This window comes from Lacerta agilis, chromosome 8 (assembly GCF_009819535.1).
Source record: "Lacerta agilis isolate rLacAgi1 chromosome 8, rLacAgi1.pri, whole genome shotgun sequence".
In the NCBI taxonomy this organism is placed as follows: domain Eukaryota; kingdom Metazoa; phylum Chordata; class Lepidosauria; order Squamata; family Lacertidae; genus Lacerta; species Lacerta agilis.
Window position 1 is genome coordinate 69780329 of NC_046319.1, and position 142304 is coordinate 69922632.

A 142304-nucleotide genomic window follows, 5' to 3' on the forward strand; every position below is an offset into this window, starting at 1 on the left:
TTGACCCCAGTAATGAGCCAAGAAAAGATGACAAAAAAGGAGGGAGGACATGACATGACACAGGACAACTACATGTTTACATCAAAATAAATCTTGGGATGAAATTGGGATCTTAGGCAGGGCAAACTTGACACTTCTAATATATGCACATCGTTCTGCCTAATTTTGCCTAGTATATATGCAATTTTTGCAAGCAATACCCCCCAATAGAAAGCATTATTGTATCTAATAGAAATAGAAAGCATTGTTGTATCTAATTTTCAGTGGCATACTCTTTTAAGAATGTGTACTTTTTTATGAAGCTATGCATTTTTGTGCACATTCTTTGGTTGGAGAACTACGTTACAAAAATTCAGATGGACTTTCCAAGGAGAACTGGGTTTCACTTGTGGTTTGGTTCAGGAAGTGTGAATTCGGAAGGTTCACCCTAATGCATTTCTCTCGCATCCCTAGCTCTACCACCGAGCTCCAGCTTTCTCTCTCCTCACATGCCTTTATGCTGCTACCTATAAAAGGCAGACATGCCGTTGAAGATGGTGGATGGGTGCTGAGCCAGTCAAAAGTCTTGTTTCCCACAGTGGCGAATTGCATCTGTTGCAACTGTTTCTTTCTTTCTTTTTTAAAAAATGCTTTATTAATCATTTTTCATATATACACAACACATAGTCATTTCAGTCAGTCCAATAAGGATATCTATGTTCAAAAAGAAAATTACATATAATTTCAACTGTGTGTTTTCTACCCAAACATAAGACCTCCCATTCTTTCCATGTTTCCCTTTGTAATAAACATATTACTTTAATTTGTCATTATTATTTGTAAAAATTCTCTTTTCTATTCCAATGTCATTTTCCTTTATATATATCACTTACAGAAATCATTCAAAGGCAACTACTGTGCTTATATTACAACTATTTTTCAAGTAGTTCCTGAAGTTATCCCATTCTAGAATTAACTCCTGTCTGAGTTTTTCTCTGATTCTTTTGCAACTGTTTCTTTCATTAATTTTGCAGCGTTTGCATTCAGCCACCCTGAGCCACCACTCATGCAACAAACCAAACCAATAAAAATGGGATATGGGCTTACAGCACGAAGAGGAAGGCAGCCGGGCTGCGGTGCGTGTAGCACAACAGCATGAAGCTAAGCACACAAGCTGAAATATCCTCTGATATGGGAATGAAGGGTTATTTGAACCCCTGTACCTGGCAGTGGTGATTGAGGGGTTTTAATAGCCTGTGCCAGTGGAGAGTGAGGATTTCACCCCAATAACAGACCCCAAACACATCTTTTCATTATTATTCAGTGAAATCCAGATCTCTTGTGTGTGGCGTCAGTCGGTTTGTCCAGTGCTTTACAGAGAAGACCCGGGTCATACCAGATTTTGAATCTGGCTGATAAATGGACATTTTGTGCAAATGTTTTGCCATTTTCAGTTCCCCTGCCATAAGAAAGGACTTTTATTTTTTATTTTTTTAAAAATAGTGTATTCATGAGAGAGAAGGAAGTCCGCATATGCTATCTTCTGGCTGTTGTGGTTTAGAGGATTGTTTCAACTCTCACGCTATGCTAGGGAGGGTTTACCCTAAATACTTTCCTGCCTTCCTCAGAGCCTCTCATATGCATGCAGAGTTACTCAGAAAGAATATAGTCACTAGAATAAGTTATGCTTGATCCTTAATGCTGTTAGCTCAACATTTCTTTGCAAGGCAGATTGTACATTTATAGCCCAGGGTGATAGGACAGAAGTCTCATCACAGTGAGCTAACCGTTAGGTTAGGAAATGCCCGGTCTCTTCATAGACTGAAACCTCTCTGTGCTTTTGAATGAGATGCCCATTAGGCCAATGGGGGATCCCTGAAAGACAAATATTGGCTCCAGAAGAGGGATTTTGCCCACCCCAACACCCCCATTTGCCGAGGATTTATGGACAGAAGGAAGACCACAGCAGTGTTTGCAAGAGTCACATAAATAATGCTAAGTCCAGAGAGAAAAGAAATACTGCTCACACATTAGGGAGGAAAATCATAGAATCATAGAGTTGGAAGAGACCACAAGGGCCATCCAGTCCAACCCCCTGCCAAGCAGGAAAGCATTCCTGACAGATGGCTGTCAAGCGTCTGCTTAAAGACCTCCAAAGAAGGAGACTCCACCACACTCCTTGGTAGCAAATTCCACTGCCGAACAGCTCTCACTGTCAGGAAGTTCTTCCTAATGTTTAGGTGGAATCTTCTTTCTTGTAGTTTGAATCCATTGCCCCGTGTCCGCTTCTCTGGAGCAGCAGAAAACAACCTTTCACCCTCCTCTATATGACATCCTTTTATATATTTGAACATGGCTATCATATCACCCCTTAACCTTCTCTTCTCCAGGCTAAACATACCCAGCTCCCCAAGCCGTTGAACAAAAAGCAGTGTATGTATGAACAAAAGCAGTGTATAATTTGAGGAAAAGTAAACAGAGAGGCTTTTTTCTTTCTTATTTCAGGCCTTCCACATAGCAGGTAGACATTGAATCAAACATGCAGAGGAAAACTACCTCCAAACTACACAGCCAACCAGGGTGTGTATTGTCTCAGCAAACATCACACCACTTGGTGGTCTTGTTGCTAAGCAACATTTCCACCTGTACACTTGTTGGCCAGTTGACTTTAACACTAACCCTTTAGTTACAGATGGAATGATCTCTGCTGTTGGCTCTTCCAACAAGCAGAAGTCAAGCATTGGCAGCTGGATCCTGGAGACTAGTGTGTGTGTGTGTGTGTGTGTGTGTGTGTGTGTGTGTTTCTTCTTTGAGGAACGTAAAGCTGGCTGCAAGCCAGGGAACATTGTCTGGCTCGGACAGATGCCAGGTGACAACTGTCATGTTTCTGCATGATGATGGAGCCTGAAATAAAACTTAGGATCCTCCCTGACTCCTAGGCTTCATCGACTTTACTCCCCCTTCCAAGACCATTGTGCAATTCCCTTGCAGATCAGCCCCACCTCACCTCTGACTACTAGATCCCACTTCCTGATCTGTCAGTCACCTTGTCTCCTCCAAAGAGAGACACTGAAGCTAAACAGTTTACATGACGATCTTGGGCTCTGTCTTCTCTTTCCCAGAAGACTTTATTGGCTCACAACAGAGCTATCATTACAAAGAGGGATGCAGTTTAGCGGAAGGGGCTGCAAAGGGTGGGTGGGGGCAGCTCCACAGGAAATGGGAAGGCTTCCAGGACTGCTATTTTTAGCTGCAGCACTAAACGGAACTGTGGAAAGAGATCTGACAAACCCACTCACACAAACATGAGTGTTTTAGGAGCAAGGAAGCTAGACAAAGAGGGGCCAGGGTTGTGGTGGAGGCACGTATGCCTTGGAATTCAACAGGGGACCAGCTGCAGCAGTTGAACTTCTGCCTCTGTTCTGGGGAGAGAAAAGTATGCAAACCTACTGGGGTCAAACTGAATGACCTGACTTGGTTTAAGGCAGATTCCTACCTTCCTATGATATTCTCTGGAGAGAGGTGGAAATCTCCAACAGTTTGTGGGTGGGCAGGGGGAAAAGAAAATCCCCGGAAAAGTCCCTTCTGGGAAATTTTGGCTCAAATGAAATGTTACTTCGCCTTAGTGCACGAAGGAAGCAGTGGGCTGAGGGAGAACGGAAAGATGCAAAGGTCACAGCTATTGCTGTCTTCAACAGGTGATTGAACCACACTTTGTGGTGAGCCTGGGGAAAAAAAAGAACTAGCAACAGCAGCTTGCCACTAAGTGCCAAAGTAGGCTTCTAAGAGGTTTGTAAAATACCAAAGCCAATCACACAACGTTTAAAACATAACCACCCATACTTAAAATACAGCACAAAACAATCCCATCAAAACAGTATCATATAATAGATGTTACTAGCCCAGAGATGGAAAGAAGACAAAGTCCCTACCAGAGAGGAATGGCAAACCAAGCTGATGAACTATACCAAAATGGCAAATCTGACTGGAAACCAAGAGGACAAATACTTTATAAAAGAATGGGAAAAGATTATAAGTTACTTAGTGTTGTGTATTGATTTAAGGGCTATCATATCTGTATTACTATTGTCTGTATTCACATTAGGAGAAAGTAACTGCCTTCCTGTTCCAGAAGGAACAGCTACTATTGGTTCATTCAAGTTGCTGCATTTGGATCCTCAGTTTTATTGGTTCCCACTAAAAGGCAGCTTTGTGATTGCTTGAGATTGTTCCCTCCTAAATGTATCCTTTCTAGCCAGTCTACTGTCCCTATAAATGTAGCTTCCCTCTCCTCAGTTCCCCAGTCTTGTTTAATTGAATAAAGAGTGTTACATGAAGAAGCTGTCTCCTGCCTGCTATGTCAGAGAGCTGAAGTCACTTGCTGAATCACTATCCCCATGCTACAACACTCAGAAGTCCACTGTAAACAGATGGAAACATCAGCAGAATTTTGATTTCACTTGTAGTGTAACAATTACCATGGATAATATGGTTTGATATAAAAACGCCAGTACAGATGGAGCATCTTGGATTTTATTGTACTGTATTGCAGTGCTGCCATTCAAAAAGCCCATGTGAATTTCACCATCAGGCTGTAGTGAGATTAACAGGGCCCATTTTTTAAATCTAAATGCAATGGAGGGGAAGTTGATCTTTCAGGTTTCCTGATAAATTTCCGGTCAATCCTAACTTTTAGTCTTCAGCCAATCCACTTTTCTCTTCACTGAGCTGTATAGACTGAGAGTGACCCCTGCCAAACCCTTTAAGCTCTCTTCCCTGTACTGAAGTACTTTTTTGAACACCATTTTAACAGGGATGGCTTGCTTTTAACCAATTCCCTCTCCTTTCCCACTAATGTGCACATCTACGGCACAAACATTTCATTTGCTGTCCCCAACTCTTTGATTTCCTATAAGGCTGACAGGCTCCCAATCCCCTTCTTCAAAAATTACAACAGTTAATACGAACGGTAGTTATTTAGTTTTCTTTCTTTTTAATTATGCACTGAAGAGTTGTATATGAAGCTAGATATGGTACACAAAATTTCACAAGCTCTTCCCTCATCTTATCAAGCCTCATCTACAGCATACATTTAAAGCATCATTACACCACTTTGGTGGTCATAGTTTCCTCTAAGGAATTATTTCTTTCAACCATACAAGTTGGTAGCTATCACTACATCGAAGAGTGAACTGAAGCAACTTCAGACCCTCCAAGTGTCCCTATTTTCTAGGGATGTCCCTGATGTAGAGAAGCCGTCTTAGTCTCTGATTTGATCCTGGAATGTCCCACATTTCCTTAGGGCGTCCCTATTTTCACTGGAGAAATGTTGAAAGGTATAGAGTTGTCCAACCCCCTGAGGCATCTGAAGGAAGCCCTGTATAGGGAAGTTTTTTTAAAAAAATGTTTAATGTTTTATTATGTTTTTATATAAATGGGCCTTCTCTGAAGTGGCTTCCTGTCTGCGGAATGCTCTCCCCAGGGAAGTTCACCTGGTGCCTTAATTATACATCTTAAGGCTCCAGGCAAAAACGTTCCTTTTTAAACAGGCCTTTAGCTAACCTGATTGACATCCTATACCCTTTTTAAATGTAAGTCTTTTTCGGGGGGAGGGGTGTTGTTATTGGGTTATTGTTCTTATTTTGATTTTATATATTGTGATCTTTTCTGTGAACTGCCCTGAGATCTCTGGGTATAGGGCAGTATATAAATTCAATAAATAAAATAAAATAAATATATACGTTGGAAGCTGCCCAGAGTGGCTGTGGCAACCCTGTAAAATGTGTGGGGTATAAATAATAAAATTCTCATTATGGAATGGAACATCCCTATTTTCATCAGAGAAATGAGGCTCTGGGCAGGAAGTTGAAGCAATTAAATGCACAAATTGTCATCTCATCTGTCCTCCCAGTTGAACGACATGGCCCAGGGAGAGAGGGGAAAATAGGGGAAGTGAACAACTGGCTTCGCAAATGGTGCAAACAGGAACGGTTTGGATTCTTAGATCACGGTCTGCAGTTTCTTGAAGATGGACTTCTGGCAAGTGATGGGCAGCACCTCACAAGGGTTGGAAGGAATGTTTTTGCCATGAAACTCAAAAACCTCATCAGGAGGGCTTTAAACTGACTTATGTAGGGGAAGGAGACAGTGGTCCTGAAGGTAGGAGTCTATCAAGTACTGAAGATGATCATCCAAATGTCAAGGACCAAATGGAGCAAACAGCATGCAGACCTAGTGGTGGGAGGAAAATATCCTTAAATAAGAGCCATGGGGGAATCATCAATGGTCTTCAATGTCTGTATACTAATGCACAGAGCATGGGAAATAAACAAGATGAACTTGAGCTCTTGGTACAGAAAACTAAATATGACATAATAGGCATCACTGAAACCTGGTGGGATGAGTCTCATGATTGGAATGTAGTAATAGAGGGATACAATCTATTTCAGAGAAATAGACCAAACAGGAAAGGAGGAGGAGTGCCTTTATATGTCAGGGATGTGTATACCGGTGAAGAGATCCAGGATTTGAAACTCCAAAGCCAAGTTGAGAGTATCTGGGTCAAAATCAAGGGAGAGAAAAATAACAGTGATCTCATTGTGGGAGTTTACTATAGACCCCCAAGTCAAACTGGGGACACAGATGATGCCTTCCTGGAACTGATGGCCAAGCATTCAAAAGGAAGTGAGATAGTAGTAATGGGGGATTTCAACTACCCTGATATTTGTTGGATGTCAAACTCAGCCAAGAGCATAAGGTCGAACAGATTCCTCACTGGCCTTGCAGAAAATTTCATTGTCCAGAAAGTGGGAGAAGCAACAAGAGGATCAGCCATTTTAGATCTGGTCCTAACCAATACTGATGACTTGGTAAGTGGGGTAGAAGTGGCAGGATCATTAGGTGGGAGTGATCATGCTCTTCTGGAGTTTATTATACAGCAGAAAGGAGCAACCAAGCATACTAAGACTCAAATTCTAGACTTTAAGAAAGCCGATTTCAGAAAACTTAGGGAAACGCTGGGTGTGATCCCATGGTCAGTAATACTAAAAGGGAAGGGAGTTCATGATGGATGGGAGTTTGTTAAAAGGGAGATATTAAAAGCACAACTTCAAGCAGTACCAATGAGACGAAAACATGGAAGGTGCCTAAAGAAGCCAGGGTGGCTATCTAAAGAACTTTTAACTGATTTAAGATTTAAAAGGGATATGTACAAAAAATGGAAAAAGGGGGAAATTACCAGAGAGGAATTCAAACAAATAGCCAGCACGTTTAGAGACAAAGTCAGAAATGCTAAAGCACAGAATGAACTCAGGCTTGCTAGAGAGGTTAAAAGCAATAAAAAGGGCTTTTATGCATATGTCCGTAGCAAAAGGAAGAACCATGAAACAGTGGGGGCACTTAGAGGAGAAGATGGTGAAATGGAAACAGGAGACAGAGAAAGGGCAGAACTCCTCAATGCCTTCTTTGCCTCAGTTTTCTCCCAAAACACAAACAAACAAACAAACAATGCCCGACCTGAAGAATATGGAGCAGATGATTCAGCAGGGGAAAAACAGCCCAGAATAAGTAAGGAGGTAGTACAAGAATACTTGGCTAGTTTAGATGTATTCAAGCAATGGATTCAAACTACAAGAAAGAAGATTCCACCTAAACATTAGGAAGAACTTCCTGACAGTAAGAGCTGTTCGACAGTGGAATTTGCTGCCAAGGAGTGTGGTGGAGTCTCCTTCTTTGGAGGTCTTTAAGCGGAGGCTTGACAGCCATCTGTCAGGAATGCTTTGATGGTGTTTCCTGCTTGGTAGGGGGTTGGACTGGATGACCCTTGTGGTCTCTTCCAACTCTATGATTCTATGATTCTATTTTGGAGGGTATACAAACCATTAGGCATACATGCCTAGCAACTTGCCCTCCATTCTTTTGTCTGGACACAAATGCTCCCCCCCTCCAGCTTAAATAGGGACTATTATTGTCTTTTTGCTTAAAGTGTAGCTGTAAACCTGCTTTAAAGGTGGGAATGGTTTGCTAGTGTAGGTTGGGTCACATGCTGAATTTACGAGTGTTTTAGCTTTAGGGGTAAAACTCCCTCCCCACTGGGATAGACGCAGGATAATTCCACAGGGAACCCTTAAGGAACGTGCTATTTGTAATGAAGGCGCAGAAAACAATGGGAGATTACTGTGATGCAGACCTGTGGTCTCATCCCTCCCAGGTGGTGAGGAGAGGCCTCTCTCAGGCTTGGATGCAAAGACAGGTTGGAAAATCATTATCTGCATCTCTGAGCACGGTAAACATCAGAACAGAGGACAGCAGAGATAAATAAAGCATCCACCATACAATGGGCTTTGTCTGGAGACAGAAACATCCTGTCTTGTTTTCCCCTCAGCAATCCTGGTTATTGTCCCATCTCTGAAGCCACACCCGGATATGTAAGGGGACAATGTAATGTGGTCCTGGGTGACGCAAAGAAAAACATTTGGCCTTGTAAATAAGCTTGGCACTGGCTGTTTAGATGTGGAAGTGAGAGGCCTTGTCTTCCAGTCTCCCAATCTCTGGGTCCCCTTTTCTTCTCAACATTCTAGAGTCCAAAGGCCCTTAATTTTTAAGAACATAAGAAGAACCTGCTGGATCAGGCCTGTGGCCCATCTAGTCCAGCATCATGTTCTCACAGTGGCCAAACAGATGCTTATGGGAAACTTGAAAGCAAGAACCGAATGCAACAGCTCTCTCCTCTCCTGCAATTTCCACCCAATGTTCAGTGATACTCTACAAAGGGCCTTTGCCCTCCAGCTTCCAGATTCTACACTGGTTTTCACAGAGAAAAGTAAACTGTGTCCTGAAACCATACAGTTAGTTCTACCTAGGAACAACCTTCCCCAGCGTGGTGATGACCTCTCAACGTTTTGCACTACGACTCCCATCATCCCTGACCATTGGAGGATGCCAGGTTGGGGAAGACTGACATAGGAGGGTTGAAGCAGTTCCAAGCAGACACGCCATGTCTTCCAGGAGACATGGTTGAGCTTGAGGACAGAGCATGAAACTGCTGCAGAAAACTCATAGCCATAATATAGTTGAGCATTCCATACTCTCCTGACTGTGATCTACTCACAGAGTTAGAGACTGGCAGTGATCTACCCCCTTTTCCGGGGTTAAGGTCAAAGTTGATGAGCTTTTTTCTAAGGGAGGAGGAAAGCACTGTTTTTTGGGGGGTGCAGGGCAAAAATATTCAGCTTTTTTAAGGGGAGCCAAAATTGTTGAGCTTCTTTGGGGGGAGCCAGTGATCTACCAGTGATCTACCACAGACATCCAGTGATCTACCGGTAGATCACGATCTGCCTGTTGGACGTGCCTGCCATAGGGGATCACCAACAGAGAATCCCTTAAAGATCTCAGTCATTGGGCTGGGATATAAGGGACCAGGTGGTCAACATTATTATTAGTTAAATAAATTTGTATACTGCCCTTCATCCGAAGATCGCAGGGTGGTTCACAGCATAAAAATACAAAATGAAAACAAAAAATATAAACCAAACCAAACCAATAATTCCCTTTCCACAAACACATTATCTTATTATTCGTAAAATGAACATTTGCCTTTTAAAACAGCTGGTTTTATCCCTGTCTTGATACATTTTGTTCTGCCAACTTAGAAGACAGAATGGGTTGTACCTAAATAAGTTTTGCTCAAGAGTAGACCTATCTGAAGAAGTGTGCATGCACATGAAAGCTCATACCAGGAACAAACTTAGTTGGTCTCTAAGGTGCTACTGGAATGATTTTTTAATTTTTATTTTGTTTTGATCAACCAAAGTTAGCCATGTCCATTTAATTTCTATGCTGAGTAGGACCAACATTGGCTGCAGCCCAACAGAAGTTTTATTCTGTTAGTATTTTCTTATGACTATTCTATGTTGTTTATGTAAATGGCTTCAAGTGTTTTCCTTTTTGACCATATATAAGTCTTGTTAAGTGAAATGGATGTGCTGGTCTTGCCTCAGTTTTGGACTGGGCTAGGGCCAAGAAGCTGAAGCTCAGTCCTGATAAGACGGAGGCCCTGTTAGTGGGTGGTTCCCAAGACTGGATGGACAGAAGGTGGCCTGCTCTTGATGGGGTTACCCCCACCCCCTCTGAAGGAGCAGATAGGTATCTTGGGGTACTTCTGGATCCTTTGCTGTCACTTGAGGCTCTCCAACATTCCTCTGATGAAAATGGGGACAACCTATTCCATAATAGATTTGACATATTTTCGCAGGGCCTGCAAGATGAAGCTGTTACGCCAGGCCTTTGGCCAGGGTTCAGTCTGACTCATTTTCTCTTTGTATAAGAACAAGCATGAAGGAGGTTTCCCAGTCCGCTCACAGGTCCTTATAATATCAGTGGAAACAGTTGGTCCTGGCGAGTATTAACCGCTTTTAATTTAACCTGAGGACTGTCATTTGTTTAGTTTAATTTTAATTTTAATTTATTTTAATTAATTTTGGGATGCATTTTAATTGATTGATTGCTTGTTTTTATGTATGTTGTGTTATTAATATGATGTTTGCCACTCTGAGCCCAGCTCTGGCAGGGGAGGGCGGGATACAAATAAAATTAATAATAATAATAATAATAATAATAATAATAATAATACCTCGCCCATCTGACTGGGTTGCCCCAGCCACTCTAGGCAGCTTCCAACATAAAAACATAATAAAACATTAAACATTAAAACAACAACAACAACTTCCCTTCAGGTGGCTCAGGGGGGTTGTGTAACTCCATACCCTCCAACATTTCCCCAATGAAAATAGGGACATCCTATCATACACTCCAACGTTTCTCTGATGAAAATAGGGACATCCTAAGGAAAAGTGGGACATTCCGGGTTCAAATAAGAAACTGGGAAATTTACAGAAACTTGTGTAAATCTGGGACTGTCCCTGGAAAATAGAGACATCTGGAGGGTATGTACTCTTCAAGTGTCACAATTTTCCTGGATGGCCCTGGAATTCCTAAAGCCGTTATGGCTTTGAGTTGGTCCGGGGTGCCCCTATTTCTCCTGGCCAGCTGACAGGGGCCACAGAAGCAGCTGGCCGGCGGGGGGGGGGGGGGGGTCCAGCAGCATTGGGAGAGAGGCATGAGGGCTCCTTCCCAAAGCCTAGTTAGCACTTTCTAGTTTAGGTGTCTAAGCAAATTAAGATTGCACCTGTCTGGGTGCCTGCATGTCCCACAAGCACTGCCTTTTACAGCATGTTCAAAGTATAGGCAAAGTCTTTTTGTTTTTACAAAATGAAAACTTTAAGTTTTAAAGTGGGGGAGAGGTAGGGGGATCTGGGCTGCAGTACACATGCATCCCAGTGCTTGGCCACCCCTAACAATGGCATTGTTCCACATGACGCCATGCTGACCTTTCCAATAAGTTCTTCCATCATGTACTTGCCATCACAGGCTGACTAGGTGGGGCACTGTCTCGAAGGAAGAGGAGGGGTGGCAAGGGCTGGGATGGGCAGCGGCCGGGGAAGAAGCGAATAGCTTTTCTGAACAGGAACTCAAACGTCAAACCCCGTCTTTCCTGCTCTCCTCCTCTTCATGTCCCCAAGTTCCCCTGCTTTCCTGAAATGCTGGATCCTTGTGGAGATAAGGAGCTGTCTCTTGTAAACAACATAATAAGCAAAATGCCCATCATGGTGATGGATGGAAGCAGAGAACAGGACTGTAGATTGCAAGCACGGAGACCCGTCCTTCTGTCCAGAGAGGAGAAGCAAATTAGCAGTGGTGATAGTGGGATATATGTTTTGCATGTATCATCATCATCATCATTTATTACGGTCAGAGACCAGCTCAGGTATATACTAGCAAAATATCATAACAAATCCCAAAAGCAAAAGGGATATCAAAAACTGAACATTGAGCAAGACAAATACCTGCACCTAAATCAAGATCAGCCAATAACAAATAAACAATGACAGATCAATATAACACATTTCCAAGTAACACAAATGGGTTTGCATTATCCTGTACATTATTGCTCCAAAATAAATTAGAAAGAGACTTCATTTCTCCATAAAGACATTGTCTATCCTCTCTCTGGTTCTAACCACATGTATGAGCTTAACCCTGCATACAACGGTCAAGATTTTAGTCATCCATTCTCTCTCCCCACCCACCCCAAGTTTTGTCAAATAATAATTTTGGCAGCAGTCAAGAGATGTTGTATTAGTCCCTTGTCCTCTAATAGTACAGGAGAAGCAAAATAGCAGAGGTGTGAGTGGGTTTTCTACCTAGGGGCACCTCTGGACAGAATATCCTACTCACCATTTCCGATCTTACTGATTTCCTGGTTTCCAAAGGTCCATCGTACAGTCGGTGGCGGGATTCCAGTGGCTTGACAATCAAAGGCTACACTTGTGCCCTCAACAACTTCCTTTGTATGATCCATGGGGGTCACAAACTTCGGTCTCTCTATGGATAGGAACATGGGAAGTTGATTTGTACAGAGCCGAGCCATCTAGCTGACTGGCAGTACCTCTCCAGGATTTCTGGCTGTGAGGGACAGTGGCATAGTGGTCTAGGGTCTTGTGTGTGTGTGCGGGGGGAGTCAACATTTTTGTTTAGCCTACCTGGGTATGTAGAATGTTTATAGAATCATTGAATTGTAGAGTTGGAAGGAATCACAAGGGTCATCTGGTCCAGCTCCCTTCAATGCAAGAATGCTGATGTGTTTTAATCTGGTTTTAGCTGATAGTTGATTCCATTTTTTTTTAAAAAAAATATATGTTTCAATAGCTGTTTTGGACTGCTTTTACTGATACTTTCATTTTCCTATTCTTTTTTTTTGTAAATTACTTTGAGGTGTGTTTTTTTTTTTTTTAAAAAAACCAATTAAGTGTTAAATAAATTTAAATAAACCAATAAATGAAATCTCAGAGATTAGAATCAGGTTTGAAGGAATCCTTCACCAGCCTAATCACAGCATGGGGTTACTTTTGGTGTGCTGGGGAGAGTCACAACAGTTCCTCTACTTTGTAAATGAGCCAAAGGGGTCATGAAGGCTCATGATCCCTGAAGCAATGCAAGAAAAATAACTCAAAAAGGCACAATTCACAAATGTAGAATATACTTTAAAGCCCCTGGCAGGAACAAGAACTCCCCCAATCAATGTAAACTTGCAATACCACATTCAACTCAGAGTCAGGTTGTATTTTTATATATTCATTGTGTACAGGAAAGGGAAGGGGCTATCCTTTGTTTTATGAGCTGTTCTGCAGGATTAGATATTGGCCCAAGTCAGCTGAGATTGTTGTTGCTTGTTTTAAGAATGTGTGTTTGTTTGTGTGTGTGTGTGTGTGTGTGTATGTATGTATGTGTGTATATATATATATATATATATATATATATATATATATATATATATATATATATGTATGTATAATGGGGGGGAAGGAAATATTTAGATTTACTAGTCTGTCATGTTATTCAATTGCATAGGAACCTGGCCAAGGGTTTTGTAATTGTAAATTATCTATTTCCTCTCTACTTCACCCCCCCAGCTTTATATTCTTATATAAACAATAGTATCAGTGCCCCATGAGATCGAACCCCACACTCTCTGCCAGGTGAGGGGGAAGGAGACTCTGCATCTCTCTTCCACCAACACTTTTATGTTTAATTAGTGTTTCAAAATTACACAGTACACAGTTAACCTGTGGAACCCACTCCCACAGGAGGGAGTGACAGGCACCAACTGGGATGGCTTTAAAAGAGGATCGGACAAGCTCGTGGATGTGCTGTGCATCCGCAGTTGGAAGCGGTAAATGCTTCTGAATACCAGTTGCTGGAAGCTGCAGCACGGGGAAAGAGTTCGTGTTTGGAGATTTCCCACAGGCATCTGGTTGACTGCTGTGAGAACAGGGTGCTGGGCTGGATGGACCAATGACCAGATCCAGGGTGGGCTGGGTGGGTGATCTCCATAGCGGGTGGTTCCTGAGGAGCAGCACCCCACAGGATCGAATCCTCTGGCTGCTGCAGAGTGCTGCTCCTCAAGAGTATTCTGTGTATGGCAGGGTCTTGTGATGCAGTGCTTCAGAACCCCCCTGCTCTCCATCAGGTGGAAGGTTGTATGTTTAACTGGGGCAACCTGGATTGGGTGCCTGGATTGGGGCCCTGGGGTGGATCAAGGTGTGTGTGTGTGTGTGTGTGTGTGTGTGTGCTCACATCCCTACTAGGTCTTGTCCTTCCTATTGTATTATTGAATGAGCTTTTAAATGAATTTGTATTGTACATTTGGTTGTGTTTTTTTTATTGGCTTTTAATTGATTTTATCTGTCTGCATTTTGTTATTAAGTTGCATCAGCACTATTTATTTTTATAAAGTGACTAACAAATGTAACACAAGTGTGGAGTGCAACAAAACGTTGCAGTGCGTAGTGCTGTTGTTGAGAGTTCCAGCTAGGCCAGACAGCCAGGTTTCCTTTGAGTTTATCCCATTCCATTCTGCTACCCCTAATTCCGCCCTCCTCTAGCAAACACTTAGCATTCTGTAGCAATGGATTATGCTCAATCCTCATTGAGTTATTCTAGTTTGAATTTTCTCTCTCTCTCTTCCTCCTCCAAATCTTGGAGTTCTTCTACTTGAGCTTGCTGGTGCTACCCTCTTGCATCTTAATGGTACTGTTTTGACTAGGTAGCCATTGTAGCTGAGCACCTGAGTTTGCTGAAATATAGGCAAATGCACATTTGGAAATGCATATCCACACGCCTGCACAAGCGTGCATGTACACAAATCTTCCTATTTTCTTTCTCCCCTCCCACCCTGACTTCCTGCTCCAGCCCTTTTTCTCTCCCCCCATTGATGCCACAGGGGCACACAGCTGGAAGGAGGGGAAAAAAGGTGGGAGGGAGAGGGAGAGGGAGAGGGAGAGAGAGAGAGGGAGGGAGGGAGGGTGGTGGGTGGGAGAGAAAGCCTTATAAATAGCCCAGGACCCAGGAGTCCCTGTTCCAAACTGCTGGTGCTGAAAGGTAAAGGAGCCCAATTCCTATCCTCACCTTTTAAAGATGGAACCAGGGAGATTCCTCATTTTCATGTTTGCAGCAGGTAAGATGAATGAATGAATGACTGAATGAAAGGGCCCTGTTCCATAAAGGGATTTTATGGGTGTCTAGACTGCACCCCCCCCCCCCCCCAGTCCCTTGGTATTAGTTATCTGGCTACTTCGTTCCTTCCTCTTTATGACTTTTTCTTTAAGGGAGCAAGTGAGACTTGCAACAAAATATTGCAGTGTGGAGTGCCCCTCTTCAAGGTCCCAGCCAGTCTGGCGTACCTTCTCCCCTTCTCCCATTATCTTTCCTCCAATTTTCCTCAGTGCTTTGTGGCTACTGCCCATGCATGGCCCTAACCAGACTTTTATCACCTTTTAATCTATGGTATATTTCCTACCCCTTCAACCTCCCTGCCCCAATTGTACTTTGGGGGTCCTCTGAAGCCCAGCAATGCTTCCTTCTTGCGTGGGGATAGTGTTTGCTGCCTGGGCATTTGGGCTATATAAGGACAGTCAGAGGATGAGTTCATGATGGACTGAAGTGCCCTTAGATCAGAAGGCTTCTGCAAGTAATTTCAACTCTAGAAAATCTAGGAATATTACCAGGCCAGTTTGTCCATCTAACCTAGCAATGTCTGCTCTGACTGGCAGCTACTCTCCAGCATCTAAGGCAGAAAAAGGTTTCCCCCTGTTACTTGTTCTCCAATCCTGCTAACTGGAGATGCCAGCTGAACAGCCATTTACTCTAGCTCAAACTTGCAAGCAAATGTTTTGCTTAGTTTTCCTAAAGACAAATTACTGCTGCTGCTGCTGCTTTTTTCTGAATGCCTAACAGGATAGTTTTGAATGAGTCAACACCTATTTTGGGTTCTAGTCAATGCTAGTGCTACTCAGGGTAGACCCACTGAAATTAATAGACATGACTTAGTTTCCAGCTGCACTATACAATCAAAACAGTATCATGCCCCTTATAATAGTCATGGTTTCCCCCAGCTCCAGATTCCTGGAAAGCATACTTAGTTGAGGGTTGTTAAGAGACACCCCAGAACTACAATTCCCAGAGGTCCCTGGGAAGAGGGATTGATAAACCACTCTGGGAAATGTAGCTCGGGGGGGGGGGATTAGGAGCCTTTCCTAACAACTCAGCACCTTAACAAACAACAGCTCCTAGAATTCTTTGGGGGAATGTTTATAGTGGTATCAAAATGCATTAAATGTATGGTGTGAGTGGGGTCAAAGAAAACACACTTTCTCCCCCTTTTGAGTTATTTTCCCCGTATTTACCATACATTTAGCTGACTCACCAGTGTAGCGAATGAAATCATAGAATCATAGAATCATAGAGTTGGAAGAGACCACAAGGGCCATCCAGTCCAACCCCCTGCCAAGCAGGAAACACCATCAAAGCATTCCTGACAGATGGCTGTCAAGCCTCTGCTTAAAGACCTCCAAAGAAGGAGACTCCACCACACTCCTTGGTAGCAAATTCCACTGCCGAACAGCTCTCACTGTCAGGAAGTTCTTCCTAATGTTTAGGTGGAATCTTCTTTCTTGTAGTTTGAATCCATTGCCCCGTGTCCGCTTCTCTGGAGCAGCAGAAAACAAACTTTCACCCTCCTCTATATGACATCCTTTTATATTTGAACATGGCTATCATATCACCCCTTAACCTTCTCTTCTCCAGGCTAAACATACCCAGCTCCTAAGCTAATCACCCATTAATTTTACTTTTACTGGACTCCAAAGTGGTCCAGGGCATGTTTTTGTTGTTGTTGCACCATGCAATTATAAAGCTGCACCCTGGTGTTACTGTGAGGTTGTCGAGGATCATGAGGGGATGCCTCTTGAACAATCTGCTGCTTAAGTGGTGCCCTAAACACTATTGCTACTGGCTGTGGCTGCTTGGAATGCTTGCTTGTGCTGGTCGGCCAGCCCTGACTAGATACTCTGAGCTAAAAGGACTTTGCCTTGTGATCGGACCAAACAATGTGCTTCTTTCCTCTTCCTAGGGGCTGTTCACTCCGCCAAGACGTCTCTGGAGATCATTCCTGGCAACGGGGATGTGCAGCTGGGCGAGAAAGCGTATTTCTTGTGCAAAGGTGAAAGCGATAATGGAGAGTGTGTGCGCGAATATGCATCAAAGCAGAAGCCAGCACATTATTTTGGGCACCTGCAGGGTGATCTGAGTGGCAGAGCACCTGCTTGCATGCAGAAGGCCCCAGGTTCAAAACCCCAGGATCTCTTCCCTGTCTGAAACCCGAGAGAGCTGCTGCCAGTCAATGGAGACCAGCAGTGGGGAACTGGTTGATTCGCCTTCCCCAGATTGTCTGGGATAGCTCAGCTGGTAGAGCATGAGACTCTTCATCTCAGGGTGATGGGTTTGAGTCTCCCCCCCACACACATTTTAAAAAAAATATATATTTATAAATTTTATTTATGCTTTTCAGGTTTATGCTTTTCACTAGTTTTACAAACATTTTAACATTTCAAAACTTGACTTCCTTTCCCCTCTTTCTGCGGTGCCTTAAATTTATTTTTTAATATCTTCTTTATATCCAAATTAACTTAATTTGCTCATTTATTCACCTACTTTAAATATATACTCTTATATAAAACTGCAGGTTATTACAATAATCCTGCCAATGCTCTTATCTATTTACAATTTATCTGTAAATATTCAATAGAACATTTCCATTCTTATATTAAAAAAAAAAGTTTGTTATCTTCCGGTAAGTTTCGCCATTTCTGCATATTCCGTAAGGTTTTGTATCCATTCTTCCTTTGCTGGGACTTCTGCTTCTTTCCATTTCTGGGCGAGTAACATTCTTGCCGCTGTGGTAGCATACATGAATAAGTTTCTATACAGTTTAGGTAGTTCTGTCCCCTATAATTCACAACACATTGGGCAAAAGATTACTGCATTGAAGGGGTTGGGCTAGATGACCCCCGGGATCCCTTCCAACTCTACAATTCTATGATTCTAAAGATATTGTTAGGGGAATCTGCTTACCCAGCCTGCATTAAAGAAGTGTGTGAAGGACGTTTGTGCAGGAAAAGCTCAGTCTTGACCAAAGCCTGATAAAAGTGAGCACCCTGTTCTTCCAGCTGGATCAGGCATCCAGCTGTGAAGGCACAGGGTGACTTCCCCTCTGTGAAAAGGACCTAGGGTGCATCCACAGTCCAGTTTGCCTTGTGATTATCATAGAATTGTAGAGTTGGAAAGGGAAGGAGAGGTTCTTTTTTTGTCCCGGGCAAAACCGGCTGCTTACTGCCCAATGAGAACAAACGGGGTTGTAGCAGAAGATCAGCATTTGCTTCATTTCAGTGGTAAACATCAGGTTTTCCCAGGGAAAACAGCGGGACAAAAAAAAAAAAGAGAAAAAAAGGGAACCCCTTGGACCCATGCCTAGGAATCATGGGACAAATGGAAGGAATCACAGGAAAAACAGAAGTGTGGGTGAGCTCTTAATTTCTATGCATGCGTAAAGCTAAGGGATGCCTCTGTATACACCCGTGTAATCTATAGGCCTGTGGGACTCACCATGGTGGATTCTCCAGTGCCTTTGCCAAATAAACTTGGACCAGTTCTCCTTTAGTGGACTCCAGTTCCCATTATCCACAGCCAACATGGCCAGTAGTCAAGAGATGACGGGCTTTGTAGTCCAACAGCATCTGCAAGTACCTCAGGCTCCCAATCCCTGGGATAGACAGTGATGAGTGAGATAGACCGATGATCTGAGTCGGCATAAGGAAGCTTCCTATTGGAAAGGTCCACAGCACAGCGACAGAGCACATCTTTTGCAAGCAGGTTCAACCTCCAGCATCTCCAGATAGGGCAGGCAAAGCTAACCCCACATATGAGTCCCTGGAGAACTGCTGCCTGTCAGTGTAGACAGCACTGAGCTAAACAGAGCAATGGTCTGACGTGGTCCTTCAGCTCCTTCCCTTCACAGTGGACGTTGCTTGCATTGCCAGTTTGGCCTCTCTCCCACCCTGCTTCTGTGTGTGTGTGTGTGTGTGGTCTGCCTTTAAAAAACTTGTTTAAAATTATGTTTGCTGCTTATGTATTTAAATAACTATGCGTCATCGGGTTTGTTTGTTTTTTAAAGTCCAATTGTTTGTGGCTTTGGGGAGACAGGAAGAGGGCTCGGAGGTGGGACAGGCTCCCAGCCGGTCGCTGTACTACCTGCACATTTCCTTTTGTTTAAAATTCACAGAACCTCTTCCTTCCCCACCTGCACTCAAGTTGTGTACACACCATACATTTAAATCATACCCCCCCCCCCCCGCCCCAAAGAATAATGGGAACTGTTAAGGCAGCCAGCTAATTGTAGCTGTGTAAGGGCTAATCACTGTTGCTTCCCAGGATCCTCGGTAGGATTTGTGTAGACTTTAATTGTACGGCAAGTACATAGCTTCGGTCTTCAAGAGATGATTGGATGTGTTTGACAACTACACAGTCACTGCCCTTTCCAGAGCAGAGTGGCTCCTGTTTTCGCGAAAATCTGGACTTTCCTTAAAACAACAACCCACCCATTCATCCAACTTTTAAAGTTAGTCCATATGTGTGTGTGTACAACATTACTCTTATAAAACTCTCCATTCATTTGATGGAAGGGTTGCCAACTTTTGGGGGCCCGTGGACATGTTTGCAGAACAGAGAAACTGTTGTAGACACCCCCCCTCTCTCTCTCTTTCTCTCTCTCTCTCTCTCTCTCTCTCTCTCTCTCTCTCTCTCTCTGCAGCAGGGATGCATTCCTCCTCCTGCTTTCCACCTGCTTCACCTGCATCCAGAGCTCTACACCTTACTCCAGGTGTGCATGGAAACTCATAACCCTCTCTTCATCTTGAGCCCAGCCCAGTCCTTTTCCTTCCTCTGTGCTACCTCCCACCACTGAGCTGTTGGAATGGAGGTTCATTGGCAGAAGTGGGGAGGGAGCAGAGGAGGGCAGAAGCCATTGCAGAGATCTAGGGAATCATTTGCAGCAGGTGCCTGCACAGTCTCTCTCTCTCTCTCTCTCTCTCTCTCTCTCTCTCTCTCTCTCTCTCTCTCTCTCTCTCCCCCCCCTCCCATTTTAAGGCAGTCTTACATACCTGGAGATACAATCCCTCCCCCTGCCACCTGAGTGGAGGCAGGCAACCCTGAAGATTTCAGGTCAGCCCTGAAGGTTTGGCAACCCTCTTAGCAACCCCTGATTTGATGGGTAGCCCTGTCAATCAGGTCAGGTTTCTCATCATCCCTCCTTCCCTTGCTACCACCCCATCTGGGTGATCTATTAATTGTGCATTTTAATTCCTCTGCATGTCAGTGAGAGCAGGTGGGGAAGCTACCTTGACCTGGATTGACCCAGAGGATGCCGACATCGAGGATTCAGAGCTGTACACATTGCGGCCTATCGACGAGCAGTCTAAGGGGCTGGAGATGACTCTTCCTGATCCACAGGTGGGAGGGATCTTCACCTGCAAAGGGGACTTTGACTCTGGAGACACAGCAGCCACCCAGATCAGAATCCGTGTGGTCCGTAAGTGACATTCTATCGATGTCCCTGCAATATGCTAGAGCAGGGATCGAGAACCTCATACCCAGGGAGGAGGGGATGGATGGGGCCTCCCAGTCCTCTCTATCTGGCCCTTGGGACCCCCAAGGTCACGCCCATCAATCAAAGACTTTTGCCTGGCTCTGCAACCTCAGGGGCTCTCTCCTTACTGGAACGTTCCCTTTAATGGTGATAATGTCTCTTGGTTGACTGGCTCATCTACTTTTGCCCCATTTCTTGCCTCTGGCCTCCCTTGCCACGTGGCTCCTGGAAACTTGCTCATTAGGGGAGGCATCCCTCATATTGAAAAGGGTCCCCCAGTCCAGGTCTAGAGTGACAATAAATTGGGAGTGTTAGGTGAAATTAACACACCGTAGGTCATGTTTATGCCATACGTTTAAAGTGTTATGATGCCACTTTAAATAGTTCATGGCTTCCCACAATGAAATCTAGGACCTGTAGTTTCTTAAGGGTGCAGAGAACTGTTAGGAGGCCCCTAATCCCCTCACAGAGCTACTGTTCCCAGATTTTCTTGTGAAGACGGATTAACAGTTAAACCGCTCTCTGTCTCCGTCCATCATATCCTTAAAAACAGCAGGCAATAACGTCAACGCAAAAGGTAAGGTTAGGCTCCCTCTGCCCCCAGGTTTGAACACTGTGTACATAGCTCATCATACCATGATGTCACCAAGTGCAGTCCAGTCCACCTGACCCTGATTTTTCACCTCAAGTTGTGATTTGCCTGTGGAAGGTCTCAGGTTCAATTGTTAGCGTCTTCAGTTCGGGCCAGAAATCCTGGAGAGGTACTGCCAGTCAGCTAGATGGCTTGGCTTGGTACACAAGAACTTCCCATGTTCTTATCCATAGAGAGACCGAAGTTTGTGACCCCCATGGAGCATACAAAGGAAGTTGTTGAGGGCACAAGTGTAGCCTTTGATTGTCAAGCCACTGGAATCCCGCCACCGACTGTACGATGGACCTTTGGAAACCAGGAAATCAGTAAGATCGGAAATGGTGAGTAGGATATTCTGTCCAGAGGTGCCCCTAGGTAGAAAACCCACTCACACCTCTGCTATTTTGCTTCTCCTGTACTATTAGAGGACAAGGGACAAATACAACATCTCTTGGCTGCTGCCAAAATTATAATTTGACAAAAACTTGGGGTGGGGTGAGGGAGAGAATGGATGACTAAAATCTTGACCGTTGTATGCAGGGTTAAGCTCATACATGTGGTTAGAACCAGAGAGAGGATAGACAATGTCTTTATGGAGAAATGAAGTCTCTTTCTAATTTATTTTGGAGCAATAATGTACAGGATAATGCAAACCCATTTGTGTTACTTGGAAATGTGTTATATCAATCTGTCATTGGTTATTTGTTATTAGCTGATCTTGATTTAGGTGCAGGTATTTGTCTTGCTCAATGTTCAGTTCTCGACATCCCTTTTGCTTTTGGCATTTGTTATGGTATCCCACTATCACCACTGCTAATTTGCTTCTCCTCTCTGGGCAGGAGGACGAGTCTCCGTGCTTGCAAATGGGACGTTGGTGGTAAAGGACTCCCAACCCTCAGATGCTGGTGTCCACACCTGCGAGGCCAGCATTAAAGAGCGGAATGAAACTGTTGTCATGGTCGTCTCCCTCAATGTTAAATGTAAGAGATGTTTGGAATCTCTCAGCACTGTGCTGGGAGATAGGAGCCTTGGTCTCTGTTGGGCTGCCAGGGTTGTAAATTTGGTTGTATGCAGAGTGGATGGACCTAACCATAGGTAAAGTTTAGGAAGCAAGGAGTGGATGGGTCTTTTGATTTGGAAAGAGAAGGGTAGGGCTGAGAGAGATTCCTGCCTGAAGCCTTGGAGAGCTGCTGCCAGTTAGTATAGGCAATACATACATTCTTTATTATGGTCCAAAGACCAGCAAACAATTTTTCAAAAACAAAGTACATCAGAAATACAGATAATATATTACTTGGCAGTCACTATGTTTTATCCAGAGGTAAAATAATGGCAAAAGCTAGCTTCCTACGTAACAAATGGCAATGTGCTTTGCTTTCCCAGTCACTCCAAGGATAGAGCTCCCCACAGGCAACTCATTTGCCACCCAGATTGGGACACCTGTCCAATACAACTTCAGCATCTTGGCTTACCCACCCCCCTCTGTCTCCGTTGCTTGGAAGGGGAAGGTTTTTACAGGTGATGATATCAAGAAAGTGGCGCAGGACCAAGACAGATATACGTATTCCTTTGAGGTAAGACTGTTTTGGATTACAACTTGCATCACCCCTGAGCATTGGCCAACAGCCAACTCATTCCCTGACAAATTGGTCAGTTTCAGTTTCTCTCAGTTCCTCATCCTCACTTCCCCAATCTTAAATTCAGTTCTCCACTTTCCCCTATCAGTTTGCTTTTTTTTTTTTTTAAATTCAGCAGCATTTTAGGGAGCAGTTATTGGAATATATATGAATTTTGGAATGCAATTTTGCCTAACATACTATGGGGTATTAGGGGAGGGGTAGTTCCTCTGGTGGGGGGCACATCATGCTCCTTCTGGGGTAGTTTGTTCACCTTTGGTCCCCACCTTGCACTCAGCTCTCACTGCTAGAAGCTGTCGGCATGCAACAACGGCCAAACCCCAGGAAAGGCTTCGACTGGCCAACTAAACTAGGTGCAGGTAGCCAATGAGTCTCAAACCCTTGCTGAGTTAAGAGGCTTCCTCTGCATGTGAAGACAGGCTCTGGCAGATTGAGCGGACAAGAGCAATAGTGGGTCCAACAATTAAAGAGGCAATTTCTGCATGTGCTGTAGAGGGAAGTGAGGGGCAGATGGGGCTCCGCAACCTGGAAAGATAGCCCACCCAGAAGAAGGAAAACTCTGATCCTAAACCTCCACTGTTTTGTGTGACATCTTTGGGAGAAGGAAAGGCTAAGGAGTAAACCCTACACAAATCTGGAGTGGACTCCCTAAGATGGTTTGATGGAGTCTTGTACGTCTCCTTCCAGCAACTCCTGCAGCCAGGCTGGTGCCAAAAGTATTGCTCTGCTTTCCTTTGGACCACATCAGCAAGGCCCAGAGTGGGGCCCAGGACCTCCATACACACAGGACTCGGCTACATTAGTAAAGAAACAGCGATTTGACTGCACTATAAACATGCAACAACAGATGGCGCAAGAGATCAGGAAATTTTAAAACCCCATTTTCCATAGAGATTTATTTTCTTTTGTTATAACAATCTGATTTCTGACTTAATTATAACCCCCCCCCCTGTGTCTAGATCCACCCACAGTCCAGGCTTGCATCCTAGGGAGGTCACTTTGGTGCCGCTAACTAGCAGTTTGACTCCCCCCCCCCAAGGCACACTCCATTGCCTCTTGAGTTAGATTGATGTCAACAGTAGATTTTAAACACGGTCATTTCTGCAAACGTATGCACATCTATGCATGTTTCCCCTTATTATGGAAGTGTATACTTTTCAGTTGGAGGATTGCATCACAAAATTAGCAGAAGTTTAAGTTTTGAGGGAGAGCTGTGTTTCGGTTTGTGTTAAAATGCAAACTGAACTGGATTTCTCCTCCATCTCTAATGAGGACTGAACATGTTTAGTGGCCATGGAACACCGTCCAATTGTTTCATGTTTGTGTGTTGGGATCTAAAACTGGTGGTGGCAGCAAATGGAACATCTTGGAAAGGGATATGACTGACTAGAATGGAATCCTGAACAGGCGCACTCCTCAGCGAAACATTTGTCTCAGGATCCACTTATTAGGACTGACTCATAAGATATAAACCAGGAAAGCATGTTTGCCATTAATGATTTTTAAATAAATATATTCATTCAATCCCCCCCCCCCAATGTGCAACCATAGTAACACCATCAACAATCAGCAAAAAAATTATTTTTTTACATTGGAACACTCTAGTGTGGCTAGATCATTTCATACTCTGGGCTGAGTGAGCTTACAGGGGTCCCCCTTCAAAGGAACCCCAAAATTCCACAAAATACTTATTGAAAACTCAGTGATGACCTCAAATGGCCTTTTCTGTAAGTTGGGGAGGCTGTCTACTGTGCCTGTTTTTTTTTAAAAAAATGAAAATCAAATGAAAATTTTAATGCAAACTTTTATGGAGATCAGTGAGTAGTTTTTTTGTTTTTAAAGAAAGGTTAAAGGAAGAACTTCATTCAAAAACAAAATTAGTGAGCCCACCAACTGCAGGTGCATGGTAGCCAGCCTTCTCAGTTTCCCATGCTGATATGTTATGCTAACTGTTTATTCATACACTGCCTTTCAGGCAAGAAGACCCTCAAGACAGCTCACAAAACATACATGCAAATACAATAATGTAAAAACAACAACACTACAGATTATACCAATTCAAGACGTTTCAAAAGTATTAAAAACCAAACACATCCAAAAGGCAAAGAGAAGACAAGAATGCTTAAGCAGCGCCTTCACCTTATAAGGACCCAGACAGGGTGCATTGGGCAAGGCAGATGGACAAATTGCCCTTGGTGGTTCTAGCAGCTTAACTTTTCCCTTGAGGCATTTGCAGATAAGGAAGTGGTGGCAGCCAGGGAGGCTGCAGGGCATTTGAAGAACATGTAATGAAAGATCACACACACACACACACACACACACACACACACACACACACACACCAGTTGTTCACTTCACAATGAAAGGGTAAACTCAACCCCACAAGAGTTGGGTGAGGGGCTACTCCATGAAACCATCCCTCCTTGAATTGTTGGGTTAAGTTCATGAATTTTAGATAGGATCACTGTTTCTGCTCAGCCCTAGTAAGCCACCAATGGTCGCTGAGGACACCTGCAGTGTAAGCCACTCTTCTCTGCAACCTGGTGCCCTCCAGATGTTTCAGACTATAACCCCATGGTCAGGAATGCTGAGAGTTGTAGTCCAGCAGCTTCTGGAAGGCACCAGGCTCGAGAAGGCAGGTGCAAGTTTTGGAAAAAGAAAACCCCACAAGTGTTCCTTCACTTGTCATAGCAGAATACTACTCCACTTCACATTTGGAGGCATCTTAAATTCTCCTTTTTAATTTTGGTTCTAGTTCACGCCAACATCACAAGAGGATCTCTCAGAACTGCTAATAACAGCTGCCAATGATCAGGGTAGCAGCAAAGAGAAGGTTACTCTTCAAATAGGTGAGTTGCAAACAATTGGCTTAAAGTCAGAATGTTGACACTAAGCTAGAGAAGAGAAGACTGAGAGGTGATATTAGATTCAGGTAAGTAGCCGTGTTGGTCTGACGCAGTCAAAATAAATTAAAAAATTAAAAAATTGTACAGTAGCACCTTAGAGACCAACTAAGTTTGTTCTGGGTATAAGCTTTCGTATGCATGCACACTTCTTCAGATACACTGAAACAGAAGTCACCAGACCCTTATACTGTATATAGAAATAGACTTGAAAGAGTTGCTGAATTACAACTTATTACTAAACTGAAAACTATGGAGAGACCTGGTCTGAATAGAGATATTGGATTCTTGTCTCATTACATATGCTAAAGCTATTTTTGGTCGCTTGCATACTATCCCTTGCTTTTTCCTGTAGGACTAATTGCAGTCGTTAACAGTTGTCAACAGGTTTACCATACCCATTGAGTCAATCACCCATCTCCTACTACCCTTCTGAGTAATACCCCTCCCCACCCTCCTGCTATATATAAGGGTCTGGTGACTTCTGCTTCAGTGTATCTGAAGAAGTGTGCATGCACACGAAAGCTTATACCAAGTACAAACTTAGTTGGTCTCTAAGGTGCTACTGGACATTTATTTATTTATTTTATTTATTTTGAGAGGTGATATGACAGCCATCTTCAAATATCTGAAGGGCTGTCACATGGAAGATGGAGCAAGCTTATTTTCTTCTGCTCCAGAGGGTGGGTAGGTAGGACCTGAGTCAATGGATTCAAATGACAAGAAATGTGATTTCAACTAAAAATTAAGAACTTTCTGGCAGTAAGCAAATTAATTGGCAGATTTGTGAATAAATTTTTCAAAATCAACAATCCTTCTGGTCAATCTGAACACAAGGGATCTCAATTGGCTTTTCTCCTAACTCGCTCCTAGCCATAGCCCTTGGTAGCTTTAAATACCTAGGAATAACTCTCATATTTGACATTAAATAGTTAGGATGAAGGAACTATACAAATATTTCTGAAAACATGCAACAGGATCTAAAATAAAATAAAATAGAAGCATCCTAACCTAAGCTGGATCAGTTATTGCAGTAATAAAAATGTCTATATTACTTAGATTCTCATATCTCTTTCAGGTACTGCCAGTCCCTTCCCCTTCACAAAAAAATGGCAAAATAACCTCAATTATTTTGTGGCACAAAGCAAAAGATCAAGGGCCAGTCATGAAAGCTTATATAGGTCTAAAGGAATTGCAGCTTGAGAAGTTGCACTCTATCAAAGGTCCTAGAGAACTTTGAGAACCACAATATGTCTCGCTCCCAGCCAACCATCCTGCCTGTTGCTCCCAATGGCTGTCATACTTACAGTCACAGTACATGCCAGGATGTCTGTGTTGAGCTACCTTCACCCCAGCTTTCCCCCCTTCAGCCTGTGCCCTTGCTCACAATGGGGTCATCCTCTGCTCAAGGCTAGTGAAAGAATTCCTGCATTCTGAAGTCCTTCCCACCTGCTCTTGCAAATGGATGTCCTTCTCCCCTTTCCAGACACTCAAGGTTTGGGAACTGGCATCATTGTGCTCATTGTGCTGATCATCCTCTTGGTGGTTTTGCTGGTGATGGATGTCTTCTGCTACTACAAGCGCCAGCGTGGCTTGCTGATGTACTGTAGGAACAATATCCTGGGCAAATACTCATCCGGAACAGGCACAGAAAACAATGGGTGAGTTTGTATGGGGGCAGAGAAGGATAGCCATGGTAGGAAATAAGGACCAAATATTGGCATAGCAATGATGGGAATATCTTCTTAACCTTCTCCAGTGGTGATCTTCCTCCACCAGTCTTTCATCTATTGATCCCATCCCATGTTTCACTTGGCACCCACAGCAACCTGATTGGGATGGTGGTGATAGTAGTTTGTAGTGATTTCCATGGCCCATCAGTTATAGACGTGTTTTGACCATTAAGACTTTTTCCAGATATGTTCCAATTGGTCCTGAGACCTTGGCTTAGAAAACCTTCTCCATCTGCTTTGGGGAATGTGTCCAAATAATTCCACTAGTGTCTCAGTGGCTGATAAAATGTCTTTTAGCTGAGTGCTTTTCCTTTTGTCGAGAGCCTGTTCTCTACAAACACAGCCTTATGTTGTATATCACACATTCTTTGAATCTAGTAGTTCAGTTAGTCCAAGGACTCAGGGCTAATTGGGACATATCTGAAAAATATTTGCTGGATCTATAACCGGTTGTTCCATAGCACTATTGCCCTATTTATATTATTGATCACTGTTCTTTATTACATGTTCTTTCTTTTTGAGCACAAGTATACTTTCATATATGTCACATTCTTTTAAAAAACAAAACAAAAACAATAATTTTGAATGGCAATTGTGCCTGCCCCCCTGATAGAAATTTAATTATTACCACATTTATATTTCACTTTTCATTCAAGGAGGCCAAGGTGCCACTCATGGTTCTCCTCCCCATTTTATCATCATAATCACCCTGTGAGGTAGGCCAGGCTGATATATGGTGACTGGTTCAAGGTCACCCAGTGAGCCTCATGGCCAAGTGGGGATTTGAACCCTGGTCTCTCCCAGGACCTAGGCTGACAATCTTAACCACTATGCCACACTGGCTTCCTCAAAGAGGGTAGGTTAACCTAACTTGTCTTATTTTTGATCTCTGTATGTTGCTCCAGGAGCCTTTTTTCAGCTGAAGATTGGGATAAAAAATGGTTTGGATAACAAGCATTTTTATCCATACTCACCCATGCTCTATCTTTCCATTATTTGTTTCCACAGGAAAATGCTATCCAAGTCGGGGAAAAGCACAGTGGTGAATGTTTCTGGCATTGAGGCCTGATTATTCTACAGCGATGACCTTAGATTGTGCAGGGATGGAGATGGGACTCCATGGCCAAGCTTGGAAGAGCTCTTCATCAAAAATGGAAACACAAAGGCAACTTCCCATGTGGGAGAGCTGAGAAAACAGCGCCTCTCTCTCTCACCTCACTTTAACACCCTCCTGTCTGTGGCCCAGTGACCTAACTCTCCTTTTCAGAATAGCTGTTGCATCACAAGCCAATGGGAGCGAAACACCCTCTTCATGTAACCTTCCCCAACTCTATGCTCTCTAGATGTTGTTGGATTCCAACTCCCATCATTCCAAGCCACCATGGCCCAAATGGTCAAGGATAGGGCTGGGGGGGGGAAAATAAATTTGATTCTGTTCTCATTTAAAGACAAGCTTACCTAATTTGCACTTCCCAAAACAAGAAGCAGAATGAAAGCCAGGCATCCTTTGAAATCCGCCTGTCTCCAAATGTTGGAAATGCCGTGCCTCAGCTGAGTAGTGGGTACAAAAATGCACGTACTAGTGTTAAGTGTGTAATAGTGAAGATAACATGCAGTTATGTCTTATATTAGGGAAAGCCGCTTCTCAAAAATGTTCATGTTAGGCCAAATTGTATACAAAAAAATGTGTATGAGAGGAATTTGCACTAAAATGCTAATGATCTATATATATATATATATAAAATCACCAATTGATGCAGAAATATGGAGGAGTTAAGTTTAGATAAATTAGATAAACAAGACACTGAGAGAAACTGAAATTGACATATTTCTCCATGCTAGTCAGCGGTGATGGGTTCTGTAGTTTAGTGACATCAGTACGGCATCAAGTTGAGGAAAACTGCTCCAGTGTAGGGAGAGTCAACCTTTGACCCTCCAAATGTTGCTGGACTACAACTCCCATCCTTGATCACTGGCCATAGTAGCTGAGGCTGATAGGAATTAGGGTCTAACAACATCTGGAGGGCCACAGACTCGCCAACCCCACCCTCATGTTTTCTCTCTACCAGGTGCAGACTGGAATCCCCCCCCCCCCCATTCACACCTCATTTTGCTGTCTCAGAGCCCTTGTTTCAAGCAAAAAAGCTCTGGAATTTTCCTTAGAATTACCGGTATACGGCCATTTAGAGAGTAAACTTTTATTCCTTTGATGCTACCTCTTCTCCATCATCCCTGATCCTTAATCTCAATAAAGATTCAAAATTGGAACCTGGGTTTGACTTTAGTAGCCGAAGAATCTGCTCCCTGCATGCCTGATTGATTGCTCATTCCGGCTCTATGCTTTATCTGACATGAGGAACACAGGAAAGTTTGCCCAGTGGGGAATAGGCAGGTGTTAGATGTTAGATGTAAGTAACAGTCATGCGGGGGGGGGGGAGAATTAAGAGGTGGTGACAGCCATAAGAAATGGAAACACACCGCATCCTGGCCAACCCCAGGTTTCATTATTACCAAGGACCTGGATGTGTATGTTAAATTACAGTTGCACTGTATTATGGGCTTTGTAGTTAAGCCCATGAATGTTTTCATACATATGCACACTTCAACCATACCACGCCACATAGGTGGGTTTTGTAGTATACCAAAATTATGGTGCACTATGACCATGCATGAAATACATACATGTCAAAACATTTGGGGGGTTGACTATGGCCTGAAAAACAGCGATCAGTAATATACAATTATCAATGGGAGTCGTCATACAATTCATGCAGTGGACACTTATGGTTGATTTCTGCAAAAAAATTAAAATAAATAGCTGTAATAGTCACCTGGGCCATTATACTTGTGCATTCCATTTCTTTCCTCCAAGGAGCTCAAGGCAGCATATATGGCTGCCACCCCCAATGTTATTTTCACTACCAACCTGCAAGGTAGGCTATGGCTGAGAGACTGCCCCAAGGTCCCCTAGTGAGGTTCATGGCTGAGTGAGGATTTAAAACCTGGTCTTCCTGGTCTGAAGTCCAGTACTCTACACCCCACTGGCAGTGGCATCATCCTGGGAGAATAAAGACACCAGGATCCCCAGACACAGGCTGCATTACAGGTGACAAGGTAGGGGAAACCTAGGACAGATGGGCACATCCTGGCAGAGGAAACATGAACTGAGCACGCCTGTCTATTTGTTCCAGGAGCTGATTGAGAAAATACATTTCAATTCTGGAGAAATAATAGCAAAAATGAGCTTCAGATAACAAAATTACACTGGTCCATGCACCATCCATACTGGAGCAACAACACTTAATTAAATTTCTATACTGCCCTTCATCTGAGGAACGTAGGGTGGTTTACAATATAAAAGCACAAAATGCATACCATAATAACAAACAAAACCAACACCCTACCCACAGTTTAAAAGGCCATCGATTCCCTCTAATGCCCACTACTAGATGCTGCTAGAATGCAGACAGCACCACCTAGTGTGTATAGAAAGGGAGACCAGCCACAGAAGAAGCAGTCAGAAATTCATATCTTGGTTAGGGCTTCATATATCTGCAAGAACAGCAGAGCCATGTTAAGCCAGTGAAATGTTTCTGGGAAAACCATTCTCTGCACTGACACAAGAAGGGCTGTGGCTCAGGGGCAGAGCACATGCTTTGTATGCAAAAGGTCTCAGGTTTGGTCCCTGGAATTTTCAGGTAGTGCTGAGAGCAGGAAAGGCGGAGCCATGTCCCAAATGAGATGGACAAAATGGGCTTAAAGCTATGAGCTTAAAGCTGAAATAAACTGATTGACTGATTGATGGACAAAATGGTGTTTGACTCACTATAAATAAGGCAGCTTCATAGGAGATGAAACCAGCTTGGCTACATCCATTGGTTGGTGATGAAGGAGCAGCTCCTTCAGTGCTTGGTTTCCTCTTAGCTTTCATAGTTAGCTGCCTTGGGCTCAGGGAGGAAAGGTGGGACATAAATGTTTTAAACAAAAACGAACGAATAGTCCCACTGTGGTTCTGCCATTGCACCTGTGGCACTGCTGCCCTGCCCAGGTAAGGGACAGTGAGACTACTGCCAGGTCCAAGGCTGTGTGGTCAGTTCTGCTGCACCACTTTGGCAGCTGCCCCTGCACAGAAGAGGAGTTTTCATGGGTGTGTTCAGAACAATTGTTTGTCCATTGCAAATGTCAGACAAATAGCATTTTGGGAGACTGGACCCAGTGCACAGCAGATATGTGAATGGTCTAATTTTGCAACTTGTAAACAGAAAATGCCATTTCCACTCTCAAGTGGGGTTTATTTTGCCACATACCCCTTTCCTCAAGCCTCAAGTGGTTTCTCCTGGGGGAGGGACTTGTGGGGCTTTTGAGACCAATCAGGATGGGGTGGTGATTGAGCTTTTCATGGTCAAATGGTCCCATGTTCAGGTAAGGTAAAGGTAAAGGACCCCTGGACTGTTAAGTCCAGTCAAAGGTGACTATGGGGTTGCAGTGCTCATCTTGCTTTCAGGATGAGGGAGCCGACGTTCGTCCACAGATAGCTTTCCGGGTCATGTGGCCAGCATGACTAAACCGCTTCTGGCGCAACGGGACATCGTGATGGAAACCAGAGTGCACAGAAACACCATTTACCTTCCCACCGGAGCGGTCCCTATTTATCTACTTGCACTGCCGTGCTTTCGAACTGCTAGGTTTGCAGGAGCTGGGACAGAGCAACGGGAGCTCACCCCATCGCGGGGATTTGAACCACTGATCTTCCAATCTGCAAGCCCAAGAGGCTCAGTGGTTTAGACCACAGCACTACCCGCACCCCTATGTTCAACCCCCGGAATCTCCAGGTAGGGTTCCCTGCCCGAAACCCTTGGAAGCCACTGCCATCCAGTATGGACAACACTGAGCAAGATGGTCTAACTCATCTCCTTATGTCAGGAAGAGGCTCCACATTGTAGTTCTGGTAACTATCCACACAGGATAGCCTCAGAAAGATCTGGAGTTTTTACAGGTGGCTTCCAATGCAGAGATTAGGAGTGAAACAGAGATACTTGCCATAAGCAGCCAAAACTGTGAAGACTTGGCTCTCCAATTCCGTGCAGCATCCCCCAAAAACAAGTCTGGTTGCAGCAGTACAGAAGCTGCTTGTTGGAGAAGAGGAAAATAAGAATGTTTGGCCATGCAATTATAATGCAAACCATTGTGATGCCAACAACCGTCCTTGACTTATTCCTGGACCAGCCCCAACTCTCTCCATGTATACAAACTTGATCTGGGGAAAATGCACACACCAAAGGGACAAACTGATGCTTGATTCCTCCATGTGACATACCTCAACTTAGCAACTCTTCATTTCCAGACAAAAACAGCTGCCAGTTCTCAGCTTATATATTCACAGGTGAGTTTCCCTTTGCTGTTGTTGCTCAGGATAGCTTGGGTTTTGCTTTCCTTAAGCAAAAAAAGAAAGAAAAAAGGGGGCAGAGAGAAACCCCACATGCACCTTGTTTCCAGGCTGCCAAGTTCACCTCCCAATCTAGAAGAAGCTCACCAACTTTTTAAGAAATTGGGTTCTGCTCCTAGGCCTCAATCAGAAACTTGAACTGTGGACATTAGCAGATGCTGATGCTGATCTCCATGTGTGAAAATGTGGCTATCCTGTTTCCTGTATAAACAGCCATTGTTAAAGGTTCAGAAGCAGGCTGGGCTGGGGGTTTCTGGTCACTTGGGAACTCCCTGTCTGGATGGACAGATAACCTTAGGCTAAGCAATGTCACTTTAAGACCCTGAGCTGCAGGGGAAATAGATGGCTTATTCCTCTAAAGGGGTTTTGTTTCCCACTGGATTCTATTAATGATTCACTAGAGAACGTTGCATTGGCAATAGTGACCCTTGCATCCAATGGCTTATCTAGCTGCTAGAGCTGTTCCCATCCCTTCATCTCCATTCCAGGAAGAGTTGCACTTGCTGTGTGAGCCATGGGCAGGGGAAGGTTCTTCTCTGTGCCTGCCAGAGAAGGTCAAAGAATCAAAGAACAAACCAGGACCGAGGCACAAGTCAGGAGCAACAAATATACAGGACAATACTTGAGTTGAAAAAGACCACGTGGCTTGAGCGAGGCTCGCTTGGCACAGGAAATCCTCTGATACTGCTTCCTAGATCCCAACGTTTCCAGAGCCTGAGAGTATTTCACTATCTGCAGTTCAGCGATTTACCCACACGGGACAGATTTCCACAAATCCCAGCAGCTCCTGACAACTCTTGCTTTGCATGCAGCATGCCTCCCTAGCTCACAAAATTGGACTCTAACTATCTACCTGGACAATACACTTCTTAGTGTAAGCATACTGAGGTGACTCGGAAAACTACATTTAATCCAGAATGCGGCTGCTAAACCAGTGACTGGGAGGCAGCCGTCGGGACCCATATAACACTGGTCTTAAAGGATCTACATTGGCGCTCAGTATGTTTCCAAGCACAATTCAAAGTGTTGGTGCTGACCTTTAAAGCTCTAAATGACTTTGGCCCTATATACCTGAAGAGCATCTCCACCACCATTGCTCAGCCTAGACACTGAGATCAAGCACTGAGGGCCTTCTGGTGGTTCCTTAACTCCAAGAAGTGAGGTTACAGGGAACCAGGCAGAGGGCCTTTCAGTAGTCAACGCCCTCCCATCAGATGTCAAGGAAAAAAAAACTATTTGACTTTTAGAAGGCATCTGAAGGCAGCCCTGTTTAGGGAAGTTTTTAATGTTTTATGTTTCATCATGTTTTTAATATTGTTGGGAGCTGCAATCCAGTCAGATGGGCGACAACAACAACAACACAACAACAACAGTTAATGGTGTCTCTTGCAGCTCTCTCTCCCTTTAAAAACAAAAAGTATCCCCCCCCCCGGGCACCCTGCAAATTATAGTGCTGGGGAGACTCCAGTTACTTGGGACTCAGCTATACAGCTGCAAATATAACGTTTTAAGTGTGTTATAGAAATGTGACACTAGATGGTGATGGGGAGTTTATGCCAAATTCAATATTTTTCAAAACTCTTTAAAGAAAAAGCATTTTCACAGCGTTTTTATATGCATATATCCACCCTGCTGTCTTAATTAGCCTATGATCCCTGATCTCCCAGGTCTTAGTCTGACACCCTAACTACACCACACTGGTTCCATTCCATCTACCTTCTTGTCCCTTACTGAGAAGCATAGTGTGAATGAGTGAAGGCTTTAACTAATAATCCACTTTTCCTTCCCCAGGCTTCACACTTGCATGGACTCACAATGAGGCATTTCCTTTGGCTGCTGTTCGTTGCAGGTAATGCATGCAGGTTTTGGTATGTGCTAAGGAAAGCAGTCTGGGACATTTCAAGCCCCGTTGCTCTCCTGGGTCTGTGGGGTAGCACTTGGAGGAAGGATTGAAGAATATATGAGTGGCTCATGAGAGAGAGAGAGAGCAAGCAACAATATTGCATGCATCGACTCTGGAGTCATTCAGATCAAAATCAGTGGGATTTATTCCCAAGCAATCCAAAGAGCTGGAGGCTGCAGAAGAACCAGATACCTCCCACTGCACTTCACTGGTCAAACAGTGCAGAGAGTGCACCAGCAGAGAGAAGTGTCCTTTAAGGCTCTGAAGTTCTCCACAAGCGAAAGGAGCCCAGAGGTGGTAGACTGGAGACAGGGGCTTAAAAGGCCTCAGTGCTCCCAGCCTTTGTTAGAGTAGCTTAACTCACTTTGAGCTATCCATGGTCCTGAAATGGCTGCCTTCCCGCCTTCCCCATGGAACTGGGCACCAGCCATGGCACTGAAAAGAGAAAAGGCTAAACCCCTAGCTAGAAAGTCACTCTTGGGACTTGAACGCACTTAATAGGACATTTTTGCTTTGCACAGCAGATGCCCTCCTTGTGCTGCAACACAGGCTGCTTTCAAAACTCCTCTCAGATTCCTAAATATCTGGCCATGCGACAATGGGTGGTGGAGAGATGGATGGAGAGCCTCCTTGCACAGATTAAAACCATGGGGTTCTTTGTATTCTGGCCACTGCATTTACAAACAATCGAGAGGCATTTATCAGGGAAACAGTGGCCTATAAGCTGGATGGAGCCCATGGCCCCTCTTCATCTGGCCCACAGCAACCCCTTGCCCTGCCCGCCCAGCTCCAGCACTTAGATTTGGGGGAAGTGATGTGCAGTGTAAATTAATAACACAGAGTCTTCTTCAGTAAAAGAATAAAAGCTTTACTGAGTTAAAATAAACTTGTTTGCAAATAACAGCATAGTGAACAGAAGATTAAACTAGCTTCAGAGTATACACAGTTACTGAGACACACAGAGTCTCCATTGAGCACAGGCTCCACCCCCCTCTCTCTCTCACACACACAGAGGGGGAGAGAGAGGGAGAGAGAGAGAGACTGAGACACTGAGTCTGCCTGCAAGCAGATACAATACTTATACAGAGAATGAGTCATCCTCAAGGTGAGTCACAGTGATTCAGCATGCTGAGTGATTATGCAGCTTTTCAGCATTTCACAGCATTTCTAGGCTCCTTTACTGCTTCTGCTCTCAAATACCTTTGTCACATGACAGGAAGGCCATCTATCAAAGCCTATAGAATAATTTTGTTGAAACCTTATTGTTGTACAGGGTAGCATGGGGAGCGGGGAGGGCTCACAGCTCTGAAGGAAAGGGTTAATTCTCTCTCTGTGCAGCAACATCTCTGGCAAAAATTACTCCCCTTGACTAGAAGGCTGACTATAGCAGGGTGAGAAGGGTAGAACACGAGACTCAAAGTATATGTTTGTGAGAGAATAATGAGTAATGCGCCTGTATGCATGCATTGGGTTGAATGGATTTGTGCAGTGTGAGATAGGTGGGGGGTGGCCCTACTCACTGCTCTCTCTGGCCATAGCCACTTTTGTTTTGGCTCCACCCACTGCTAGAATTTGGTCCTCACTGTTAGAATGTGGCCCTCAGAAAGTTGGCCGTGAGAGAATGTGGCCCGCTCCATTTTGTACTTTTGCATCATCTGATGCACACTTATCCATTGTCTTCGTGGTCAAGGGAGATGATAAAAACATTAAGAGGTCTTGGTTAATTTCTCAGTTCTTGGAGACGAATTCAGTTCGTGGGTGACATCAAGGCACTGGAAGCAAATGTTCATAGTAAGTGAGTAACTGACCAACCTTTTGTATCTGCTTTCCCATTTCAGGTTATATATATTGCGATTACCCCCTAAGAATAAGCCCCGATACTTTGGTTGCTTGGAAAGGTTCCTGTGTGGTGATTCCATGCCAGATCAGTGAAACACATCATTCTGCTGAGGTCCGTGCCACGGCCGTGGCTTGGCTTTTCCGGCCTGTTTGGGATAACAGTTCATTTGACTATAACGGCAGTCTGTTGTATGACAGTTCCAAAAGGAGGAAACGCAATGCAATGGCGGTAAGTCCTGCCTTTCAGGACCGGGTGAAATTCATAGGCAATTTGGGCAACAGAGACTGCAGCCTGATGATTACCTCGCTCCAGACAAAGGACAGCGGCACGTACGGGGCAAGAGTTGTTGCTTCCGTTGGAACTACAATTGGAGATACAAATGGTTTCGTAACGCTACAATCAACGTTATAGGTAAGAGTTTTGCAGAGCAGTTCTTATTTGCTTTCATCACTTATGAATGATGTGGGACCCAGGCCCTTCTCTTTCAAAGTGTTGACAGCAGCGTTTAATATGACAAGTTTCAGCCCAGAAATGATGCCTGGAGGTTGCAAACTAGCAAAAAGGATATGTGTAGGCTTGTGACTGTAGATTCTCTTTCCTCTAATACTTAAGAACTTACGAAGAGCCTGCTGGGTCAGACAAGTGGCCCATCTAGTCCAGCACCCTGTTCTCATAGTGACTTGTGAGAAACCCACCCCAGGATCTGAGCAAAAGAGCACTCTCCCCTCCTGTGGTTTCCAGCAGTTGGTATTAGGGTGCATTACTGCTTACTCCTAATCCCCTCCCAGAGCTAAGGTTCCCAGAGTAGATTAACAATCAATCCCTCTTTGCAGGAAATCCTAGGAATTGTAGCTCTGGGAAGGGAATGGGCTCTCCTAACAACTCCTAATAAACCACAGCTCCCAGAATTCTTTGGGGGAAGCCATGACTGCTCAAATGTATAGTGTGAATGTTGCCTTAGATACATCCATTAGTTTCAATGGGCTTACTCTGAGTAGGCGATAAGTGGATATAAGCCTGGACACTGATGTAGGAAAGACGCCAACATTTAGAGAATGCTCAGCAAAGATGCACATTAATTGACTGCCCAATGTGCTCAATCCCCATTTCCAACAGGTACTTACATGAGTCTCTTTTTTGTTGACCGGTTTTTAGCCACAATCTCCTATCCCCCTGAGTATGCAGATGCACTGTAATAATGTTGTGATACGTATCATCCAGAAAAAAAACATTTTGATCTGATTTTCCAGACAGCCCCAAGGGTGTCCATCTTGGCATTATGAACGATCTGCCCATAAAAGAAGGAGACACGGTTGTGCTGTGCTGTTCTTCAGGCAGAAATTACTCCAGAGGCAACTGGTACAATTGGGTCAAGTCAGATCAGCACTCAGTTGAACATAAGTACAGTGCTTCAGAGCTGTTAATCTTCCCTGCGACCTCTGAACCGGTCACATCTTATGAATGTGAAGTATGCAACAATGCTGGCTGTACTTTATCCCAAATGGTCACCTTGGATGTACACTGTGAGTAACACCACTTTATTTACTAGCTGGGGCCCTAAGGCATTCTGTAATGACAAATTCACAAGGAGAGGGAGAGCAGGTCATTCAGCATGTTTGGTCCATCCAAGGTACATAGCATAAATGCACAGTCTACTTATTTATGCAGCTAATTCAGGGATTGCAGGTTGAATACAAATGGATGAAGTCCAGGTTCCTGCAGACAGAGCTTTCTTCTTCCAGCATCAGGTCCAGCTCGGAGGGCTTTCTGGTGGTTCCCTCACTGCGAGAATCGAAGTTACAGGGAACCAGGCAGAGGACCTTCTCGGTAGTGGCACCCACCCTGTGGAATGCCCTCCCATCAGATGTCAAGGAAATAAACAACCATCTGAAGACAGCCCTGTTTAGGAAAGTTTTAATGTTTGATCTTTTATCACCATTATTATTATTATTATTATTATTATTATTATTATTATTATTATTATTATGTTGGGAGCCGTCCAGAGTGGCTGGGGAAACCCAGTCAGATGGGCAGGGTAATTTATTTATTTATTTATAGCTAGATAATACATTGTGGATGTCAAATATTTGATAGTCTTGTGTTTTATGAAAGTGTGGACCTTTGCCCATAGAAACTGCTGACTATTTTTAGTTGTCAGATAGATGCACTGAGGCAAAAAGAATTTTGGTGATCTTTTTCCATGCTCCTAGAAATTGAGAGCAATGTAAACTGTGAGTATTCACAGTTGGCCCAAGAAAAAAATATGAGCGCCAAGAGTTGCAGGGCTGATAAATTATGTTTTTTTCCCTGACTTCATTGCTGTGTACTTGATATGCAACAGATCCTTAGATGACATGACTTTCGCGGGTTCAGTTGACCAGGTGTGGGGTGTCTTCATATGATGGTTTCTCTTTGTCCTCCTCTCTTCCTGAAGTTGCCCCCAAAGGTGTAAAAATAAAAATGACGCCATCAGGCAAGATCCAGGAAGGGAAGTCTGTTCAGCTGAAGTGTGAAGTGGGAAAGGCAAAACCTCAGAATCTCACATACGCATGGTACAAAGATGGGGAATGGCTGGAGATGGACTCTGCGACTGAAGAGTTGTCCATTCCAGAAGTTACTTTAGCACACTCTGGCAGATACTGGTGTGAAGCTGGCAATAGTGTGGGCACATCATGTTCCTCACCAGTCACGCTCAGTGTTATTGGTGAGTAAGCTGAAGAGAGAGAGAGACGTTGAAATTGTACTAATGATAAAATCTTAGAGCTTGACTTCTGTGTTGTAACCTCTGAATATGACTATTATTATAAATACATCATTATGTGATATAATGGGGTGGACAGGGGCAAGCTGATGACCATCTCCCTTGAACTTTTCTCATTTCAGGTTTCTTGTCTGATGAAAGTGGACTGAGGAAATATGCTAACTCTTTGGTGGCCTGGAAAGGATCCTGTGTGCTGATTCCATGCGAGATCAGTGGAACATTTAACTTTGCCACAGTCAATGCCACAGCTGTGGCTTGGTACTTTGAGCCTTTTTGGGACAACAAAATGCAGGATTATAATGGTACCCTGTTGTACCACAGCTCCACATTCACGGAAGGCAATGCAAGAAGTGCTGCCTTTCAGGGTCGGGTGACATTTTCAGGGGACTTAGGTAATAGAGATTGCAGCTTGATGATCACTCAGCTCCAGAAAAGTGACAGCGGCAGGTATGGCGCAAGAGTTGTTGCTTCTGTTGGAAACTATCCTTGGAGACTCAAGTGGTTCCTTGATGCCACAATTAATGTTACAGGTAAGAGCTTGGCAGAACAGCTGTGATTTTTTTTTAGTTGAGATGCAGAACCCTCCCTTTTAAAGTATCATCAACAGTGTTTGAATGGTCAGCTTTCAGGCCAGAAATGATGCTAGCAGTGAATCATTCCCTCTATTTCCAAACTTCAGAGGAGAGAGGAGGTTTCCGTGTAGCCAAAATGACACCAACCCATGCACGAGTGCTGAGTATTAGCAGGCTTGGGGTCTGTTCAAGGTTGGCATAAGTACAAATGATCTTTAGAAAAAAAATACTAAGACAGGTTTAGGGAACCTGTGTGACCCCCCCCCCCCCGTAAAGATGGTGTTTCCCCTTCGCAGTAACACCCCGGCACAGTCAGCTTGGTATTTACAGTCTTTATTACATATGTACAAGAAACAGCTACAGTTCAGAATTATGCGTCCGAAGCCGTTGAGTCAGATTCGGGGAGTGTCTTCCTACAATCGCCGCGCCAACACAGTAGGCGTGGGCATCACTCAAGATGACTTTGATCCTTACTCTTCATTTCCCTCCTTGTCTGTGCTGATTTGAAAGCCCCCTCCCTTCCTGAGTCTGAGCTTCCCTCCAGAGCCTCTGCTTGGTTGCAGGGCTGCCCAGCATCCCTGAGCCCCTGTTCCGCATTCTCTGTCCATTGTTCCTCCGAATCCTCCCTGACACTCGCAGGTGTTGCTGGCTTTCAGGTGAGAATCAAAAGAGAACTGAGCATGCTCAGTGGCCATGGAATGCTGATGGAATGTTGATGTCACCTATTGAATTTTTTCACATTAAACTACCGGTACTGAAGATGTAATGATAATTCTTTGATTGTATACTTTTTTTTAAATGAGATGGACTGCCTTAATTTTTCTTTAGCAGTTTCTAGCCATCTGCAGCAGTTAGAACATGATACTGAAAATGGAACTGGCGATAGATTATGACATGCCATCCTTTCCTAGATAAATGTATCAAGAAAGTACAAGCACAATCTTGCTGGCGCAGCTGACTGGGCCCAAAGAAAGAGACAAGCAGGTGGGCCCACTGAGGTTGGTCAGCCCACAGTGTATTGTGTCCAACAGCCCTCCAAGGCCTGGAACTGTGCTAAAACACAGGTGGATATTGATGTTTTGGAGAAACTCTGTAGCTCAGTGGTAGAGTGGCTGCTTTGCATGCAGAAGGTCTCAGCCTCAGTTCCCAGCATCTCCAGATGCTTCATCCACACACATACATTTAAAGCAATCTTATACCACCAACAGTCATGGAAAGTTGTTGGCAATGTTGCTTGTTACCAGGGCTTTCCCCCCCATCTGGAACTCACCAGAACTGAGTTCCGGCACCTCTCAGGTGAGCACCATTGCCATTATAAGATTAAAAAGGAGGGGTTCGTGGTGAGTTCCACCAACCCCCCCGAAAAATAGCACTGCTTGTTATGGTTTTGGAAGTAATAGCTCCATGAGGTCAGCACCCTTAATAAACCATAGTTCCTAGGATTCTCCATGACTGTTAAAGTGGTATAAGAGTGTTTTAAACACATTGTAGGACTGGGTGAGACTCCTGTCTCAAATCCTGGAGAGAGCAGCAGCTGCTCAGTGTAGAAAATATTGAGCTAGGTGGACAAATGGTTTGGCTCAGTATATGACAGCTTCCTATGTATTGGTGGCCAAGGCATCAGGTTCTCAGCAGTATCAATCAGTTTATCCAGTAACTTTTTATCATCACTTTGCCCTAACTAGGGACTGCTATTTTTCTTTTCTTTTCTTCTGTGGATTCAGAGTCACCTCCAGAACCCAGGTTGGAAATAGTCCCTGTGATAGTCCACCAAGGGAGGACTGCAGAAGTGATCTGCTCGGTGCCTTACCATTGCACTGATGTGCTCGTTCTCTTGACTCTCAGTGGCTTAGAGAAGCATCACTTGTCTCCACAAATAACCATGCTTGAAAATCGAATCACGAAGACGGTGACGTTTGAACCCACATGGGAGGACAACGGGAAAATGGTGGGCTGCTCGCTGAGCAATCTGGATGGGTCAGAGATATCCCACAGTACCATGAAACTGAATGTGAGATGTGAGTGCACAGTGGGAAAGGGTGGGTCCTTTTGTGGATTGAGAAGACGCTACCTGGTGGGAGCAAAAATCAACTAATGCAATTAGCCACGTCATCACAAAGGCTGCAATAATATGCACCAGGGGTAGTGAAAAAGGGAATCCTTTTCATTCAAAGGGCCATCCAAGCTCTGCATTTAAACCTCCAAGGAAGGAGAGTCCACTTCCTGATGTTTAGTTGGAATCTCCTTTCTTGTAACTTGAATCCACTGGTTTGGGTCCTGGGCTCCAGAAAAGCCCTTTAGATATTTGAAGATGGCTATCATATCTTCTCTCATTCCCCTCTTTACCAGGCTAAACATGCCCAACTGTTCCCCCAACTGTTTCTCATAAGGCTTTGTTTCCAGACCCTTTATCACCTCGGTTTGTTATTATGTATGCAATCCACAAACAGACACATTGACCCGATTTTCCAGATTGTCCTGAGGATGTCCAGCTTACCATTATGAATGATTTGCCAATAAAGGAAGGAGATGCCGTCATGCTGAACTGCTCTGTGGGCAGAAGTAACCCTGGAAACAACTGGTACAACTGGGTTAAATCAGATTCACACACAGTTGAACATAAGTATAGTGGCTCAAATGTATTGGCTTTCCCTGCGACACCTGGATCTGAAACGTCTTACACATGTGAAGTGTGCAACTCTGTTGGCTGTACCTCATCCCAAACAGTCACTGTGGATGTTCATTGTAAGTAATGCTACTTAATTTGCTTTCTAGAAGCCCTGAAGCACTCATCGTTGTCAAATGTACTTGCTCACCGGGAGAGGGAAAGCTTTTGGAGGCAAGTGTATTTATTCAACATGTTTAACGTGTCCAAGACATCTGCACAGCCCATGAAGCAAATTCAGGGGTTACAGCCTGAATGCTCAAGGAACTAAATCCTCTGTCCATTTGTGGATGGCTGGTACACTGTGGATTCCAGGTGCTTTGTAGCCTTGCTTTGAAACATGTCAATGGAAACTGTGGGCCATTGTCAGTTACAGTTTATACATAAAGACCAACCAGAGGGGGCCGAATTTGCTTTGGAGAATTTGAGGATGATGTAAGCAGCAAGCTCTCGCTGATTGCACAAGAAGGAAGTGTGTGCCTGGGGTAGGGCTGCCACATTCTGTATGTATGTGTCTTTGGGGACAGTACAGGAAATTCCTATCTTGTGCAACTGGCTTTCATGCAGGCCATGGCATTGTCAGGCAAGGGATGTCCAGAGTGAGGAATTAACTCTTTATTAGACGTACACTTGCAAGTTAGGAAAAGACATGTCCATCAGTTCCACGTCTCTCAGCTACTCCTACCGGTAGGTGTGCACCTGGTGAGGCAGTTGCAGTGACAGAGAGGCCCCATCCCCGACCTCAGCTTATGTATCTCCCCAGTGCTTTTTTCTCTCTCTAAAAAAATGTTTAGGGGTACTCACATTTTGACTCAAGAAAACCACCATTTTATAGTTCCAATCGGGAAAAATAAATAAAGTAAATGGACAAAAGTACAAAGATTCACAAAATGTTTAGGGCTATGTGTGTCCCCGTTTCCCCGCCAGAAAAAAGCACTGTATGTCCCCTACCTGAGCTCAGTGGCAGAGCTTCATGCTTCATGCAGGAGGGGGCGTGGCTGGTGCACATCCAGGTTGCATGGTGTGCTGCCCACAGGGGCATGGCGGCCGTCCTGGGGGCGTGGCACGTCACCCGCAGGGGTGTGGCAACTGCCTAGGGGCATGGCACGCCGCCTGCAGGGGCGTGGTGCCCAGTGCGGGCGGGGGGGGCAGCCACGATGGCATCCCCACCGGGATCGTGCCGCCAGGGGCGGTACGCTCCCCCCGCACTCCTCTTCCCCCGCCACTGTCTGAGCTGTGTGCAAGCAGGCAAGGACTACGTCTGCGTGTAACCTGTTTCTGCGCCTCCCACTTCAATTCTCTTCTGATCCTGGGAGACAGTGGAGCAGGAGATGTGGGGGCAGGAGGCGGTGGTGGCGTGGGGGTCCTTGACTTTACACCAGCCTGACCTATCACTTTCTCCTCCTGCACCTGTTCTTCACTCTCCAATGCTGCAGTTTCTCCTGCCTCTGACTTCAACCCCCCTTTCCCCGGGTCCTCTCCTCAGCATCCAACCACCACTCCTCAGTGTCCAGCCAGTCTCTTCCAGTGCAGCAGAACCCTTGGTACTGCAGTGATGATGGTGATGATGATTTTGCATTCATTTGCTTGTGTCTTTGTGTGATGCTTTGCGTTTGTTCTCCCTTCCTGCAGTTGCTCCCAAGGAGGTATACATTTTGGGAATGACAGAAAAGGTGGTTCATCAGTTTAGCCGTTTTCAGGTGACGTGCGAAGTGAGAGCGGCTAACCCTCGAGAACTCAAATACGCGTGGTACAAAGATGAGCAACAGCTGCTGCAGGACTCTGCAGATAATGTGTTGACCATCCATGCAGTGAAACCAGGGGATTCCGGGACCTACCATTGTGAAGCAAGCAACAGCGCAGGCCCATCACGCTCCCCAGCCATTCTTATAGATGTCCGTTGTGAGTAAGATTGATTGAGCTCATTTATATGCCACCTTTCCACAGTGAGCTGTGCCCAAGGTGGCTTACAACAAACATTCCCTAATTACCAAAATACAAAGCATTGCCGGGGGTGGCGGCTAGGAATGCCTTTCTTCCGTTCTGACTGGTTCTCCAGCTATGATCCCTTTTGGACAGAGATGACTTGGTCACTGTACTCCATGGTCTGGTATCTTCCAGATTGGATTACTGCAACACGCTCAATGTGGGGGCTGCCCTTGAAGGTGATTCGGAAACTTCAGATGGTCCAAAATGCAGCAGCCAGATTACTGGCTGGTGTTCCATTTAGATATGATACAACCCCTATTTGAAATACATGCATTGGTTGCCAGTTCATTTCTGGGCCCAATTCAAGGTGTTCACATTGGAATTTAAAACCCTTAAACATCTCAGGCCCCAAATATCTGAAAGAGTGCCTCCTTCTCTACAGCCTCACTTGGGTGCTGAGATTGACCCTATTGGTAGTTCCTCTGCCCTCAGAGGCTGAATGTGGCGAGGGCCTTGGAGAGGGCATTTCTTCGTGGTGGCCCCTAAACTGTGGAATTCCCTCCCAACAGAGGTAGACTTGGCACCTTCATTATACAACTTTCAGAGGGTGCTGAATGAAGATGCACCTATTTGCCCTCGCATTTAACAGTTGAGCTGTACGCTTTTACGATCTGCTTTGTTTTTATGGCTTAAAGTTGTTTTGAATTGTTTTTTAATACTGTTTTAGTGTTGTAACTCACCCCTGGATCTTAAGGTGAAGGATGGGTAATGATTGGTTGATTCATTAATAATAATCTCTCCTCCAGAGGAGGTTGAGGGCAGCAAAATGGAAATACTGCAGAGGATAATGATGGTAATTCCTCTTCTTCAGCCTCCTGGAAGTTCCAATTGCTGGTGCTGGTTTTATTGAAATGATGGGTTGTTGGAAGTCTTCATGCTTGATTCCTTTGTTCTAATACCTAGGCACTAATCCTATTTCATCCCACATCTGAGCACAAAATCCCAACATCCCAGACACTGAGTCTCTGTTGTAGGTACCAGAGGCCTTTTTCTTATGTAATATTTTCAAGCAGAGGTCATGGATGCTCATTCCACCCCAGCTGATAGAAACCAAGTCATTTCTAGTAGAAGGTCACACATCCTTCAGGCAAAATGCCAGCTTCATTCACTAATAGGATTGTGGGGCTAAAATGAAATGTTGCCTACATTAAGCATTCCCATATCCAGATTCTGAATTTTGCATCTCCGTTTTGCTTTCCAAAATTTGCCTTGAGGTTTTGAAAGGCATAGAACCTCAAATGAACTAGGAATGAGGTTTAGAGCTGAGTAAACTGCAGAGCTCACCTTCAGCGGGTGGTATCCAAGACTAGTCCTACTCAGGGTAGACCCACTGATGGACATGGCTAACTTAGGTCCATTAATTTCAATAGGTCTACTCTGAGCAGCACTTAGTTGAATACTACCCAGTTGCAAGAATTGGCAGTAACCACCTCAGAAGCAATATGCGTAAGAATCCCATGGATTATGTCTGGCCTAGAGATGTCCTGAGTGATCTGAGAGTGAGGGGCACAACTTTACAGAATGATGCAGATAATGCTAGGGTGGCTGTTAGTTGAGGGGATGGTAGGATTACAGATGTAAGAAGGCATCCCTTTCCATCACATGCAGCACTGTTTCCATGCTGCTGCAGTTCTTCCTCCAAAACTACATTATTTGTCTTCCTGTCCACTGTGGCAAATTTATGTAGCTTATGCAATATACGTAATTAACTAAGGTGTCATTACATTATTCCATCTCATTTATTTCAAAATAAAGGAAACACAATGCAAATGGGAGCAAAAACAAAACACACGTCATTTGCAGTCTGACAGCAGCAGCAGCAACAACAACAACAGTGAATCAATCATATTCATTGGACTGGGTTATTCAAAATGACATGGGGTGATTAAGTGAACATAGACAATTTCTGCTCCTGTTTCTGTTTTTGTTGGAATTCTCTGACATCTCCGGAATATGAGGCTGAGTACGTTTTCTTTCTTTGCCCCAGAGCCTGATTTGTAGGAATTTCAAAGAACTGAAACAGGATGTCATCAATACTGTGAACACCTTCTGAGAATGAAAGAGCAGAGCAAAGCCCCAAAGGATATGTCTGGTTGAGAGAACCCAGAGGAAGCCACAAATGAGGAGAGGCAATCAAGATCCCAACTCCTTTCTCACAAGTGATTATTCTTCTGCCATGCTTTCTGCTCTTTTCTTAAATGTTGTCTTGTGTTCACATCCCTTTTGTAAGAGGATGAATTCTTGATAAACATCTCCATAAGATGAACCTTGGTTTAAATCCTCATTTAGAATCAAACAATGTTTGGAGGGTACAACATTGGCTACGTTGGACCCAAACCTTAGGCCAGTCTGGAAAGTCTCAGGTTCCTGCCTCCTCACCTCACCATTTTTGCCTTTTCCTTTTGTGCACTGTCTCTGCATACTGACTGGGAAGGGCCATTGCTCAGTGGCAGAGCATGTGCTTTTAATGGAAAAGGTCAGAATCCTGCCCTTTTCCATGTTCCTAACTGCCAGGAAGAGAGTAATCCCTAGCATACATTGAGGATGGGCAGAGGGAGGGAAGAGATACTTTCATTTGCTTTTTCATACAAACTCACCTAAGCTAATCTTCCCAAACCAAAACCCAACTCTACTTTGAAATCTACTTCACCGAATTTTGCATTGCACTAGGGAATATCACTGGCAAAAATGTGTTTATTAGGCATAAATGCATACAAAAAATCCACACATTAGGAGATCTGTGCATGAACATGTCTTTGAATCTTCTCAAAAACATCCCCCAATTTGATGTAAAAATGTGGTGAACTTAACGACTGAAAAACACGAGAAAGAGAGGGAAACCAAAATGGGCAGATTTCTCTGACTCTCATGAACATGCACTGAATTTGCCCTGCAAAAATGGAAGTCACTTTTCAAACTCCCACCATCACCCCTGGCTATTGATCATGTTTGCTGGGGCTGAAGGGACTTGTAGTTTAGCAACATCTGGAGGGCAAAAAGGTTACACACTTGTACTCCTCCCAAGGCAATTAATGGAGGTCAGGAGATAAAGATGGTAGAATGGCCAGTACCAATGCTTTATGGACAACACAAATGTTTCCCCATGAATTGGCAGGGGCGGCTTCTTCTGTTGATGTCCTGAACCCATTGCCTACCTTGTGGCAAGTCAGGAGTCAAGTCCCTAAGTCCAGGGTCAATCCACATGTCCACATCTGTGCTGCATCATGTGATTGATTATGTGTGGCAGGGCTTACCTGGGCCCCCACAGTATTTTATTCTACTTGGCGCCCCTGCATTGTTGTGTTTTCTGAACAGCTGTTGTCCTGATTCTAATGAGTGTGTGTGAAAACCAGCCTACTGTATGAAACTGAAATTTACATTCATTGCTCCTCCCACTTAATCTCTGGCCCCACCCACCACTGGCGCCCAGAACAGAATGCAGTCCTTGGGATGAGTAAAGTTGACGACATCTGTTCTAATCCAGCTTTAACCCTCATTTGGCAATTCTGTTCTTAGCTCTTAGTTTCCTCCTGTAGCTTTCTAAGCTGATCAAAGTGTCTTTAAATTACATATTAAACATTAGTGTTGGCATTGCTAACTAATCATGAATACTGCCGTACAAAGCAATTGATAGTGTGCATGATTTGGCTTGTTTTTTTGTTTTGCTTTTGTTTCTTAATGGAATGCTGTATTCTTCCTTTGGGTTGCTCTGTATGTTTTGTTCTGTTTTCTGAAAAATAATAAAAATTGCAGTTTAAAAAGAAAAGAAAAGAAGAATTCTTTGGATAAGTAGATTAAGTCTGGACTCCAGGGTGCTGACATGGAACTGTAGCGAAGAGTACATCATTTTGAGCCCCTCATGCTATCGCTTTGATAGTCAGTAGGCGGAGCTGTTGCTTTTTCATCAGGCTAGTTTTGGCCACAGTCACATAAGCGGCTAGAATCCCCTTGTTCATGAGAGGTTATTAGGCAAACACACAGAGCTTCCAAGGTATTCTGGGCCACCTGCTGGCTCTGAGAAGGAACTGTAAGTCTCCCTTGCTCAGCAGCATTGAGACACCATGAGTGAGCCTATAAGCCAGGGGGGCGGCAGATGCAAAAAGATGACCGGGTCACACAAGCAACATGCTGACCCCTCTTCTACAAAGCTTTTGAAATTTCAGGAGCCTCATTAGCCTCCATTGCACTTTCACCTGGCGACTCCACATCCTTGTCTTCCAATCGAACTCTGCTCCAAGCAAGCCTCAAGCAGTAATGGTTCATTCAGGCAGACCTGCAATTCCAAGGGGCGCCATCTCCCTATCTATTGCTCACCCTTCACTCCTGCTGAAGGTGCATTTCCTTTCAGCTTGGATCACCTTTAGTGTTAGAGCCCAAATGGAGCTGGGGAAGAGAATTGGGGGTGGGAGTTGTGTTTGACCCTCAGTTAAGGGAGGAGGGCTAGGGCAAAGGGTCCAGTGTACCCTGTCCGTGCATCCCTCTGGTGTCTTAAATTGTAGATTTGTCTTTGAAGACATGGGTCTGCCACTGTGGTCTTTAACAAGGGTGTGGAACGACAGGCCTGGAGGCTGAATGCAGCCTTCCTGGGTGTCTTTATCTCTCCCCAGACACAAACATACTTTGCCCCCTGAGTGTTTTGGCTTATCTGGAATGTGTCCTTGAACTCTGATCATGTGTCTTGGAGAACACAGAGAATACAGAAATGTGAGTGAGTGTTTGCCCACTATACAAAGGCCCCCCTTGCTAAGCCCCTGCTGGAGTTCAAATAATATTAGCTAAAACACACAATATTATATAAAGCAGCTTACAAATGTTATGTTGGTCACTATGGAATTACGTTTGCTACCCTCTCTCTGCTACCCTGCCCCCCCCCCATTTCCCTCTTTCTTGCCACCCACATGAAATCAGGCAGATGCCTGCAGATGCTGTTCAGGCCCACCCCTTCCTTAAATGAAACATTGGATGGTCCTCTGCTGTCAGGGGTTCCTGCTGACTGGCCATGCATTGCTCGGGTCTCAAACTCACAGCAATGTGGGTTGGCTACTATTTCAACAAAAATACCTCGCCCTTAACCGCAGGGACTCAGCCAAGCTTGAAGCAGCAGCACCAGATGCCCCCAGATCTTCTGCTCTGGGCAGAAAGAAGGAAGTTCTTGTGACAGATGCACAGCCTTAGTTGCTGCTGGGTTTATTTTTATTTTGGGCCATCACAGCTTGGTCGACTTGGACGCTGGCAAACAGCTGCACTTAGCACTGAAAGGGTGATCTTAAGACAGCTAAGCTGAGCTCCTCATACTTCGCCTGCATCTTCACTAACAGGTAGGAATACAAAGGAATGATTCCTAGGGAAAAAATTCTTACTCCAGAGCTTTGATCTCCTAAGGGTTTTTTGATGAATGATCCATAAGGGGAAGTCTCACTAGGGGTGTTCACAGGTGACACACAGCAAAGGTAGTTGGGGAAAAAATTCCCATCATTTCCCTTCTGGAAGAAACTCTGTAAACAACATGTAAATGTTACATAGCTGTGCCTTTCAATGCAGGTGTGTTTGTTTACACAGATTGTCACTATGGGGGTACCCAATCAGAAAACAAGGAGTGTTAACCCTTCACCCCCCACCCCACTGTGGCCTCTCTTCACCTGCAATTGGTGAAGTAAAACAAGATTTTGTTTATCTCAGTTGCGTAGGTTTGGGGCTCTCAATTCTGATTGAGAACTGAAGCAAACAGTTCAAGCCTTCTAACAGGCACTCGTCCCTGCCTCTTGGGTCCTGATCTGGATCCAGTATCATGCTGTCAATATATGTAGTGGGTGGTGGGAGCCTTCCATTCTCTTCACTTAAAGATACAGCTACACAGGTAATACAAATTGTTCTTTGGCCCATGTGTTAGAAAGATTGGTAGGAGGGCATGCAGTAGTTGAATTTGTTGAAGTTGGCTTCGCTCCATTTCTTATGTATCCTATCTTAATTTCAGTTTTCCACATTTCCACATTAGCTCGCTTTTTTCCTTTAAAGTGTCATGTTTTTTTTTTTAAAAAATGCACATGTTTGTATGCTGTTTTGCCTCATAGATACATTTCCCCAAGCAAATTTACCTAACAGAATGCATTTTTAATGCCGTCATTCCTACCAATATATGCATTTTAATGCATAGGACTTTCCCTTCCACATGCATTTCAAATGGGTGTTTTGATAGAAGTCTTCCACATGTGGAGAATGGCGAAAGAATAGCTAAGTTTCAGTCAACACTTTATTTCAGGAAATGAGAAGTAGGGTGTTTTGCATTAAAATATAGACGGAACCAAACTTTGCTCCCAACCCTAGGGAGGTCTAACCACAAGCAGTATTTGAATTTGGTTCAGAGCTCTTTTCACCCGTGTATGTGTATGTGTATATGTATGTGTATATGGCAGGAGTTTGAAAAGGGACTTTCAATTTTGCAATGCAAATTCAGTGCATGTTCACTATGGTTGGTGAAATCTGTCCATTTTGGTTTCTCTTTATTTAGAATCGTACGTTCTGTTTGCAATATAGATTTGGAAATGTTCTTAAGAAGTCTCTTTCCTCTCATGCCGTTCAAGCTGGTATTTCTGAGCTCTGAGGGTAAAGTAGAGAGGTTGGTGTCTCCTATTTATAGCCTACTTCTCAGCATTGATATGAGCTGTGCAGAAAGCCTGAAATGGATGGGGGAGTCAGACTGGAATATTTTGATTGAATACAATTGTTGGACTTCTATGTGGTTAAGGTTCCCGTTGACATCAGTTTTATCTACCATGAGAGAACAAGCATTGAAAGTATACGACTCCTATGAGACTGTTTCAAATGAAGGTGTCTGATTAGAGACTATGTTGAAGAGGATATAAGGAGCCAAGGTCATTTCATCTCAGGTGGAGGACTTGTGACAAAGTGTCACAGTTTTGGACTGGGGTCTTTGCAGAAATCATTGGACAACAACTATTGAAATCTCTGGATTCACTCCTTTTAAATAAGAGGGGCGTCACATTAGCTGATTGGTAGAAAACGGTTTGGGGAGTCGCTTTAGTGACCCCCCCCCAAAGTAATCTGGTTAAAGAAACAAAATATTAAGTTTCTTTTGTACTTGTTTGGTGATTTTTATTGTTTATTAAAGTGAAGATGAATTTCAAAGATAACTCCCAGCTGCATGCAAATCTTTCTGGCTGCTGTGAACATAATGGATTTGAATTTTTTTTAAAAAATATATCCCTCCCTATCTTCAACGCTTACTGGAGATGGCTGTCTTCCTGGTAGTTAGGGACATTGAAAAGTCCCACGTACAGAATCAGTCCATTAATAGGATTTATTGTTTATTTATTACATTTATATATCACCTTTTTTCTTCCAAGGCATTCAAGGTGTGGAACATGGTTCCCTCCCTCCTTCCATCCTCACAACAACCCTGTGAGGTAGGTTAGGCGAAGAGATGGTGACTGGCCCAAGGTCACCCTGTGAGTTTCAGGGAAGAGTGGGGATTTGAACCCTGGTCTCCCAAGTCATAGTCCAGCACTCTAACCATTAAACCACACTGGCTCAAGTCAATATTCCCTACGGACTGGCAGCAACTCTTCAGAACTTGAGGTAGGAATCTCTCCCTGCCCTGCCATGACAGCTGTTGGATCTGGAACCTTGTGCATGCAAATCATGTGCTCTGTCCCTGAGCTACGGCCCTTCCCAGTCAGAATGCAGGGATAGAAAAAGGCAAAAATGGGAGGAGTTGAGGAGGCTTGGTTCTGAGGCTTTCCAGATCAGAAGCAGCTAATGTGGTGCCCTCCAGATGTTGTTGGACTCCATCAGCCCCAGCTGATGGGAGTTGTAGTCTGGTTAGGAGTACTATGGGAGCAGAAGCTGAATGAGCAAGAACAGATGTTGTGACAGCTACTCCCCCTTTCACCAAGCTGCATACAAGCCTTCTCTCTGGGCACATGTCAATAAACATTCTTATGACTCGGGGAATATATTTTTGATGGTAAATAACTGTAACCGAATTAATCAATAATCCATTTCCACGCCCTTGCTTCCAGATTTGGCCCTTGCATGAATCCACAATGAGGAGTTTCTTGTGTCTGCTCTTCCTTCCAGGTAACGCATGATGTGTGCCAACAAAGCAGATTGGGCTTCTGGTCTCTTTTAAGCACCACTGCTCTCTTTGGTTTTTAGGAAGGAATGGGCAGAAGGCAGTGGTGGACGCTGGGCTCTCAGATTTCAGCGGCGTCCTGTGTGACACTAAAATTCCATGAACCCCACCTCTGTAGCGCCATTCTGAAACATTGACTTGATGACCCCTGCAGGGAAGCGCTCAGTGTGACAACACCACTCCTGCCACCCTAAAAGTGCCTCTGATGATGTGTTGATAGTGCAGTATAAATCCCCCACTAATGCAATGCTATTGACATGTTTCAGAATATTACTGCAAAAAAAGCTACCAGTCTGGAGAGGCAGTCAGAAGTTTAGTTTAGTTTTGATTAGAGAGCACTGCCTTGAAATCATTTTCATCATCCTTTTGAATGCATGGTGGGAGCTGAGCAAAATATCACATGTTGTTCTCCGATTTAGGTATCTTGGGTAATGGAAATTTGTTGACCATTGCCCCGAATAATCTCGCTACGTGGGAAGGATCCTGTATTCTGATTCCGTGTAAGATCGGCCTAACATATAATCGGATTCGGGTTGACAACTTTTTCCTGATTTGGTATTTTGACCCCGAGTATGTTGAGACACTGAAAGATTATTCTGGTATCATGTTATACAATGGCTCCACTACCTCGGAGAACTACCTGACTCCAACAAGTCTCCACTTTCTGAATCGGGTGAGTTTTGTTGGGAATTTAACCAACAGAAACTGCAGCCTGAAGATCTCTCATCTCCAGAAAAATGACAGTGGCAAATATGGAGCAAGACTTTATGGCTTCGTTGGAATCAAGCGTAAACTAGACAAATGGTTTGCTGATACAGTTGTTAATATTGATGGTAAGAAACTTTCAGAGATGATTTCTCCTCCACTCATGCCAAAGTGGTCAAGTAGTGTGGAAGCTAAGGGCACCTCCAGACCATAGCTGTCAACTTTTCTCTTTTTTAAAGGGAAATTCCCTTATTCCGAATAGGATTCCTTGCAAGAAAAGGGAAAAGTTGACAGCTATGCTCCAGACTCTTACTGTTCTGTGGGAGAGATTCAAGTGCATACCAGAAATGTAGATTTATGCACTTTTAAGTGCTCTGTTGCTCTAGTGCAATAATTCACTTTTAAAAAGAATCAGCCTTTCTGTAGCTTGGCAAGTGATAGGGTCATGCACTGAAAAGTGTGGGGTGAGCAAATGGCTAATGTGGGAAGATGTATAAATACCATATAAAGAAATCAAGCTGAATAACAGATGCTCAACTGCTCTGTCATCAAATCAGAACAAAAGCTCGACAAGGATATAATCTAACTCTGCATAAATTTCATGCAAACAAATAAAGGATTTCTGGTGGAGCCCTAAATTTTCAATTTTCTAAGGCTGTAATTGTAATCCTAGGGAATCATAGAATCACAGAATTAAGGAACTGGAAGGGATCCCAAGAGTGGACTAACAGTAATGGGTAGACTGGTAACTGAAGAACATTTCTGGAATCCCTTCCTATAAGGGTTTCTTCAATTTGCCAGGAGGCCTTGCCATATCTTTGTGTGAAACTAATGTGCCACGCATCAGCCAGCCTCCTACATTGTGTTGCATGAAACGTTAGTCGACTCAAAGTAGACCCATTGAAAATAATGGACCTAAATGGATTAACTATAGGTACAACACACTGTGTTCTTATTTGCCTTATCAGCACTTTGATATGCAAAAAGAATCATTTATTTATTTTATTACCTAACAAATTTATAATCCACTTTATAGCCTGAAGGCTCTGAATTGGTGCACAAGTTCAATATGGGGATACCATATACACAAGTTCAGCTTTAAAAACAATAAAATAATTCATATAAAATTCAAATCAAGAAAATCACTTCTACAAGTTCTCTGAAAAACAGGAATAAAATCATTTCTGCAAATGCCCATTCGACAAAGATCAGCTCAAAAATCTTTAGTAATTCAGCCAACTAGGGATATAATATGTTCTTATTTTCCACCCTTCTCTGCATTTGTCACATGCAGCACTGTTCCCATTCTGTGGGGAAGGAGACTTGGCAGCTAGATGGCTCCACCACCAGAGGCACCTCCTCCTTCTACAGAACTGGCTCTCACGTGCCCTAGATCCTCGTTCATATAGAGCCACCAGTGCCAGCTGGTGCCCATAGGGACTGGTAGGATGATAGACAGAGAGGCCAGTAGTAGGTGGCACCAGAGCCATTGACGAGCAAAGCCAACCGATTCTAGTTTTGTCTCTGTCCTCCTCCCTGCTGCATTGTAGTTGGGGAACTCTGAGAGTGAGGAGGAAGTTAACAGCCAGTGTCAGACCCCAATGAACTGGTTATAAGTCAGGAGGCAGATGGGAGGGGTACTGGCCGAGGGCAGACTGCGGTTGGCGGGGGAGTGCCCCATTTGTCCTCATTGGCAAGCCTCCACTGATACAAACTTTGGAAAAAGTGACCATTCTTTCTGTGCTCCAGCTGGAGGCAGGTATAACTATGCTAACATGCTGCATCACAGAAGGGGTAAAAAATGGGCCTGGATGCTTCTTGCCATTTTTGGATCAAGGCTCTTATTTGCTCAACAGCTTTCTTGTAGATCAGGGGTGGGGAACCTTTGAACTTCCAGAAGTTGTTGGATTGGAACCCCCATCTCCCCTGATCATGCTGGCTGTGGCTGATTGGAGTTGGGGTCCAAGAACATGCAGAGAGTCTGTCTCTGGTCTACAGCTCTGCCTGGTCAATGACTTGGAATTTCCCCTTTTAATTTTCTGCATGCAGTGTCACCACCCAAACCCATGATAGAAAGCAGCATGGCACAAATCCGAGAACAGAGGCCAGTGACAGTGACCTGCTGGGTATTTTACCATTGCCCCGATGAGCCAATTATCTTGACTCTCAGCGGCCTGGAGGAGAGTCGTATGTCTTCCCAAAAAACAACCAATAGAGATGGAAAAGTCCAGACTGTTCTGCGTTTTACTCCAACTTGGGAGGATCACAGGAAAATGCTGACATGCACTCTAAAAAGCCACAATGGGACAGAGATATCCAAGAGCACCATGACATTGGATGTGAAATGTGAGTATTCAGAGGGGATGAAACTGGGCTATGTGGGGAAAATGTGGGAAAAAATATTCTGTCTGAACTGCACAAGATTCTGTTCCTCTGAAAAGCCATTGTCTGAACTCTGAACCTTGTGAGGGATGGTGAGGTATGGCTTAGGCGTTTACAATAGCAAGAAGCATGTGATTGTCGCATTTGGGAGGATATCTGTTATTGAGTATGAAATGTGATGGGAATCCCTGCAAGATGGGAGGGGGTTATAATTAAGGGTCCCTGCTTATATTTGAGGACCTCCAGCCTTGCAGCTTCTGTCAGTTTCTTACGGTACTTCTGACTTCCATATTTTATTTATTTCAGATGGTCCTAAAAGAGTTAAACTGAGTGCTATGCCTGGAATCACAGTCTGTGAAGGGGAGAAACTCTCTCTTGCATGTACAGTCAACAGTAGCAACCCTGGAGTTACGTACCAATGGTACTGGAAGGATGCCCGGAAGTATGAATGGACGACCCCCATAAAGGAATTTGATTCTATAAGAGAGCAAGATTCTGGTGTCTATCGCTGTACAGCTGAAAATACATTTGGATTCGATAGCTCAGAACTGACCATCAATGTCCAGTGTGAGTTTGTTTGTTGGGCTGGTGAATGATGACCATCAGGATTTACAGACATTGCTCGCCTCTTCCATCCTCTTCTGAGGGACTACTTTTCCCTTCTGATTTTCATGCACTGTGTGACTATCAGGATGGAAAGCAGGAAATAGCATATTTAAAGCCAATTCTACACACTCACCAATGTAGTTTGTAAACCGGCATTGTTGGTCTTGCATAAAATGCACCTTTAGAATACAATCTAATGTCCAGTCACCTTCAAAGATGGGCAGGGTTGCATCCAGGGCATGCTAGTGATCTGGCGTTTGGCTGGGTCTGGAGGGGCCATAGAAATGGCCTCACTTAACCCTGTAGGTGCTGAACTGCAGTATCTGAACATGTTTCTGTATATATGGACTTTCTCAGCACCCCCAAATGAGAAATAACAGAGCTGATGAGAAAATAATGTTATCCCAAAATCTTTTTTCCCTGGGGTTGGGTTGACGCAGCCTGATTAATGTGGTATGCTGGACCAGTAGATTGTGGGAGACGTCAGAGATTGAACTACAATCTTTAAGCTGCAACCTTTTCCACGTTATTGTGAATATAACTCTTAACTTTTGGAAAGTGGGTATAAATGTAGAAATGAAATACTTCTGGAAAATGACCCGCAACTGTGCACATAAACAACTTGGAGATGTTGATGGCCTTTCAGCAGATTCCCTGGTGACCCGCTGGAATGTGGCGTTAACCAGGGCTATTGTCTGTTTGGCTCCGAAGCGCCCTCTCTGATTGCATGGAGCCCGGACAGCCCTGTGGTTTTCCCCGGATCTAAGGGCAATGAAAGAATCGCTGAGACGGCTAGAGCGCCGGTGGTGGACAACTCATTCTGAAGCTAACCAGACACGGGTTAGAGCTCAATGTCTATTGCATTTGCAGAAAACAGCAGCAGAAGACTTTTTCAGGTGGTTTGCAATCTAGCGGAACCACCTGCTTCATCAGGGCCCAGTATGGGCCACATGATCTCCTGCAATGATTTTGCAAAGTTTTTTCACTGTTTCCTTCCCTGGTGGAGAAGCAGTGGTTGCATCGGTGCCAATTTCAGGCAAGAGATCCCTGATTTGGGGCAAGATCTTGCCTGAAACCATGCAAGATATAGTGTGATTGAGCGAGTGGTTGCTGAACAACTCCAGGCACGCCTGGAAGAAGCAGACCATTTGGATCCCTTCCAGTTGGGATTCAGACCTCATCATGGGACTAAAACTGTCTTGGTCACCTGGTCGATGATCTCCGGCGGGCTAGGGACAAAGGTGGGAGCAGTTTCCTAGTTTTGCTGGATCTCTCAGCGGGCTTTGACACCATCGACTGTAACATCCTTCTGGACCGTCTAGAGGGGTTGGGATCTGGGGGCACTGTTATACAGTGGTTCCGCTCCTTTCTCCTGGGCTGTGTCCAGAAAGTGGTGGTGGGGGATTAGTGATCAGACCCATGGGCTCTGACTTGTGGGGTACCTCAGGGTTCTGATCTCTCCCCCATGCTTTTCAACATCCACATGCAGCTTCTGTGAGAGATGAGCCATAGGCCAAATAACTCATTGGATCATTTTCTTTTTCTAGCTAACTGCCTGGACGGGCTACCCCATGCCACCTCAGGGCCCAAACCCAAGAAAAAAGATGGTAAGCCGACATAGCAGGTTTGAACAGATTTCATTATTTGACTTCATACTTGGAGGGGTGTGTGCGCACACATGTCCTAAATGCTTCTCCTTTCCTTCTCAGAAGAGACACAGGCCTCCTCGCTACCAGGCTGCACCCTGGAACAGATCTGCTCCTTGTGTCCGACGACTCAGGCTTCTCCCCAGCCTCAACCATCCTCTCCAACTCCGCTTCCTCTTCCTTCCTCTTCTCAGATACCCTGCAAGTGCAATGCTTTCTGGGAAGAGTTCTACTCCACCAGGAAATCGCAAGGTCGTAAGTATGGCCCCTAACATTCACCATGGAAGGCATCCATTAACGTTAGCATTTTCCTCATCTTTTTGTGGAGTTTAGTGGGAGTGCAGTCACTTTATATGCACAGTCCTATGTTCAATCCTTGGCATCTCCAGGGACGCAGGTGGTGCTGTGCCTAACAACCCCAAAACATGCCATCTGAGGTGTGGTGCCTTGCCCTCTCTGATGTTATGGCAATTGTAGAAGTGCTAAATGGGACCTCCTCAGAACATCTCAAGAAAATAGTAGGTAAAATACAGCGATCAAAATAACGAACAATTAGTTGCCCATTGATTGTACCTCAAAATAAACCACCCCAGGTGGGCTTCCCTGCCCTGCTTAAAGCTAGGCTGGCTCTGGCTCCTTACAATTCTGCTTTGTTTGTTTTATTTTCACACACACACACACACACACACACACACACACACACACACACACACACACCTTGCAACAGTGTGACATTGTTCGGACACCATGCTAAGCCGAAGTTGGGTTTAGTGAGAGGCATCAAGTGTACCCAGAAATTTGTAGGCACTTTGTTCCTCACCCTATTTCTCCTGTTGCTGCTATGCTACCCAAAGTGAAGCCACAGCATGTTTTAGTAATTGCATCCAAACTCAGGCTCATAGATTGCCTTTATGTCAGCAAGCCAAAAGCGATAAACCAAGAACAAGGCTTGGATACAGCTCATGGTTTCTTGGAGCTAAGACAAACCACCACAAGCCTGGGTTTGCACATAATGTGAAACCAAACCATGGCTTAACTTTAGGTAGTGCTTTGGCAACAGGGCTGGGGGAGGAATGAAGAGCATGAGACTTTTAATCTCTTGGTCATGTGTCTGAGCCCCATCTGGGCAAAAGATCCCTGCTTTGCTGGGGGGTTGGACTAGATGACCCTTGTGGTTCCTTCAAACTCTACAATTCTACGATTCTAAGATTTAGGCAACTGAAGCAGAGGCCTTCACATCACCACACAGATGGTTGTCTTTTAACGGCACTCCAAAAGAAGCCATATCAGACACTTTTCCTTGCTCTGTCCAATATTAGGGCTGGCTCTGACTGCTTACAATACTGTTTTTCTTTCTCTCCCCAGAAAACAAGATCCTTAGCATGTTCAACGAATTAAGATCTGCAATTGACAAACTCATAAATGAGCTGCAGCAAGCAAGGTGCTAGATCCAGGGCCTTGAATCTTAGGTCACTTGTGGCAGGTGGATGGAGTCAGATGAAGCAGTAGAAGAGAATGATTCAAACACCTTTCTCGTGTGTTTTGATGTTTCTGCTTTATGTTTCATTCCTGTTTCTAATTTTGCCTTGTGTTAACACCCATTTCAAAAGCTGGCTGAAGGCTCCAATCAAGATTCACATTTGAATTTTAATTTTTTGCCTTGCAGAATAAACTAATGATGGGGAATGCCAGTTAAATGAAAAGAACTCTGATTCTGCCCATGCACTGTTGTGTTTTCTGAACAGCTGGTGTCTTGATTCTAATGAGTGTGTGTGAAAACTAGCCGACCGTTTGAAACTGAAATTAACATCCATTGCTCCTCCCACTTAATCTCTGGCCCTGCCCACCACTGCTGCACAGTTGATAGAAGTTGCCAAGGACAGAATGCAGTCCTTGGGATGAGTAAAGTTGACCACATCTGTTCTAATCCAGCTTTAACCCTCATTTGGCAATTCTTTTCTTAGCTGTTAGTTTCCTCCTGTAGCTTTCTGAGCTGATCAAAGTGTCTTTAAATTACATATTAAACATTAGTGTTGGCATTGCTAACTAATCATGAATACCGCCGTACAAAGCAATTGATAGTCTGCATGATTTGGCTTTTTTTTTTTTTTTGTTTTGCTTTTGTTTCTTAATGGAATGCTGTATTCTTCCTTTGGGTTGCTCTGTATGTTTTGTTCTGTTTTCTGAAAAATAATAAAAATTGCAGTTTAAAAAGAAAAGAAAAGAAGAATTCTTTGGATAAGTAGATTAAGTCTGGACTCCAGGGTGCTGAAATGGAACTGTAGCGAAGAGTACATAATAATAATAATAATAATATTTATTATTTGTACCCCGCCCATCTGGCTGGATTTCCCCAGCCACTCTGGGCGGCTTCCAACAGAAATCAAATACAAAAATATCAAACATTAAAAACTTCCCTAAAAAGGGCTGCCTTCAGGTTTTTTCTGAATGTCAGGTAGTTGTTTATTTCCCTGACCTGTGATGGGAGGGCGTTCCACAGGGCGGGCGCCACTACCGAGAAGGCCCTCTGCCTGGTTCCCTGTAGTTTTGCTACTCGCAGTGAGGGAACCGACAGAAGGCCCTCTGCGCTGGATCTCAGTGTCCGGGCTGAATGATGGGGGTGGAGACGCTCCTTCAGGTATACAGGACCGAGGCCGTTTAGGGCTTTAAAGGTCAGCACCAACACTTTGAATTGTGCTCGGAAACGTACTGGGAGCCAATGCAGATCTCTCAGGACCGGTGTTATGTGGTCCCAGCGGCCACTCCCAGTCACCAGTCTAGCTGCCGCATTTTGGATTAATTGCAGTTTCCGGGTCACCTTCAAAGGTAGCCCCACATAGAGCGCATTGCAGTAGTCCAAGCGGGAGATAACCAGAGCAAGCACCACCTTGGTGAGACAGTCCGCGGGCAGGTAGGGTCTCAGCCTGCGTACCAGGTGGAGCTGGTAGACAGCTGCCCTGGATACAGAATTAACCTGCGCTTCCATGGACAGCTGTGAGTCCAAAATGACCCCCAGGCTGCGCACCTGGTCCTTCAGGGGCACAGTTACCCCATTCAGGACCAGGGAATCCTCCACACCTGCCCTCCTCCTGTCCCCCAAAAACAGTACTTCTGTCTTGTCAGGATTCAACCTCAATCTGTTAGCCGCCATCCATCCTCCAACCGCCTCCAGGCACTCACACAGGACCTTCACGGCCTTCACTGGTTCTGATTTGAAAGAGAGGTAGAGCTGGGTATCATCTGCATACTGATGAACACCCAGCCCAAACCCCCTGATGATCTCTCCCAGCGGCTTCATATAGATATTAAAAAGCATGGGGGAGAGGACAGAACCCTGAGGCACCCCACAAGTGAGAGTCCAGGGGTCTGAACACTCATCCCCCACCACCACTTTCTGAACACGGCCCAGGAGGAAGGAGCGGAACCACTGTATAACAGTGCCTCCAGTTCCCAACCCCTCTAGCCGGTCTAGAAGGATGTTATGGTCGATGGTGTCAAAGGCCGCTGAGAGATCCAGCAGAACTAGGAAACAGCTCTCACCTTTGTCCCTAGCCCGCCGGAGATCATCGACCAGCGCGACCAAGGCGGTTTCAGTCCCATGGTGAGGCCTGAATCCCGATTGGAAGGGATCCAAATGGTCCGCTTCTTCCAGGCGTGCCTGGAGTTGTTCAGCAACCACTCGCTCAATCACCTTGCCCAAGAATGGTAGATTTGAGACTGGGCGATAGTTGGCCATATTGGCCGGGTCTAAAGATGTTTTTTTAAGAAGCGGTTTAATGACCGCCTCTTTCAGCGGGGCTGGGAAGGCTCCCTCACAGAGGGAAGCATTCACCACCCCGCGCAGCCCATCGCCCAGCCCCTCCCGGCTAGCTTTTATAAGCCAGGATGGGCAAGGATCAAGGAGACAGGTGGTTGGTTTCACTCGTCCAAGCAGCCTGTCCACATCCTCGGAGGTAACAGACTGAAATTGATCCCACGCAACTGGACTAGACAGGACTCTGGCACTCTCCCGCCCTGGCCCTGCTCCCACGGTGGAGTCTATCTCTTTCCGAATCTGAGCGATTTTATCCGCAAAAAACTTTGCAAACGCATTGCAGGAGATCTTGGGGTCCCTACCAGGCCCCGATGACGAAGGTGGCTCCGATAGATTCCGAACCACCTGAAAGAGTCTCCTGCTGCTATTTTCCGCAGATGCAATAGAGGCGGTGAAGAAAGTCTTCTTTGCCGTCGCTATCGCCACTTGGTAGGCTCGACGTTGAGCTCTAACCTGTGTTCGGTCGGATTCAGAATGGGTTTTCTGCCACCGGCGCTCTAGCCGTCTCAACGATTGTTTCATCGCCCTCAGCTCCGGGGAAAACCACGGGGCTGTCCGGGCTCCATGCAACCGGAGAGGGCGCTTCGGAGCCAAACAGTCAATAGCCCTGGTTAGCTCCACATTCCAGCGGGCCACCAGGGAATCGGCTGAAAGGCCATCAACATGGGATAAAGTATCCCCTACCACTCTCTGGAAACCATTTGGATCCATTAAGTGGCGGGGGCGGACCATCCGAATTGGTCCCACCTCCCTGCAGAGGGGAAGGGTTGCGGAGAAGTCCAGTTGCACCAGGAAGTGATCTGACCATGGCACTTCTTTAGTTTCACTTTTTTTTAATGTCAGATCACCAACATCCATAGAGGTGAATACCAGGTCTAAGGCATGTCCTCGGCTATGAGTTGGACCAGACTTATTCAGGGTCAGCCCCATGGAGGCCATGCTTTCCACGAAGTCCCGAGCGGCCCCTTGTAAGGTCGTGTCGGCATGGATGTTAAAATCCCCTAGGACGACCAAACTAGGTGACTCCACGATTTTGAGCCCCTCATGCTATCGCTTTGATAGTCAGTAGGCGGAGCTGTTCCTTTTTCATCAGGCTAGTTTTGGCCAGAGTCACATAAGCGGCTAGAATCCCCTTGTTCATGAGAGGTTATTAGGCAAACACACAGAGCTTCCAAGGTATTCTGGGCCACCTGCTGGCTCTGAGAAGGAACTGTAAGTCTCCCTTGCTCAGCAGCATTGAGACACTATGAGTGAGCCTATAAGCCAGGGGGGCGGCAGATGCAAAAAGATGACCGGGTCACACAAGCAACATGCTGACCCCTCTGCTACAAAGCTTTTGAAATTGCAGGAGCCTCATTAGCCTCCATTGCACTTTCACCTGGCGACTCCACATCCTTGTCTTCCAATCGAACTCTGCTCCAAGCAAGCCTCAAGCAGTAATGGTTCATTCAGGCAGACCTGCAATTCCAAGGGGCGCCATCTCCCTATCTATTGCTCACCCTTCACTCCTGCTGAAGGTGCTTTTCCTTTCAGCTTGGATTACCTTTAGTGTTAGAGCCCAAATGGAGCTGGGGAAGAGAATTGGGGTTGGGAGTTGTGTTTGACCCTCAGTTAAGGGAGGAGGGCTAGGGCAAAGGGTCCTGTGTACCCTGTCCATGCATCCTTCTGGTGTCTTAAATGGTAGATTTTTCTTTGAAGACATGGGTCTGCCACTGTCGTCTTTAACAAGGGTGTGGAACATCAGGCCTGGAGGCTGAATGCAGCCATCCTGGGTGTCTTTATCTCTCCCCAGCCACAAACACACTTTGCCCCCTGAGTGTTTTGGCTTATCTGGAATGTGTCCTTGAACTCTGATCATGTGTCTTGGAGAACACAGAGAATACAGAAATGTGAGTGAGTGTTTGCCCACTATACAAAGGTATAGTTTACATTCCTTGCTCTGCCCACTTTTGCCTCTGGCCCGCCCACTAGTCACGCTGGGTGGCTTCCAATGTATATGAAAACCTAATAAGTCACTAAACATTTAGAAACTTCCCTTTACAGGGCTGCCTTCAGATGTCATCTAACGTTGTGTAGTTACTCATCTCCTTGGCTCGGTGGTTGCGTGTCGAGGACCTCAAGCCACCCCACAAAGAATTCACACTTGAGACATAAATTTTTGTTTGGGTTTTTGGCAATAATTTAGGCCACAACTTTATTCAAATACAAATTCTGTGAGTGGTTGCGTAGGCATTGGTTCAGACTAGCTGTCCGCCGGGCCAAAGCTGACTTTGGGTCAGCGTCGGGAGAATGCCAACTGGGGAGAGTTAAGGAGGCTGAGGGCAAAGCCTCCCTCTCCCCAGAGGTCCCAGGGGCTATTGCGCATGTTGAGTCCCTGGATTCCTTTAACGGAATTCCCTGCACACCATTATCATCATCATTCTGGAGGTGGGCACCACCCATCCAGTAATCAACACAATAACCAATGCCTAACCACCACCAGAGCCAACGGCTCCTGCCAAAAAACCACTCACAGGTCCAGCCAAACCTTGAGACCTTCCATAATCGCCCCCAGCCATAGATCATTCCCCACGGAGAAGTGTAATCCATCCCTCTGAAACAGGGAGGCAGACTGGAGGGTAATATCAGGATGCGGTATGTCCACTGCACCCAGTGCACGCACTGTTTTAACCGCAAAGGCATTAATGCGTTTTCTTGCCCTTTCCACAGCAGCAAGGGAACGAGCTCCTTGCCAGGAGCACCACTGTAACATGTGTGACCAAAACAAAACTGTGGCAGGCAGACTAGCAGGCGGGGTTAAACGTATAATGATTTTATGTACTCCTGTGGGAGGGGGGTTTGGATATTTTGCTCCCGTTGGTGGGAGAGGGGGGAGTATGAAAAGTTTAACCATGTAATGATTTGTGCTTTTAATTGGAAAATCTTATAAATTTTTAATAAAAAAAAGAATGGGGGGAAGGGGGCGAAGGGGGGGATTTGGGACAGGAGGGTGTTAAGAAATAAATGGGTAGGGAAGGGAGGGTAAGGCCAGAAGTAGGGAGGAAAGCGTTAGCGCGGGGGTCTGCAACCTGCGGCTCCGGAGCCGCATGCGGCTCTTTTACACCTTTGCCGCGGCTCCGGGGCTCCGGGGCGGATACGCCTGTCCACTTCTCCAGCTGGCCAACGGCAGCGGCCGCCCTCCAGCTGGCCGGCGGCCCGCCCTCCGGAGGCTGAGGGTGCTGCTGCTGTGCTGCTCTGCTCATGCATCGTGCCTCGTTTTTGCCAGCGCAGGCGCAGCAGCAGACAGCAGCAGTTTCCCTCCAGAGGTGTGGCTACTGCTGCTGGTGTGGAGCTGCTGCTGGCTGCTGCATCGAGGCGACGACGAGGTAGGCAGCTGTGGGCTGGGCCAGGGGCGGCGGGTGGTGGGCGAGGGCGAGGGGGGAAGCCCTCCTTTTAAAAATGGCCGAGGAAGCTGCGCCTGTTTCCCTGCCGCTGCCTCCTTCACTCCTGGTTCCGCTCGCAGCCTCAGACCGCGCTCTCGCGGGCGCGCGTCTCTCTCCGCCCCGGAGCAAGGCCGGGACTCGCCCTTGCCCGGGACCCGCGTCTCAGGAGCCAATGGGTGCATGTGTCGCGAGGGGGCTTGGAGGCTCCTAGGAGCCCGAGCACGCACAGCAGGGACGTGGCTGCTTAAAAAGGCTGCATGGAGGAAAAGGCAGTTGTGCGTTCTTCCGCAGCAGCGTCGAGCGGAGCCGCCGGCGGACCTCACCAGGCAAGGTTAGTCACGTCGCCCCCGCCTTCCAGGGCGCAAAGCTGGGCTGGCTGGGCAGAAACCACCGTCGAGCTCTCTGCCTGCCGTGGGTGGGGGGCTTTGCAACCCCCCAACGAGTCCCTTGGGGTGGGGGACTGGGACTGCGGAGGGGGAGTCCTCTGCCGCTGCTTCCTCAGGTGTGTTGCTTAGGCTGCCAGGCAGAGCGCGGGAGCGCAAGTTGGCCGCCTGCGCCGCGCCCTCCGGCTGTGGCCTCTCCAAAGTGGCCTCTCCAAACACGCGGCGCAAAGAGCGGCGCCTTGGCTTTGCCCCGGTTTGGTTGGGCAGCCTGTGGCTGGAGGAGATCCGGGGGATTCCTCCTCGGCGGCTGAAAGAGGGGCTTGTTCTCCCGCGCTTTCTTTTCTCCCAGTTCTAGGTCACTTGACCCACAATAGCACTTCTTTAGTCTCCTTGCCGCACGCGCTCTGGCAACCTTTCAGGCTCCGGCTTGCGTAAAAACTGGGAAAGCTTTCTCTCGCTTCCTTCCCCCCTCCCCCTCTCATTTCCTTCCCCCCTCCCCCTCTGATGCTGCTCTCCAACCACCTACCTGCTTGTCACAAGTTTTGGACCCCCCCCCACTCCTTGGAAGGGTTTCATTATTGGAGCTGAGCTTGTCCCCTGCTGAGGTAAATGACTTATTGCTCTGCTTCGACCGGGGTGGGTGGGTTGTTGGGTGGGCTGGTAAAGAAAACCAAACCTGAGTAACTTATGCAGAGGCAGAATTTACTAGGTGGGGGGAGAAGCCCCTGTCGTGACTTCCAGGTGTTTGGAAGCACGGACAGCCCACCAAAAAGAAAACTTGTGAAAATGCTTCCTTCGCGAGGGCAAGGAGTAATAGGGGTGGAGATGGGCCGAAAGTCCAAAGGAAATGATTTCTTGAAGGGGGAGGATGTACTACGGGAGGCAGAATAAAGGGCTGGTTCTCACAGAGACATGGGTAGGAGAATGATGCCCCAAAAGGTTGCAGTTTTTCCTCTGTCCTGAGTGTGTGTTAGGGGAGCCTTGACAAAGCACTTGTTGGCGTGGAAGAGAGGAGTCCTAACTTGGATCTGTGTTCATGTGCAAAATCTATCGCCATTGTCATTAAGGGGGCAGGGAACTCCCCTAAAAAGCTTTGAACACTACGAACTACTACAGCCACCTGTATGCAAGTCAGCACAAACATCACAGGCTTCTCTGGTGCAATTCTGTGCTTTATTTAGCAAGAGAGGGGGTTGGAAGAGGTGAGCATAGCCTCTGGTCTGGAATATTAAGGGTAAAAGACACTAAGATTATTGTAAAAGCCAGCAGTCTTCAATTAGACATGGTACAAACATTTAACACAAGTGTGCAGTTGAGGACTCATTTTTTTTAAAAAAACAACAACAAATCAAATATTTGTATGCTGTTGCAACCCACCTTGGATCAGGCTGTGACCTGGTAGTGGTCCCCAGGTTGGATAAAAATGAATGATTTTTTAAAAAAATAATAAAAAATGGATTTTTTTTATTTAAATCAGATTTTTTAAATTTAAATCGGATTTTTAAAAATAAAATGCAGTGTTATATTTGTTTTAAATGTCGCAGTGGTTTTGCGGCTCCCAGTTTCTTTTTTTTTCTTCAGAAACAGGTCCAAGTGGCTCTTTTTGTCTTAAAGGTTGCAGACCCCTGCTAGCGGTTTAGAATAAGCAGGCAAAGGAACAATACAACCGTAGGAGATAGTCTCAGCTCAGCAACCAGTGTGATCCGAAGTACGCAGCCAAGAGGAAGATCACCCTGCGTTCACATAACTCCATGCCTTCCAATGAAAATAGGGACATTCTAAAGAAAAGCGGGACATCCGGAGATTAAATTAGAAACTGGGACAGCTTTTGTAAATCTGGGACTGTCCCTGGAAAATGGGGACACTTGGAGGGTATGGAATTCTGGAGGCTCCAAAATAGTTCTATTGGTCACATCAGTTTTAAAATACTGTGAAAAGTAAACATTTACACAATGACATACTTCTTGAGGATTAAGCCAGTTAACACAAACAGTTTAATCTTAACTAGAGTTCAGGGGCGTTCTTAGCCCCTTGGCTGCCCGGGGCGGGCTGCAAAGACTCCTGAATCCACTGCCCGGGCTCCCTTGGTGGAGCGCAAGTCGGGGCAGGGAGAGGGTGTTCCTCCTCGCTGGTCCGCCCCTCTCCATGCCCCGGCTCCGCAAGCCAGCCAGCAGGGTGGCTGCTGGGGTGGAGCCGAAAATAGCCTTTAAAAAATTAAATATTTTTTTTAAAAAGTCCTGGGGGCGGGGCCAACGCCCAAAGTTTCACCCTCAGCAGGGGTGCTGCCTGGGCCCCCCGCCCCCTCCGCCCCCCTTGCTACGCCCCTGCTGGAGTTCAAATAATATTAGCTAAAAGGCAAAATATTATGTAAAGCAGCTTACAAATGTTATGTTGGTCACTATGGAATTACGTTTGCTACCCTCTCTCTGCTACCCTGTCCCCCCCCCCCCATTTCCCTCTTTCTTGCCACCCACATGAAATCAGGCAGATGCCTGCATCTGCTGTTCAGGCCCACCCCTTCCTTAAATGAAACATTGGATGGTCCTCTGCTGTCAGGGGTTCCTGCTGACTGGCCATGCATTGCTTGGGTCTCAAACTCACAGCAATGTGGGTTGGCTACTATTTCAACAAAAATAGCTCGCCCTGAACCGCAGGGACTCAGCCAAGCTTGAAGCAGCAGAACCAGATGCCCCCAGATCTTCTGCTCAGGGCAGAAAGAGGGAAGTTCTTGTGACAGATGCACAGCCTTAGTTGCTGCTGGGTTTATTTTTATTTTGGGCCATCTCAGCTTGGCCGACTTGGAGCCTGGCAAACAGCTGCACTTAGCACTGAAAGGGTGCTCTTAAAACAGCTAAGCTGAGCTCCTCATACTTCGCCTGCATCTTCACTATCAGGTAGGAATACAAATGAATGATTCCTTGGGAAATAACTCTTACTCCAGAGCTTTGATCTCCTAAGGGTTTTTTGATGAATGATCCATAAGGGGAAGTCTCACTAGGGGTGTTCACAGGTGACACACAGCAAAGGTACAATCTGTGTACCTGTGTAGCTAGGCCGTTGAGCTGTACACACTTGCAATTATTCACATCTAATGTTCAATGGGAGTAGAGTCTGTGTACGCAACAGTTGAGCTTTGCAAATCAACGCATGTGAACTGTTTCATGCAAACCCTTGTACTGTGTAGAGGCAGCTGGCACCTCTGTTGAGTGAACAAGGCAACTAGCATTTTTGATCCATGTAGGGCTGGCTGTAGGTTTGGCAGGTCCCTGGGCAAACTGTCTCCTCCAGGCAGCAGCCCAGTGTACAGGGGTTTAGTTGGGGAAACAATTCTGTAACAAACTTTGTAAACACATGTAAATGTTACATAGCTGTGCCTTTCAATGCAGGTGTGTTTGTTTACACAGATTGCCACTATGGGGGTACCCAATCAGAAAACAAGGCAGTGTTAACCCTTCACCCCCCACTGTGGCCTTTCTTCACCTGCAATTGGCGAAGTAAAACAAGATTTTGTTTATTTCAGTTGTGTAGGTTTGGGGCTCTCAATTCTGATTGAGAATTGAAGCAAACAGTTCAAGCCTTCTAACAGGCACTCCTCCCTGCCTCTTGGGTCCTGATCTGGATCCAGTATCATGCTGTCAATATATGTAGTGGGTGGTGGGAGCCTTCCATTCCCTTCACTTAAAGATACAGCTACACAGGTAATACAAATTGTTTTTTGTCCTATGTGTTAGAAAGATTGGTAGGAGGGCATGCAGTAGTGGAATTTGTTGAAGTTGGCTTCGTTCAATTTCCCATGTATCCTATCTTAATTTCGGTTTTCCACATTTCCACATTAGTTCGATTTTTCCTTTAAAGTATCATTTTTTTTAAAAAAAAATGCACACCTTTGTATGCTGTTTTGTCTCATAGATAAATTTTCCCAAGCAAATTTGCCTAACAGAATGCATTTTTAATGCTGTCATTCCTACCAATATATGCATTTTAATGCATAGGACTTTCCCTTCCACATGCATTTCAAATGGGTGTTTTGATAGAAGTCTTGCACATGTGGAGAATGGCGAAAGAATAGCTAAGTTTTGGTCAACACTTTATTTCAGGAAATGAGAAGTAGGTTGTTTTGCATTAAAATATAGACGCAACCAAACATTGCTCCCAACCCTAGGGAGGTCTAACCACAAGCAGTATTTGAATTTGGTTCAGAACTCTGTTCACCCGTGTATGTGTATGTGTATATGTACGTATGTATTTATTTATTTTTACAATGTTGCATTTATTGTTCATGTTGTGTGTGTATACAAACACAGTTAGTTGTATTAATTGATTTGGGGTTTTTATTCTTTTTCCTCCAGCTTCCCCAAACGCAGTACATAAATTCAAAGATTTCTGTGCTTAAAATACTGCAGTTTTGTTTGTTTCCTCTAATAACTTTTGTACTGGATCAGGAGGAAATGCTTAAGCAATGATGCTGATGTAGAATAGAAGGTCCCTGTTTCCATCTGAGGAATGTCGGAGGGTATGGCTGCACTGCCTATTGACTCTGTAAGGGGTGCTCTGCTGTCTCCACTACAACTGGGGTGGGCCAGCATACAGGTTGCAAAGTCTATTTATTGCAAGGGGAGGATGAACTTTCGTAGAACAGCTCAGTCTGGCTGAGTCTTGCCTCTGCGAAAAAGAGGAGACGGAGACAGGAGCAGCTGATGGGGCAGCCTGAGACCCCTGCCCTGCACTGCACTCATTGGGGGGGGGTGTTGTCACAGGGCCTACCATGTCTGGGTCTGCTGATTCCAGCTTCACTGTACTTCCTGCAGCATCTCAGCATGCCGGAGAAGCAGTAGCTGTCAGTGGCCAAATCGAAACAGGCAGGAGTTTGAAAAGGAGCTTTCAATTTTGCAAGGCAAATTCAGTGCATGTTCACTATGGTTGGTGAAATCTGTCCATTTTGGTTTCTCTTTATTTAGAATCGTACGTTCTGTTTGCAATATAGATTTGGAAATGTTCTTAAGTGTGGTGTAGTGGTTAAGAGCAGTAGACTCGTTATCTGGGGAACCGGGTTCGTGTCTCCACTCCTCCACATGCAGCTGCTGGGTGACCTTGGGCTAGTCACACTTCTCTGAAGTCTCTCAGTCCCACTCACCTCATAGAGTGTTTGTTGTTGGGGAGGAAGGGAAAGGAGAATGTTAGCCGCTTTGAGACTCCTTCGGGTAGTAAAAAGCGGGATATCAAATCCAAACTCTTCTTCTTCTCTTCTTCTTCTTTCCTCTCATGCCGTTCAAGCTAGTATTTCTGAGCTCTGAGGGTGAAGTGGAGAGGTTGGTGTCTCCTATTTATATCCTCCTTCAGAGCATTGATATGAGCTCTGCAGAAAGCCTGAAATGGATGTGAGAGTCAGACTGGAATATTTTGATTGAAGACAATTGTTGGACTTCTATGTGGTTAAGGTTCCCGTTGACATCAGTTTCATCTACCATGAGAGAACAAGCATTGAAAGTATCGCAAAAATAGTATACGACTCCTTTGAGACTGTTTCAAATGAAGGTGTCTGATTAGAGACTATGTTGGAGAGGATATAAGGAGCCGAGGTCATTTCATCTCAGTTGGAGGACTTGTTACAAAGTGTCACAGTTTTGGACTGGGGTCTTTGCAGAAATCATTGGACAACAACAATTGAAATCTCTGGATTCACTCCTTTTACATAAGAGGGGCGTCACATTAGCTGATTGGTAGAAAACGGTTTTGGGAGTCGCTTTAGTGACCCCCCCCCAAAGTAATCTGGTTAAAGAAACAAAATATTAAGTTTCTTTTGTACTTGTTTGGTGATTTTTATTGTTTATGAAAGCGAAGATGAATTTCAAAGACAACTCCCAACTGCATGCAAATATTTCTGGCTGCTGTGAACATAATGGATTTGATTTTTTTTTAAAAAAATATTTCCCTCCCTATCCTCAATGCTTACTGGAGATGGCTGTCTTCCTGGTAGTTAGGGACATAGAAAAGTGCCACATACAGAATCAGTCCATTAATAGGATTTATTGTTTATTTATTACATTTATCTATCACCTTTTTTCTTCCAAGGCATTCAAGGTGTGGCACATGGTTCCCTCCCTCCTTCCATCCTCACAACAACCCTGTGAGGTAGGTTAGGCGAAGAGATGGTGACTGACCCAAGGTCACCCTGTGAGTTTCAGGGCACAGTGGGGATTTGAACCCTGGTCTCCCAAGTCATAGTCCAGTACTCTAACCATTACACCACACTGGCTCAAGTCAATATTGCCTACGGACTGGCAGCAACTCTTCTGAACTTGAGGATGAATCTCTCCCTGCCCTGCAATGAGAGGCGTTGGATTTGGGACCTTGTGCATGCAAATCATGTCCTCTGTCCCTGAGCTGCGGCCCTTCCCAGTCAGAATGCAGGGATAGAAAAAGGCAAAAATGGGGGGGGGGGGGTTGAGGAGGCTTGGTTCTGAGGCTTTCCAGATCAGAAGCAGCTAATGTGGTGCCCTCCAGTTGTTGTTGGACTCCATCAGCCCCAGCTGATGGGAGTTGTAGTCTGGTTAGGAGTACTATGGGAGCAGAAGCTGAATGAGCAAGAACAGAGGTTGTGACAGGTACTCCCCCTTTCACCAAGCTGCATACAAGCCTTCTCTCTGGGCACATGTCAATACACATTCTTATGAATCGGGGAATATATTTTTGATGGTACATAACTGTAACCGAATTAATCAATAATCCATTTCCACCCCCTTGCTTCCAGATTTGGCCCTTGCATGAATCCACAATGAGGAGTTTCTTGTGTCTGCTCTTCCTTCCAGGTAATGCATGATGTGTGCCAACAAAGCAGATTGGGCTTCTGGTCTCTTTTAAGCACCACTGCTCTCTTTGGTTTTTAGGGAAGAATGGACAGAAGCCAGTGGTGGATGCTGGGCTCTCCCATTTCAGCGGTGTCCTGTGTGACACTAAAATTCCACGAACCCCACCTCTGTAGCTTCATTCTGAAACATTGACTTGATGACCCCTGCAGGGTAGTGCTCAGTGTGACAACACCACTCCTGCCACCCTAAAAGTGCCTCTGATGATGTGTCAATAGTCCAGTATAAATCCCCCCACTAATGCAATGCTATTGACATGTTTCAGAATATTACTGCAAAAAAAAAAGCTACCAGTCTGGAGAGGCGGTCAGAAGTTTAGTTTAGTTTTGATTAGAGAGCACTGCCTTGAAATCATTTTCATCATCCTTTTGAATGCATGGTGGGAGCTGAGCAAAATATCACATGTTTTTCTCCGATTTAGGTATCTTGAGTAATGAAAATTTGTTGACTATTGCCCCGAATAATCTCGCTACGTGGGAAGGATCCTGTATTCTGATTCCGTGCAAGATCGGCCTAACATATAAGGGGACTCGGGTTGACAACTTTTTCCTGATTTGGTATTTTGACCCCGAGTATGTTGAGACACTGAAAGATTATTCTGGTATCATGTTATACAATGGCTCCACTACCTCGGAGAAGTACCTGACTCCAACAGATCCTCACTTTCCAAATCGGGTGAGCTTTGTTGGGAATTTAGCCAACAGAAACTGCAGCCTGAAGATCTCTCATCTCCAGAAAAATGACAGTGGCAAATATGGAGCAAGACTTTATGGCTTCGTTGGAATCAACCGTAAACTAGACAGATGGTTTGCTGATACTGCTGTTAATATTAATGGTAAGAAACTTTCAGAGATGATTTCTCCTCCACTCATGCCAAAGTGGTCAAGTAGTCTGGAAGCTAGGGGCACCTCCAGACCATAGCTGTCAACTTTTCTCTTTTTTAAAGGGAAATCCCCTTATTCCGAATAGGATTCCTTGCAAGAAAAGGGAAAAGTTGACAGCTATGCTCCAGACTGTCACTGTTCTGTGGGAGAGATTCAAGTGCATACCACAAATGTAGATTTATGCACTTTTAAGTGCTCTGTTGCCCTAGTGCAATAATTCACTTTTAAAAAGAATCAGCCTTTCTGTAGCTTGGCTTGTGACAGGGTCATGCACTGAAAAGTGTGGGGTGAGCAAATGGCTAATGTGGGAAGATGTGTAAATACCATATAAAGAAATCAAGGTGAATAACAGATGCTTAACTGCCCTGTCATCAAATCAGAACAAAAGCTCAACAAGGATATAATCTAACTCTGCATAAGTTTCATGCAAGCAAATGAAGATGAACGCTCAATAAATAGGTTTTTTCTGGAGGAGCCCTAAATTTTCAATTTTCTAAGGCTGTAATTGTAATCCTATGGGAATCATGGAATCACAGAATTAAGGAATTGGAAATGATCCCAAGAGTGGACTAACAGTAATGGGTAGACTGGTAACTGAAGAACATTTCTGGAATCCCCTCCTATAAGGGTTTCTTCAATTTGCTAGGAGGCCTTGCCATATCTGTGTGAAACTAATGTGCCACTCATCAGCCAGCCTCCTACATTGTGTTGCATCAAACGTTAGTCGACTCAAAGTAGACCTATTGAAAATAATGGACCTAAGTAGATTAACTATGGATACAACACACTGTGTTCTTATTTGCTTTAAGAGCACTTTGATATGCAAAAAGAATCATTTATTTATTTTACTACCTAACAAATTTATAATCCACTTTATAGCCTGAAGGCTCTGAATTGGTGCACGAGTTCAGTATGGGGATACCATATACACAAGTTCAGCTTTAAAAACAATAAAATAATTCATATGAAATTCAAATCAAGAAAATCACTTCTACAAGTTCTCTGAAAAACAGGAATAAAATCATTTCTGCATATGCCCATTCGACAAAGATCAGCTCAAAAATCTATAGTAATTCAGCCAACTAGGGATATAAGATGTCCTTATTTCCCACCCTTCTCTGCATTTGTCACATGCAGCACTGTTCCCATTCTGTGGGGATGGAGACTTGGCAGCTTGATGGCTCCACCAGCAGAGGCATCTCCTCCTTCTACAGAACTGGCTCTCACATGCCCTAGATCCTCATGCATATAGAGCCACCAGTGCCAGCTGGTGCCCATAGGGACTGGTAGGATGATAGACAGAGAGGCCAATAGTAGGTGATACCAGAGCCATTGACAAGCAAAGCCAACCGATTCTAGTTTTGTCTCTGTCCTCCTCCCTGCTGCATTGTAGTTGGGGAACTCTGAGAGTGAGGAGGAAGTTGACAGTGTCAGACCCCAATGAACTGGTCAGGAGGCAGATGGGAGGGGTACTGGCCGAGGGCAGACTGCGGTTGGCGGGGGAGTGCCCCATTTGTCCTCATTGGCAAGCCTCCACTGATACAAAATTTGGAAAAAAGTGACCATTCTTTCTGTGCTCCAGCTGGAGGCAGGTATAACTATGCTAACATGCTGCATCACAGAAGGGGTAAAAAATAGGCCTGGATGCTTCTTGCCATTTTTGGATAGATGATCAAGGCTCTTATTTGCTCAACAGCTTCCTTTTAGATCAGGGGTGGGGAACCTTTGAACTTCCAGAAGTTGCTGGATTGGAACCCCCATCTCCCCTGATCATGCTGGCTGTGGCTGATTGGAGTTGGGGACCATAGAGAGTCATAAGTTCTCTATCTCTGGTCTACAGCTTTGCCTGATCAATGACTTGGAATTTCCCCTTTTAATTTTCTGCATGCAGTGTCACCACCCAAACCCATGATAGAAAGCAGCATGGCGCAAATCCGAGAACAGAGGCCAGTGACAGTGACCTGCTGGGTATTTTACCATTGCCCCGATGAGCCAATTATCTTGACTCTCAGCGGCCTGGAGGAGATTCGTATGTCTTCCCAAAAAACAACTGATACAGATGGAAAAGTCCAGACTGTTCTGCGTTTTACTCCAACTTGGGAGGATCACAGGAAAATTCTGACATGCACTCTAAAAAGCCACAATGGGACAGAGATATCCCAGAGCACCATGACATTGGACGTGAAATGTGAGTATTTGGAGGGGATGAAACTGGGCTATGTGGGGAAAATGTGGGAAAAAATATTCCGTCTGAACTGCACAAGATTCTGTTCCTCTGAAAAGCCATTGTCTGAACTCTGAACCTTGTGAGGGATGGTGGGGTATGGCTTAGGCGTTTACAATAGCAAGAAGCATGTGATTGTCGCATTTGGGAGGATATCTGTTATTGAGTATGAAATGTGATGGGAATCCCTGCAAGATGGGAGGGGGTTATAATTAAGGGTCCCTGCTTATATTTGAGGACCTCCAGCCTTGCAGCTTCTGTCAGTTTCTTACGGTACTTCTGACTTCCATATTTTATTTATTTCAGATGGTCCCAAAAGAGTTAAACTGAGCGCTACGCCTGGAATCACAGTCTGTGAAGGGGAGAAACTCTCTCTTGCATGTACAGTCAACAGTAGCAACCCTGGAGTTACGTACCAATGGTACTGGAAGGATTCCCAGAAGTATGAATGGACGGCCCCCATAAAGGAATTTGATTCTATAAGAGAGCAAGATTCCGGTGTCTATCGCTGTACAGCTAAAAATGCATTTGGATTCGATAGCTCAGAACTGACCATCAATGTCCAGTGTGAGTTTCTTTGTTGGGCTGGTGAATGATGACCATCAGGATTTACAGACATTGCTCGCCTCTTCCTTCCTCTTCTGAGGGACTTTTCTTATTTCAGAAGAAAACTACTTTTCCCTTCTGATTTTCATGAACTGTGTGACTATCAGGACAGAAAGCAGGAAACAGCTTCTTTAAAGCCAATTCTACACACTCACCAATGTAGTTTGCAAACCTGCATTGTTGGTCTTGCATAAAATGCATCTTTAGAATACAATCTAAAGTCCGGTCACCTTCAAAGATGGGCAGGGTTGCATCCAGTGATCTGGCGTCTGGCTGGGTCTGGAGGTGCCATAGAAATGGCCTCACTTAACCCCGTAGGTGCTGAACTGCAGTATCTGAACATGTTTCTGTATATATTGACTTTCTCAGCACCCCCAAATGAGAAATAACAGATCTGATGAGAAAATAATGCTATCCCAAAATCTTTTTTCCCTGGGGTTGGGTTGACTCACCCTTAATAATGTGGTATGCTGGACCAGATCTTCAGCAGCAGGATTATAATCCCCACTCAGACATGCAGTTCACTGGGAGTTCCTGGGCCCCAGTCACCCTTTCTCTGCCTAGCCTACTTCACAGGGTTGATGTGAGGATGAAATGGGGAGGTGGTGAACCACACGCAGCAGCTTGAGCTCCTGGGAGGAAAGGTGGGATGAAAATATATACTGTACATAAATAATGGTTGGCCAAATTTTTACCACAGCAGTAAACATCATAATCACCACCAATGAATTAACTGATGATGATGATATAGTAGAGGTGGCAGTAGTGATTCTGTTGACATGGTGGTAGCAGAGGTGGTGGTGAATGATGATGATAAAAGTGTAGTCATATTCTGACTGTGTGAAGACAGGCTCTGGCAGATTGAACAGATGAGACCAAAGTGGGTCCAATGGTCAGGAAGACAGTTTCTGCACTTGCTGTAGAGGGGAGTGAGAGGCAGATGGGCTCATCAACCCTGGGAAGGTAGCCCATCTGATCCAGAGTGGAGTCTCTGTTATATTGGATGGTGCCATGTATGCCTTCTTCCGGCAACTCCTGCAGCCAAGCTGGTGCCAAACATATTGCTCTTCTTTCTTGTGGACCACATCAGCAAGTCAGAGAAGGGGGTCTTGTAATCTGGGCACCCCAGGAGCTCCATACACACTGCCCAGGCTCGTGCCATATGGAGGTTACTTTGATGCTGCTAACGCAGCGATTTGACTAAACCCCCGGAAGCACGCTCTGTTGTCTCTCAAGAAAGGTGGATGCCAACAATAGACATCATCAGCATAGTACTGATCTGTCTTCTAACAGTATCCCAAAATGTCCTTCCTGGAGTGGACTGACTCACCCTTCCATATGGTGGGGCCAGTTTTGCTATATTCACTAATCACTGAATACACATGTTACTCTCTCTCTGTTCTCTTGTCGCCCAAGGAAGCATACAAATTTTCTTGCCCTGAATCAAGAGTCCTGATTTCAGTGTCCATAATATCTCTACCCCAGATCCACCAAAGGATGTGAAGATTGACATGCTAACGGGGATAATCAAAGAAGGGGACAACGTGGTTTTGCGGTGCTCTTCCCGAGGCAATCCTGCCACCAACCGCCATGTCTGGTATAAATATAGTGAGTCTGGCATAATTGGAACTGACGAGGAGCTGCGTTTTGAGGCGATCCAGGCCAGAGATTCCAGTACCTATTACTGCATAGCCTGCAACGGCATTGGAAATTCAACATCCCCATCCATCACCCTGGATGTTCAGTGTAAGTAACCTCAGTTTCAGGGAGTGAAGGGTCTGTCGCTTGGACTTGGACTGTCAGGGTCACAGCTGTGCTCTGCATCAGTTGCCACCTGATCCTTTTGCAAATAAAAACTCTGGAGGTATCAGGAATATTGGCCACTTGCATGCAAAGTATGTGACACATCATATACAAATTTAAACGAGAGTTGGGCGTATTTGGAGAAGGTTATCAATGGCAGCTAGACATGATAGCTTTGTTGTACCTCCACCATCAGAGGTTGTGTGTTGGAAATCTGAAGTGGGGACAGTGTTGTTGTGTTCACGTCCTGCTTGAGGACTGTCCACAAGCATCTTTGTTATTGACCACTGTGAGATCAAGATGCTGAATGTGATGGGCCTTTGACCTGATCCCTATGGGCTGTCCTGAAGCTCTTACCTTGGGATGCAATGAGAGGTCAGACAAGGCTGCTTGTATAAATGAGCAGCTCTGTTTGATTTCCGCAAGCTGAATTGGGATAGTAGCACCAGCCACCTTGAGTGAATTTTGTCCCAATCCTGCTTGTGCACAGCCCTTGGATACCATGCTGGCTGGGGAAGAGGGTGAATCCTCTACTTGCTGGTCATCATGGACCCAGATCTTATGGAGAGAGTTGGACACCACCAACCTTCCTCTATTGATGTTCTCCATGTTCATGTTGGGCAGGGGTGTAAGGGAAGATCCTCCTTTGCTGGCTAGTGTAGAGTGAAATAAGGCCATTGAATCATTTAGTTAAGAACAGAGGTGGCTACCTTATACAAAGTCAGACCACTGGGCTCATCTAGTGCTATGTTGTCTAAACTGGCCATGGCTCTGCAAAGTTCCATGCAGGAGCATGGAAAGTTCTCCTAACCCTGTGTGGGCATACTGGGGATTGAACCTAGTACCTTCCACATGCAAGGCAGATGCCCTACCACTCAGCTATGGCCCTTCCTTTTAAATGTTGTAAATCTGAATGTGCAAGGCCCACCACTGCATTTTCAGTATGAGCAATTTCTTGCTCACCTGCTCCTACATAACTTATACTTGGGGGCACCTACAGTGCTGCAGACTAGCAGCTCATGTGTGTTGAATGCTCCCATGCTTCTGCTGGTGGTATTTGAATGATGCTGATCATGTTAGTGGGACTTGGAAATTGGGAAGCTGTTCTATGTCAGGGCAGGTGCCAGGAGCTGGTCAGTAATAACTCACATGATGTCAGTGAAGTTAACTCTTTATTCAAAGAAACAAACAGCTCAGGATTCTGGGCCTAGTGGGCACAGTAACTTTTCCCAGTAAATTGTGGGAGACGTCAGAGATTGAACTACAATCTTTAATCTGCAACCTTTTCCATGTTATTGTGAACATGACTCTTAACTTTTGGAAAGTGGATATAAATGTAGAAATGAAATACTCCTGGAAAATGACCCGCAACTGTGCACGTAAACAACTTGGAGATGTTGATGGCCTTTCAGCTGATTCCCTTGTGGCCCACTGGAATGTGGCGTTAACCAGGGCTATTGACTGTTTGGCTCCAAAGCGCCTTCTCCGATTGCATGGAGCCCGGACAGCCCCGTGGTTTTCCCCGGACCTGAGGGCAATGAAACAATCGCTGAGACGGCTAGAGTGCCGGTGGTGGATAACTCATTCTGAAACTAACCGGACATGGGTTAGAGCTCCATGTCGAGCCTACCAAGTGGTGGTAGTCATGGCGAAGAAGACTTTCTTCACCGCCTCTATTGCATCTGCAGAAAATAGCAGCAGAAGACTTTTTCAGGTGGTTTGCAATCTAGTGGAACCACCTGCTTCATCAGGGCCCAGTACAGGCCACATGATCTCCTGCAATGATTTTGCAATGGGTTTTTGTTTGTTTTTTGCAGATAAAGTCACTCAGATTTGGGAAGAGGTAGACTCCACTCTGGGAGCAGGGCCTGGGCGGGAGAGTGCTAGAGTCCTGTCTAGTCAAGTTGTGTGGGATCAATTCCAATCTGTTACCTCCGAGGATGTGGACAGGTTGCTTGGATGAGTGAAACCAACCACCTGTCTCCTTGATCCTTGCCCTTCCTGGCTTATAAAAGCTAGCCGGGAGGGGCTGGGCGATGGGCTGCGCGGGGTTGTGAATGATTCTCTCTGCCAGAGAGCCTTCCCAGACCTGCTAAAAGAGGCGGTTATTAAACCACTTCTTAAAAAACCATCTTTAGATGCTGCCAATATGGCCAAGTCTGAAATCTTCCATTCTTGGGCAAGGTGACTGAGCAAGTGGTTGCTGAACAACCCCAGCCATGGCTGGAAGAAGTGGAACATTTGGATCCCTTCCAGTCAGGATTCAGATCTGAAACTGCCTTGGTCGCGCTGGTCGATGACATCCGGCAGGCTAGGGACAAAGGTGAGAGCTGTTTCCTAGTTCTGCTGGATCTCTCAGCGGCCTTTGACACCATCAACCATAATATCCTTCTGGACCGGCTAGAGGGGTTGGGAGCTGGGGGCACTGTTATACAGTGGTTCCGCTCCTTCCTCCTGGGCTGTGTTCAGAAAGTGGTGGTGGGGGGTGAGTGTTCAGACCCCTGGGCTCTCACTTGTGGGGTACCTCAGGGTTCTGTCCTCTCCCCCATGCTTTTCAACATCTACATGCAGCCGCTGGGAGAGATCATCAGGGGGTTTGGGCTGGGTGTTCATCAGTATGCGGATGATACCCAGCTTTACCTCTCTTTCAAATCAGAACCAGTGAAGGCGGTGAAGGTCCTTTTTGAGTGTCTGGAGGTGGTTGGAGGATGGATGGCAGCTAACAGATTGAGGTTGAATCCTGACAAGAAAGATGTACTATTTTTGCGAGACAGGAGGCGGGCAGGTGTGGAGGACTCCCTGGTCCTGAATGGGGTAACTGTGCCCCTGAAGGACCAGGTGCACAGCCTGGGAGTCATTCTGGACTCACAGCTGTCCATGGAGGCGCAGGTTAATTCTGTATCCAGGGCAGCTGTCTACCAGCTCCATCTGGTACACAGGCTGAGACCCTACCTGCCCGCGGACTGTCTTGCCAGAGTGATGCATGCTCTAGTTATCTCTCACTTGGATTACTGCAATGTGCTCTATGTGAGACTACCTTTGAAGGTGACCCGGAAACTACAACTAATCCAGAATGCAGCATTTAGACTGGTGACTAGGAGCAGCTGCTGAGCCCACATAACACTGGTCTTGAAAAACCTATATTGGCTCCCAGTACGTTTCCGAGCACAATTCAAAGTGTTGGTGCTGACCTTTAAAGCCCTAAATGGCCTCTGTCCAGTACACCTGAAGGAGTGTCTCCATCCCCATTGTTCTGCCCGGACACTGAGGTCCAATGCCTAGGGCCTTCTGGCGGTTCACTACGAGAAGCCAAGTTACAGGGAACCAGGCAGAGGGCCTTCTCGGTAGTGGCACCCGTCCTGTGGAACGCCCTCCCACAGATTTCAAAGAGAAAAACAACTACCAGACGTTTAGAAGACATTTGAAGGCAGCCCTGTTTAGGGAGGCTATTAATGTTTAATAGATTACTGCATTTTAGTGTTCTGTTGCAAGCTGCCCAGAGTGGCTGGGGTATAAATAATAATAATAATAATAATAATAATAATAATAATAATAATAATAATAATTGTTGTTGTTGTCATTATTATCAATATTAACTGGTCAATGTGCAGCGTTTGTATTTATAGGTATTTATGCTCATTCTTTGCTATTTTGGTGAATGTGTGTGACTGATTATTGTGCACATTTTCCAACTACGCCCATCATGGATGATGTTTCTCATCAATAAAAAAATGCATTGATCTGATTTTCCAGATGCTCCCAAGAATGTCCAGCTTATCCTTAATAGCCATCAGCCCATAACAGAAGGAGACACTGTCGCACTGAACTGCTCTGTGGGCAGCAGTAACCCCAGTCACAAGTTGTATAAATGGTACAAGTCAGAGAAACGTATAAGTCATACTCAGGAACTGTACACCTTTACTTCATCACCTGAAAAGGTCAGCATTTACAAATGTGAAGTTTGCAACGATATCAGCTGTACAGCATCTGCACCCGTCTCTGTGACAACACTCTGTAAGTAATGCTACCGGAAGACCTGGAACACATGTACCAGTTAAGCAGAGGGAGAGGTTATGGGAAGGCAGGTGCAGTCATTTTGCAAACTTGATCCACACAGGCTATGTGGCTCCACAACCTGTTTGGAGAATTGCAGGTTGAACTTAAATAACTTAGCCAAATCACAAGAAGGATGTACTCTTTGGTATATAGAGCCTCTTAGCATAGACTGATCTTACACCTTAGATCCCAAATTGTTGGCAGCCTTATATATGACAGAAGCCAGGATGCTTGCCTATAGAAATTGTGAGCCATTGTTAGTCGCAACTTACACAGGCAGACCTGCTAGGGCAGAACGATTTTGGAGAATGTCCCCCCCCCCGATGCTCCTCACATGGTGAACACAATTTAATAAAAGGCGATTGCCAAAAGCAAGGCAGTTGAGCAGGCATGTGCTTTTCCACCCACACCAGCTCCTAACGATGGGCCACACTAGGGCAAAGAGCCTAATTGGTCAGCGCCTAAAGGACCTTGAGCAACAAAATAATCTGGCAAGAAACGCTGTCCTTGGTACGCCTTCTTTTCCCCTTCCCAGTTTGATTCTTTGCCATCTTATTTGCACAAATTAACCATTCCAAAATTCAGACGCGCCTTCACGCTAGCTAGATTGGATGTGCTGCCCTCAGCGGTACTCGAGGGCAGATTTCAAAAGATCCCAATCGAAAAAAGACTGCCCTTGCGGAAATGGCAACTTGGAAGCAGTGGATCATGTCCTCCTGTCATGCTCCCTCTATAAAGATCTGAGGTTCGAATTTATTATTCCACTCTTACTCACTATCCCAGGCCGTCCATCTGCGAATACATTGTTCTTTCTCTTATCTGATCAAAATGAGCTGACAACAACAAACGTTGCTAGATTTATCGAGGGCGCAATGAGATTAAGGGCCACTATTTGAACGACAGTCATAACCATTTGATCGATCTTTTTACCTACTATTGTTTTTAATTATACATTGTGCATCTTTTGTTGCAATGGCTGTTGGCTATGCGAATAAAGTTTTCAGTCAATCAAGCTGAAAGTCGAGGTTGTTAACTCAGATTTACTGCAGAGAAATCTGTATTCAACAGCATTGCATGCAGGTTTTGTGTGTGTGTTCAGGTGCGAGGGCAGGTGGGGCACCTCATGTGATACATTGCCTTTGGTCTCTCCTCCTGCAGTTGGCCCCAAGGATGTGAAAGCTGTGCGAGAACCTCTGGAGCTGATCACTGAAGGCAGCTTTGTGAAGCTGAGATGTAAAGTGAGAGAAGCCAACCCCCAGGAGCTCACCTACATATGGTACAAAGAAGGGCAACAGCTGCAGCTGGACTCTACAGTGGCCATCCCGAAAGTGACCCCAGAGCATTCTGGCAGTTACTATTGTATAGCAAGCAACCAAGTAGGCTCAGCACAGTCCTCACCAGTTTGGCTGAATGTCCATTGTGAGTATGGAAAGGAGAGAGTGTTGGAAATGGCTGATGAGGACCCCCACCCCGAGTATCTTATTCCCTATCTCTGTGCTCAGAGGTGGCCCATCCCACTTCATTGCTGGAGGCAAAATGGGAAGTGCCACTCTGCCCTGCCGCTGCCACCACTGCCTCCACCCTCCACCCTCCACCCTGCTGTTTCCTTCACTGGTGGAGAAGCAGCGGTTGCATCGGTGCTGATTTCAGGCAGGAGCTCCCTGATTTTGGGCAAGATCTTGCCTGAAACCATGCAAGATATAGTGTGCTTCAGAAGATCTGGTGCAATTCACATGAAATCGGGGTCAATACCATCCCCACTTCCCCCCTTTAAATGGGGGCAGTGGGGCAGGTGGGGTATGCTTAGGCAGCTACTGCTACCTGAGGCAGCATCCTCACCCTGCCAAATGTCACGTCAACCCTGCCTGTCCTCCAAGCATTACTTCTAGCTACGGACAAGCTTCCAAGATCTTGTCGTCAACACTTGCATTTTAATTAGAACCAGCGCTGTCTGATTAATGCTCCTTAGTCTCATTGTTTCCTTTCTAGAATGCAGCAGGGAAAAGGATGGGGACAAAATTAAAGTTAAAAAGTTGGATCTGCCTCTCAATGGCCAACCTACTGTTGGTTTGTCTTCTGCCCTACAAGCCCAGAATAGCACCAGCAGCCTTTGAGTCATATTGAGAGCCTTAAGACAAATACTAGGCTGTGCTGAATGGATCTTCCCTGCCTTCCTTCTTGGCAGATGGGCCTCGCAATGTCCATTTACTCCTGAGCACCCAGGAGGCTATCATTGAGGGGATGAGTGTCTCATTGAGATGTGATAATGATGCCAACCCACCAGCCAATGTTTACACATGGTACTGGAACAAACAGAAGCTCCAGGAAACTTCCAGGATACTTCAACTTAAGAAAATCCAGGTCGACCAGTCGGGATCCTATCACTGCAAAACTTCCAATGGCATCTCTGAGCAGGAGTCACCACCCATGGGCGTCACTGTGTCCTGTGAGTAGTTATTAATGGCAGGTCAAGAATTATACCTTGCAAAATGTTGTTTTAGTAGTTGCATGACCATCCTTTGTCAAGAATTATATGTTGATAATTATTGTGGAAGGATGATCTGTGGATATAATGGCCAATGCATTTGTAACAGCTTGTGATTTTGGGAGAGTATTGTGACCTGACCAAGGAGCATGGGCAAAGGAGAGTCTTGAGAGCTAGACATGGTTCTAGAGGGTTGTATTTGAGACCAGAACCAGAGGTTCCCCACTGCTAATCTATTCAGATCTGCTGTAGTGTCAGAGTTATTGTGGGAGATAAATATGGCAGCAAACCCAGCCACTCAGAGCACTAGATGGTGGTGGTGGTGTTCAGAAAGTGGGTATACCCAGCCCTGCCTGGAGATGCCAGAGATTGAACCTAGGACCTTCTGCATGAAAAGCCAATGTTCTGCAGCTGAGCTCAGGCCCTTCTCACTGCTTGCAAGGCAGTTGGATGTGAAGGAGAGGAAAATGGTGGAACTTCGATGTACAACTGAACAAAAGCTTGCTTAGGATCAGGCAACAATCTCTTCACTGTTACAGCCAGGTGTTGCAAATTCTGCTCTTTCTCCCTTTCTGTGTCATGTAGACAGCAGAGCGACAGTGTTGAAGCGTGCCCTGATTGGCCTGGGCAGTGTCCTATTTGCAGTTTTCCTTCTGGGGTTGCTGTCTCATGTGGTGCAGAGATGGTAAGTGGTTGTGGGAAGAGCCTCTTTGACCCAGGCATGTCATTAACTGGTGGTGTTTCTGAAGGAGGTAGGCTTCCCAGTTCTGCTAGCATTGTATTATTGTGCATTTAATTATGTATAGATTTTATAATTGAGTTAATGCTTGTAAACTGCTTAGAAGCCATTTTGGCATGTGAACAGTATGTAACTGTAAATAACTAGTGGGTAATGTCTGGCATTGCCCAGGAATTTGTAAAAACAAAAAAAGTTTTTTTTTTAATGGATAGTGTAGTGGCCCGTCATACCCAAAATCAGGCAAAGTCACATTTGGGCCTGCCATCCTGCTTCACAATGGCTCATGGCACCCAAACTTTGATGAAGCCTCCTGCCCCCACTTCTTGACACCTCATGCTAAGTTTTGTGATGAAATCTGGAGAGGTGGCCAAACCTATGCCAAAAAAATGAGCAAAGTCACACCCATGTCCAACTTCAGTCTGCCATCTTGATTCAAAAGGGCATTTGGCATCCCAACAATGACAAAAACCACTGCCCCATCTTGAGAATTCTCATGCTGAATTTAGCAATGATAGCTTGAGAGCTGGGAAAACCTGTAGAGAACAGACAGACATATCAGTTTCCAAAATATTTAGCAGAAGATATTGACCAATGGTCTGACAGTTTAAATAATGCCTATCAACTTTCTATAAATCACGCACACCTTCTCTTTGGTGAAGGGGTTTGGAAGTGCTGGAGTCCTCTGGTGAACTGCCCCAATGAATGGCTAATGGGACAGAACTGTATCTTTTCTACCATTGCAGGAAGAAAACATTAGACCCCGGCACCGGAAGGGCACGGAGATCAGGCTCATTTTTTGTGAAGAAGGTTAAGTCTTATTTTCCACTGGCATCAGTACATTGTGGGAGGGTGAGGGTGTTGAATCTGTTTGCAAATTACAAGTGACATGGCTGCTTCTGTGACCAGCCAATGACCTCTAGATGTTGCTGGCAGTCATGATGATCAGCATGAATTAATAGGACATATTAGATGAAGCTGCACCACAGTCCCAAGTATGATGACAGTGGTTGCTTCTTCTCCCCTGTGGCAAGTAGCAACCTCTGGGAGTCATCCCTCCAGCTTTGTGATTGGGACTGTGGTGCAGTGGAAATTGGTTGCTGTCCCCTTGCTTTGAAAGAGAATTAGACAAGTCCGTGGGAGATAAGGCTATCAGTGGGTACCAGCCACAATGACTATGTTCCACCTTTACAGTCAGAGGCAGGGTAGCTCTGAATTTCAGGAGCTGCTGGCTTTTCTCATCAAGTGACACATGGGACACCCTGTGAAATACCCTGTTTCTCCTAAAATAAGACATAGCCATAAAATAAGCCATAGCAGGATTTCTATGCATTTGTGAAATATAAGCCGTTCCCCAAAAATAAGCCATACTCCGAAAATAAGCCACAGTGACGTGGTACCTCCCATTAAAACAGCCTGGAGAGGCATGGCTATGCAGCGTACCGATGCGACATGGTTAAAATAAGACATCCCCTGAAAATAAGCCATACTGTGTTTTGTTGAGCGAAAAAAAATATAAGACGGTGTCTTATTTTAGGAGAAACACGGTACATCTCAAAAGGCACAGGAGCCTGTCATCTTTTGCATGGAGGGGGGGGGTTGGGCAAGTGGGATATATGTCCCTGCAGAGAAAATGAAGGTGTCCTAGGCAAGAGAGTAAACACTGCTTTCTTTCTTAGACCAAGGGAGAAAAACTGTGTAATGGTAACAACAGGCTGAGAGAAAGTGGAGCAGATGGCTCCATCGGATTCCTGAATGGGGGCGCAGAAACTTCCATTTCTTATGCAGCGCTCAGGTTCCCTCCAAGTTTGTCTGAGGAACGCACTGTTTATGCCAGGTATGATGCGGAGCAGACTAGAGGGTTGCGGGAAGCTGTGGTAGATACCTTGCCTTTTTTGGAAGAAGGGGGAGTCGGAGAAGCGATGGGTTCAGATGAACTGCAGTAGGAAGGGACTTCCACATGCAAGGAGCCAACATTGAACAGGCCCTTCCTATACGCTGCCTATGCCCATATTTTCTCTCTCCTTCCTTCCCTATGATGGACCAGATACAAAGAAGGCCACCAGAGCTCCTGTGAGTTTATCACTGGTGTAGAAGAGGGGATTTCAGTTGGCACAGCTTCTCATGTAGCGGGTGGGGAAAATGTCCCCATCCTGAAACCACATCGTTAGCATGATGATTAAAGACTCAGCAGCCCTGGTTCTTCTTTGCATCTGGTACTTCTGTTGCTCATCTCCTGTGTATGGGAAAGTGTATAAAGTTAGTAAGGGACCCATCCACTGAAAATCAACAATCTACTACAACATGGTGCATTCTGGATGTAGATTACAACTCCAATCATCCTTCACCATTGGCCATGCTGGCTGGGGATGATGGGAGTTGTGATCTAATGGCATATGGAAGGCACGAAGTTGACAAAAGCTGCTGTATTGCATTCAGGCAGCCTAAGCACCAGATTCCTCTTCCACACTCCAAATGCTTTTCTAACTGGAATCTTCAATTCTTTACAGTGTCAAAGCACCACAGCCTTTGGATGATGCCGTGATCTACACTGTGGTAAAGAAACCCAAGCTCCCCGCAAAGGTACTTGTAAGACAGAATCTCATGGGATGTGTGAATGACCTGGCTTCTCCAGTATTGTAGCCCATGATCTCCTATGGTTGGCATGTCTGGACATATGGTTGGACGTATGCCAGGGGCCCACATCTTAGCAGGTTCTCCACTGGCCAGAGAACCCTGGACTTGCTGCGGTGAGGAGGTAGACTCACCGAGGGAAAGGATCACAGAGGGTGTCCTCCCAAGGGGTTCCCCATAACTCCAAAATGCTGTGAGGTTTGGTCCATGCAAGGTGGAGGTAGGGGATTCAAAGGGGTCTGGTCCCAACACAAGCATGACCAATTTTCCAGGTATTGCACTAAATTTGGTTGTCATTCAGACTGCAAACGGCCGTTTGACCCACATTGTAGAGATACAGGTTTAAGAGCAACATGTCTGCCTCTTTTAAAGCATCACAGAAAGTTGAGGCTTTCAATAAACGTTTATTGAATATATGGGTAAGAACTGTGTACAGCTGAAAACGTTGTCAGCATTAAGATAAATTCAACAGTGTAAATAAGTTTTGATGGATGCAATAACGGAACACTGATTGGTATAGTTTTTGTAAAATGTGCAGGGATTTATTATATGTAAAATGAAACATGGAAGGAGAAGAATGGAAGTCATTGTAAAACAGAAAATTAAATACAAAATATATATTAAAAAGAGAGAGGGAGAGAATTTTGGCTTTCAGTTTAGTACAGGGAATTCAAGCTGTCACTAGAATATTTTTCTCAACTTTGTGGTCAGCTGTGGAATAGGTGTGTGGTGAGAAGAACAGAACAGGAGAAGCCCTGATGCATTTCCCCCCAACCTGGTACCCCCCACCTGTTTTGGACTACAACTCCCATCATGCCTGATGATTGGCCATGCTGACTAGGAATGATGGGAGTTGTAGTCCAAAGCAGCTGGAGAACATCAGATTAGGGAAGTCGCCTTAGTAGCACCCTCCTTTGGAGTCATGAAAAAGTCAGGTTTAATTCCATCCTATGTTTTCGTAAAGCAACTTGAGAAGCTTTTTTGTTTTTTTTTAAAGGACCTTTAAAAATAAAGAGCACCTGAATCTGGCAAAATAAAATGCCAGATACCTTTAATGGCTGCCAGAATTAGCTCGGCTAATGCCACAACCACCAGAGAAAGCTAAACCACCCTTAACCTCCCCAGGGAATCCACTTCTGGATAGATAATGAACCACCTTCATAGTCATTTGTTGCTCATGGCATTTGTTTTAGGACAAGTGAAAACTGAACTGAGCGGGTACCATTTATTTTTTAATTTTCTTTTCCTTTGAAACTCATATCATCAGGCTTGCTAATGCACAGGGCCATGCTGTCCTGGTTCAGCTTCCGGTTTCTTATGCTGTCCCACCCCCTTGTTGGCAATTTACAAGAAATCGTCACCCTTGAAGTGAAAACCATTTTTTCTAAAAAAGACGAGCATGTGTTTCCTTTGTAAGGCCCAGATAGAATATCTTCAGAGCGTAACATGGCCCCAGGGATCTGTACTGTCAACATCATCTCCTCCTAGCTGTGCTACTTTTTAATCATTTTGGTATGCCAGTGCCTTCTGCTATCTGCACGAGAAGCAGAAATTCAATAGGTAAAGGAGGTTTTCCTTGCCATAGTGTTGAGACGGGAGAGAGGAGAGAGAAATCTCTTGAAGTCTGGTCAAGCAACTGTTTAATAAAAGTGTTGGGGCATGCAGAAGATGGGGGGGGGGGGTGAGAGAGAACAAACCTAGATCTGTATTAATTGGCACTTCTAATGAAGCTACAAATCCCACCACCCCTGATAGTTGGCCATTCTGGCTGGGGCTGGTGGGAATTACAGTCCAATGATGTCTGGAGGGCACTGAGGTGGGGAAGGATGCTCTGTTGCATCCAGGAAGCCTAACCACTAAATCCAAAATGTGAAAGTTTTATCAACTGCGTAGGGATACCTGTTGTAGCTTGGCTGGGTGGGAGGTGCGGATGTAGTATCATGAAAAACTGTGGTCCTTTAAAAAAAAACTCATGAAAAAAATGAGCTGTTAGTCCTTAATTTTGCGGTGAGCACCCTGAAAAATGTGTAGGTGGTTTCTACTAAATATTCCAAGGCTTTGGGGGGAAGCTGCCTTAAACCTAACCAGACCATTGGCCTTTTTTAGCTCTGTATTGTCTATTCTAATTGGTAGAAGCTGCCCAGGATTTCAGAAAGGAGTCTCTTCTAGCTCTGGAGATGCTAGGAATTGAACCTGCCATGCAAGGCAGATTCTATGCTACTGAGATTTGATGAAGGGCCAGGGAGGGCTGGGGAAGATTCTTAATCTGAAACCCTGGAAAGATGGTACTTGCAGACTCAGCAGAAGGCAGCTTGCTATGTGTGTGCTGCAAAGATAAAACAAACACCACCCTTGTTTTCAGCATTTCTTCTCCACAGATTTTGATAATGGACATTCTCTGCAGCTGTCAGGATTCCGACAGGATCTGGCATGCAGAAGATAGTACCTGACCATGCAAACCTGCAGCAGCGGACACTGTTCGATATTAGGCATGATTTTAACAGCTATAATCTAGCAGCAGCTAATATTTGACCATTTATGATATTCTATAAGTATTAGAGCAAGGATGCAGAGGTTGTTGGACTCTGGCTCCCATCAGCCCCAGCCAGAACACCCAATGGTCAAGGATGATGGGAGCTGTAGTCCAAGAGGATCTGAAGGACTGCAGGTTCCTCAGCTGTGCAATAGAGGTCACTATTTGACAGCATCTCACAGGACAGTTGCTATGCAGCCTCCAACAGTTTTGCTTCTGCAATATACTAGCCGACAATTGACGTATTAAAGTTGGTAGATGACATGCAATGAAATGTACTCCAGTTTATATAATAATTCAGTCAGTCAGTCAGTCAGTCAGTCAGTCCGCCAGCCAGCCAGTCAGTTATCCAATCAAAACAGGCAATTTGCAACATTTTGATACCCCCCATACAACTCAATCCAAATATTGCATTTTGAAAAATGGGCATTTATTGATCTTCTTTGGACTTTCATTTCTGTGTCACCCTGGGTCTCTCTAACACAGTAGAGCAGTCTTTCCCAACTAAGTGCCTTCTGGATGTTGTTGGATTACAGTTCCCATCATCCCTAACCAATGGTCATGCTTGCTTGCGTTGATGGGAGTTGGAGTTTAATTACATCTGGAGGGTACCACATTGCCTACCCATGGTCTACTGGCGGCAGCTCTCTGGAATTTGAAGCCAGGGTTCTTTCTCAGCCCTGCATGATGCCAGGGGTTGTATCTGAGACCTTTTGCCTACAGACCATCTGCTCCACCACTAAGCTCCACCCCTTCCCCTAAACTTGTATCTCCTTCTGTTTTAGGGAGACACCAAACCTGACTATGAGAACGTGGTGAACAAGAACGAAGAGGAGCTGCATTACTCATCCTTGGTGAACCTGGGCCCATGGCCTCGCCCCACCTATGTAGACTCTGAAACAGACTCTGAATCGGAGGAGAGCATCCAGTATGCATCCTTGAAGCACTGATCCTCTTGGAACTAGCAGAGATCAGGAGCTGCTCCTAGACTCTTTCCCCTCTGTGTTGAGGTGGTGCCAGTGGCTGGGCCTGTATTATAGCTTGCTCTTTGCAATGAAATGCAGCAGAACTTGAGCGGGTAGTGCAGATGATCTGGCTGTACTGGGAGACAAGCAAGGCTGAGGTTTAGATAGATATGGTGCATCACTGCCAGCACAGTGCTCCACCTATCAACACATTTCATTGGTGACCGAGATCAGTATCCCCAAGTCTTGTCTTTCCCATCAGATCATATGGGAAATCTGCTATTCCTTCCTTCCTTCCTTCCTTCCTTCCTTCCTTCCTTCCTTCCTTCCTTCCTTCCTTCCTTCCTTCCTAACAAGTCAATCCATACTTGCAACATAGAAAACTGCTCTCTGTATATTCCAGGTGAGACTATTCATTCATCCTGTCCAATATCATCAATCTTGGCTAGAAGCAGCTCTGCAGGACCAGAGGTCTTTCCTATCATCTGCTGCCTGAGCCTTTGAACTGGACATGTCACAGATCAAACCTCTGTGTGGATCCTTCCACTCAGCTATGGTTGCATTTGGCTCAGGGATTCCCAAACTGGGTGGGGTCCTGCTGTGCCTTGAAAGGGATGGGGAAGATATTTGATTCAGATCATGTTTTATGGTAAACTTAAAGAATTCTCATTTCCCAAAGCCGCACACAAACCGAAACACAGTTGTCCCTCAAAATTCTCACTTCTGCAAATTTTGCAATGCAGTTCTCCAACCATGCAATGTGTTTAAAGAGGTATATGCAAAGTGGGCATATATATATCTCTTTGTGTGTGTCCCAACTTTTCATATCAAGTGGGCCACAAGGGTACTTTGACATGAAACCTGTGGGCCTCACGCTGCCTTGTTGTGCACATGGGGGGAACAAGGCCAACATTTGACCCCCTGTCAGCCCTCATTCTACCTTCCCAAAGCTGAGTCAGCGAGGTGCTGACTTTGTGAATGAGGTGGGAGGACTCTAGGACCCCATCAGAGCCATTGTGCCTCCTTCCCAAAGCCCACTGCCTTGCTTACCTGGCTTTGGGAAGGCAGTGCAAGGGCTGTGAGGGAACATCAAATGTTGCAGAGGGCTGCCAAAAAGACATTGAAACCTTGAGAGAAAGACCACAATGGACCACCCGTGTGTGTGTGTGTGTGTGTGTGTGCGCGCATCTATTAGTGAAAACAACATGGGAAAATGTAGTATATAAAGGGAAGTTGTTTTGCAAAATGTGCATTAGGCAAAATTGCAGACAAATATGTGCATATTGGGGGAGATTCACACTAAAATGGGTTATGAATTTTCATGTAGATTGATGTGGAAATGTGAAGAACTGAGCTTGGAAAGAATGAGAAACTGAGAGAAACCAAAACTGACACATTCACCTATACTGCCAGGAACTTCTTGCAGAGGCAAGAGGGCCAGAGGCTGACCCAGGGGAAGGGATGGGTGATATATGGGCTTTTGTGCCATCCAAGAGGCATGAGCTAGGGCTGGAGGAAGAGGGAGAGTCTGAGCAGTTCAAGATGAGGTAGGAGGCACAGGATGTGTCAGAAGTGGAGGAGGAGACTGTTGCTGAGGGGCGGGGTGGTCAAATCCCCACTGCTGCCTTCTCCACAGTCTCCAAGGACCAGGAGGGCTGGAAGAGGCAGGCATTGTGTGTAGGTTGCAAGTTGCTTGTGCATGCCCTGTCAGGCAAGGGGTACTTAAGTCTGAAGGGGGGCATGGTCACACTATTGCACCAACAGCCTAGTTCGGGGCACAAGCCTGGGGCGGGGATGCCAGCTATTTAGTTGCCAAAACTGTGTGTCCTTGTTCTGTGCCCCTTAGGAGCTACATTAAGTGTGTGCTTTATCAATAAATGATTAAACAACTGGTCATTTGTCCTCCTTGGGCCAAAGGATACTTATGTACTGAAGAGATTATGGGACATCCTGCATACCAACCAGGCATATATACTGTCACTGAGCCACAGCCATTACTAAGCTCGTAGTCACATTCGTGGACCTATGAGCCCTATATGGTCAGTGACAAGACATCTAGTTCTGAATGGTATTGCTACAGCCTTGCCTTCCTTCTGTCACTCAGATGTAATCCATCAGTTTTGACATGCAAATGTATCCATGGAGTTTGCTTTTGAATCTGTCTATTGATTGAACAAACAGTTGTCTCCAATGTTTTGCAAAACTTTCTCCTAGCAGCACTGATTGTATCTGAAAGAAGTTTATGGCAGTCCACTTATATATCCTTTGTGTCACATGGTGGAAATACTAATGGTTCCCAGAACAGCTTGAATCCAGGTATCATATCTCAATAACCCCATTCATTTTGTTCTGAAATGTCAAGGCTAGTGGACAGGTCCACCGCAAATGTACGTAATGTCAATAACCACCTCCTTCGTTATGATGCTTCCAACAAATGGGGATTGCATATATCTGATACCTGGCATACATTCCTCGGTGTCATATGCCATCCTGCAATTCATTTAAAATACATTTCTGTTTGAGTAGTACGTAATGGAAATTCACACACTGTTTTATATATACCCTGTATCCAAATGGAAAACAGGTTTTTGTCTTCAGCTATTGTCCTTCCCTGCAGCAGCCAACACAGAAGGTTGAGTGACAGCCTTATCAGTTTGGCAGCAAATTGGGACCAGCAAAAGCTAAGAGAGTTGTTTCTAAATACTTGAGAGGTTCCCATGGGTTTGCACATGTACATACATATGGAAGATGTTCTACAAAAGGAAGGGCGATACAATGCAATAAAACCCTCTTAGCAATATGGCAAGGACTATGACTCGTTGGGATTTACAAAATATTGAGGTGACAGTTGAAAGGGTGATACCACCAACTAGGTTGGCTTTAAAAGAGGATTGGACAAATTCATTGCAGATAAGGCTATCCTTGGCTACCATGTTCTACCTCCATAGATGGAGGAGGTAATGCTTCTGAATACTGGATGTCTGAAAATGCAGGAGAGGAGAGTGTTGTTGCACTTAGGTCCTGCTTATGGGTTTCCCATGGGCGCCTGGCTGGCCACTGTGAGAACAGGATGCTGGACTAGATGGGCCAGTAGGTTTTTCTTACGTATGGGGAAGGAAACTGGGTGAGTTGATGGGGCGGGTAAATGAGAGAACTGACCTACTCAAACCCCTAACAACCTACAGTAAGCATCATGGAGTGGAGGGGGTTAAAAGCAAACACCTATGCTGCACAAGTATGTGATTTGTTTTATTTTTTGCTACAAATATTACGGTGCAATACTTTGCATGTATACATGGAATTTTACAAAATGAGAAGAAAAGGAGCGGAACGGATTCCCCCCCCTCTTTTACAGTCCTCCCCCCAGTGTGTGTTTGTGTGTTACCGAACATTGCTCTCACTTCTAGGAACTTACTTCCCCAACTGCACCTATTTAGCTGTGTCACAATATCACAATGCCTGTCTTCCTCAGTAAATAGACCATATTTCACAACTTTGCTGGCCTGTACAGTTAGGAGCTTGGCGCTGTTTTGTATTTTGAAAGTAAGAGGTTATGAAACAATAACAATGAGTAAGTCTGTGACGTCCTGGTTCCAGGGAAATCAAATGGAAGATGACTTCAGACTTTTCCAAGACTACGTATCCAGACTGCTACCTCTGTTGACTCAGGCCTGCCACTCCCCCAGCCCACCCCAAGTAGAAGTTTTAGATCTTAACAGTTAGGGATGTCAGTGAGCAGAGACCCCATCACCACCCATGGCTTTCTCCCAAACTTGAGTGGACCATCACCTACACCTGGGATCCATACCATGATGCTCATGAATACTACAGCATCCCCAGATACCTTCTTGGCACCTGCTGGCACCCTTGCCCCTCTTAATGATTAATTTATCCTTTGGTTGGTGGAGCTATTTTGGGAAGTGGGGATGTCCTGCTTTGCTTGGTCTGCTATGTATTTCTTTTGGGGTGTGTATGTGTTTTTCTTGGTTTTTTGTGTGTGAAATTTGAAAATCACAAAAATCCTTCTGTGAAATGGGTATTTTGGGTTGCCCATGACAGTTTTAGAATTCTTGGCTCAAAATGTTAGTTGGCCACTGGCTTCCATTCTAGGGCCTCTGTGGGCTGACCTGGGAGCAGAAATACTCTGATCAGAGCTAGGTAGGGGCCCGAATTTTGTTCTACCACAGTCCCCTGAAGGAAGCTTTGAGGCATTGTTTGTCAGTGATTGTGGGACCTTCTCAACGATGCTGGATGTGATGAAGGGCCTGCCTTCTGTCACTTTTATAGAAATCTAACATACAAAATTCAGACTGTGAAAATTTTCACGGTATGGATCTAAACATAAATTTAATCTACACATTAGGGTGGTCATGTACCTTGTTTTACAGAGAGATGCCAGTTTAAAGACTAAGAGCATAATAAGAAACACAGTCATCATTTGAAATTCTGAGTTTTGCAATGCAGTTCTCTGACTAAGTATTGTGTACACAAATGCATATGTCTGTGACAATCACACAAACACACACCGATTCTATTGGGGACTATTGCTCTGCAAAAATGTGTGTGTTAGGCAAAACACGGTTTAAAAATGTGTACATTGGGAGAAATATGCACTAAACACTAAAGGGTTTTCAGGAGGACTGTTAAAACCATCACCATCACGCTGCTGTGGAGAACCGAACATAAGAAAGGACAAAATGAGAAACTGAAATTGGCAAATTTGCTGATGCCTAATCAGGATGTAGCTCTCAGCAAAGTTCACCTGCTTGTTTCTTCCCATCTACCTCTTGTGGCCTGTCTTAGTGTTGGGTGTGCAAACCGGGACATACATGTTGGAGCAGTTCTCATACCCTCCCAGCATGGGGAAGCAGGAGGCCCTGTCAAAGGAAGTGTTTTATAGGCTATTAACGGGGACAGGAGTGAGCAAACCAACAAACACTCTAGAAGCGGGCTAGATCTCCTCTGCAACAAGCTGGAGGGAACACAAACAACAGCTGTGAGAAGGAGAGCCATGAAACGCCAGCAAGTAAATATTCCTGTTTCATTGGCTGTGCATGTGTCAGACACTTCATTGAGAGGCCCTCTTTCCCTTCCAACCAATCCGTATCTTCAGACACTTTTATCGGTTAATGCGACTGTGTTTGCATTTTTCTTTTTAAATGCCATGCAATCGTTCAGCACAATGACCTGCTGTAAACGTGTTACAGGTTTAAAGAAGCTGTTTTGTTGACAGGGTGGAACACACACACACACACACACACACACTTAAATGTAGTGTAGCAAAGTACTTATCTGTGGAGCACACACTTTGGGGATTAGCCTGGAAGCTTCCAGAAGCTGTGAAGACTCTTAGCCCCTGTGGGTTGCTAGCTTTTATTATGGTCTTGCTGCTGTGCTGTTTAATACACATAAAATTAAATGGGAAGTCTTTACCTCAGATGGGGATAATATTGTTGAAAAGGCAACATATGCTAAATTTGAATTGATAATGTTGGTATTAAAAGTAGCAACAGCAGCAGCAGCAGCTGAAACTTAATCCAAACAAGACAGAGACACTATGGATGGGTGGATCATCTAAATTGGTTTAGGGCTAATACCTGCCATCCAGAGATGGTCCTTAATCCAGATACTTCCTTTACATGGTCTTGTGGTGGTGGTAGTAGTAGCTCACTTTGACAAGCATATCCCCTTTATCCTACCTTACTAAGGGAAGAAGGAATGATTAGATTTTTTTGTGAACACTATTTTTGGCTAAATTCATACCGTACATTTAAAACTCTCCTATACCACTTTAACAGTCACAGCGTTTCCTGAAGAATCACGGGAACTGCAGTTTGTTAAGTGTGCCGGGAGTTATTAGTGTCATGACTAAAGTCTTTGAGGGCAGGAACTGGAAAGTGCTGGGAAGTGCTGGACCAAGAGAGATAAATTCCTGCACCCAATGAGCTACTCCATATCTCTCTCTTACTTTCATTTGTACCTCGTGTGTCTGAAGTTTTTGTAGCAAGCCTTTGCCTTTTTAGTAAAAGTGTTTTCTTTTGGACCTTTGACTCTGTGTGGTCTTTTTTTATTTACTGCAAGACGCTGTCCGTCAATTAGGAGATCCCTCAAAGTTCTACAATTTCCAAAGTTCGCCATGAAGAGGATTTGCTTGTTAAACTTCACAGGGAAGTATAGCTCTGTGTGAAGAATAACATGCCTGGACTACCGGCAACACTATGAAACTGTGGCTTTTAAACCAGTAAACCGGCATATCATGCTAAATATCGTTCATTCCAGTAAACATGGTGTGACACAACAATGAACATCACTGGATGCTGTTTTTGTTGTTAGAATTAGTATGCTGCCCTTCATTCGAAAAATACAGAATGAAAACACAGAATACATAATAAAACAAAAGCAAAACAAACCCCTCTTACAGACCCATTTTAAAAGCCAAAGAATGTTAATAAGCCAAATGCCTAGTTGCAGACAAACTTTTTTGCCTGGTGCCTAAAGATATGTAAGGAAGGCACCAGGTCAGCCTCTCTGGGGAAAGCATTCAATAAAGGGGAGCCACCACAAAAAAGACCCGTTCTTGTGTTGCCACCCCTGGACTTCTTGAGGAGGCACATGAATAAGGGCCTCAGATTGTGATCACAGGGTAAAGGTTAGTTCATATGGGGAGAGGTATTGCTGTCGTGAGCCTCAATACCTTACTCTCCTGCAACTTTTCTGCACATCCATGCTTTTGTTCCCCCATTATTCCCCCATGAAAATAGCAGGAAAGAACTGTAAGCTGGTATACAAACCCACCAAAGTTTAGTTACTTTACTTCCAGGGTTTTTTTGGGTTAAGGGGGCTGCAAACAGCTTGTTTCATTTCTTTTCAGGAAGTGGCTATTATGCTATGGGAAATCTCAAATATAATGCGGAAATTAACAGTTGGGGGAATAAACCATTGCATCGCTGCAGCCACAGCTTTTGGGAAGGTCCATAGCTCAGTGGCAGAGCTGTTGCTTTGTGTGCTAAATATTCCAGGATCAAGCACAGGCATCTCCTGGTTGGGGGGGGGGAACAAACACTGAAAAGTGGAAACTGCTGGTGCCCCCCAGCCCCAAATCAGAAATAAATACTGCCTGTACCTTTTGTCCCATATCTCGGGTTCTGGAAATGCTAGAAACTCACTTTAAAAAAGGAAGAAAGCTGGGTATCTGGGGATTATGGTCTATTTCAAGGGGTTGCCTCTTGCCTAACCCCCACTCTACCCCTGCATAGATGCCCATGTCTGGGACAGACATCTGATTGAAATCTTGGAGATCTGCTCCCATTCAGTGCACACAATACCGAGTTAGCTCTGAGCTGGCATGGGGCAGCTTTTTAGGTTTCTATGAGAACCGTTTCCCACAGTGGCATCTTGACTGAATCACGTAGGCTGGTGATTATTCAAATTTGAAGGGGGGAAAAATAACAGGGAAATGTCACCTCCGGGGTGGGGACATTTCCCTGGCTTGTGCTTTTCTGATTGGCTCTTTTTGGAGAGTAAACTTTCCATCAGTCAACAGAGCATGCTTCCTCACTGAGTCACTGAATCTGTTTTCTCACCCTGGTGGAAATAATGACATGTGATATGTCACTAAAATAAACATTATTTGAAATGCTTTTTTTTTTTAATATGATGGCCCATAAAGACTAAAATAGCAGAAGGATGAGAAGTATAGTTAACAATCGCAGGGAGTCAATAAACCAAAGGATAATGTATGAAATGGGGCAAAGAGAAGCTGAGGAATCAGACTGTATAGTCATTAGGAAATAACTTATTTTTTATTTTAATCAGTGATTGGTTACTCACTTAGAAAAAAAAAACTTCAAAACTGGCACACAAGGGAAGAGTAACAGCCATAAAACAGGGATGGGGGAACTTCAGGGCCAGGAGGAAATGCAGCCCCCAAGGCTCTTGGAAGCCAAATCTCACCTCAACCCCAAGCTATACCCCCTTTCCCCAGGCATCATCCTTCCTTGTCTCCCTCCTTGACAGTTTTTACCAGGCGGTAATATATCTTTGCACCCTGATAATGCCATTTGCTTGCTAAGATGCAGGATAAATAGGAATGTGTGAGTGCATGTAGAAACTAGCCTACTCCATAAAGGTTGATTTTACATTTAGTGTTCCGACCACATTTGCCTTTGGGGAATCTTTGGTTCTCCAGATGTTGCTGGACTAGAGTCCCCCCATCCCCCCCGTGATTGGCCATGTTTGCTGGGGCTGATGAGAGGTGCAGTTCAGCAATGCCAAAGCATACCTGCTCTTAAAAGATGCTCTTTGGCTTTGGAGAAGTGGAATAATTCTCTACTGACATCAAAGACTCATTTGATATAATGTCTAGTTTGGCAAAGCTCCCAAAACAACCCCCTTTTAAAGGTAAATAAATGACAACAGCAATGATGAAGCAATGAATAGCAAAAGCAGAATGGCAAGAGAAAGCAATGGCAAATCAAAACAGTGAAAAACAGGCATTCACCTGGTGTTAAAAATAAACTGAGGGTGGTGACAGGCAAACTTCCTTGGGGAGATATTCCAGAGATGAGACAACAGAGCAGACCACTCCAGGTCATCAGGCCCTTAGGTACTGATGGTGGGACCCACAGAAAGGTCTCCAAGGTGGTTCTTCATACCTGGCAGGTACCTTACAAAGTTTGAAATTTATCAAATCTCTTCACATATACTTTCTTTGAATTCTGTGTTTTTACATATCAGGACATAATAGCAACCATTGGTTCCTTAGCAGGTCTTACAATTAGGTAAATGCAACCTCAGATGAACAACAACACATGACATATTACACTATGTCACGACTTATTCAGCAGAAATAAAGCCAAGATGGAGAAATCATGTGTGGAAAAACTAAGTACACCCTTACTGCTTCCATAGGAATTAAGTGGCTAAGTAGCAGACAGGAGCTGCTAATCAAATGCTTTTGCTTAATTGATCATCATCTAGTGTGCCCACCTCTATAAAAGCTGAAGTTTTGGCAGTTTGCTGGTCTGGAGCATTCAGGTGTGCTTTAATACAATGCCAAGGAGGAAAGATGACACAATGTTCTTAGAGAAGCAAGTGCTGCTGCCCTTGAAACTGGGAGGGGTTCTAAGGCCATCTCCAACCAATTTTCAGTTCATCATTCTACAGTGAAAAAGATTATGCAAAAGTGAAAACATTCAAGATAATTGCCAATCTTCTCAGGAGTGGATGTCCCAACAAATTCACTCTAAAGTGAATGCAGTGCTCAGGGAAGCTGCAAAACAATGTCCTCTGGACAGATGAGGCCAAAGTGGAGATGTTTGGCCATAATGCATAGTGGCACGTTTAGCAAAAAACAAACACAGCATATCAGCACAAGCACCTCATACCAACTATCAAGCACAGTGGTGGAAGGGTGATGATTTGGGCTTGTTTTGCAGCCACAGGACCTGAAAACCTGGCAGTCATTGAGTCAACCAAGAGCTCCTCTGTATACCAAAGTATACTACAGTCAAATGTGAGGCCATCTGCACAACAGCTGAAGCTTGGATGCAATTGGGTCATGCAACAGGACAAGGATCCCAAGCACACCAGTGAATCTAGAACAGAATGGTTGAAAAAGAACAGAACTAAAGTGTTGCAATGGCCCATTCAAAATCCAGACCTCAACCCAATTGAAATGCTGTGTGGGACCTTAAGAGAGCTGTGCATGAACTGAAGCAACATTGTAAAGAAGAGTGGGCCAAAAATCCTCCACAATGATTTGAGAGATGAATAAAGTCCTCCAGAAAACAATTGCTTTGTGTTATTGCTTCTAAAAGTGGTTCTATTGATTCTATTGAAGCCATTGTATCATAAGGTGTACTTAGTTTTTCACACATGGGTTTTCCATTTTGGCTTTATTTCTGTTAAATAAATCATGACACAGTGTAATATGTCATGTGTTATTCATCGGAGGTTGTATTTACCTAATTTTAAGTCATGCTAAGGAGCAGTTGATTGTTATTATGTCTTCATATGTAAAACTACAGAATTCAAAGAGGGTGCACTTTATTTTCCCCATGACTGTATATATTTGAGCTTTATCTCCAAAACCCCAGGGGCTAGTAGCTTGGCTATGTTAAATGTTAGTTGAGATTTTCAGGGATGCAAAATTTTGTAGAAGGCAACAAAGCCCCACAGTCTTAAGCCCAGTTGATGCTCCCAACACTTTCCCTAAAGGTAACTCCAAATGTCCAAGGAGGTCTGTTCCTGCTTCCGAGTCACTTGTTCTCCCCACCCCCACCCCCACCATTCAATCCAGGTGTATTTAAAAGTCCAATGGGCCATTAACAATTCCTGCTCTTGCCTAGCTTTCCGGGAGTTTATGGCTTTATTGCCTTGGCTCATGGTCACCTGCACCGAACAATCTCTCACAGTCCATTTCACCTTAAGCGCGGTTTGCTCCCTGTGTCTTGACTCTCTCCCTCTCTCTCTCTCTCTCTCTCTCTCTCTCTCTCTCTCTCTCTCTCTCTCTCTCTCTCTCTCCCTGACACACACAGCTACTCAGCACTCAGTTTGGGAGCCCTCCGGTACGACTCAAGAAGTTGCTGAAGAATGGATAAGCAGGTAGGAAAGCAGTGATTAAAGGAAATGCCTTTGGCTCAGCCTGCCCTCTGATCCCGATGCTATGGAAGCGTGGGTGACATTGGTCTCTTTGGTTGTCTACGGGGTTACCATCCTCCTGGGACTTCCCTCCAATGTTCTGGCCCTCTATGTCTTCTGTTGCCGGGCCAAGGCTCGCCTGACCCCCAACCTCATCTACATGATGAACCTTTGCCTGTCGGACTTGGTCTTTGTCCTTTTCCTACCACTCAAGATGCTGGAGATAAGCAAGGTGAACTGGGTCAAGCCGGACTTTGTCTGTCCCCTTTACAACCTGATCCACTTTGGCACAATCTACACCAGTGCCTGCTTCCTGACTGTGGTCAGCGTGGGGCGCTTCCTAGGAGCTGCATATCCCATCCACTATCAGGCTTACAAAAAGCCGTGCTACTCGTGTCTGATCTCCTTGGGGATATGGAGTCTCGTCGGATTCCACGGGCTTCTCATCTTTGCCCTGGAGACCAACAGGGACATCCCATCCAGGCTCTTTGAGAGCAATGGCTCTTCTTGCTACAGCAACTTCAGCAAAGAGCAGCTGGCTGTGTTGGCACCTGTGAGGCTGGAGCTGTCCGTGGTCCTGTTCTTCCTCCCTTTGGTCATCACCTCTTTCTGCTATGCTGGCAGCATCCGCGTCCTGGTTGGGTCGCATCTCCACATGCGAAAGAAACGCCGTGCGGTGCGGGTGGCCACGGCCACGCTCTCCTTCTTTGTCCTCTGCTTTGGTCCTTACAATGTGTCCCACGTGGTGGGCTTCATTGTGATGGATAACGTCTGGTGGCGCAGTGTGGCTGTGTTGCCCAGTGTATGCAATGCTTTCCTGGACCCCTTCATCTTCTTCTTCCTCTCCTCCGCCATGGATGACGGGATCACCAAAGTATGGCACTCCATGATGGAGAAGTGTAATTCCATCCGGCTGAAGATTGCCTTGGCCCATGGGAAAGGAGATAGCAGCCAGGGAGCACTTGCCATTGCCTGAGTTGTGGGGCGTTCCTCCTGGAGCTCAAGCATCCGTGGCCTTCAAAACCTTAGGAGAAATGCAGCTTCAGTCTGGGACAGGACAGTACATTAGCCAGGATGTTGCCAATTCAGAAAGGCATTAGGAGAGCAAATGTTCTCAGCAGCCATGAACAGCAGCACAGATGAGGTGCACCAAACATGGGTGTAGCTTGTTTGAATGTCATCATTCTGATTGTTTGACGGTCTGAGTCAAAGAATTTTATCTTCATCATCCAGCTGTTCTAGGTAACGATAAACTAGTTTATTAAATTAATGTTCAATTCAGGTGGGACCAGCAAACCTAACAATGTTCTCATTTTTAAAGACACTACATGGAAATAGAGATGCGAGTCATGGAATGGGGGTCGATGAATGAAGGGAGGCAATTTGTGAATTGCATATGACTTAAGGGCTAATCAGGGTCAAATGTCACATTGCACTGTGATTGATCTGATGTCTTTTTTATTTTTACTTTTTGAAATGGTTGGGTCATAGCTCAGTGGCAAAAAAAATCTCCTTTGCATGCAGAAGGCCCCAGATCTAATCCCCAGCATCTCCAGATAGGACTGGTAGAGACAATGAACATCATTAGACAACATTGCTATTTCCTGCTTTTCTGCATATGTGTGCTTTTGTCCCCCCATGGTTCCCCAATGAAGACAGCGGGGGGGGGGGGTTATGCTGGTATAACAACCCAAATTTTGTCACTTTAGCACTGTGATCTTTCCAGGTTAAGGAAATGATGCCCCCCACCCCACCCCAGAATGAAAGAATACAGAAACAAGCATTTACATTGTGCAAAAACTCAAATATAATGTGGAAAATAACAGTTAGGGGAACATTAGGAAAAATGGAAAAAACTGCCATGTGAATGCAGCCCTAAACATCTTTGCTCCCAAATAGCTGGAAGATTAGTAGAAGCCCCCCTCCTTTTGATAGTTCCACTGCCCTTGGAAGTCCATTGGGTGGGAGATTTGCAGAGGGCATTCTCTGGGGAAGCCCCTAAACTGCAGAATTTTGACCTTTCCCACAGCGCTGTGCCTGGCACCTTCGTTGTATATAATATAGCTTTCATTACATGCTGATGGCACACCTCTTTACCCTGAACTTTAGCATCTGAAATATACCAATATCAGAACCCACCCTATTCCCTTGATTGTAAATTGTTTTAACTGATTTTAATATTATAAACTTAGGAGGCCGCCTTATACGGAGGCAGACCATTGGGACATCTAGCTCAGTATTCTCCAACACTGACTGGCAGCTGCTCTCCAGAGTTTCAGACAGGAGGTCTCTCCCAGCCCTACCTGGGATTGAACCTGGGTCCTTCTGCATGCCGAGCAGAACCTCAAGTGCTGAGCTACAGCCCTTCCCCATTCTTGTGTATGGCATTTTCATATTGTTGTAACCTGCCCTGGGGTCCTAAGGTGAAGGGCGGGTAAGAACACCTATCAATGAATGTCGTAAAAAAAATGTCAGGAAGACGTATTCTGCATCCAGAAAGTCTGCTTTTCATTGGGGGAAGAGTTGAAAGTCACAATTCCATACTTGCAGGTAGAAGTGGTATAGTCTTCACGATAAGCGACATCACGTGATTTTCCTGGCTGTGTGGCTCAACTCTCAGAATAACTCCAACTGAAGATAATGGCCCATTGCTCTGTGAAACTGTCCTCCATCTGCATTTCAGTTCATGTACGTTGCTTAATTCTTACAGCTAAACTGATTTATTTGTAAAACAAATAACTAACACACACATGTGCGGCACATTTAGGAAAGGATGCAATAAAAATTGTATTCGATCTAGGGAAATTTATATTTCTTTGACATGTCTGGGAACTGAGGATGTGGCATTGTACGTTTACCTTTGTGCAAATTCTGCAATGTAAAGTGCACCTTTTGCCCCAGCACTGTTAAAGAAGGTGCATATGCTGCCACAAATGTCAGCCTTGGCTCCCCCTGAATCTCCTTTTTTTCACTGTTAACACCTAGTTAGGGGAAATGTGTAGCACTATGTCATCATTTTGTCTCCCTGTCACCATTCCAATGCATTAGTTGAAACTGGGTAGGGAGAAGAGAGAACTGAAAATACACTCTGTAGTGATGCAACAGCTTAGGTTTCAGCTTAACTAGACATCACAGGAAGAGGAAGGGGAAGTAGCTGTGTGTGGCTGCTGATTCCAGCACGTCGACCATGAGATCTACCGAGCTTGAGGCCCAGTTCATATGGAGGGCAAAATTCCCCTAGTGTGGTGGTGAATAAGATTGACTGGAATGCTGAGAGCCGGCATGGCATAGTGGTTAGAGCGCTGGGATATTACTGTGGAGACCAGAGTTCAAATTCCCACTCAGTTATGAAGCTCTCAGCCTAGCCTACTCCACAGGGCCATCGTGAAGACAGGGAGAAACCATGTAGGTCACTTTGCTCTTCTTGGAGGAAAGGTGGGAGAGGTATGTCATAATAATACCATTAATTTATTAATCATATTATAAGCCGCAATCTCAAGACATAAAATAATAAAAACTTAAAAATACAAAACCAACCAATATTGTTAAAACATAACTGAAACCCCCACTGGGAAAGCCTGGGAGAGCAAAAATATATTCAGTGTAGTGTTGTGGTTAGAGACCAGGGCTCAAATCCTCACTTGGCCATTAAGCTCACTGGGTGACTTTGGGCCAGTCACTGCCTTTTAGCAGAACCTCCCTCACAGGATTGTTGTGAGGGTTAAATAAGGAAGGGGGGGAACCATGTACGCTACCTTGAGGTCCTTGGAAAAAATATGGGATATAAATGCAACAAACAAACAAATGGAACAGTATTTCAGCATTATTGTTGCTGTTGTCTTTAAAAACTCCTGCTGGTTGCTGATATCTCGACTGGGGACTTCTTGTAGCCTCTCAAGAGTTGAAACAATAGGTAGAAAGGTAAAAAGGAGCTGATGTTTGTCCACAGCTTTCTGGGCCATGTGAGCAGCATGACTAAACCACTTCTGGCACAACGGAACACCATGACACCGTTTACCTTCCCGCTGCAATGGTACCTTATTTATCTACTTGCACTGCCACGCTTTCGAACTGGTAGGTTGGCAGGGGCTGGGATAGAGCAACGGGAGCTCACCCTGTTGTGGGGATTCGAACTGCCGACCTTCTGATCAGCAAGCCCAAGAGGCTCAGTGGTTTAGACCACAGCTCTACCCGTGTCCCAGTTGAAACAATGCACTCTGCTTCTTTCCAAAGGAACTGTCCAAATTCTTATCTGGCATTTTCAAGGGTTGAAACTTGGCATGGAAAAGAAATATCCAGGCCAAAGCTGTGGCCAGCCATGGCACAAACAAAGCCCTGGAGCAGTGTCGGGAATGTGATGTACCCCCATGTGTTCATCAAACAACGACGTGTAGCGCAATTGTCCAAAGAGTAGGTGTGTGCCCATTTTGACGCAGCACCTTCCTTGCTAGGTCCACCAGAGGAGGAAGAATCAAGGAGGGCTGTGTGACAAATCTTACCTCTTCAATAAGCACGCAATGTAGAAATTAGCACAGAAATAACATCCGATGTTGGGGGGGCGGGAGGAATAAAAACTCCACTGTTTTAAGTACTGCTAGTCATCTGTAGCACAGCAACACTCTCTTGCCTACAAGCTACTTTGTGTGTGTGTGTTTTACAAATATTTTACTGCCTAGTGACCTAGAATCAATCTTTGCTCACCACAGGCAACCCGGTAAATGGCAATTTGCAAATTTGCTTTTGCATGTTTGTCTGGCAAGTCCTAATTCAATGAACCAGTCAGGATGGGGGTGGCATAGCTTCATGACTCTGTGCATACACCTTTATTTTAAAAGAATATCACACACATAGTGAACAAACATAGATGTAAATCTGAAGTTAATGGTTTGGGAAATATGAATTGTGCAGGTTAATAATAAAACTAGAATGATGCGAATTTCTTCTCTTACCTCTAGCCCTTGCAGCTGGTTGACTTCTCTTCCCTGTTCTCAAGGTCAGCTCCTGTACCTCCTCTCCTTGCCTTGGAATAGCCAGATTTTGTAACTATCTTCAAATAGGCAAATGATGGGAGGGTGCTTATATGACGTGCAGGTCTAATACTAGCCATACTTCAAGGTCTTTGAATTAATTTACGAAACTTTGACAAACTGAAGTCCAGGGTACCTAAGGACTTCAATGATCCAAGTGACTAAACACCAGGAAGAACTTTATGACAGTAAGAGCTGTGCTCCAGTGGAACAATCTCCCTCGGGAGCTGGTGAACTCTCCTTCATTTGAGGTTTTTAAGCAGAGGTTGGATGGCCATCTTTCATCAATGCATTGCAGGAGTTTGGACTACATGACCCTCAGGGCCCCTTCCAACTCTACGATTTTTTGATTCTATGATCACTGAGATCATCTGCAGGAGTTTCGGTCACATTCCCTGAGTGAGTGAGAATAATTTGACATTGACACAAAACCAAACCTTTAGTGCCATCAGCTCCAGTTCTGTGGAATGCTCTATTGATGGAGATTTGGCAAGCGTCATCCCTTTAACTTTCCACCATTTAATGAAAACTTGTCTATGCTGCCAGGCTTATGCAGACAATTAAGAAAACATATTCTGTGAAAGTTAGCTGACAATTTGAATGTTTAGGTGGTTTTCACCACACACACACACAAACAAACAAACACAAACACAAACACAAACACAAACACAAACACACACACACTTGTTGTAAACTGCCTTGCTATCTTATAAAATGAAATTGCAGTATACAAGTATTTTTATAAATAAAATGAATGCAACATTTTTATTCCTTTATTTTATTTCATATGCTTCTATGCCACTTAACACCAAAACAGTTTCCTAGTGGTTTACAGAAAGGTAACAAATACAACAGAAGCAATTTTTTAAAAATACATAATACAATACCAGGTCAAATAATAAAATCCCTCCCCCACAAAAAATTCACAACATAGCAGCACATATAGAAAATATCTTAAGAGTGAAAGGAAGCATACATGGCTACCCCATCCCATGTGATTCTCACAACAGCCCTGTTTAGTAGGTTATGCTGAGAGATAGCAACTGGTCCAAAGTCACTCAGTGAGTAGGATTTAAACCTTCTCCCCTGACCTCTTGCTTGGCACTGTAATCACTGCACCACATATGCCAGCCCAATTCTCACTTAGGCCCAGGAACAATAGAGTGGAAAGGATATGTAATTTGATCGAGCAACCCTGTGTTTTGGGAAGATTTCCAGGGTTTGCCTGAAAGGAAACAGACAAACCTGTCTGAAATGTGAATTGCCCACTGCATTCTTGCACTGGATAGTCACAGGAGAAGGTAGGTACAATCACTGGCTGCCCCCTAAATTGGTCAAACTGGCTGTTGTGCTTTTAACAGTGGTAGACTGGTCTGCAGAAAGCTTTCCAGCACATGAAGGTGTATATTATCACCTGCTAAAGCTATTTAAAGAAAGCCAGGAGCAGAGGTAGCTTTTAATACAATACCACGAAAAATACAATCAATTCTTTCTGAGAAATGGGGTATTGTTTTTTTTTTTTTAACCAGTTCCACTAAAAAACAATCCTCACATGCATATTCACTGCAGGTTTCCTCAAGCAGCCAGCCCATAAACAAAAGCATACAGCACTGCATATAACTACGTATATGCATAATAAGTGTTAATATTTAGAAAAACCCCACTGCAGAAATATAATGCCACTTGTGGCTTTACATTTCACACATGTATTTTTTAATTATTATTTTTTAAATTTTATCCATATAATGTATACGGTACATATTAAAAGAGACAAGAAAGGTACACCATTAAAACAACCATACAAAAAATTATAAAACAAGAAATCATCAAAAAGCAACATTATTATAAGGGTAGCAGTAACTAATACTGGTGGGAAAGCAGGAAAAGAAAAGTAAAAGATTTCAAAGGGCATGGGGAGGAGACAATGGGCCAAATAAGTTCAATGATTCTTCCAAATAAGATCATACTTGGCTGGAACAAGGTGGTCCATCGCATTCATTTAAATCAAAAAAGGCCACCATTTGGTCACAAAATCTCTCGGTGCATCAGAGCCATTGGTGATTTTGAGTTCATGATTAAGCTGCTCCAAGTAAACAATGTACAGACCCCTTTTATGCCACACATCCTGTGTAAAAGCCAAGGCATCCTTCCAGCTCTGAATTATAGCCAGATGGGCTGCAAACAAGAGGAATGTAATCAAAGGTCAGAACAATTGGGGTGTTATTTACTGTCTAACTTTGGGTTGCCAGCTATCAGCTTACCAATTATGGATAGTCCCAGCACATATGCCTATGGGCAGCCCCACCAGCAAGTATTATACCCTAAACCCAAGGTGGGGGGAAATGTGCCCAGTGGGTGGAGAGAGTTCTCCCTGTACTGGCAGAGACTGGTATATGTGTGTGTTTTTAAAGCATACCGTTTGCATATAACCAGGCTTTTTTAAAAAAGAAAACTGACACCACATAAGCAGCTCAGACATGTGAATTCTCAGTGCAAGAGGCAGTCTGACACAGGAAAAGTTCAATCAGGTCAGAACTACTAAGTCCATCTATAAATCCATTTAAAACGGATTTTCCTCCATCCCTACTCTGGAAGTAGAACACCTGGAAATCACTGGAAGATGCAATCTCATCTTTGATGTTTGCAAACGACGACAACTGAGATATTCCTGCCAGCCAAAAACAATCAAGTTCCCCCACTTTCAAGGTGATATTAATTTCCAGTTCAAAATGCAGGTTGAAATGGTAAGTTCATGGCTGCAGGTGGAAAACTTGCATCGGGAAACTAGAACAACTGGCAGATTATGAATGGGGATACTGTTTGGATTTGAATGTTCTCTGCTTCCTGTGGGCTTAAGCACCAGGTTTGCTTCTCTGTGTCGGGTGCTTTCTCCAGACTGCTCAATCATCTGATGACCCAGATCTTTGCTGAGTCGTAAAAGGAGTAGGGGTGGGAGCCCCTGCCAATCCACTGGGGAGATCTGAAGCAGTTACATGTCCAGCTCCTGCTTTTTTGCCTTCAGGAGTCTTGCAGCAACACAAACAGCAGGGAGACACAACAGCCTGTATCTTGCTACACATGCCAAACCAGCAGCTGCCAAAGGTTCGTCGGATGGTGTGGGAGGAGAAGAAGAAGATGACAGGGTCCAAGGTGGTGTTCAGGGAGGTGAGGAAGAAAGTCTCCACTCTCCAGGAAGGACTCTCCTTATTAATGAAGCCCACAATGTGGGAGATGTTGTATGGTGCAAAAGCAATGGAGAAATTGAGCAACGTGGCCACCGCCAGGCACACTGCCCGTTTCTTTTTGTGGGGAGGGATGTTGGGCATGGTGGTCAAGATGCGGATCACGTTGACATAGCAGAAAAGGGTGATGGCGAGAGGCAGGCAGAAGAGGAGGAGGCAGAGCTCCAGCCGGAAAGGGAGAAGGATGCGGAGCTGCTCTGGGGAGAAGCTGTAATAACATGTGGTGATGTTAAGGTCTGACGGGGTCCTGTTGTGGTATTCGACAGCATAGACAATGCTGGCACAGTGGGAGCAGGCCAGGAACCAGAAGAAGATGCTGGCTGCTATTGCAGAGGTTGGCTTGCGATTCAGCTTGTGCTTGACCGGATGGGCAACACAGAGATAGCGTTCCACACTGACTGCCATGAGGAAAAGGGTACTGAGGTAGATGCTGCTGTAGAAGAAGAAGTTGGTGAGTGGGCAAAGGAAGCCAGGAAGAGGCCAAGTCATGTCACTGGCAACCTCCACCATTTTGAAGGGCAAGAAGAACAGCAGGAAAAGGTCAGAGATGGTCAAGTTGAACAAGAAGATGTCGATGGGCACTGGCTTCTGCCTCACTTTCTTCAGGAATGCGTAGCCAGCCAGGAGATTGGAAGGCAAGCCCGTCAGGAAGGAGAAGGTATAGATTGCAAGGACAACAGCCTTCTTCATTGGTGTCATCTCAGCTTCTGCAAAAGAAGGGTGAGATTATTAGAAAAGAATGTTAAGTGAGGGAAGCTGTCTCTACTGCTTCAAGTATCATTCAGAGATGGCTGTCCTGTCTCTTGGAATGCACTCAGTCTCCTGCATAGTATGAACAATAATGGTTCCCCAGTGGTTAGATCCAGGGTGGTCAATATGGTGCCCTCTGGGTGTTATTGGATCACAACTCCCATCATCCATTACCACTGGCAAAGGGGCTGGGTCTGTTGGGAGTTGGAGTGCAAAGCATCAGGTGAGCACAACAGAGGGATGAAATGGACAAATCCTTCCATCCCTATCAAGGAATAGGCATGAGCTAAGCAGGCGTGAGCTCTGCTAGTCTTAAAGTAAGCTGGAGATACCACTTCTTTTTTGTGGGTTGGTAGTTAAACTGCTGTTTTGTCAGCCCCTGCAGTGAAATCTTTCAACGGCAGCTTGATGTGTGATGCAATGTTGAAGTTTTTGCAGCTCAAGCTGTTGCTAAAGCACAAAAACAGTCTGGAGTTTCCTTTTTTATTTTTAATTAAAAAAAAGATGTGCATAAGTTCCCAACTCTAACTGTGCATTGCAGTGCTGTGTTGTGTTGGCTGTCGCTTAATGTTGGGTTGGATCTTAATTCATTCATAAATTCAGTGGCCGTGATTTGCATTGCATCAAGGAGGTGGCCCAGCTTTGTGTTGTGAATGGAGAGCATATGTCTCAACAAGGTAAAATATACTGGTTCATGAAAGACACTCAGCTTAAACAGATGTGCTTCATAAACCCAAACCCCATTATTCCTTCTCAGCACAAGGTCTGCCTTTGAGTTTTCCCAGTTTGGGTTTTCCCCAGGCTGACGCCACATTCACACCATACATTTAAAGTAGTAGGATACCACATTAAACAGGCAAGGCTTCCCCACATCCTTGTAGAAATCTACTGCCTTATCTACTGTGCATTTGTCTCGTTCACTTTTAAAGCTACCCAAATTGGTGGCCGTCGCCACATCTTGCGGTAGGAAATTTCTTGGCTTGACTACGTGCAACATGAAGAAATACTTTTTGTTATCTGCCCTAAATCTTCTCAGGCTCCAGCATTTATGAGTTCTAGTATTATGAGAGAGGAGAACAGCTCCTCTCTAGCAATTTCTCCATACTGTGCAAAATTTCCTACACCTTGATCATTTCCCGTTTACATCTAAAAACAAACAAACTTAAAAGCCCCCAAACATTGTAATTTTCCTCATATGGGAGTTGCTCCAACTTCTGGATTCATGTCTACCAAAAATCATAATTATAACTATTTCATTATATTAAGCGTTTTTGTTTTTGTTTTAAATTCTATCCACATTTTCTAAACTTACTTGTGTTCTAGGGAATCAATCACTCTGCTCTGTCTCCACGGAGGACTAGAACCACAACCTTCCAGAGATGACTCAAAGACCAGCCTGAATTCTTTCTTTCAAAAAGATTCCAGTGGGCATATTCACATGTGACTTGAGAAAGTTGGAGCATCTGTCCCACAGACAAAAGTGCAAGTCCTTATGAGACAATTTGGAGGAAGTGAGGTCATTTGCAGAAAAAGGAAACCGTCATAAATAGCAACAAATAAACTGGAAACCCCGTGGCAGAGGGGGAGGAAACTGATTTCAATGTCACCATGAAAGTGCAAACCTTTAATGAAATCCTCTCCATTCTTCTTTTTAACTAAGATTTTCCATTTCCCTTCCCACCCCCCAACATGGCAGAATTAGACGAGTTCCTGTGTTGCTGGAGCAGTCTAGCTGAAAATCCCACAAGACCCATAATCGACCACAATGAAATGTAGCCTTCCCGTCCTTGCATCTAGTTTCATTCTCTTCCCCACCTATGCTATTAGATTCCTTCATCGCAGTGTTTTGGACTAGATGATCCTCAGGATCACTTCCAACTCTACAATTTTATGATTCACTCTCAAAGCCAGCTTCTACATCTCCCATCCCTGCTTGCGAGAACTGCCTTGGGATGAGGTGTGTTTTGGAACCAGGTTCAATTAAGGAAATGAAGGAGGATGTTCTGAGCAAATTACAGGGAAATTGATGGGAAAGGACACACTTTGTGGTTTAGGGTTGCTGCTACTAGGACTTTTTTTTTTTTTTGCCTAACCACAGATAGATCAGAAAGTAGCATCCTTCCTCTTCCACACCTTCAAAGCCATGTCAATAGTCCAATTTGTCTCTGTAATGAGAGCCAACACCCCTTCAAAGAGGCATGCTTTTGCTAGATTATGCATCCTTTCTAACCAATTAACTTCTGTGACTGCACCAATCGGAAATGGCTGAGAAGTTGCAGATGGGAAAAGTTGCATGTACCCTTTTCACAGAATTCCCCCTTTGAAAATGACTAAAAATACATTTTTTTAAAAGAGATGGAGATCAAAAGTAGTGATGGAAGGACTGCTCAATTTTGGTGCTCTTGGTTTAAAATTGAAAAATGAGTGTTCCATATTTCTGCAGCGATTTGTCATTTAGAAAAAAATATGAAAATACATCAGCATGTTTGCATGTTATTTTCTTTTTTAATTTTTTTATTCATTTTATATGATATAAAACCTAACACATAATTACACAACATTACACAACATACAAACAAAACAACAACAACAAAATTTATAAGGGTATCACATTTTTCCATTTACATCTTAATGGGACTTCCCCTGATCCCCCCCTTCCTGGTTTTCAGTGTAATTCTTATTTAAGCAGTTTCATCCTTTCACTTTTATACCTTAACAAATTGTCTAATTTAAATTTATTACCCATTATCATTACCTTTTAATCTTTTATGTTTTTCTTAACCCTGTTTTTCTCCAGAAACCTCTAAATACTTCCTTAGAGTTTCAACATATCAAATATTACAATATTTCTTTAAATATATTTTAATTTTTTTCCATTCTTCCTGCACCACTTTCTCCCTCTGGTCATGCAGTCTCACTGTCAGCTCAGCAAGTTCCATAAAGTCAATCATTTTCATTTGCCAGTCTTCCACTGTTGGTATTTCTTGACTCTTCCAGTTCTTTGCATCTTTGCAATTAATAGTCTACCTGCTGTCATGGCATACAAAAAGAAAATCTTATCCTTTTGGGGGATTTCCTTCCCTATAATCCCCAAAAGAAAGGCTTCCGGTTTCTTTAAGAAGGTGTCCTTTAGCACCTTTTTCATTTCATTATAAATTCTTTCCCAGAAGTCCTTTATTTTTTTTATAAGAATTTTATTGGTTTTTTACAAAACAAAGAACAACAAAATACATACAACAACACAAACACAACATTCAAAACATAATGGAAAACAAATACAAACCACCACTAAAACACCAATAATTCTTTTTCTTGTTTAGAAAAAATAAATAAAAAATTCTTGTTTGAATCTGTACTGGGTGACTTCCCCCGTTTTCTCTCCTTTGGTTCCAATTCTAATTTACTTTAATAACTTCTCATCTCTAAAGTTTAAATCATCCAAAAAATCTAAACATACTTCTTAATATTTATTTTTACTTCAAAATAACCTATTTCTTCTTAACTCAAATCAAACATCTTATTTCACTTAAACTGCTGCTAATAAAGAAAATTAACATATCTCTTCACTAGTTCAAAATCTTAAATTCTTAACACACTGACTTCAGGGTACCATAATAAGCCATCCTAATTATATTTTAAATATTCTCACCCTATCCCTTTTCTGACCATTTTTCTTCGCCATCTCGGGGTCTCCCCCCAGACATTTCTCCATCTCCCTCCAACACCATTGTCCAGAATGTCCTCTTTTTCTATAGATCCACAGGTCCAGACGCAGTCCATAAATGTCCTTGCAGGGAGCTTCAGGATACACAAATCATCACCTTCCAGCATCTCCATTTCAAAGTTCCAATCATCTTCTGATTGTAGATTCACAAATCTTCTTCCCATCATTCCTGGGCTCTCACCCCAGAAATTGGATATAAATTGTCTTCTAACCCTGGGTCTCTCACCCCAACAGGATTTTCCATCTTCTTGGAGTTGCATAGACACTGTACTTTGCTTTTCAAAAATTTCCTCAAGTTCCCTACCAAGGTTTTCTTCCAGTTTAACAAAGTTCTCAAGAGTCTTTCCTGTGGGATATAACTTTTCCTCGACATCCTGGTTCAACAGATTTAATTTCTGTTTTAACAATTCTAACTTCAAAAGAATAATCCTTTGTTCATGGGTCAGTCCTGAGTCTGAAGCCAATTTAAAAACGAAACCAAGCATGGTAGAAGTAGGCATAGGGTATCAGGTTTCAGTATTTTTCCATCTTTAACCATAAGTTTCAACCGCCATTTTCCCCGGAGTCAAGGTGAAAAGATAGCATTCCGACAACTTCAAGAAGAAATATTTCCACCAACTTAGTTCCCCTAAAAGGGATTCAGCCAGTCTCACTTGTCAAAAGAAACACTCCATCGAAACTTTGTATCCATTACTGCAGCAGCAGTCACAATCAGAAACAGTTATTTTCTTCTTTAAACAAAGGGAGGAACGGGCTTCCTTTTTAACGTACCTCCCGGAGCGCCAAATGTCAAAGAATTTAGATCTAATTATTCCCGTACTCACGGCCTGCGGGCTTCTTCTTTTTTCTTCCAAATCGGGTAGAATGAACTCGCTCAGTGCAGGTGGCGGCCGCCGCTTCACCAGCCTGGTTGGGGCATACCTCCACAGCCCGGCGCCGTTGTCCCTTCACTTCACTCCCGTGCCCCTTTTACAAAGGGAAGGGGAGAAGGGTTCAGCGCCATAGTGGGCTCGCTGGAGAGCCCATGCCGCAGGGCGCTCGACCCGCGGTTTTGCGGAGCCCGCTGTGCGGTAGCGGAGCTCCTACCCCCAAGGCTGGCCAGGGTCGCTTCGCTGCCGAAACGACCCTCAGCCGCCCGCAATGGCATCCTCGCCGGAAGTCGTCCTTTATTTTGGGGCACGTCCACCCCGTGTGGAAAAAAGGTTTCTTCTTTTTCTTTACACTTCCAGCATTTATTATCTGAAGTATGATACATTTTAGCAAGTTTAACAGGAGTTAAATACCATCTATACATCATTTTCATCATGTTTTCCTTTAGTACTGTGCATGCAGTAAAATTCAAACCTTTTTTTCCACAACCTCTCCCAGTCATTCAACATTATATTGTGCCCCACATCCTTAGCCCAGTTAATCATAACTGATTTCACTTGTTCATCTTTCGTATGCCATTCCAACAGTAAATTATACATTCTGGAAAGGTTCTTGTAATTGGAATACAACAATTCTATCTCCAGTCTAGATTTTTCTACCTGAAAACCTGAATTTTTGCTATCTTATTTAAACATCTCGTTGATCTGATGGTATTGTAACCAGTCAGTCAACTTATTCTTGAGTTGTTCATATGGTTTTAACTTAAGTTTGTTGTCTTCTTCCATCAGCACATCACTATATTTCAGCCAATTAAACTCCACATTCAACCTTTTCCGTTCCTTTGCTTCCAAGGGCGAAATCCACATGGGTGTGTTTGCATGTTATTTTCTATAATATATTCATTTTTGTGCACATTTTCCATATGTGTGTGTGTGTGTGTGTGTGTGTGTGTGTGTAGACATAGTGGATATTTGCTAGTCATTTTCAAATATTTATAGTGCTGTTACAGTGAAGATGGAGCAAGCTTGTTTTCTCCTGTTCTAGAGCTTGGACTAGATGATCCTCCAGGTCCCTCTTAACTCTATGATTCTATTATTCTATGTACAGAGCATCCTTCTCCCCAGGTTCTGTCTTTTGTCGGGTTGTGCCACCACAAAACCACTTCCTGAAGCTCGATCTGTCTGCTGGCTGGAGACAGAAATTCATCTAAGCTCCATGGCAGACATCTCAGGAAGCTGAATCTTACAGCTGTTTCTAACATAGAGAAAACAAACAGAGAAGGAACTTGCAGTGCTGGGGAAATTCAAAACTCCCTTTAAAGTTACGAGGGGATCCTCATTAACTGTTTTGAAAGGTTCAGGGTCTTACACGCAAGAGATACCTCAGTGTGGCTAAGACAATGCCTGCTAACTGTCCATTATGGTGGCTGCTCTCTGCTTTACCTGTCTTACTCAGCATGTGCAGAGTCATCAAACAATACACACCAGTGGGTTACACAGTGCTACTGTATGACAAATGATGTATAGGATTATAACAAACAGATGGCATGCTGATTTGATCACTTAGATCTGCGCAATGTTCACTTGCTGCAAGTGCAGCAAGATGGCTGTTTAGCATTAGCATGGAGCTGCTCCTTTACTGTAGCTTTGGAACTCCCCGACTATTGACATTATGGAAACACCCTCACTGTATCGTTTTAGATACCTGCTGAGCACTTTTCTGTTTTGGCAAGCCAACTCAGCCACATGATTTAGTTACTTGTTGGGCGAGCTACATTTAAGGGGACAATGTGTAGTCAATTCGTTTTGCCTGACTCTAACACAGGTACACACCAAGAACAAACTTAGTTGGTCTCTAAGGTGCTACTGGAAGGATTTTTTTTTTAATTTTTAATTTTGTTTTGACTATGCAGACCAACACGGCTACCTACCTGTAACAGGTACACAGAGCTACTTACACACAGTTAGAATCTTTAGCTGAGTCATACAGTGAAGCCTATCCAGCCTCCAAATAAGAAGGAGCCTTTGAAGAATGATGCAGACAGAAAGTGAGAGACCTTGTGCTGCGGTTATCCAACAAATAAAAAAAAAGTTAAAACCAGAAAACAAGTTTAAAAGAATGAAAAACAGTGTTGTATATACAATAATGAAAAACAATTCCATATATAAAAACAATGTGACCATTAAAAATTACTTCCATATAAAAGCAGTTGAAAATAGTTCCCACATACACGCAGACAGAGGAAGGTCTATTGAAAGAGGAAGGTCACTATTTCATGTCACTATTTGTATCAGAGACTTTTTCTCATAGTTCCCATGACACTTATTCCATAGTTGCACAACAAGTGATGTTGCACAACCATAAGAATAGGCACAAGTAAGAGAGTATTGTTCTCAGTTTTCTGGAGGAAGCCCTATAAATATGTATGCATGTCTGTCTTTAAGTACTTTCAGTTTCAGTTGTATTTAGAGGAAGTTGGACTCCCTGGTGCTTTTATGACAGACTTTAGATTTCTGGCTCAATATTGTATTTTCCTAGGGATCCTCCTCTTTTGCTGTGTGAGTGATCTAGCCTGCCTACCTGCTAGACCTGCTACTTGGAGCAGCTGATGAACCTCAAGCCTAGGAGCCAAAAGCAGCCCTCCAGATCTCACTGTCTGGCCCCTATGATTCTTCCCCAGGACACCACCTCCTCAACCATGACCCTTCTCCTCAGGACACACACGTCACAAACTTAGTTTCACATCTTCATTGAGTGTTTTTGCCTGTCTGGAATGCTTCCTTCAACTCTGATAATCGCTCTTGCTTGTCTGAAGGAAGCTTAGAGTGTGCTTCTGTGTAGAAATTATCTGGCTGTATAAAGGCAAGAATTACATTCATTTTTCCACCCCCCCCCTATCTCTGGCCCTGCCCACCACTGTCATGTGGCCCCCCAGAAGGCAAAGTGGCCCTTGGGATGAAAAAGATTCGCAGAGCAAGTCCCAGAAGCTAGCACCAAAAACATTTTCTCGGTTTTGCTTGACTGCATTCTGTTTTGTACATTTTTGTTAGTGAATCTTAGCTAATTTTGTGAGTTCTGACCCAAGAGTGTTCTGGGTCATTTGTTCTTGCCCCTCTTGTTTGGACTTCTCAGCCAAGCTAGTTCAAAATGGTTTGCTAATCCCCTGCAGGACTTAAGCAAGCCAATATAATAAGCTGGCAGAGTTGTAACTTGGCATTCCAGCTGGTGCTCTCTCCCTCCTTCCCCCCTTTCTCATGCTGCAAGAACCCTACTAGCCTTGTAGCTCAGTAGGCTGGGACAGCTTTTGATTGTGGTGGGTATTTTAGGGTGGCCTTAGTGATATACTTGGGTAACAGGACATCCTTCCAATGGAACTTAATGCAGAGAGGAGTGAGAGGCAGCTGGGGCTCATCAACCTGGGAAGGTAGCCTATCCAGGAGAAGGAGAACTCTAATTCTAAACTTCTGCTGCATTACGGGATAACTTTGGGAGAAAAAAAAGGCTAAAGCTTGCATGTATCCAGAGTATAGTCCTTAAGATGGTTGGATGGTGGCTTGTATGTCTCCTTCCGACAACTTCTGCAGCCAAGCTAGTGCCAAATATATTGCTTTGCATTCCTTCGGACACATCAGTGAGATCAAGAGGAGGGTCTTGTCGTCTGGGCGGCCCAGGACCTCCATACACACTGCCCAGGTTTGCAGTTTGGGGAGGCCACTTTGGTGCTGCTATCACATTGGTTTGACTTCGCCCCCCCCCAGAAGTGCCCTCCAGTGCCTCGAGACAGACAGATGTCAGCAACAAATATATAGCCTGGCCCATTCTTGTGGTTTGACAGCAGCTCGAGCTGCAAAAACTTTAATATTGCTTCATGCATCAAGTTGCGGTTAAAAGATCTGAATGCCAGGGCTGGTAGAACAGCTACCGACCTTAACCCCAGCCACCAGGCCACAAGAAAGAAGTGCTATTTCCAGCTTGCCAAGAAAGAGCTCACACCTGCATAACTCATGCCTGTTCCTTGATAGAAATAGAAGGATATGTCAGTTTAAGTCCTCTCAGTTTCTCACTTTCCCCAACCTTAAATTCAGTTCTTCATGTTTTGCAACAATATGCATTTGTTTCCTTAAATTTTTCCCCAAATTCACCAGCATTTTAGTGAAAATATCCTCAGATATACAATGCTTTCTATGCAGCTTTGACTAATGGTACAATTTTTTGTAAGCAGTCTCCCCTAATAAATACATTTTTTTGTAAACATGGTTTGGTTGGCGAACTGCACTGCAAAATTCAGAGAAGTGTGAATTTTGAAGGATGGCTGTGTGGATTTAATAGATTCAGCTTTAAATCAGACCTGAATTGAATTTTCTCCCACCCCTGTTATTTGATCCCCTCTTTCTCGAGCAAGCACAAGGACTGCAAAACAAACATTAAGTTGGAAGTGCAACAGGGGCGAGCCTGCTCACGTGGAAGATGCATTCAGTGTCTCCCTCTGAGATTTGTCTGTGAGCTTGGAGGGAGGGAGACTCCTCCCAACTGCTTTGCAGCTAATTGCAGAGCTTTCTGTGCTGCCCTATTTAAGGGTGGCTCTGCCCCCCCCACCTTTGGCTTATTTTTGTTAGCCTACCCATCTGCCATTGTGTAGTATGGAGGAGTGGGCATGGGTGGGATTTGGTCCAGTCGGCGTTTAAATGTGAACCTACCAGATTGGCACTTCCTGGCACAACACATAAAGCAGAATTCATTGAAATTCTGCAAAAACCGGCAGTTCGCTGAATTTTGCAATGTTGTTTTCGAGCCTAGTAGCATTTACAAAAAAATGCATATACTACAGTGAAGTCATAAAAATATATGTGTTAGTGAAAATAACACAAAAACTTGCATTATATGACAGGAAAGTGCATGCAAAGGTGTACACATCAGGAGAGATTTGCTGGTGAATTTTTGTGAGGTTTTAAAATAAGTAAATCACAAACTGATACGGAAAATAAATAAATTATAAACTGATATGGAAATCTGAATTTAGGACTGGAAAAAAGGGAGAATCCAAAATTGACAGAATGTCTATCCCTAGTAAAAAGCTGCTCCACAAGTCAGGGCCATGTCACCTATTTGAGGAAGAGAAGGGATTCTCCCGTCTACCTCTTCATTAAGTTTAGGCCCACGCTTAGAGATGCTGAGGTTCTGTATTAAGAAGATTAGAAGAAGCTGCTGGGTCAGATCATCAGCCCATCTAGTTCAGCATCCTGTTCTCACAGTGGACAACCAGATGTCTCTGGGAACTCCCAAAGTAGGATCTGAGTACCAGAGCATTCTCCTCACTTCCGATTCTCAGCAAGTGGCCTTTGAAACATGCTGCCTCCAACATTGGTTGTAGAACATATGCATCCTGGCTAGTAGCCATTGAGTTGGTGGCTGCAGGTCTTCTCAGAGTTCTCATTAGTAAAGTTGTCGCCAGTGTGGTGTAGTGGTTAAGAGCGGTAGACTCGTAATCTGGGGAACCGGGTTCGTGTCTCCACTCCTCCACATGCAGCTGCTGGGTGACCTTGGGCTAGTCACACTTCTTTGAAGTCTCTCAGCCCCACTCATCTCACAGAGTGTTTGTTGTGGGGGAGGAAGGGAAAGGAGAATGTTAGCCGCTTTGAGACTCCTTAGGGTAGTGAAAAGCGGGATATCAAATCCAAACTCCTCCTCCTCCTCTTCTTCTTCTTCTTCTTCTTCTTCTTCTTCTTCTTCTTCTTCTTCTTTAACACGGTATTTCATCTTCCTTCCAGGTATGGGGACAATATTTAATTGCAGAAAATGTTTCATATGCAATTTATTTTATTTAAGATTTCTAACTTGCTGGGTAAAAAAGCCAAACCCTCCCAAATGCAGACGCATCAGACTTTAACATACAAGGAAACAACCAAGCAATTAAAAAACACTAAGTTCAATACAATAAATAAATAGTATTCAACATACGGATTTACTTAATGCAGGCCAGAGGCACCAACTTGGGCCCAAGATTTAGAGGGCCCAGGGTGCGTCACACATGTGCCCAGTGTGCACTGCATGCGCAAAGTCACATCATGGGAAGGAGGCCAAGCGTGGAGCCCAGCATGGTGCACCTTCAATGGCCGGCAGCTACTCCTTTCTCACACTCAAGAGGAGCTGGCCACTGAAGCTGCACCACATTCGGCTCCTTTCACTGCCTCCTCCACCCACTCAACTTTGAGGGTCCCCAGCTCCTTGTCGGCATCTTTCGGGGGTTGGGAAGCCAGCTGGCTAGCCCCCAGCTGGATCATGCTCTTCCAGCTGCGATGATCCCCCGATCTCTGGTGCAACATAAATCAGCGACTCAGACTTCAAAGCCTGAGCACACTATATTTGCAGAGCGAACGTCGCAATCAGAATTGGCGTGAGGCTTGTGGAAACATACTAACAAGCTATGGATTTATTACTCATAAATAAGGACAAAGAAAACATGTTGTCTCTCTCTGTCTGCTCCAAGAGAGAGTCTCAAAAGCAAAAGCTATACACAATGGAAGTTCCCAGCAATCTGTGCTGGTATGTAAACAGACATGTGACATGTAACAACTTAAGGTCTGCAACTTAAGGTGGAATGGAATTTCCCAACACTCCTCCCAACAGATATTAGGGGGCCCAAATACACCTTGGTCCCATAGAATTGGCGCTCTTAATGCTGGCTAGGGGGCGCGGGTGGCGCTGTGGGTTAAACCACAGAGCATAGGACTTGCTGATCAGAAGGTTGGCGGTTCGAATCCCTGCCACGGGGTGAGCTCCCATTACTCGGTCCCAGCTCCTGCCCACCTAGCAGTTCGAAAGCATGAAGTGCAAGTAGATAAATAGGTACCGCTCCGGCGGGAAGGTAAACAGTGTTTCTGTGCGCTGATCTGGTTTGCCAGAAGCGGCTTAGTCATGCTGGCCACGTGACCTGGAAGCTGTAAGCCGGCTCCCTTGGCCAATAAAGCAAGATGAGTGCCACAACCCCAGAGTTGTCCGCGACTGGACCTAACGGTCAGGGGTCCCTTTACCTTTTAATGCAGGCTAATCTCTTCCCCAGGTGTTTGTTTTTTTGGTGGGGGAAGGGGAGGGTCTGATTCAGCTCACAAGCATTTTTTCTGCCCACTACAAGACACTACTGATTTGGATGGTGGCAGCAGATAAGAGAAAAATAAATAAAGTAGACACAGAGCTAGAGCACAGCTCCTTAGTGGGTAAGCAGATTGTTCCCTTCATGACCATCAGATTGATCATTTGAAGAGTGGAGTTGGAGTGATAATCCCGTCCTTAGCACAGAATAGCTGGGGGGCAGAGCTGTCTGTCTCTTGTGTGTGCTGAGACGAATCAGTTGTCCTCAGCCAACTGACCAAAAATGACCTGAACTGCTCTTGCGCTTTTAAAGGTAGGAGTTTTATTTTGAGAAATCAGCCTGCTTACAATTTCATATACAATATCAGTATGTGCTCAGTGCTCAGATATCCCTGACCTCTGCCGGCTGGTACAAAGAGTCCCTGGCTTGTGCCAATTCACTTGGGAGATTTGGAGCAGTTTTACCAGCTCCTGCATCTTCTTCATCACCACCATCATATCCAGGAACTTTACAGCAAAGAGAGCAGCAGGCTGACACAATGGTCTGGAGCCTCTTGGACAAAACAACCCAGCAACTAGAAAAAGTCCGCCGTATGGCAGTAGAGGAGAAGAAAAAGAGAACGGGGTCCAAGGTGGTGTTGAGGGCACTGAGGAGGAAAGCATCCACTCTCCAGGAAGGGCTTTGCTTCTGAATGAAGCCAACAATATGGGATGTATTGTAGGGAGCAAAGCAGATGGTGAAATTGAGCAGAGTCACCAGAGCCAGGCCCATGGCTCGTTTCTTTTTATGGGATGGGATGTTGGGCAGGGAGGCCAGGGTGCGGATAACATTGATATAGCAAAACAGGGTGATGGCAAAAGGTAGCCAGAAGAGGAGAAGGCTGATTTCCAGCCGGACCGGAAGGAGGATTTGGAGCTGGCTGGAGGAGAACTTCTCATAGCATGAGAAGTTTTTGTCAGGAGGCAGCATGGTGGTGTTGCAGTTTTGGACAATGTAGACAATACTGCAGTGGGAATAGGCCAACAACCAGAAGAAGAAGCTGGCTGCTATTGCGTGAATTGGCCTGCGATTTAACTTGTACTTGACAGGGTAGAGGACACACAGGTAGCGCTCCACACTGACCCCCATCAGAAAAAGGGTGCTGATGTAGATGCTGCTGTAGAAACAGAAGTTGGTGAGGGGGCAAAGGAAGACAGGGAGATGCCAAGTCATGTCCCAGGTGGCTTCCACCATCTTGAAGGGAAGGAAAAGCAAAAGGATGATATCAGACACGGTCAAGTTGAGCAGGAGGATGTCCATGGGGACAGGCTTCTGAGACACTTTTCTGAAGAATGTGTAGCAGGCCAGGAGGTTGGAAGGGAGACCAGCCAGAAAGGTGAAGATGTAGAAAGCAAGGACCACACCCTTATGTGCCATCTTCTCAGAGTCTGTAAGGAAAGGGAGAGATGGTAAGTCCCTACCAGGAACTGTATGCCAGTGTGGGCAGAGGAGGCTGGTCAGTTAAGGTGAATGGGGTATTGCGCCACCAGTCTTGGTCTGCCCACAGCCACCTTAATCATTTAGTGCTTTATATCCTGCCCATCAAGTTTGATTTAGGAATTGAAGTTGGCACACAAAATTGTTGTCTTCAAATTAAGAAGTAAGCCGAAGGATTTAAGTTCTGTTTGATTAACTTTCACAATTGAACATCAAACCTGAATCTTATAAATGCCTGATGTATTTGAATTTGAGTTCCTAATACTGCCGAATTTCAGATATGTGCCAAATGTACTCTGAGAACTACCTTGCATGATACGAATGGAAGTTAGCGCTAAAAAGAGTTTGGAAAAACGAATGGAGGCGATGGAAATAGAGGTCTGCTAATCATGAGCAGTATCTAGGACCTCCAATATCCATGGCACCATACATATTTTTAATACTAGTTGCCAGGTATAGTGGCATCATGGAACTATTCTCTGGTTGTCCTCTGTGAGAAATAAGATGCTAAATAAGATAATTTTTTGGTCTATCCCAGCATGTGCCTTCTCATATTCTTCCTTCATTTGACAGCATCGTTCAGAAAAGGTATAAATCCTGCCCAACAAGTTCTGGGCAGTTTCTCCTTTTTAAGAACTTTCAAATTTTCAGAAGTATAAGCTAATTCCCATTAAAGAACTTGATTGTGACTCCTTAGTTTACTGCAGGAGTACCCAATGTGGTGCTTTACAGAGCCTGCTGTACTGCTATATACCCATCAATCCCAGCCAACATGGCTAATGATCAGAACAAGATAATATGAGGCTGCTGATTCAAGCCAGTGGGCCAGCATTATATTCTCTCACAGTGGTCAAGAGACAATGGGATTTGTAGTCCAATGACATCCATCCATGGTATGTATTTTATGATTAATTTTAAAAGAGCTATACTCAATTCTGGTTGCATTAAAGAAAGAAAGAAAGAAAAAAACACTTACCTGTGTTGTCACTCAGGCACCCCTCTGTTTGATCGTCAAGGAAAAGATGAGGCACTTTCCAGAGATAATCCAGTGAACAGTCTGAATGAAGCCTGCCTTGCAAAACCAAAGAGACAAGATTTTTACATTCACTGAAGCATCTGTCCAGGGGAGGAAAGATAGTATCGTCTGTGGTATTTTGGAGGATATGGAGAACCAACCTACTCCTTAAAGTTGATAAAGAAGAAAAACCGCACTAGCAGGCAGTTTCCAGTTAGAAGGTGGCCAGAGAGTTTATTTTGAACTCTGTGGTTTGTTTTAGCTTTATTAATCTTTTTTTTTTTTTTTTTGGTGGTGCAATTTGCTTATCAGTGCTAATTGCTGTATATGGTTACAGGTAGGTAGCCGTGTTGGTCTGCCGTAGCCAAAACAAAATAAAAAAATTCCTTCCAGTAGCACCTTAGAGACCAGCTAAGATTGTTATTGGTATGAGATTTTGTGTGCATGCACACTTCTTCAGATACACTGAAACAGAAGTCACCAGACCCTTATATATATTGAGAGGGTGGGGAGGGGTATTACTCAGAAGGTTGGTGCAAATGGGTGATTGGCTGATAGGTGTGGCAAACCAGTTGACGACTCTTAATGACTGCAATTAGTCTTACAGGAAAAAGCAAGGGATGAGATAGTCAAAAATAGCTTTATCATGTATAATGAGATAAGGATCCAATGTCTCTATTCAGACCAGGTCTGTCCATGGTTTAATAATAATAATAATAATAATAATAATAATAATAATAATAATAATAAATTATTTGTACCCCGCCCATCTGGCTGGGTCGCCCCAGCCACTCTGGGCGGCTTCCATCAAATATTAAAATACATTTAAAATATCACAGTTTAAAAACTTCCCTAAACAGGGCTGCCTTCAGGTATTTTCTGAATGTCAGGTAGTTGTTTATTCCCTTGACCTCTGATGGGAGGGCGTTCCACAGGGTGGGCGCCACTACCGAGAAGGCCCTCTGCCTGGTTCCCTGTAGTTTTGCTTCTCGCAGTGAGGGGACCGACAGAAGGCCCTCGGTGCTGGATCTCAGTGTCCGGGCTGAATGATGGGGGTGGAGACGCTCCTTCAGGTATACAGGACCGAGGCCGTTTAGGGCTTGAAAGGTCAGCACCAACACTTTGAATTGTGCTCGGAAACGTACTGGGAGCCAATGTAGATCTCTCAGGACAGGTGTTATGTGGTCCCAGCGGCCATTCCCAGTCACCAGTCTAGCTGCCGCGTTCTGGATTAATTGCAGTTTCTGGGTCACCTTCAAAGGTAGCCCCACATAAAGCGCATTGCAGTAGTCCAAGAGGGAGATAACCAGAGCATGTACTGTTGTGATATTATTACAAGCCGAGCTGCGAACGCTGCAGCAGCAAGGCCAGCATGACTGTGTCTGTTTTTATCCTGTGGGAAAGCTACCAGTCCTACCAGCTTTCTCACACACGTGATGTTTTTTTTACTGTACTGTTGTACTTTACTTTCGTTTCTGGCTCAAGAGATGCTGGACGTATTTTGCACAGCTCTGAAATCATGAGCTGGCACGCAGAGACATACTCTGCATTTTACCTACAATAAAGTAGTTTTTAGCCTTCATGGCTTGTGTGTGTTGTTCTTCAAGCTGGGGAACAATCACATATTACCAATGTGCCCCTGGACTCGAGTAGCCAGGAGGGCACGCAGGCTTCGTCCCAACCTGGGGGTCAGTCTAACAACTTGCCCCCCTGGGATGTATCATAACATGTACCACTCTGGCGAGACAGTCTGCGGGCAGGTAGGGTCTCAGCCTGCGTACCAGATGGAGCTGGTAGACAGCCATCCTGGACACAGAATTAACCTGTGCCTCCATGGACAGCTGTGAGTCCAAAATGACTCCCAGGCTGCGATACTTGCAAGAAACTGGAAAGGTGAAGAGATTCTGACAGTGGAAGAATGGCAGATAAAATTAATGGACTTCATGGAACTCGCCGAACTGACCGCGAGAATCCGAGACCAGAGGGAGGAGAAGGTGTCGCAGGATTGGAAGAAGTTTAAGGATTATTTGATTAAAAGTGTAAAATTGGACATTTAAAGCAGAGTTAGCTAGTAGAATAGGCTTAAGCTTGTTAAGATTTGTTAAAATTGGGTAGATGATTTAAGTATGAAGGATATAAATAGTTAAGAATGTTTAAGAATATAAAATTGAGATGGAAATGGAGTTGAAGTTTATAAATATATTCGATTGATTGATTTGAAGTCTGAGATATGGTAAATGTTATGGGAAAAGATACAAAACTACCCAGAGTCTATAGATAATTTATGAACGCAGTGGGGGGAACGGGGGAAGTCACAATGTTTGAAATAAGATAAGTTTGAATCAAGAATAAGACAAAGATGTATGTTTGAGGTTTGTATATGTTTTATCTCTTTTTATGTTCATTGTTATTGTTATGATTGTTGTTTAATGTTTGCGTTTTATTATGTATTTTGTGTTATTTCTTGTTTTGTTTATAAAAGGAAAAATTAATAAAATTTTATAAAAAAAACAACAACAAAATGACTCCCAGGCTGCGCACCTGGTCCTTCAGGGGCACAGTTACCCCATTCAGGACCAGGGAGTCCCCCACACCAACCCGCCCCTATCCCCCCAAAACAGTACTTCTGTCTTGTCAGGATTCAACCTCAATCTGTTAGCCTCCATCCATCCTCCAACCGCCTCCAGGCACTCACACAGGACCTTCACCGCCTTCACTGGTTCTGATTTGAAAGAGAGGTAGAGCTGGGTATCATCCGCATACTGATGAACACCCAGATAGTTGGCCATATTGGCCGGGTCTAAAGATGTTTTTTTTAAGAAGCGGTTTAATGACTGCTTCTTTCAGTGGGTATGGGAAGACTCCCTCACAGAGGGAAGCGTTCACCACCCCGCAGAGCCCATTGCCCAGTCCTTCCCAGCTTGTTTTTATTAGCCAGGATGGGCAAGGATCAAGGAGACGGGTGGTCGGTTTCACTCGTTCAAGCAGCCTGTCCACATCCTCGGAGGTAACAGATTGAAATTGATCCCATGAAACATGACTAGACAGAGCTCTAGCACTCTCCCACCCTGGCCCTGCTCCCACGGTGGAATCTACCTCCTTCCGAATCTGAGCGACTTTATCTGCAAAAAACTTTGCAAAAGCATTGCAGGAGATCTTGGGGTCCCTACCAGGCCCCGATGACGAAGGTGGTTCTGCTAGATTGTGAACCACCTGGAAGAGTCTCCTGCTGCTGTTTTCTGCAGATGCAATAGAAACGGTGAAGAAGGTCCTCTTCGCCGTTGCCATTGCCACTTGGTAGGCTCGAAGTTGAGCTCTAGCCTGTGTCCGGTCTGATTCAGAATGAGTTTTCCGCCACCAGCGCTCTAGCCGTCTCAGCGACTGTTTCATTGCCCTCAGCTCCGGGGAAAACAACGGGGCTATCTGGGCTCCATGCAATCGGAGAGGGCGCTTCAGAGCCAGACAGTCAATAGCCCTGGTTAACTCCACATTCAAGCGGGTCACCAGGGAATCAGCTGAAAGGCCATCAACATGGGATAAAACATCCCCCACAACTGGAAGCCAATTGGATCCAATAAGTAGTGGGGGCGGACCATCCTAATTGGTCCTTCCTCCCGGCAGAGGGGAAGGGTCGCGGAGAAGTCCAGTTGCACCAGGAAGTGATCTGACCATGGCACTTCTTTTAAGGTTTGTTGTTGTTGTTGTTGTTGTTGTTGTTGTTGTTGTTGTTGTTGTTGTTGTTGTTGTTGTTTTAGTTGTTTAGTCATGTCTGACTCTTCGTGACCCCTTGGATCAGAGCATGCCAGGCACTCCTGTCTTCCACTGCCTCCCGCAGTTTGGCCAAACTCGTGCCAGGTGAGCTCCACCTATGACAATTTCACTGAAATGTTTTCTCCTATTTGCTTATTTTCAAATACATTTCTTCCCCCACCCCTTTAGTGTTGCAGAATGGTTGAAAACACACACACACACACACACTTTTTATTTTTTTACAGCATAGCACAAGTGATATCTTATGATATGATACCTAGACCATAGTTTATAAACATTACACACTCTGCGTTTCTGTAGATTTGATAAAACATGTTAGCTTTTGCCTGGGTCAGATCTACTAGACTCAGAGCAGCCTGTTCCTCTAGCCTCAGAGTGAAGTTCCTCCCATTCCTTTTTCTTGGACCATAACTGAGAAATCCTGACTTCTGGTTTTCTTCAAAGCCAGTGTCTGTATTTTCTCACCCTGTTTGTCCTAGGTACTAAGAAGCACTGTGATTGGTTACTAGCTTCAGAAAGGCATATGATGAGAGGTGGTGTATCACTATATGAAAAATTGGCACTTAGACATATTATATTGCTCCGGCTATACCTGATGTTGTTCCAACTATGCTCCTGCTCAACCATGATCTAAGATCTCATGCCCTGCCAGTATCAGCAATACATCCCTACTTCAATAAGTAATGATCACCTGCAGTTCTTGTGTCCCTTCAAGTCATATATATTTTATTAGCCTACGAATGTAATTGGCTCATTTTAATTTTGGCCTGGTCTGCAGATCCCATAGACCCATCAAGCCAATTACAACCATGGACAGTGACCTACCAGATCTTTGATAAATGTCACTGTTTCTGCAGTTGTAGACAGGTATGAGAAACAGGAGATGTATTGAGTCTGCGGTGGACCACATTGCAGGGATGGTGGGCAGCACTTAAATCAGTTGGTCCTTCCTGACATGTGGAACTACCTGTTGCCGATTAGAGTGAGAAAGTTTTCAGAAGGCTGAGGAAATAGGAAATCTAATAAAAACATGAGTGTCTGTGCAATAAAAGAGTCTGCAAATTCGATCATTCCTGTACTGGAGCGGTGTTTCCAAACTATGGATGCACATCAGACATCTTCTGCGTTGCAAGCCTTCAGCTTCAAGAGCATCATCTGACAGCACACCACTATGTGAAAAATCATCGCTAAGCAACACATTCTAAACATACACACTTGGACTGTGTACGTTTAACCCAGGCATAGATGAGATAGAGAGGTTGCATCCTTCCTCTTTATCTCTTTGAGAGCCGAGTTCTGACATAGGTCACATGAAAAGATGCATTAGTAAGAATGATGTGGAACTGTGGTCTGAAGAAACCTGGGACTTCGGGGAAACTTATCATCCCTCCCCCCCCCCCCCCGGAATCAGTCATGGTGGACAAATGTCTGTAAAATGTAATGTATTCACTGCTGCCAACCCTATCCCCAGGGGTCTACTCCAAAGAGTGTTGGGTTGTTTTCCAGAGGACCCCAAAATACTTGGACTGCTGTTCTGTGTTCCCCCCTTTCTTTTTTCTTCTCCCCCTCACCCATGTTGTCCTCTATCATATACACTCCAGTGTTGTTGTTGTTGTTGTTGTGGTGGTGGTGGTGGTGGTTAACTATTACTACTTCAATGTATTTATTTTAATACACCTCTATTTAACTTTCCAATTTGTGTGTGTATTTCCTTATGCAAACATAAGTTAAAATCTGCATTTCCAAGTGTGATCAGGAGAACGATGATGTTCAAATGAGGAAATAAGTTTGACAAGCAAATTACCATGGAAAGAGGTCATTTGAAGTTGCAAAGTATGAAAAACCACAGGCAAGGGCTGGTCTTGAGGCAGCTTCCTCAGATGACAAATCCTGCGGGGTACAGAGCGGTTCCAAAGTGTTGGTGGAAAGAGCTGAGTGCCATATATGGCTTGCTCTAAGCTACCCTTTCACCCCCAGATGTTGTGGAAGACTCTGCCTGCTGCCAGTCTCGAGGTAAGCTCCAAATGCTAGACCAGCTGCCTTTGGTACATGGATTTGGAAGGAGGCAGCAAAGCGCGTGGGGCTGGTCCTGCCACCCACTTACACCATCACATCTTTGATGCTGGTGAAAATGATCTGGACCACAGCAACCTCCAAAGGTCTTCGATTTCAAATGTCAAGGTTCGCACTCACAATTTCAGGTTAAAGTTCCCATTTAGGAAAGAAGTGGCCCATCTGGAAGATTTGTATCTGTGCCATTCTGTGCTTTATACTCTTGCAGCTTTGGGCAATGTAGGATGGCTTCTGTGTTCCCTCATAGTCCTACGCAAAGCACTTGTACTTGCTGGGGGCTCAAGGCTTTGATCTCACAGGCCCTTGCAGTTTGGACAAAGGAGGTTTCCATAGGAATGGCAGCCCCTGCCAGTTCACCAGATGTCGATATGCCACCTGCTCCTGTTTCTTTGTCGGGTTGTCCAGCAGTCCTGGAGCAAGGCAAAGACCACTGGGACGCAAGAGTCAGCAGCCTGCAGTGCGTTGCCTGCCAGCAGTGAGCAAAGGTTTGTTGGATGGTGTAGAGGTTTGGAGCTTTTAGAGTTAACAAGCTCAACCGGTTGTCCCACCCACAGGAGGAAGAGCGTCACCGGATGCTCTGTGTACTGTTGTACTGTGTAATGTGATACTTTCTGTTTCTGTTTTTTCCGGAGAAGGGAGAAGGGAGAAGCCACCAACATGGCTTGCGACTCTCCCGGAATGTAATGATTTATGCCTTGTAAAATAAAGCTTCTAGATTAGAAAGAAGCCGGACTCTGTTGTCTGTAATATGCTGGCATGCACACCACCCGTTGCGTGAGAGAAGATAAGAGAAGATAACTCTGCTGAATAGCACAGGAGACGGCAGCAAGGAAAGGCGCTTCAGTAAGGTACGCGCAGAGGAAACGTGCCGGGCTCCAAGAAGTGCAGAAGTTGGTTTGAAGCATTTCCAACAATCAAAAAACGCTTCAGGTTATGGTCCCATATTTGCGCTTGTTTATTATTCTGGACTGGTTCAGGAGCTGTTCTGAGGAGTTCCAGACTGTGTGTGCATTGCCTCCCTGGTTTGGACTGTGATGGAGCATCCAGGGAGTTTGCTTTGCCAGCAGGAGCATTCAGCAGTCTGCTGAATGGCTCAGGAGCCTAAAACCTGCTGCCAGAGGTTGGAAAGCAGCAGGGAAGCCCAGATCGAGGGCTGCAAAAGCAGTTGTACCTCTCTGGTGAAACCCCCATCTGTGGAGCCGGGTGAGAAGCTACAGATTCGTGAGTACGCTACCCCTGGGCAAGATGGAGGGAGCCATAGCATTCCCAGCAAGGAGGAGGGAAGCTTTTGTTTGCAAGCACCTCCAGCCTCACAGCTTCAATGCAGAGGGCTGTTCCCTGAGAGTGTTGATGTTTTGGCCAACGCCTGTGAGGAGGAAGGTCTGGCCAGTGCTTGTGAAGCCTGGAAGAAGACCCTAGCCCAGTTTCACGGGGCTGAGGGACTGGCTGAAGTGGCTTTGGAAAGCTCGCCCCCAGCTCGGCTTATGGCTGTTGAGAAGCAACAGTGCCATGGAAAGCAGGAGGGGGGCCAGATCGCTGTGGGCTTTGCTCCCAGAAAGGGAGGGGCTGTTTCCAAGTCTGAAGCCAGCGTAAACGCCTTGACTGTGGATCTGTGTTTTGGCACGTAGCCTGCACCTGGTCTTTTGTTGACGTGCATGGCTGAAGATAAGGCCAAGGACATGACGTGTGGTACTGGCTATGAGAATCGCAACAGCTCTACCACAGCCCAGGCGGAAGAGGATGCCTACTGTTGTCGTGCAGTTGCCGTGGCAACGAAGGCCAACCCTGGTGAGCTGCGTGTGATGGTTGCCATCGTCATCGTCATCGTTCCTCCTGGTGGACTTGTGAGGAACTGCGAGTCTCCTTCTACAGAGCAGTTCAACGTACTGGCTGCTGCAGTCGAGAGGCAGTTTGTGACTGTTGGAGGCAAGAAAAGGCTTGACTTTTTGCTAACAGTCAAGGGACAGATCCAAGGGACAGAACTGGCGTTTTCTGTGGCTGTTGACATAACTCTGTATTGTTTGTTTATGTCAAACCTTCTGTCCAATGTTTTTGCTGTTTGTTTTGTGATTATCACCTGTTCTGCTTGCAGGGGCCAGAAGATGCTTCTACGCATGGAAGGCAGCCAGGATGGGCTGTTTGCTGTTAAGAAGTCTCAATCCAGAACAGGGGGAGGTGGCACTGATGGAATGTTTGCTCAGTGCACCAGTGTGCCCGTGCACCACTTATGTTTGTGTCAGTGGTACCAAAGGCTGGCAAATCGCCACTGGGACAGTGTGCTGAAGCAGCCTGAGTTCTCTGAAGGGTGCAAGTTAAGGGCATGTAACAGCTTTCTTGATTGCAGGGTTTGCAAGGTCGAGGAGTCGACATCCTGCTACCCCACGTCTGAAAGGGAAACCACGCGTCCCTTTTCCCTGGTTCATGTGGCTGTTTCTGAAGGGATGCCAGAAGCTAACCTGGGGGGAGCGTGTTGTTCTGAGTGTTTAGCTGATGCTTTCTCTCACCACATGTGGTCTGCGTTGCTCAAGGAGGCAACTGAGGCAGCACCACTGGTTGTAGTGGAACAGCAGGTTTCTACTGGAGTAGGCTGTTCACAGGTCCTCAGTGAGAGGGGGAGTAAGCACAGTGTGACTAACCTGCTTTCTTCACAGGTATGTGGTCTTGCAGAGAGGCAGCAAAGGATGCTGCATGCTGCCACTGAAGACATACTCTTGGATGCAGAGCTTCCACAAGGGTTCCGGGTGGAACTGGGTGATACCAAGGTTCTGAAAGTGTCTTTCTGTGGGTACGAACCCAGCTTGCGTAGCTGGAGGTTAGTTAGCCCAGATAGTGACCAGACCCAGGTTCTAGTCAGCAGGAGTGCTGAATTCTTTGAGCAGAATGGATTGGAACACATCCCTAGAAGCCCTGATGTTCTGGATGGTCCTGTCAGTGCTGGACAGGATGCGCCACCTGCTGGTGGCAGTGGTCCAGGTGGACCAGCCCCAAGAGGGGGTATTGCTGTGGCTTTGGCACCTGCTGGTGGCTTGGGCCGAGTTCCCAGTCATCACCAGGGTGCAGCGCAGCTAGGGGCAACTCCAAGGCAGCAGCCTGGGGGTGCACCCACAACTCCTATGTCACGGACTAGGAGGCAGGCCACGCTTGGCGACTCTTTGTGTGGCAACTCTTCTCCAGGAGAGCCTGGCGCAGGTCTCGTCCTGGAGCAAGAGCAGGGTTCTTTGGCAGTGAAGCAGGAGCCCAAAGGCGCGCCAACGTCATCCTTGGGTGGTTCAGTTAGGATGCACAGGCGCAGCAAGTCTGTAGGTGAGATGCCTGACGTCAAGGACGTGCAGGTGGAGTCCAGTGCAACTGGAGCAGAGGGAGAATCTGAAGTGGTATCACAGCAGTCTGCACGATCCACTGAAGGGATTCTGCCCGAAAGGTTCACGGCCACTAGCGTGAGTGCTTGTTTGGTTCAGTGTGAACTGGAGAGCCTTGTGAAGGTTCAATGGGTATCTCAAGGTGAGGCCCAGAAATGGCAGGATGCCATGGTAGAGCAGGTAAGCTCAATGAGGTCTTTGGGTGTGTGCACAACCACGACGCTGTCAGAAGGTCGTTGGGTGTGCAGACTCAAGACGGCAGCAACTGGCGAGTTGCAGTGCAAGGCTAGGTCAGTAGCCAGAGGTTTCACTCAGGAGGAGGGGGTCCATCGTTCCGAGGTACTGGACGCGCCCTCTCTCAGAAGCGAAACCACGCGCATGCTGTTAGCGGTCGCAACTCAAAGCTGCTTTGAGGCAAGCCACTTTGGTTTGGGTGCCTGTTTGGATTCCGACCTGGACGAGGAGAGGTACGAGGTACCTCCGCCAGAGGACAAGGACAACGGGCCAAATCAGGTGTGGAGTTTGCACGAGGCAATCACTGGCTTGAAGGAGTCAGCCAGAGATTGGTCCTCAGGCGTGCAAGAAGCTTTGAGAAAGCTAGGTGTCAGCCAGAGTTGTGCTGATAGCTGCCTGTTTCTGGCAGGAGTAAGTCCAGAGCAGGAGCTAGTTCTGCAGTCCGGTGCGGACATGCTTTACCTGGTGGAGACCAGGGGACAGGTGCAACGGTTCGCAGAGGAGCTTGGTCAGTCTTTCCAGCTCAGGAACCTAAGCCCTGTTGGTGTTTACCTAGGTGTGCAGGTAGACAGAGCCGAAGACGGTAGTGTCTTGCTCAATCAGACTGGCAAGGTAGTGCAGTCGTTGAAGAAGTTCAGAGTGTCTGAATGTGCTAGTGTCAGAACACCCATGGAGACGTGTCTAGGTGAGGACAGTCAGACCGGGGAACGCTCTGAGTTCGAGAGCCCCGAGGTGTTTAGGTCAGCTCCTGGGAGGCTGTTGTTTCCTTCCTAGTTGAGCAAAACTGACATAGCAGTTGCTGTGGATCTGTTCAGCAAGGTGGCTGCAAATCCCAGCATGCATGCCTGGAATGGCATGGTGAGAGTGCTCCAGAGTTTGCAGGAAACTAAGGAGTTTTGCCCGGAGTTGTCAGCTACCGGTGAGCCCCAGCTCACGCGCTGGTGCGACGGCGGTTGGGCAAATTCCGAGGACAGGAAATCTGTGTCTGAAATGGTTGTACAGTGTGGAGGAGCTCTAGGCGGGCTGAAGTCCCGGTGCCAGAGCCTCATTGCTCATTCTCATGCAGAAGCCAGGTACAGTACGTTGTCAGTGCTTTGCAGGGAACTGGAGTTCTATAGGTGTTTGGTCCAAGAGATCTGCGTTCAGAGTTGCCTGCCCGTGATGGTTTGGGAGGACAACCAACTCTGTTTGTTGGTGGCAGAGTCTGGACAAGTCAAGGCCAGACCCAAACACCTAGACGTTCTCTTTCGAGACGTGTGCGTTCAGACCAGCTTGGAGAAGCTGAAGTACTGTTCTGGTCAGGTGAACCAGAGGGTTGGGTTCACGAAGCCCCTGAGCTTCCAACGTCATGGGGAGTTCTAAGAGGGTTTGTGTGAGGTAAGCTGCAAGCTTACAACGCCCCTGTGTGCGGGACAAGAGGGGGTGTAGAGGTTTGGAGCTTTTAGAGTTAACAAGCTCAACCGGTTGTCCCACCCACAGGAGGAAGAGCGTCACCGGATGCTCTGTGTACTGTTGTACTGTGTAATGTGATACTTTCTGTTTCTGTTTTTTCCGGAGAAGGGAGAAGGGAGAAGCCACCAACATGGCTTGCGACTCTCCCGGAATGTAATGATTTATGCCTTGTAAAATAAAGCTTCTAGATTAGAAAGAAGCCGGACTCTGTTGTCTGTAATATGCTGGCATGCACACCACCCGTTGCGTGAGAGAAGATAAGAGAAGATAACTCTGCTGAATAGCACAGGAGACGGCAGCAAGGAAAGGCGCTTCAGTAAGGTACGCGCAGAGGAAACGTGCCGGGCTCCAAGAAGTGCAGAAGTTGGTTTGAAGCATTTCCAACAATCAAAAAACGCTTCAGTGGAGGAGAAGTAGAAGATGACAGGGTCCAAAGTGCTGTTGAAGGAGCTGAGAAGGAAGCCATACACTCTCCATTCAGGGCTCTGGAACTGAATGTAGCCCACGAGGTGAGAGATGTTAAAGGGCCCAAAGCAAACAGCAAAATTGAGCAGAGTGGCCACTGCCAGGCACACAGCCCGTTTCTTCCTCTGGGGTTTGATGTGGGGCAAGGAGGTCAGGATGTGAATGACCCTAATGTAGCAGAAAAGGGTGATGATGAAAGGGAGGAAGAAGAGGACAATGCAGAGTTGCAGTCGGACAGGGAGGAGGATTTTAAGCTGGCCATCGGAGAATGACTCATAACACGTGGAGTTGTGAGACGTGGATTGGGCCTCCGGGTGGTATTGGACAGTGTAGATGATGCTGCAGTGCAAACAAGCCAGAAACCAGAAGAAAAGACTGGCAACTATTACATAGGTCGGTCTGCGTTCCGACTTGAACTTGATGGGGTAGGCGATGCACAGGTAGCGCTCTACGCTGACCCCTGTAAGGAAGAGGGTGCTGCTGTAAATGCTGCTGTAGAAACAGAAGTTGGTGAGGGGGCAAAGGAAGGCAGGGAGAGGCCAGGGGACATCTGAAGAGGCCTCTGCCATCTTGAAGGGCAAAATCAGCAGAAGGATAAGATCAGAGATGGTCAAGTTGAGCAAGAAGACATCCATGGGGTTTGCCTTCTGGCGCACTTTCCTCAGGAAGGCGTAGCCAGCCAGCAGGTTGGAAGGGAGGCCAGTCAGGAAGGTGACAATGTAGATGGCAAGGATAAGAGGCTTTGTGGCCATTCTTTCAAGCTGCTGTAAAAGGAAGGATATTAAAATATCAGGAAGCCTGATTCCTATCCCTCAAGGAAATCACCAGGGGGCAGAATAAGCTTGCAGCGTCTCCTGCTGTCAATCAGAGGCTGAGGTCATTTCTTCCAGCTTGTTCTGAGTCAGAATAATTTCTATAGCATCAGTCCTTAGACCGTAGCAGCACAGCAAGAAAGAGCAAGATATAAACTAGAGAACACAATGTAGATGAACTTGCACGAAAACATCACTATTTACCATTTAAAATTTATCTTTAGTAAAATTAGGATTAGTAAAATTAAAACATATGCACCTCAAAACACCGTTATGTACACCATTTAGAAATGTTAATGACTGAGCAGTATATGAATACCTCAAATAAACATAAAGTAAATAACAATAATCATTGTGAAACTTTTCATCTCTCTCTCTCTCTCTCTCTCTCTCTCTCTCTCTCTCTCTCTCTCTCTCTCTCTCTCCTCTTCTCTAATTAGGAGAATTAGAGTGCTTTAAATGTATGAGATAGATGCAACCTCTTTCTGCACCCTGTCCTTCCAGACACCTGGAGATGGCAATAAATCTCTAATCTTGGGTTTGTACCAATTGTAAAATTTGACTTGTATCCAGAGTTCTAGGAAGCCATCTGATCTGTTTTGGAGCACCACAGTATCTTTTAGTCCTGCCTCCTCCCCATTCACTATACAGTCGTCCCTCAGCTACCGAACTCCTTGGGAGTTGAATGTTCTGGCTCCCGAACGATCGAAAACTGGAAGTGAGTGTTCTGGTTTTCGAATGTTCTTTCGGAAGGTGAACGTCCGATGGGGCTTCTATGGCTTCAGATTGGCTGCAGGAAGTTTTTTATCCTTCTCCAAAATAATTGTTTGGAGGGTGCCATTCCTAGCCCTGAGGTGGTGCCAAACATGGAAACCTGAGAGGATGAATCAGAAGACAAGAACCTTGAGGAGCAGGCAGAGTCCCCTGAATCCAATATCAAGGATACCCTTGCAGAGCCCTCTAGGCTGACACTTGATGAAGAACTGGAACCTTCAGAGAAGGAGGTGAAGCCACCACCATCAGTTTGCTGCAAGAGTACCCAATGTGTTGCTCTACAGAGCCTGCTGGACTGCTTTATACCCATCAATTCCAGCCAACATTGCCAATGATATGAACAAAATAAGATGAGGCTGCTGAATCAAGCCAATGGGCCAGCATTATATTCTCACAGTGGCCAAGAGATGATGGGATTTGCAGTCCAATGACATCCATCCATGGTATGTATTTTGTGAATAATTTTAAAAGAGGTATACCCAATTCTGGTTGCATTAAAGAAAGGAAGGAAACACTTACCTGTGTTGTCACTCAGGTACCCCTCTGTTTGATCACCAAGGAAAAGATGAGGCACTTTCCAGAGATAATCCAGTGAACAGTCTGAAGCCTGTCTTGCAAAACCAAAGAGACAAGATTTTTACATTCACTGAAGCATCTGTCCAGGGGTGGAAAGTCTGTGGTATTTTGGAAGAGGATTTTCCATCATCATAATGACTGCTCTGGATTACCCCAAGGATGTGCAAAGCACATGAACACTGATTAAAAGAGGTAAGGCTTGACTCCACCAGCCGCGCTCTGGATGTCGAACATTTCAGAAGTCAAATGGACTTCCAGAACAGATTCTGTTTGACTTCTGAGGTACGACTGTAATGGGAGATCTAAAAACAGCTATAACATTTCTTTTCAAAGAAGTGAGAGGAAATTGCAGGGATGGCAGTCCTCCAGAGTGGTTCAAGCCTTTACCATGTTGGAGTGATTAAAAGAGGAATAATGAGGGGCCGGGTGATGGTGTTTGTGTGGGGTATGGATCCCCAAGAAAGGCTGGAGTGGGATCAATGCACCCCCTGCCAGCAATGTTCCTATTTCCCCAAGGTGGTGGGTGGGATCTAGCTTCTCCCATAGATTTTTTTTGGGGGTGGGGGTGGAAATACAATGGAGAGCTCTCCAATGACTTGCATAGGGAAAGGCACAAACCCATGCGGAAATCAAACACAGAGAAGGAGGTGAAGGCACCACCATCCTAGTCTTCAAGAGCACCAATTCCAAAAGTTTTGGGTCCAGGCTGAAGAGAAATGCCACAATATGCACCAATGGGCTCAGAGTTGTCAGTCCACTTGTGAGTAAGAGGTCTACTAATGAATAACCCATCCCTGATGTTCCTTCACTGCCAGCAGCTGTGATCATTGTGTGGTGGCTGGAAACAACACATTTCTCTGGCTCCTTGTCAATTCACCTCTTTTGGTGAATCCCATGTGACATTAACCTTGGACTGTGTCTTGGCTTTACTTCCAGATCATGTTTGGGACCTAGCCTGATTTTTTTAGCTTGGTCTTGGCTAGCTGAGACTACACTGCTCTTAGAATCCTGCTTACTGAGACCCTAGTCCCTGAGGGGGACCACTGGAGACCAAACAGTGCCTTGAGAAAGTCCGCTCACCTTTTCTGGTGGGTGGCATTTTGGCCAGGCATCTGGGCCCTGCAGTGTCTCTTTTTGATGATTTAGCTCTATAATTCACACCACCTCTGTGACACTTCTACATTTTGCTGCAGCTAAATTGAAATAAATCACTGCCTTCAAAATGGAGGGGTCCAAATTCAAATGCATGCTCTTTCAGTTCAATTTGCTCCATCCTTCTTAAATGTTCTGGGTTCGGGGACTTCTACAAGTGAAATTATGCCACACTTACTGTATTTTGAATCCAGAGTTGTTTACAGCATATGTATTAAAACAGCAGCATAATATAATCATAAAAATGCAAATAAAGCAATTCATCACAAAATAAGATTTTTTAAAATCCATAAAATAACACAATCTTTAAAAATAATAGCACAACAGCTTGTAACAAATCACTAAATAACAATAACTAAAGCAGCTGCAATCCATCCATTTGCCTCTTTGGGTCTCTCCCCCTACAAAAACCCCCCACCCAAAACGGTAAATCTTAACCAAACACAGCCTAAATTATAAAGAGATAATGCCAGACATAACTCTGTAGGGGCACAGGTTTTCTTATTTGCATGCAGGTCTACTTCTACAGTCAAATTTCAAATGTCAGTGCTCTGCAAAATGCCCCTGTAGCTCTATCCTGCAACCTGTTCAGGGAAAAAAAAATCTTCCCTATGACATCTGAGCAAATACATCTCTTCCATGAGGAATATCAATTAATTCCTCTTAAGATTTATTAATGAACCAGACTTTGTCTCTCTGTATCTATTTCTTTTACTATATGTCTTTTTTAAAAGCAATATAAATCCCAGTAACAGTTTCAAATCTTACTTGTGTTCTTGTTGAGAAAAATACCACTTTGTTGAGAAAGAACCATAGCCTTCTGCAGTTACTTCTCTGGTGGCTGGTCTGTGCTCCCACCATATAAGCAAGTGGATGGACATGCATGTAACCCCCACCTGGAAGCCTAAAATCTGCCTGGTACAGATTTATGTGGTGTTTGGGAGCGGGCGTGGTGGAAGCAGATGTATTGGGCAACTGAATTAACCAGTAGAAAAAGGAACCAGATTGTCTTTACAATGGAACCAATTTACGTAGAAATCACTTGGCAGAGTGGGAGGAAATGTATTTTGACCACAGTGGAAAAGTTCTGCATTTTTTTAAAAAAGTGCCACCTGGCTCCATCTCCTTCTGAACTCAATAGGTATTTCATACGGACCCTCCTGGATATTAAGATTGTCAGATGTTTCGGCTAGTTACGGTCCCCTGAAAAATTTTGAGTGGTGGTGGCAACCAAAGAGAGAATATTCTTCGTAGCAGCCCCTAAGCTGTGGAATTCCCTCTCCAAAGAGGTTCATCCAACTCCTTCATTATCTCATTTTCATTGAATGCAAAAGACAGTGGTAGAGCACCTGATTTGCTTGCAGAAGTCCTTTGTTCAATCTCTGGCATCTCCAGGTAGGGTTGGGGAAAGAATTCTACCCGAAACCCTTGAGAGTCACTGCCAGTCAAGGTAGACAGTAGTGAGCTACATGGACCAAAAGTCTAACTCAATCCATCTCTTTGCCCATGCCAGATGCTTGAGTTGTCTAGTTCAGGACCCACCCTATTATATTTTGGAAACATCGGGGGGAGAAGATGATTCCCCGGCCATAACTCAGGAACATATCCAGCCTGTCTCCATGAAGGCAGTTCTGTAACAGAGTCTCCGACATTTAGTGACCCGTGCCTTTCCATGGACATCGGGCACACTCTCCGATATCATGCAGAGGTAATAATACAGCGGAATGAGCCAGAGATATGTACTACCAGCTAACATTATCACTAACTAAGAAGGACAGATTAAAAACATGTCTGCTCTCTGTGAGAGAAGAATGAAGAAGAAGGAACAAACAGGAAACAGTTTTACAGCAACATCCGTCTCCCATGACTCCAACAATCTGTGCTGGAATGTATAAATGTATACTGTGCAGTAACATAGTCTTGTGACTATGTTACTGCACAGTGAGAGGACATAGAAACCAACATTATAATCTTTTGTTTTGTCTTGATTTTTAATTTGTTTTAACCAGTAAAAAGGTAAAGTACCCCTGACAGTTAAGACAAGTTGCGAACGACTCGGGTTGCGGCACTCATCTCGCTTTACTAGCTGAGGGAGCCGATGTTTGTCTGCAGACAGTTTTTTGGGGTCATGTGGCCAGCGTGACTAAGCTGCTTCTGGCGAAATCAGAGCAGTGCACAGAAATGGTGTTTACCTTCCCGCCGGAGCGGTACCTATTTATCTGCTTGCACTTTGACATGCTTTTG

At 45.0% G+C, this 142304-nt stretch overlaps 7 protein-coding genes and 1 long non-coding RNA gene across 9 annotated transcripts; 5 read left to right on the forward strand and 3 right to left on the reverse strand.

The window, feature by feature from the left end:
* The first annotated feature begins 14926 nt into the window (after window positions 1-14926).
* LOC117051618 (neural cell adhesion molecule 1-B-like) lies at window positions 14927-28886 on the forward strand. Of its 2 annotated transcripts, none has more exons than XM_033158180.1 (9): window positions 14927-15052; window positions 17006-17095; window positions 20306-20518; window positions 21401-21547; window positions 22046-22186; window positions 22590-22780; window positions 25599-25692; window positions 27233-27407; window positions 28488-28886. In XM_033158180.1, exons 1-9 carry the CDS (start codon window positions 15013-15015, stop codon window positions 28546-28548), a joined length of 1152 nt encoding a protein of 383 aa, XP_033014071.1. In that variant the 5' UTR covers window positions 14927-15012; the 3' UTR covers window positions 28549-28886. The 2 variants fall into 2 exon arrangements, with proteins under 2 accessions (XP_033014071.1, XP_033014073.1); XM_033158182.1 differs by having other exon boundaries at window positions 25599-25687; window positions 27231-27407.
* An 8112-nt stretch (window positions 28887-36998) lies between these two features.
* LOC117051619 (B-cell receptor CD22-like) lies at window positions 36999-47420 on the forward strand. Its single transcript, XM_033158183.1, has 8 exons — window positions 36999-37079; window positions 37919-38191; window positions 39103-39372; window positions 39552-39959; window positions 41726-42019; window positions 42474-42746; window positions 44299-44568; window positions 46643-47420. Coding segments are annotated over exons 2-8 (1761 nt in total). The 5' UTR covers window positions 36999-37079; window positions 37919-37947; the 3' UTR covers window positions 46645-47420.
* Window positions 47421-52700: 5280 nt separating this feature from the next.
* Window positions 52701-86130, forward strand: LOC117051996 (B-cell receptor CD22-like). The gene is made up of 17 exons (XM_033158723.1): window positions 52701-52752; window positions 53227-53640; window positions 55562-55858; window positions 56201-56461; window positions 58048-58107; window positions 58210-58401; window positions 59512-59582; window positions 72517-72574; window positions 73053-73466; window positions 75407-75703; window positions 76046-76306; window positions 77831-78091; window positions 81902-82162; window positions 83363-83623; window positions 84390-84650; window positions 85275-85374; window positions 86088-86130. Exons 1-17 carry the CDS (start codon window positions 52719-52721, stop codon window positions 86128-86130), a joined length of 3546 nt encoding a protein of 1181 aa, XP_033014614.1. The 5' UTR covers window positions 52701-52718.
* Window positions 86131-86142: 12 nt separating this feature from the next.
* On the forward strand, window positions 86143-93486 carry LOC117051620. Its single transcript, XR_004427195.1, has 4 exons — window positions 86143-86235; window positions 87105-87262; window positions 87936-88008; window positions 91378-93486. It is a non-coding gene; the product is annotated as an uncharacterized LOC117051620 (long non-coding RNA).
* An 8737-nt stretch (window positions 93487-102223) lies between these two features.
* LOC117051997 (G-protein coupled receptor 42-like) lies at window positions 102224-103174 on the forward strand. Its single transcript, XM_033158724.1, has one exon. It carries the CDS (start codon window positions 102224-102226, stop codon window positions 103172-103174), a length of 951 nt encoding a protein of 316 aa, XP_033014615.1.
* Window positions 103175-110089: 6915 nt separating this feature from the next.
* Window positions 110090-112669, reverse strand: LOC117052347 (free fatty acid receptor 2-like). The gene is made up of 2 exons (XM_033159200.1): window positions 112530-112669; window positions 110090-111174 (listed from the first exon to the last, which is right to left on the reverse strand). The coding sequence occupies exon 2, from the start codon at window positions 111164-111166 to the stop codon at window positions 110126-110128; it is 1041 nt and encodes a 346-aa protein (XP_033015091.1). The 5' UTR covers window positions 111167-111174; window positions 112530-112669; the 3' UTR covers window positions 110090-110125.
* A 9279-nt stretch (window positions 112670-121948) lies between these two features.
* LOC117051998 (free fatty acid receptor 2-like) lies at window positions 121949-124317 on the reverse strand. The gene is made up of 2 exons (XM_033158725.1): window positions 123298-124317; window positions 121949-122122 (listed from the first exon to the last, which is right to left on the reverse strand). Exons 1-2 carry the CDS (start codon window positions 124315-124317, stop codon window positions 121949-121951), a joined length of 1194 nt encoding a protein of 397 aa, XP_033014616.1.
* A 7272-nt stretch (window positions 124318-131589) lies between these two features.
* Window positions 131590-137498, reverse strand: LOC117051999 (free fatty acid receptor 2-like). The gene is made up of 2 exons (XM_033158726.1): window positions 136667-137498; window positions 131590-131702 (listed from the first exon to the last, which is right to left on the reverse strand). The coding sequence occupies exons 1-2, from the start codon at window positions 137496-137498 to the stop codon at window positions 131590-131592; spliced, it is 945 nt and encodes a 314-aa protein (XP_033014617.1).
* Window positions 137499-142304: the final 4806 nt, after the last annotated feature.

Excerpts from the sequence above, each read along its gene's own strand:
- LOC117051618 (XM_033158180.1), top strand. The coding sequence starts at position 15,013 with ATGGAACCAGGGAGATTCCTCATTTTCATGTTTGCAGCAG. Across the intron at positions 17,096-20,305 it reads AGCGTATTTCTTGTGCAAAG|TGAGAGCAGGTGGGGAAGCT; the intron begins GTGAAAGCGATA and ends TCTGCATGTCAG. Across the intron at positions 22,187-22,589 it reads CGTCTCCCTCAATGTTAAAT|TCACTCCAAGGATAGAGCTC; the intron begins GTAAGAGATGTT and ends TTGCTTTCCCAG.
- LOC117051619 (XM_033158183.1), top strand. The coding sequence starts at position 37,948 with ATGAACGATCTGCCCATAAAAGAAGGAGACACGGTTGTGCTGTGCTGT. Across the intron at positions 39,373-39,551 it reads AGTCACGCTCAGTGTTATTG|GTTTCTTGTCTGATGAAAGT; the intron begins GTGAGTAAGCTG and ends TTCTCATTTCAG. Across the intron at positions 39,960-41,725 it reads TGCCACAATTAATGTTACAG|AGTCACCTCCAGAACCCAGG; the intron begins GTAAGAGCTTGG and ends CTGTGGATTCAG.
- LOC117051996 (XM_033158723.1), top strand. The coding sequence starts at position 52,719 with ATGAGGAGTTTCTTGTGTCTGCTCTTCCTTCCAG. Across the intron at positions 58,402-59,511 it reads CACCAGGAAATCGCAAGGTC|AAAACAAGATCCTTAGCATG; the intron begins GTAAGTATGGCC and ends TTCTCTCCCCAG. Across the intron at positions 83,624-84,389 it reads AGTTTGGCTGAATGTCCATT|ATGGGCCTCGCAATGTCCAT; the intron begins GTGAGTATGGAA and ends CCTTCTTGGCAG.
- LOC117051997 (XM_033158724.1), top strand. The coding sequence starts at position 102,224 with ATGGAAGCGTGGGTGACATTGGTCTCTTTGGTTGTCTACGGGGTTACC.
- LOC117052347 (XM_033159200.1), bottom strand. The coding sequence starts at position 111,166 with ATGACACCAATGAAGAAGGCTGTTGTCCTTGCAATCTATACCTTCTCC.
- LOC117051998 (XM_033158725.1), bottom strand. The coding sequence starts at position 124,317 with ATGGCACATAAGGGTGTGGTCCTTGCTTTCTACATCTTCACCTTTCTG. Across the intron at positions 122,123-123,297 it reads CTTTGTACCAGCCGGCAGAG|AGATCGGGGGATCATCGCAG; the intron begins GTCAGGGATATC and ends ATGTTGCACCAG.
- LOC117051999 (XM_033158726.1), bottom strand. The coding sequence starts at position 137,498 with ATGGCCACAAAGCCTCTTATCCTTGCCATCTACATTGTCACCTTCCTG. Across the intron at positions 131,703-136,666 it reads CACTGAAGCGTTTTTTGATT|GCAACGCACTGCAGGCTGCT; the intron begins GTTGGAAATGCT and ends CACTGCTGGCAG.